The sequence below is a fragment of the Pogona vitticeps genome, chromosome 12, assembly GCF_051106095.1.
Source record: "Pogona vitticeps strain Pit_001003342236 chromosome 12, PviZW2.1, whole genome shotgun sequence".
NCBI classification, from domain to species: Eukaryota; Metazoa; Chordata; class Lepidosauria; order Squamata; family Agamidae; genus Pogona; species Pogona vitticeps.
The window spans coordinates 9,032,801-9,176,979 of NC_135794.1; the positions used below are offsets into that span (position 1 = coordinate 9,032,801).

Here is a 144,179-nt window from a genome sequence, read left to right on the forward strand (position 1 = left end):
CATCAATGTAACTAGGCAAGAGGATTTGGGCCTGTTTATGTAAATAGTCAAAGTGAAGGCATCTTTCGTTATAACTCTGCCCTCACATTTCCATTGGCAACCATTTTTAGGGGTGAGCAGTTGTTCTAGAGTAGATCCATAATCTTGCCAGTAGAAAGGCTCAGTCCTGGGATCTCCAGTTACAAGTATCAGAACAGCCTTAGTCTGAGACTCTGCACAGTGTGGCTGGCCTTAATGGGCCAGGAATAGACATCTGGAGCTCTTGAATTATTTTGGACTGCAATTCTCACAAGCTGCCATAATCAGGAATTATGGGATATTTTGTACACTTTTAGAGAGCATCAACTTGATGCCCAGCCTTAGAACTGCTGGGTAGCTCAGTGGTTTAACTGTTTAACTGTGGAGTCAAAGGTTGGGAGTTTGATTCCCCCACCGAGTCTCCTTGGCAGGGGCTGGATTTAATGATTTACAGAGTTCCCTTCCAGGTCTGCAGTTCTATGATGATGATGATGATGATGCAAGGCGTCAATTCTTGGCAAAACTACTACCTGCCTTTTAAGTACAACTCTCAGAGTGCCTCCCATCAGCATGACTGGGGGATTTTGGAAGCTGTAGTCTAAGAAAGTAACTTTGCCTAGCCCTTTTAGGACAAAATACCAAGCTAGATGAGAAATGGGTACGATTTAGTAACATCAGACTGCCAAACTTACCAGTGCTTTTGTATGTACCTGAGACCAGAGCGGCTTCTTGTTCGGAGTGTTGAAAGCGTTCTGTGATGACTCAGAAGCTTGCAAGATTTTTTAATTTTTGTTTAAAATTTTAATTTTAATTCTTTTTTTGCTTGTTTACTCACATCCGTGTCAAGGGAACGTCGGTCAGCCTTGCAAGGCGCCCTTCTCAAGCCCGCCCCTCGTCCCGCGGGCCCCGCCCGGCCTTTCAGCACCCTGGACTGGGAAGGGATTTCCGCCTCCGCCCGGGCGCTGGCGCTGGCGAAACGGGGAGGGAAGGCGAGGGAAGAGCGGCGGAGCCTCGCGAGAGCGGCGGCGGCGGCAGCGGCGGCAGCGACAGCAGGCGGAGGCGCCGGTGGGCGCTGCGGGTGGAGAGCCGCGGGGCAGCGGAGAGCGATCGGCTCGGGGAGGGCATCCCCCCCCCCAAAGGCAGAGGGTAAGTCGCCAGGCTGGCAGGGCCTCCCCCGTGGCGAGCCCGCCCGGGCATGCATCCCCTTGCAAAGAAGGCCTCCCTGGCTGGATGGGGAGGGATGATGAGGATGATGAGGATGATGATGGTGGCGGCGGCGATCCTCGTCCTTGCCAGGGCCGGCCTTGGAGGCGATGTCCTCGCAGGCGAAGGGAGGAAGGCATCTCTCCCCTCGGCCCCTTTTTCCCTCTCCTTTGCGAGAATGACATTGGAGATGGAGCGGGCGGCGCGCCTGCAGATCGCCCTCCCGTCCTCTTTGGATCGTCGGAACAGATGCGTGTCGCTTTCCCGACTTCCTCCCCCCCCCCCTTCCCATCCCCACGACATGAACAGGCGGGAGCCTGTAGGGGCCAAGCTGCCTCCCTCTCCCCAAACCGTTGAGGATCGGAAGGCGAGGATCAGCAAGAGGTCCTGCCCCCCCCCGTGCGGGAGCCTTCTGGGTCGGGGGGGGGGTGTCGGTGCGCAAATTCGGGGGGTGTCGTGGGCGGAAAGCGGCCCTTTCCTCGGCTCTGCCTGGCCGAAGAGCCTCGGATCCGTCTACGCCTTGAAGTGGTCGGGAGACCGGCTCCCATCACAGCTCAGGGTCCGGCTAGGGGCTGATGGGTGCTGGAGTTCCACAGCACCTGGAGGACCCTCGGTTTCTCCTGCCCTGCCCCACATTTTTCGGCCTTGCAGGGTGTTTGTCTTCCTCTGTTTGTCCAGTGGAAGGGCTTGTTCTGTGACTGTCAGAAGGCCTCATCCAGAATGGCTGAGCATGTCTGGTAGGAAAAATGTAGAATCCATCTTCCACTATAAGAATTCTCAACACAGGCTGAAATCCAAGAGGAAGTCCCAACCTGAGTAGACCCCTTGAATCAGTGGGGATTTGGGGAGTCAACACCTATGTAAGTCCTGCCGATTCAGTGGGCCTACTCGACTTGTGACTTACTATGGGATTCTAACCATTGATGAACAGTAAAGCCAATTGTTAATTGTATGCCTTAATAAGAATGATCCGTCTTGCTGATTTGCCACTGAGATGCCAGTTGCAATCTCATGCAGCAACAGTGGCCCTTCAGATATTGCAGGATTGCCACTCCCATCAGCCCCTCCTCACTGGCTGTGCTGAGCAGGGACAATGGGAGTTGTAGTCCAGCCCATCTGGCATACTCACTTCACTGGAAACAGGTGTCTCAGGGAGCAGGCATATCTAGCATTGTGATGTAAATTAGTTCAAGCAAATATTGCTTGTTTCTTCCATTCATTAAAAGGGGGGCAACACAGTTGCTGTGAATGGGCCCCATGCTCAGCTTCCCCAGGTGTATGAAACAGACTTCTTTGTGTTTTATAGACACGGGGCTAGTTTCCCCAGCACTTAAGTAACGCGTGCCTAAATAATTTCAAGAACAGCAAAGATTCTTGTTGTGTTGTAAATTCTGACATCTCATAGGACATTTCTGACACTTTTGCAGCCAGATCTTGAGCACTCCTTCTGCAGGGTATTTATTGGTCTTTCAACTCTGGCCAGACTTGTTCTGTTTGCTGCGATCGTCCCCATCAGAACAGATTTTAGTGTGCAGTTTGGCCCGATGCCTTCGATCCCTCAGGAAAGAGGAAAGTTTCTGTCCCCAGATTTTGGACAGCCGTTCCCAGCAGCCTCAGCTAGTGTAAGCAGTGTGGAGAGCTGCAGTAGTACCTCAGCATCTGGAAGGCCCAGCTCTGGTGTCTTAGAAAGTAATCAAGGGAACATATGCTGCGTAGACTCCTCTCCATCCTCGTTTCCCCTTCTTTTCTTGCTTCTTGCCTGTGGTGGCCTGTGCGGAGCTGGGAAAAGCAGCTTCTTGAAATTACAGCTCTCCAAAAACCCAGAACATCATGGCCTCTGCTGTGTGGGTTATGGGAATCTGGGAGCTGTTGTGGGAAGAAAAGTGACTCGCTCAACCTCTAGGTGAGGATCTCTCTGGCAAAAGACAGCTACACTGGAGCAGAATGGGTGGACTCTTATATGTCTTGGATATGATAGTGATCATCAATACAGTGGGGTCTCTACTTAAGAACGTCCCTACTTAAGAACAATCCAACTTAAGAACAGCTCCGTTTGCTAAATTTTGCTTCTACTTGAGAACAGAAATCCAAGATAAGAACAGGAAAAAAAACCTTTCCTGCTCTTTTTTTAACCTTAGGTCATCTTAGGTTAAAAAAAGTTCTCCCCCTAGTGGTAGAGTACGTATTAACCAGCTTTGCATTAGTTCCTATGGGAACTAATGCTTCAATGTACGAACGCACCTCTACATAACAAAAAAACAGCCAGAACGGATTAATTGGTTTTCAGTCCATTCCTATGGGAAATTTTGCTTCAACTTAAGAATGTTTCAACTTAAGAACACCATTCCAAAACGGATTAAGTTCTTAAGTCGAGGTTCCACTGTAGTTTCTATGGACGGAAAAGAGCAGATATGGATTAAATGGTTTTCAATGCATTCCTATGGGAAATGCAGATTCAACATAAGAACTTTTCAACTTGAGAACCACCTTCCAATATGGATTAAGTTCTTATGTAGAGACCCCACTGTAGTGAGGGGGTGTGGCTCAGCTTCCTCCCCTATCTTTGAAAAGCGGGGAGAAGGAGGAAGGTTTACGGGGCAGAGATGTACCTCAGTCATAGGGCACCTGCTCTCCATGCAGATGTTCTGAAGCTCAGTCCCTGGCATCTCTGTTTGGGAATGGGAAGCCCTTCAGCAGGAGCCCTGTTGAGTGATCCGTCACCCTGAGAAGTCAGGTTGGTCGCTGGGCTTTCTCTCTTGCAGCATCTTAACTAGGGAAACTCTCTCCCAAAGGCGGCCAGGTGTGCTGGGTCTTTGATGGGTTTCTGGTGGGGATCTGGAACTGCAGTATTTCATTTTGTCTTTGAATTTTTAACAACAACAACAACAACAACAACAACAACAACAACAACAACAACAACAACAACAACAACAACAACAACAACAACAACAAAATCATGTGCCATCAAGTCAATTCTGATTGACGGTGACCCTGTTTCAGTGTTTTCCAGGTACAGAGTATTCAGAAGTGGTTTCTGGCAGCTTGCCCAAGGCCACACAGGCTGGCCCCACTCAGAGGAGGGACAGCAGAGAATCAAGCCCCCCAAGCCTCTGGCTTGGCACTTATCATAGTGGTTTCTAAAATCGACATTTACAGTTTCTCCTAATCTGCTTTAACTTTTCAAAAATAATATCTTTTTTTCTTTTCAAATATGTTGAAAGCTCGGGTGGACAGAATGGCCATTCATAAAGACACTATTATAATGTAACGCTTTCCCTCTTGAAGATGTTCACAAGAGCTTTGGGTGGTAGAGAAAAGTTGAAGAGATAAGTGCAGAACACTCCGCATCATAGACACAGCAAACTGACAAGCATCAAAGCTGTGGTTTATTAATTCACAGTTTAAAACTCTGTGTTTTTTTTCCTTTCCTGTTGCAACTGGCTAGTTCTTTCCATTATGATCCTTCCTAGCGGTCAACCTTTAGGGTTTCAATTGTAGGTGCAAAACGAACAGGCAAGGTCAAGCGAAAATCTCCCAATATTTTTATAGCACGGTTGTGTGAAAATGAGTAATCATTGTTGATTATCTTGACAAAGTTTTGAAAACACTCCTTTAGTTTTTCTAGCCCTCTTTGATGTTCTTTTAACAGCAGCCATTCATTGATTTCATATTATTTGGGACATACAAGGTGACTTTGGAGAACAAGGGAGAGTTTTGCTTAACTGGAATGACTGCATTTGTGTATAAGTCAACAACCTCACCATGAAACTCCCTGGGTCTTTTAAAATGGTTTCTCAGCATAAATAGAGTCATTTGCTTGTAGCAAAGCCGTCTCCTCTGACCTAATATCCTTTGGGTGAACGACAGTGGCCACAATCCCCACTGATGGAATGATGGGAGTCATCGTGCAATATAAATCATTACACTAAGGGCAGTTTGGGTCTCTAAAGGTCTGTCTAGCAAGCCTTTCATCCCAAACCTGTGCATGTTTACTTGTCCCCATGAGATCAATGGGGCCTTTTAACAAAGGCATATGATGCTATCCCAACCTGTTAGCCACCCTATGCTTCCTCCCTGCTTGTGACATTGAATTTGAGGGTTATATACCACAAAGAGTGTATATTTCTGGAATTTCATCCTGTATGGCTGGTGAATGAAAGGCCTTTTCTCTGTGCTCTTGCACAGGATTGTATGGCAATCCTAGTCTTGGGGCCATTTCCACTTCTTAAAACTGGGATTAAATTACCAGCAATTTTAGAATCCACTGACTTTGCTGGAAACGGAGATGCTGTTCTTACTATAATAGGAGATCAGCGGAACCTATGAGGCTTTGCAGAGGCTTCCCCTGTGGTTTAGCTGGCTAGATAGGTCAATGGTTTGGCTATCTGCCTGAGGAAGGAGAGGTTGAGTATTCGATTCCCCACGATGCATTCCAGAAGAGCACATCTGGATGGCCTTGGGCAGGCTGCACATTCCCCGGGGGGCGCCACCAGAAGAAGGGAATGATAAATCACTTCTGTGTGTTCTCCGCCTCAAAAACAGTGGAAAGGGCCTCCATAGGTCAAAATCGATGGGCCAGCACACAATACACATCTTGTAGTTTGAACCCTAAGTGTGAAAGGCTATAAGTCTCACGGAGCTTCAAAGGTGGCCAGGATGATTCCATGAAATAAGAGGCTAAATTCTTATCAGCCTAAACTGATGTAGTAAATGGTCTGGAATGATGGGATGTGTCATCCAAAATATTTGGAGAGATCTACGTTGGTGGGTGGGCTAGGGCCCAAACTAAATCCTTAGTCAGAAGTTAAGCATAATGGGTGACCATAGACCAATAACCAGCAACCAAATCCTGTTGTGCAATGTGAGCAGAGCAGAGTTTTGGCCCACTCTTCATCGGTACATAAAGAGCTCCCGCTCTGATTCTCAGGAGCACATGCTCACTTGGGGTGTGTGCATGCATGCCCCAATATTGTGGCAGGGGCCATTTACTCACAAGGAACAGACTGAAACCTACAATTTTGCTGAAGTTAGGCAGCAGGATTTTGGCCAGTGAGATAGAATGGTTATTTTCTCACATGGGAGGATGGCAGAGTGTCGTCAAACCATGATTTACAATCTTAGTTTGTGGGGGAAAGGGTGGCTTGTGCAAACTAAGGGCAAAAGGTGCCGAGTCCTGACCTTGACATGGTAAAGGAACAAGGTCTGTAGAAGCCAGAGGATTTTTCCTGAGCTGGATGCTCGGGGCAGGAACCCAGACATGACTTAAATCAAGGCAATGAAAACAAGGGCATAGTCTTCCACATAGGCTGGGCTTCTGTTGGGCTTCATACGGCAGTCCCAGCCTAAGAGCTGGGTGAACTCTTATGTCAGAAAATGCAGAGAGAAGCCTGGGGCCGTCCCTTCGCTGCTGGGAGCCGGGTGGAAGACATGCTGGCTCCTCTTGGAGACTTTACCCAGCCTTTCTGATTTCTTTCTCTAGGCCTGCCCCGGCCCTGTGGATTAAGAGGGTTATTACAGGTCAGCTGTAGGTTGCTCAGGAAGTGCTAGAAGCTAAGTATAACCGTCCTACATTGTAAGAGATAGATTTTTTTTAACTTCTCAAGTTAAAGCTGGTTAGTTTAACAACAGGTGCTGGAGGCTGTAGAAGCCAATTAAGTCTGCCTGTAATGGCTTTGCCTGGGGGCTAGGAAAGCCACCATTCAGGGGAAACAGAACATTGCCTCTGCTTCCATCTTTCCCCATAGGAGAAAAAGACCCAGAATTCTTCAGCCTATTCTCCCAGCTCCGTCACAGGAGTACTGAAGGAAGTGTAGCACAATGAGAGCTTAGGAAGTTATATTTGGGGGGGGGGGGGGTACTATAGCTGATTGTGACAGGCAGAGGCAGTGACAGATTTTACTTTCTTGGGCTCCATGATGACTGCAGATGGTGACAGCAGCCACGAAATTAAAAGACGCCTGCTTCTTGGGAGGAAAGCGATGACAAACCTAGACAGCATCTTCAAAAGCAGAGGCATCACCTTGCTGACAAAAATCCACATAGTCAAAGCTATGGTTTTTCCAGTAGTGATGTATGGAAGTGAGAGCTGGACCATAAAGAAGGCTAACCATCGAAGAATTGATGCTTTTGAATTGTGGTGCTGGAGGAGACTCTTGAGAGTCCCCTGGACTGCAAAGAGAACAAACGTATCCATTCTGAAGGAAATCAACCCTGAGTGCTCTCTGGAAGGACAGATCCTGAAGCTGAGGCTCCAAGACTTTGGCCATCTCATGAGAAGAGAGGATTCCCTGGAAAAGACCCTGATGTTGGGAAAGTGTGAAGTCGAGAGGAGAAGGGGACGACAGAGATGGTTGGACAGGGTCATCGAAGCCACCAACGTGAATTTGACCCAACTCCGGGAGACAGTGGAAGACAGGAGGGCCGGGCGTGCTGTGGTCCATGGGGTCATGAAGAGTTGTGCTTTAAAAAAATTCCTCTCTTTGAAAGCATCCTCTGTTGTATGGAAAGGGACCGCCTGTCCCATCAGACATTGATGGGCTTCTGGTCCCACTGTTTCTTGTCATTAGCCATGCTGGCTGGGGCTAATGGGAGATGGGAGTCCAATAATATCCGGAAGGCCACAGGTTCCTCACCACTGCTCTATGTGAAAGGTTATCCAAATTTGTTTTAAAGATGACTAATGGAAAGAAGGGACTTTGATCTTCAGTATAAAGGTCACCTTCTCACTGTCTTTCCTTCCTTGGTGAAATGCATGGCATTTCTACTTCTGTTTACCAGTTATTTACAATTATGCACATAAAAATGTACAGAATCTTGTGCAATTTTTTTGCAATTTTGGACACTCCCTCCCTGAATCCTTAATTGGCCATCCACTCCATTACTCTATGATTCTGTGATCCTCATAAGGAAGGTAGAGAAGGACGTTATCACCTTTTGCCAAAACAGAGCATTCGTAGGAAGTAGCCAACTCCACCCCGATGCAACTGACCTAACGCCACCACTTAATGACTTAACCATGTCATGGCTGTTATCAGCTCCTCTCTCATCTTCTTTCTTTCAGCTTCGGTGGTAGTGCGAAGATTTATTCTGTCTGGCTGTGGATAAAGCTTGAGCGGCACCATGGGAGGTAAGAGAAGAGCAAGGTTTCCTTGTAAACTGATGCTTTGTGTGAGGGGCCAGTGCTTGGAACATGAAGCAGCGAAAATGACCGCGCTATGGAGGATCTTTGCTGGACAGTGAGTTTGAAGCCCATAGGAACACATTAATTGGGTTTTAATGCGTTTCTATGGGTTTTTTAATATCGCATTACGACATTTTCGTTCGACAGCGATTTTGCTGGAATGAATAAACGTCGCCATGCGAGGCACCACTGTTCTTAGGACTCCAATTCCCATCAACCCCAGTCTTCATGGCTAATCATGAGGAGAATTCCTGGATGATTTTTGTCTTCTCGGGGCCTGTTATACAGGATGGAGGGCTGGCTGAGGTGTCCTGACGTTTCTTGTTGACATTAATAGAACCAAGAGACACCACTCAGACCATAAACTCCACGTGCTGATTGCGTAAACATTCGTGTAAGCCAAGCTTCCGAATGACTTCCAAATGCTTGCAGTGCTAGATAGCTCAGTGGCTTTGCTCTCTGAGGTTGGGAGTTCGATTCCCCATTGTGCCTCCTTAACATGGGTTAGGGACTTGTTGATCCATAGGGCCCCTTGCAGATATGCAGTTCTAAGGTGGTGATGATGATTTCCGAGACTCATTTTTTCTTCTGACCGCAATGTCACTCAGGTCTCATTGGGGCAGCATGGTGGCACAATCCCTGATTGTGTGAGCAACTTAGTCTTTTTGGAAGTTTGCACAAGGAGGCATGTGGTACCTCCTTACACAAACTGTTTTCTTTTTTTTTACAACATCTCAGTGGTGCAGTGTCACACACCACTGGCCGCAACCATGGGGGCTAGATGCTCCTAAATGGCTCTGTGGATGCCAACTGCTGCTATGGCCACTGCTAGACCCCTGCATCCTGTTCAGTCTACAAGCATTATATTGGATCTTGACCTCCCCATTTATATTCTTGAGGATCCAACCAGCATCTCTGATCCCCAGTATGATAATGGGGGGGGGGAGAGAAGTTCAGCATGGCACTCATTGTTTAATTGAAATCTACCTTCCCCCCTCCCATCAATGGGATGAGGAGACAATTGCTTGGAAGTAAAATTGGCTCTGCCTTTCGGATATAAAACGTCTGGATGCTGTTGGTGGTTTAATTTATTACTGCCCTTTTATTGTTGGATGAAGTGGTATCATTGAAATATTCATTCTAATGTACTGAATACCTGCCAACATGTCTTGGTCCAGCCTTAAAGGAGTACAATTCTCTGAAGGTTGATTCTTGGGAGGAAATCCTATGGATAGGATTGGGTTTACCTAGGAGAAGAGTTTCTTAGGGTTGCATGGTAGATAACCACCTTAACAACCTAGCCATAGGGTTTTATGTGTCACAGTGACATTGTTATGAACTAGCCCAAGTGCATCAAGCATTACAAATTACTGGAACAAACACCCTCAGTTTGTAGGATTCTGAATAATTTCTTCACTCTTCTCGACCAATAATAATAGGCTACAAAAATGGTTCTCCATGTTTGGTCTCCCAGATGTTGTAGCTGGATTTCAGCTCCTGGAGTTTTTAGTCAGCATGGTCAATGGCCAGGGGTCTTTCAGTGGATGTCCAAAACACCTGGAAGGTGAAAGACTGAGAATCAATGGCTTAAAGTGTCTTCCTTTCCTCCCTGAATTATCATCTGCATTGATGTTCTCCAAAGACAATGCCTGGGAGATGCATGAAGACAAACCAGGCTATAAAAAGCATTGAAAATGTTAATGGAATGCTTGGTGGATGTCAAAGCCTAGCAATCTCTGCAGAGCCTCCTCAAACTGATCAATTTGTGTACCACATTTTGAGGTTCATTTGAGTTAACAGTAGGCAACTGTGAAGATGGACAAGATACATTCCGAGGAATTAGAGGAAAATACATATTTACCACTGTACATAAACGGTGAGGAAGTGGAGAGAGTTGGTAGTTTTAAATTTCTGGGTACTTACATCTCAGAGGACCTCTCATGGACTATAAATGCCAACATGCTAATAAAGAAGGCACAGAAGAGGCTGTATTTCCTGAGAATGCTCGGGAAGTTAAATTTATCACAGCATTTACTTCTGTCCTACTACCGTAGCACCATTGAGAGTGTCCTAACTTATGGCATTCTGGCATGGTTTGGGAGTAGCTCTGTAGCGGACAAAAAAACTCTACAGAGAACCATTAAAATTGCCCAGAATATCATCGGGCTCCAGCTACCAACCCTGGATGACATCTTCACATCCCGCTGTCTGAGGAAGTCACACAGCATCCTGAGAGACTATTCCCATCCTGCTTATAACTTTTTTGAACTGTTACCGTCTGGCAGAAGATATAGAACAATTAAGACTCGGACCACACGTTTTCTAAATAGTTTTTATCCTAGAGCTATAATTGCAATTAATAATGAGCTTAAAGACCACCAGTAGTGAATAATTAGTTGGACTGTGTTACTTGGCCTGAGGTGTAGATGTTTGTATTTTTAGTGGGGGACTTCTAGTGGGTGGGGAGTGTTTGGGGAATGTTATGTGTGTGCATGTGTCTGGTCTCTGGGTGTCTGTGAATTTCGTTGTATGGTATACTGTGTATATACTTACAATGACAATAAATTATTATTATTATGTGTCAGGAAGTCTTCCATCTGAATCTAGGAAGTTGCTGAGTGACTCTAGACAAGCCCTTCTATCTTTATGTCTATAATATCATGATGTAACTATTGGAGAAATTTGGTATAAAAGGGGAATTGTATTAATTTAGTTATTCCTTTTAGTTAGCAGAGCACAGGGCAAAAAAAGCACAGAGAATTGGAGAGATTAGCTCAGTCTCATCAGCCCACTGTTTCCACATTTTGTGTATGATTAAATCACAGAAGAATTAAAAGTAGAAAAAAGTATCTTTACTTACAGTTACCATCTGTAGTTATAATCAGAAGAAAAAGGGGGAAATGGATTCTCCAGTATACAGGAAACCAGCAGTTTAGACATTAATGGCTGTATGTTGCATTATTTTGAGGGGACAGCACATTTACACTGTTGTACAAGCTGTATACTCACTGCTTTACAAGTGTCATTTCTTCAATGTTGTCACATGAAAAGACATACTAAAATATTTATGAAATATTTATGAAATGCGAGGGATATACTGTAACCGGTAGCCATTCTTGCTGGGGGGGTGATTAGCTCAGAAAAGTAAAAATTCTAAGCGCTAGCTGGGACAAGTTGTGGCTTTGTATTTGATTTTAGAGCCATTCAAAGTATGGGAGGTACTAAGTACTAAGTATCATCACCCTGTTTGTAACCACCTTTGCTTTCCTTCCAGAAAAAATGAACAATTTCCCTCCACTTCCCAAATTCATTCCATTGAAGCCGTGCTTCTACCAGGATTTTGACGAGGAGATCCCACCCCTACACCGAACCACAGTCAAACGTCTTTACTACCTCTGGATGTGTGAGTTATGGCTGTTGCTGAGTTTTGAATTACTTTGCAAGAAAAGGAAGAATAGTAATTGTAACAATAACATAATGCAACAATCAAAATTTTGGAAGGTTTATTCTTTGGATTATGATTCACAGAACCAAAACAGTCAGTGGTCATGCTGATTAGGGAATTCTGGGAATTGGGGTCCAGAATGTACTATTTCCCATCTCCAGTGATAAAAATGCTGGCTGGCTGGCTCAATGAGTTACGGGGTGGGAGTGGAGTTTGATCGCCCACTGTACCTCCTGGGAGAAGTGCCAACCTGGGTGGCTTTGGGCAGGCTGCACAATCCCAGGGTGCCCCAGACGACAGGTCACCATAAGTTGGAATTGAATTGAGGGCATGTAGCATTGTCATTCTCCTTCATGGATTGCTGCCTTGTCGTGGCGAAGGGGCTTGAGTAACTCAGAGAAGCTATGGGCTATGCTGTGCAGGGCCGCCCAAGACGGACAGGTCATAGTGGAGAGTTCTGACTAATCTGCAAGGAGAACAAACCTATCCATTCTAAAGGAAATCAAGCCTGAGTGCTCCCTGGAAGGACAGATCCTGAAGCTGAGGCTCCAATCCTTTGGCCATCTCCTGAGAAGAGAAGACTCCCTGGAAAAGACCCTGATGTTGGGAAAGTGTGAAGGCAAGAGGAGATGGGGATGACAGAGGACAAGATGGTTAGACAGTGTCATCGAAGCGACCAACATGAATTTGACCAGACTCCGGGAGGCAGTAGAAGATGGGAGGGCCTGGCGTGCTCTGGTCCATGGGGTCACAAAGAGTTGGATACGACTAAACGACAACGAGCATTGTCATTTAATTTGATTTAGCACATGGCTTTAAAAAAGGGCTTAGCAAGTTGTGGCCATTCAGATAAAACTGCCTTTATCTTGGCTCTTCCAGCTAAGCCTCTTCCAGCTCAATAACACCCAGAAAGCCAGCTAGTTTCCCACCTGTGTTTTAAATCCAGCGCTTAAACTTTATCGAAAACATTCATTCCAAAAATTGACAAATCCCCATTTAAATTAAAACCTCTGGGACTAGCAGGATAAATGCGAGGTGGCCATTTACATTGTTTAATGTATTTCTTCTAGTCTAAGAAGTTGGGATGGGCACAATGTTAACAACGAAACAGGAAATTGGTAAAACAAAATGTGCTAATCCATGGATTCAGATTGGTTTGGGTTCAGCCAAACTGGAGAGCCCAAACTTACCTGAGCCAACAAACATTTTTGGCAATTAAAAAAAAAGAAAATCCCAAATGAACCAGGAACTTGATTTGTGGTTTCTTTGGAAAATTTGCAAATTCATGGCTCGTGAACATGCACGCACCAAGTTCGTGCCCATCTGTACTAAACACCATTCTTGGGCTTGGCCTGCTTGGTACAGGACCAGTTCAGAGTTGTTCCTTGTACCATGTGGACCTCATTTGTTGTTTAACAGACTGCCTTTTGTTGTTGTTGTTGTTGTTCCCTCTGGTTGTTCCTAAACTACAACACGGGGATGTTGACATGTCTTTGGGTCCAAGTCAGAGTCCAGGTCTTTGGAACCAAGTCCCAAGTCTCTGTTAAAAACAAGCTTTTTTCTTCAGAGAAAAGAGAGGGGTGGATGGGTGCCAATTTGCGAGTCAAGGGTGAGTCATTGAAAAAAACAACAACAACCCAAGTCATCGGTGCGACTGAAGTCTGACTTGACAGTCCTATGACTCAAGTCCCCATCCCTGCGACGGCATCTCTCTACCCAGAGAACGTCTGTTGATTGAAAGGCCTATCATGGGATTTCTGCTAATTACAACCTGCTTTCGGAGGATTCTTCTAGCAGCGACGTGTCCTGGAGGAAATGTCAACCGTCAGGAAATGTACATGGAGAGCCCTGCTGACTTTGCAGTGAGAAAAAAAATAACAGATGTTTATGAGCCTAAATCTGTGCCCAGAATATGGCTTGCAAAGGGGGAGAATTTTTCCATGCGGCTCTTGAGTTCTCCACTCACAACCTGGTATTCTCCTACAAGCGAGACTGTGACAGCAAAATTCATGGAGAAGAGCCTGGCTTTTCGACTCGTGCATCCACACAATTTTTGCTCCTTGGGTCACCAAGGAGGAAAAATATGTCCCATAAAGGAGACAGCGAAGAAACAGCAAAGTTATAGATGCCAGATTATTAAAGGGCCCAAGAAGCAAGTACAGGAATCAAAATTTTTCACTGCTTGCCCGTTGGTTTCTGGACCCAATTCAAGGGGGTTGTTTTAACCTTCCAAGCCCTAAATGGCTTGGGATCGCTCTCCCGATGGACCTGCCCAAAGGTTGGCGGATCCTCATTTCCGGTGGAAGCCCGTTGGATGGATACCCAGGACTGAGCTTTCTCCTGATCACTCCCAGACTGTGCAAGGCACAATTGTCACGTCAGTGAAGGAAATAAAGATGACAACGGCCCTTCAAACCGCCTTGAAGTTGATCCTTGGGGCCAAATGTGGTGTGACATTGATAGCATGAAGGGAATAATCACAACATAGGGATAGAAATCCCCTTTCCCATCTGATATCAGTTTCATGGGGGAAACTTGGGTTGGGGTCCATAAAATATGTGCTCTGGGGTCAGAGAAGAACTTGGAAGGAGGGAGGTTAACCTTCCACCTCCGCACACCACGGGCGCACTCTCCTGCGCCTCCCTTCATTATTGCCTTTTTAAAGAAAAGGACACATGAATGGTTTTCATGCAGTTTAGCCTTGCCTTTAGTTTGGCGTTCCAAAAGCAGAAGAACCCATTCGCTCTGCCTATATATTGTGTCGTGAGCAAGAGGGTTTAATGTTCCTGGCAGACTCGTACAGTTCCCAGCATCCTTCCCTTTCACTCTGCTGGATCTGCTGGCCAGGGGCTGGTGGGAAGGGCAGCCCAGCAACATCTGGAAGGCCTCCCTTGGCCCACCTCCCATGGAAGCAGCCGCCTTGGATTCCCAGACTGGGCAGGGCAACCTCCGCAGGTGGTCTCTTTGGGGCGGCACTTTGTTGTTGTTCCACCCCTTTGTTTTGGCCCCTCTCTGTCCTCCAGCTGGCCAGATGTTGATTGGGAAGTGCAACCTGGGAAGCTGTGATGGGAAGGCATCCTGAATGGATGGACACGGTCTTCTCTGATCTCCTATTGCTCTTCCTTTGAAGCGTGATCTACTTTCTCTTTCTCTCTCTCTCTCTCCCACCCTCCTGTCTCCCCTCTCTCTGTCTCTTCCTATCACTGGGCTTGCAGTAAATAGCATCACCTTAGCAGTGAATCTGATCGGCTGCCTTGCATGGATGATCGGAGGCGGTGGAGCCGTTAACTTTGGACTGGCAATTCTCTGGCTTATTCTCTTTACACCTTGCTCGTATGTCTGCTGGTTTAGGCCTATTTACAAAGCTTTCAAGTAAGTGACTACCTTTCAATCCCTCTTTTCTCCCCCTCCTGCTCCTCTTTTCATTCCACAGATCTGTGTTCCACACCTGCCTAGCAATTGCCCTTATTGTCACACAGACGGATAGATGTCCATTTTCTCCTAGCTACGTCCCCTCTGACTTCTCTGGCCCGAGGACAGCTCTGTTTTTTAAACTAGAACTCCCACATCCCATGGCCAGCATCCTGGGGATTCTGGCTGGTGTAATCCAAAAAGTTCACCTTTTCAGGGTCTGGGAACCCTTTCACTTCAACCTTTTCCCAGTTGAGAACTTTCATCTGGCCAGAAATCATGAGTCACCTTAGCTTTGCTCTGTCCGTCTGCCCATCTGTTGCCATCTGTGTTCTGTCTCATTGAATAGACTACCGTACAAATAGTCGTAATTTATATCCCCCTTTCCTCCATTACTCTCAAGACAGCGATGATGTGGTCTCCTTCGCAGCACCATATCCTCACAACAGTCTTTGGTGACCTTGTGCTGGTCAAGAGGGTGTTGGCCCTATGTCACTCCATGGGTCTCCCTGACTGGGTGAAAACTAGAACCTTGTTTTTCCCCAGTCTAGCATTCGAACCACTACGGCGCATTATCGGTCCTCACGGGCTATTACCAAACCCAGTGAAAAGACACTGGGTTAGAACCTTCTTTCCAAAACAGCTGTAAAAATCTTCAGTCTTGGTTTATATCCCAAGACAGGGAAAAATGGGAAAGTGTTGCTTATAATGCTATGGGAATTGGGTGGCTCCAGGTCTCGAGTGAGAACGATGTGTCGTTAGACTGCAAATCCCATCATCCCTCACCATTGTCCATGTGAGATAGAGCTGATGGGAGTTGGAGTCCCACAGTCACCCGCATGTACCCCCCCAAGCTCTCAAAGCATTTGTCTCAAAACACCCCCTTCAGTTTTCCCTTGGAAAGAAGGATCACAGGAAGGTACGTCCCACAAGGCACCCCCTCCTTCTGCAAATTCAAGAGAGAATGACATGGCTTGGATAAAATTCCTGCTTCCATGGGGCTGATCCAGCCTGTCTCTGGACTTTCCCCGTGTCTTTCTTGCTCATTAGCCCCTCGTTTGGAGATGGGTCTGTATGGTTGGAGGGAAGGGAGCCTGGGTTGCGCTGGGCTGCTAAGAGGGAGCCTCTTCTATTGTAGGACAGACAGCTCCTTCAGCTTCATGGCGTTCTTCTTCACCTTCATGGCGCAGCTGGTGATCAGCATCATCCAGGCCGTCGGCATCCCCGGCTGGGGAGTCTGGTAAGCGCGAACCTAAAGCCGTGGACTATTTTTTTGGGGGGGGGGGGAAAGTGTGCTGCCTTGCAAGGCAGTGCCTTCCCTCGACCAAATAATAATTCCCTGTGAGAAAGAGGGATGTTTCCAATCACAGAAGCTTCTAGGAGCGATGGTTGTTGCATGACAACAAACCAGCAGGGGCCAGCTTAAGAAATCGTAAACCAGTTAATGGTATGATCGAAGAGACTTGTCAGCGAAAGCCACAAGATAGAGAATGCTAGACCCTTAGCATGGTCACATGACGAGAAAGGGGAAATTGGGGGAGGGAATGATGACACCGATTTGCTGACCTTAAGGGGACAAATTATAAATTATACCAAATACATCTCCCTAAAATAGAGAAGCTTGTAACCAGATGATTAGCTGCTATGTTTGCTGTTCTGATGGCTTCTGTTGATGGGCAGATTCAGCACTGCTGATTTCCTGGTTTCTTATAGTCCTTTATCCTTAAGGTAGATTAGAACTGGAAAGCCAATGTAATAGAGGACTGTCCTCTGTAAAATAGGACACATGACCCCCCCCTCTAGGGCCTGCCTGTACTAGCAATCGCTTATTTTAGTCCATTTCTCTCTTTTACAAGACACTTTTCCTGCCAGCTTTTAGCACTGTAATGTTTGTAATGAATCTGTTCTTGCTTCCAATTCCATTTTTGGGCTCACCTATTTTTCCTTTAGATGCCTTTCTCCTTAGGGTGCAGTCCCGCTGGCCATTTGAATAAATTCCAGTTCTGACTTTTTTAAATATCGGGTTCAAGTCACCTGTATATAAATCGGTAGCCACCTTCCCTTTGACTGAAATTAAATTGATTTCTTTCTGATAATTAAAGCCAGTTTTGACGGTTACACTGGTGAAATCAACGGATCCTCTTTCTGCTTTGGGAGCACCGTTTGCATAAACTTTTTGGCTTTTTTTTTTTTTTGTAAAAATAAGTGATACAGCGATAAATTGATAGCTGCATTCATTTGACAAAAATGTTTGTGATTACAGTGCACCAAGTGATACATCGCTAAACAGTTCTATCTAAAAAAAATTAAAATAAGAAAGGAAAACCCCCCAGTGCAAAAGCTACTGACATTCAACAGGGGCACAAAGTAAATCACCAGCACCAAACTGAATTGATTTAAATCTATTTAGAAGTGAAGTGTTTCAAAAAGGCTCTCCTGGCCAGTGGAAAAAACTCACTTTGCAGCCCAGATAAAGCAGTTTCACCAGTGTGTCACGTAAATCATATTTTATAAATAAATTTAAACAATGCTTAAGTGTCTTAGGCATCTGGCTGTGGAGCCAGAGGTTGGGCGTTCAAGTCCCCACTGGGCCTCCTTGACAGGGGCTAGATTTGATGATGCATAGTGTCCCTTCCAGATTTGTAGTTCTAAAATGATGATGATGATGAAATCAATTTAATTGTAGTTCTTATTGCCAGTGGAACCACACCCTAAGCCTCTTCCCTAATCTACTGTCCTCCTCCACTCTTCTTATTTATTTATTTATTTATTTATTTATTGGACTTATATACCGCCCCATAGCGCTACAAGCACTCTCCGGGCGGTTTACAATTTTAATTATACAGGCTACACATTGCCCCCCCCCAGCAAGCTGGGTACTCATTTTACCGACCTCGGAAGGATGGAAGGCTGAGTCAACCTTGAGTCGGCTACCTGGGATTTGAACCCCAGCATCATATAACCTAGGACTGATTCCCACTCGTTGACCTGCCCTTAGATGAGATCTCCAATTTCACCAGGTTGACAGTTTTCCCTTCCCTCACACCAGCTTCATCGTTTACGTCTTCGGGTAGTGATTGGCTCTGAAGGGTAGCACTTGAATATATATGCATAACCAAAAGCCGTTTTCCTCTTGCTTTTTCTACAGCGGTTGGATTGCAGCAATATCTTTCCTCGGCACCAACGTCGGTTCGGCCGTTGTGATGCTCATCCCCACCATCCTCTTCACAGCCATGTCTGTCTTCTCCTTCATCGCCCTGAGTATGGTAAGAGCGTTAAGAAAGGTGTTCAGAGGAGCTCTGCATGCTGCTTGGGCCAGGGTCAGCTTTATGGGCATCCTCTTGTTAAAAAACGAGAACCACAAGGCTGTGAGGTCGAATCTTCCCAAAGCGAACCTGAGCAGAAAAGATTCGTAAACCACTGTTTGCTATCTTTTCGTGTTTAACTTCCCACCAATCACTCAGTGAAAGAAACTGGGTCCCGTCATGATACAACAAAAAGCTCATTTTATTCCCAAGATATTTCCAGAGACATAGCTATGTTGTTCTGTTGATAAAGAGTGTTGATGATTAACACTTTTTATTTGTCATAAACTTCTGTGGACTTCAGCCGTAAAATCTACAATCCATCTACAAAGCTTGTACCAAATAAAATTCATTAAATCTGTAAAGTATGATAAAACTCTTGGTTAGTTGTCTAAAAAGGACATCTACAGGTTTGCAGATGTTCTCGTATATTTACAATTTATTTATTTTATGAACCACCGTTCTCCTGATGCAAGGGTTCAAGGTGGCTTGTGATGTTAAAAAAATTAAAAACCCAATCAATTGTAAATATAAAAACAGTTAAACTCTGATAGTAATTAAAATGCACAGAATTATTAAAAGCATGTAAACTTTGCAAACACATTTATGGTAATTTGAAGGACAGAAATTCCAGTGGTATTGTGGGAAATAAAAAAAACATGAACAAAAAGAAAATTATAGTTCTATGCTAAGCTGAAAATCGTATTGATAAATTATAGATTTTACTGATACTCTAACTTTGAACTGCTGGATAGCTCAGTGGTTTAAGTACAGTGGTGCCTTGCATAGCGATCGCTCCATATAGCGACGAAATCGCTTTGCGATGGTCCCTATGGGGGAAATTCGCTTTGCAATGATTGCAGGGAAGCAATCATAGCAAAGCCCCCATTTTCGGCCAGCTGATCGACGGCTTCAAAATGGCCACCGGATAAACAAAATGGCCACCCACTGTTTTCAGGCACCGAAAATGGTGGCGCTATGGAGGATCTTTGTTTAAAGGTGAGTTTTTAGCCCATAGGAACAAATTAATCATGTTTTCATGCATTTCTATGGGCTTTTTATTTTCGCTTAGCGATGTTATCGCTTAGCAGCAATTTTTTTCTGCACGGATTAACATCGCTAAGCGAGGCACCACTGTATCTGGTTGAGAGTTCAATTCCCCACTGTGCCTCTTGTGAGTAGAGCCAGACTGGGTGGCCTTGGGCAAGCTGCGCAGTCCCAGGGCGCCGCCTAGAGGAAGGGAAGGGGAAAACCACCTCTGAATACTCTCTACTTAGGAAACCTTGAAAAGAATCTCCATAAGTCAGAATTGACTTGATGGGACATGATTATTATTATAACCATGAAATGCAAAGATAAGAAATTTTAAAACTGCAGCAGTACTATTGGGCAAACGTTTTATTTCTAACACCAAGAAACACAAAGCAGTATTTCTGTTTATTTTGTGCGACGGAAAGCCTCCGTCCCGTTTCTCTGTCCCACGGGTGGTAGCAACGGATGGATGCCGACATCAACCTCCTTTGCTTTCTCCAACTCAGGTGCATAAATTCTACCGGGGAAGTGGCGGGAGTTTCAGCAAAGCCCAAGAAGAGTGGACAACAGGTGCCTGGAAGAACCCGCACGTGCAACAGGCGGCACAAAATGTGGCCGTCGGGGCTGCTCAAGGATCCATGATGCAGCACGAAACGCAGTATTCGGCCACCCCTAACTATAACTACCCCAATGATATGTGAGAAGTACCCCCCCAACGGCCCCCCGATTGGTAGCTACCCCAGTGAAATGTGATCCGGTTAAGGCCTGAGGTGGACGGAACCAAGTGGAGCAGGAGTGTGTGTGTGTGTGTGTGTGTGAGTGTGAGTGTGTGTGTTTCCTTGTGTATAGGGAGGGTTGGATTCCATTGTACAGGCGGGATGGGATTGTACAGTAGCTTCATTAATGGCGGAGGAGTGTCACATTTTTATTCTTCCCCCTCGATTTTCTTCCAGGATAATTCTCCTTGGAGAGACTTCTCTCTCTAACTCTCTCTCTCCCCCCCCCCCATTCAGAGACATTGTGCACTGACCTGCAGGACAGTTGTGCCGTGCTGTGTTGACTGTGCGTGCGTGCGTGCTCGTATTTTTTCTTCTTCCCCTTTTTGTGCAACAGTGTGTAGCGGTGGGTTTTCTTTGCTTCAATTTACTGTGGTGGTGATAGGGGATGCGTAGAAAGAACAGCCTCAGCGAAGGGCCAGTGGAGATCCAGGGCTGTGAGAAGGCACCCAGTCCATGAGAGCACCTTCGTGCAAAAACGTTCATTGGGTTCGTTCCGTCTGGGGTATTGTATTATTCCGCCCGTATAGGACATGGCTGGCTTGCTAAGCGTTCAAATCCTGCTCTTCCCAAATTGGAAGGCTGCCCTACTCTCTTCATTTCACACCCTCACACTCTCCAGCTACAGCTTTCCTTAATATGGGCTATTATAAAACAGAAATCCATTTCTGATGCATCCACGGCAGGAAACGTCTCTCCCTATGGAGCGGTCCTCCATAGTCCGAAATTAATTGGGCACATTCCAAACGTCCCCTTGTGAAATCACACACACACTCAGGCAGAGGCGGCTGCCCCCCCCCCCATGTCACGTGAGGCTGCCTGCTGCAGCCATTGCCTAAAAGAGGGTCACCATCCTGGCAACACAGGGTGTTGGGTGTCTCTGCGCAGGAGTGCCAGGAAATGTCAAACCTGTGGCTAAGGCTTGTGGTGGGTGAACCGCTTGACATCCTGGGATCCTGGCCATCATATTGGAGGAGTTCTTCTCGACCATCTCATGTAGGTAGAAAACCAGGGCTAGAGGGAGCTTGGAGTCAGGGCGTTCCCAGCAGACAGCTGTCCAGTCTCTGCTCAAAGAACTCCCGAGAGGGAGAGTTCACCATCCCTTGTTATTAGATTTGTGACCCTGTCATCTGAAATAATCCTGTTTGCATTTAGCCATTCTCCTTATGACACACAGCAGATCTTGAATGGATCCACACTTTTCCAGAAGGAACAGGCACTCCAGCTTCCCATCGGTAGAGCAGGGGTCGGGAACCAGAAGCCCTAGGCTGGAAACAGACTTCCCGGATGGTTCCAATCCAGCTTCTTTCGGTTTCTTCCCTCTTTTGTCTTTGGCCATGCCTGCCACTGAAACGTGCTCCCCCTGAGACATTTGGAATAGAAAGAGATCCCTCAAGCTAGCTCTGCAGCCTTTTGGGGATCGGAATAGAGCGACGCCTTCTGTATTCTGCCTTCCTGTGGTTTCCCAGCCTCCCCTTGTAAACCAGTAGAGCATCATGAAGCTTGTAGAGCAGCTTTGCTCATCATGGACTCAAGCCTTCATCTTGCAAAAAGGCAAACTTGGGAAGCCTCAGGGATAATAGAGTCTGGACATACCTTTATGCCAAGTAGGCAAAACTTGTTCATGGTAATTACAATAAGACCATGGTATCTACAGGGGACTGGTTCTAACTCCCCACCCACGGGGCCAAAAAACACAGAAGTATGCATTGCATGGTCTATACCAGGGGTGTCCAACCTTTCACCTTCCCTGGGCCACATTAGAAGATGAAAATTTGGTTTGGGCTGCACATACATTTGGTTTGGGCCGCATGGGGGGGCAGCCCTAGCCGTCCTTTGCAGCCCCGCTCCAAGCGCGCTTACCGGCAGCTGCGATCTCAGACAGCAGAGGCTGCCAGCTTTGACTCTGGTAGCTTTATGGGGCCGGGAGGGGGTCCACCTATTGACGGGGACAGCGCAATGCAGTCACACAGCCCCCCTGTCCCCTCCCCTCCCACTCCTTCCTTCCTTCCCTGTCTCCCCCTCTACTGTTGTGACATACCCTGGCCACATTCTGGCTGCAAGCGCCGGCCGTGTAACTTGAAATTTTGGAATTTCTTTTAAAATAAAAAATTGCACTGGGCCGCATTACGAGCTGACCTGGGCCGCATGCGGCCCTCGGGCCGCAGGTTGGACAAGCCTGGTCTATACTGTACACTGCATAGTCTCTGTCTACCCCTAGTGTCCAGTTCTAATAAATACAACCTGGAAATATGTATAAACATGCAGCAGATAAGTGAATCAGTGGATACTGATCCTGTGGATAGGCCAAAGTTCGGCAGGTAGCTACCAGAGGCAGTGCTTTTTTCATTGACTACTATGGGCTGGAATAGTTGGTGGCACACATCCTGGCCTTAGAAGCAGGGAGGCAGTAAAAGAGCCATTTTTGAGATCCGTCACTCACAGACCACCACCGCCGGAGATCTGTAGGCAGCTTTCCTTCCTTGGGAGCCAATGGCTGGATTACGTCGGAGAAAATAAATCCAGTCTGACAAGGTCGTATGCATTTTTGTTAATAATTCCGAAGTTGAAAATGGGAAGATGAATGGCTTTTCCTGAATCTTTGCACTGAATCTGTGTGTGTGTGTGCTGCTCATTTTGGCATGGCCAAGGTTTACCCTCTGCTGATTTCTCCTGCCTGGTGGAAAAAAGAAAGATACGGGCAATCGTGTTCTGCATTTTTTTTTTGTCACAGACTCACAGAATAGCTGTGGTGCCATAAGTAAGCCTGTTAATGTATCTAGTTCACAGCAGAGTTTTTAAATACATGTGATATATAATAATGGGAATAGAAGGGGTGGGGGAGGGATTTTTAAATATTGGGACCACTTGTGATCATTCCATGTCTGTCCCTGATGAAACAGTGTCAACCTGGAGACTAATGAATAAAACAAATTATATCAAAGGCTGGATTTATTTTTTCTGATAATTTTTTACTGGGTGGTGCCTGCAGTGGTGAAATCTAACCAGAAAAACAGGAATAGAGAGCAGAAACCTGCTGAAAGAAAAACCACAAGAGAGGAGAGGAGGTGAGGAGCATGTGGTGAAATATGAAGGAGGGAGATATATAAATGAAAAGGTGATGTGTGAGATAGAGACAAGTCAGATGCGTGTGCGAGAGACTGACAAGCAGCCACACTTGGGAGCGCGCACCACTGATCATATTGGCTAGGAGATTATTTTTGGCATTTGCAGATTGCTGACGGGTATACAGATACTGAGAAAAATCCCGCTGTACAACTTTGCACCAGTGTAACCTGAGAGCAGCCATGAAATCAAAAGAGGCCTGCTTCTTGGGAGGAAAGCAATGACAAACCTAGACAGCATCTTCAAAAGCAGAGACATCACCTTGTCGACAAAGGTCTGCATCGTCAAAGCTATGGTTTTTCCAGTAGTGATGTATGGAAGCGAGAGCTGGACCATCAAGAAGGCTGACTGTCAAAAAATTGATGCTTTTGAATTGTGGTGCTGGAGGAGACTCTTGAGAGTCCCCTGGATTGCAAAGAGAACAAACCTATCCATTTTGAAGGCAATCAACCCTGAGTGCTCATTGGAAGGACAGATCCTGAAGCTGAGGCTCCAGTACTTTGGCCATCTCATGAGAAGAGAAGACTCCCTGGAAAAGTGTTGGGAAAGTGTGGAGGCAAGAGGAGAAGGGGACGACAGAGGACGAGATGGTTGGACAGGGTCATCAAAGCAACCAACATGACTTTGACCCAACTCTGGGAGGCAGTGGAAGACAGGGCGTGGTGTGATTTGGCCCATGGGATCACGAAGAGTCGGACATAACAACTAAACAACAACAACAACCTGGACTGGGCACTAGAAACATTTAGTTCAAACTCATGGAAAAATTCCTGTCTCCCCATTTCAACTTTTGAGACTCTCTCGTGAGACAGCAGAGACGTGCATGCACCATTTTGACGGGAGCTGGCAGCTATCATCAGTTAATGGGCTATGTGGCAAAGGCAAGTATTTAAGAGAAGCTGATAATAAAACAGAAGATCATCTAACAGATCATGCTACTCTTTATTCAATAGTCAAGGAATTGCTGCAGTCTAATTTTGATGTCAACATTCAGATTGTGGCATTTCAATAATTTTCTTGCATTGTGATCTCTCTGGTCAACATTTTATTTCACTTCGGATTGAGCCACTTGAGACAAGCCAATAAATATTTCTGAAATGAAACTGTGTTTCTCTCTTGTTTTGTGTCACCAAGCTTTCCACTACCAAGCAAAAAACAAAACACAGAAATCCCAAACACAAACATATGCACACACAGAGACGGAGGAACCTCCTGTTTCCCATAGAAAATTATTTCCTGAACTCTTTTTAAAAAGTTCATCTCTTTTTGAGGCTCTGATGGGCATCTCATCTCCTCAGTTCTGTCTCTGATTTTCAGTACAAAATCGGGAATACATTTCAAGACCGTCTCACCTGTTTTTCTCAATGCAGTCTCTTTTCATGATGAAAACCAGGCAAAAAAGGGGGGGAAAGGATTAACAATTAAAATTTTAAAAATGCAAAAACCTTGTGACACCTTAAAGACTATTATAGTTTAATGTGAGTGTTGATGGATCAAGTCCACTTCTTCCTCTTTATGGAATAAGATAAAATACAGAATTCACAAGTAAAACATTAAGAGTCTGGGAGTTATGGTTGCATCTCAAGTGCAGTAATTTATGACCGATTTTTGGTGTTCAGTTCTATTGTAAACATTCCCACAGGAGACAGCAAAGATATAACCAGGCAAAAAAGAGAAGGGAAAGGAAGGGTCAATGTAATAAGTACAGTGAGACTTAAATTAAGCAGCCCTCCCCAACAGTCTTCCCTCCAGATATGTTGGATTACAATCCCCATAATTCCCACAGAATGGATTATGAGAGTTGTAGTCCTCATCTGGAGAAGACTTGCCACAAATTTGCACTTGGCTCCTCTTTTTCTTGCCAAAAGTGGCAAGAAAAAGAGGAGCCAAGTGCAAATTTGTGGCAAGTCTTCTCCAGACGAGGACTACAAAACTCATAATCCATTCTGTGGGGATTATGGGGATTGTAGTATATATATGCCTGTTGAGAGCTTCCCTTAACCCCTCCTTTTCTCCTTCTGTGAGTGACTCTCAGCACTTCCACCAGGGGGAGATTAAAAAAATCAATGCTCCTTCAGCCGTTCTTTCTAGGACTTTCATCTATGGTTCGTGTACTCTCTGGGCGACGAACCGGAATGTGGATCCTCGTTAAACTCTAATCACGTCTATGATCAATTTACTTCTCTTGAAAAAGCGGAAGTTAAGCCTTGCCGTCCGTTAGCGTTCTACTCTATGTTCTCCGGCTACCGGAAGCAGAAGGTCCTAGTCTAAAAGGTTCCCCCCTGCACGAAATGGGAAGGGGTTTGTTTAGTTTGTGGGTCGCAGGAGGGGAGCCTTTAGGCAGGGGTTACCTGCGTGAGGTGAACTTCTGCCTAAATAAATGAAATGGTTTATAGGGGAAATTGTTATATGGTGAAATAATCCGAGTTTGTTATACTTTGGTGGCTTTCAAAAAAGTATTTGCATGAGGTATTAGTGGAGATTGCTTTATTGGGCAACAGGATTTCAGCCAAACAGCATAACTTTTGGAAGAGAATTTTTATAAGTTAAGAACTTTCTATAGACATTATTTGTTGCATACCAAGTTGCATGACTCAGTGTGGAACAGGTAAGGTCTAAAGAGATTTTAAAGGCAGTTTGTCCCTGAAAGTTATGCTGTTTGCGCAACAGGATTTCAGCCGGTATGTTTAAGCTTGTTCCAGATTGCTTTCAGTTCTACACATTTGTTGAGAAGGCATATTTTCTAAACAGCTCTGACTTCATAGACACCACATCTGTTTTAATAAAATTGGTAGACCACTCACCTAGGCGAAACCCTTTTCAGTGGTTGGTTTATCTTTCCTTTGATCCTGAATAGAGATGGGGGTATTTGTATTCGTATAGAAATACGAATACCCCCACATAAGTGGAGATAACGAGAGGGTCCGGCAGGAGGCGGGTTGTAATCTCCAGAGCAATAGGACGGCAGAGTGGACCCTGCTACGGTAGTGCATCGGCGAGTGGACCATCTGGCCCCGTGGGGACAGACCCTTGTTATCTCCACCTCTGTGGGAGTATTCGTATATGAATTCGAATACCCCCATCTCTAATCCTGAACTTGTTACTGAATGGTAACAAACTGACCTTTTCAGTAATAATACAAACTAATGCACTACTGTGTGATAAATGGGACCCACTGAATTCATCAAGCAATGTCTGAAAGCAATCAGCTGCATCTTCTATTTTATTGCAGACTTAGCGTGATTACAGTCTGGGGGCCAACATGAATCCCAGTGAGCAGTTCAAGCCACAAGCCCCCACCAACGCAACAAAAAGAAGCACTCACATCCTTGTGGGTGTGACTGGAAGTGTGGCTGCCTTAAAGTTGCCTCTTCTTGTATCTGAGCTCCTGAAGCTACCTGGCGTGAGTATCTAACACAGGGACAGAACTGAATAACTGGTGACTCTTGAACCTGCAAACTGAGGCATGTTTTGAGGTCTCTTGTGCTTCGTGGCCAAAAACGTGTTGTTTGATGTGATAAAGCACACTGGAGTAGGCCCATTGAATCAGTGGCGATTGGGTGAGTCATCTCCTCCATAAGTTCCATTGATTCAAATGGGCCACCTCTAACTGATACTTTAGTATAGTAACCTTTACCTTTACTTAGGGGGGAAAAAGAAGTGGGTGGGAATACACAGAGGAAAAAAGGATTTCAGAACATTCACTTTAGTAATATCTCTCTTCGAAAACTTCTGACTTTAGAAAAACATTTCCAGATGTGGTTCCCAGTGTTATGCATATATTTCATGTAGCAATAATTCTGACCCACAGGAGGCACAATGACTCAAGACTCAGGAGACTGAGTTTACAGCTCCTTGCCCATCAAGTATTATGAACCATGCCAGCAAACTGCCACAAAGGCCCTTAACTGATTTGCAGAGCCCTGTGAGGAAAGACCGGAGGAATTAGGCATGTTTAGTCTTGAGAAAAGAAGACTGAGGGGAGATATGGTAGCATTTTTCAATTACTTTGTAGATTATCATACAGAGGACGGACAGGATCTGTTCTCCATCATCCCAGAGCACAGGACACGTAACAATGGGCTCAACTTACAGGAAGCCAGATTTAGACTAAAATTCAGGAAAAAAACTTCTTTACAGTTAGAGCGCTATGACAGTGGAACCAATGGCCTTGGGAGGTGGTTAGCATTCCAGTGAGAATTCAGTGGCATTCAAGAGAAAATTGGACAGTCATCTGCTGTGATTTGGGTTCCTGCATTGAGCAAATGGTTGGACTCAATGGCCTTATAGCTACCTTCGAACTCAGTTCTTCTGTGATTCTGTGATTTGTTTGACTAAGAGGATCACCCCCAGTAATGGATCAGCAGGTTGAATTACCTTTATAAAAAGAAACAACCCCAATTTTTTTCAGATTAATTTTTAAGTGACAAGCTAAACAAGTGATTCTTCTCTAGGAGAAAGCGATTGGCTTGGGGTGCCGCTAGCTGCTTTCCTGTTCTTGTCTTTGTTGCAAGAAATTGGTATAGTTCTGACCTCTTCATTTTCTCATTTAAGTTGCAGCAAAGGGAAAAACGTAGTGAAACAGGCAGTCTGATTGATTGTCTGGCCTACAATGCCCACTAGTCCCACCTGTCTGTGTATCGCTTACTCTAGACTCCCAAGTGCAGCTTCCAGCACTGATGGGGCACCTGCACAGCATTTAAAAACAATTATTTGAAATTTGGTTGGGACATGTGACAGGCTGCAACGAGGATCCAGGGTTCAGCACGTCGAGCTGTCACAGTTCTGGGAGTTGCCCAGCCTTGCCTAGAGAATACTAGATAGAAAGACTCCTTGTCTGCAGCAACTATGCATTCAGTCCTCCTCGTTTTGAGTGGCTGAGCTTCTCCACCTCTATGCTGTATTTGTTCATATCTCTGACTCATTTTGGAGACCAAGAAAGCCCAAAAATAATTCCAGAGAGCCATGCAATCGTCTTTCATTTCCATTTATCTGAGTAATCTTTAAGATCAGATATGGCAGTTCTGGTTTCAGGGTCCCCTTCAGGTAGGAGATGCAGTCAACTGGGTGTCTATATTTACACATAACCTGGAGAAAAACCTCTGGGGAGTGCTACACTTCAGCTATCCTTCACTGTCACGTTGAGTCACCCTCAGCTCTCTCTCCTTTCCACCCATCTCTTTTTAGCCTGACTTCAGAGAATTGGTTTTGTTTTTGCCAAAGCCAGTGGATAACTTTCACAAACGGCGAAATCATTTTCTAACAAATATTGTCTTGTATTACGCTTTAGTTTACAGTCAGAATGGCGAAATGCTGGATTCCCTGCATGCGCTCCCCAGCCCTACCATTACCAAACTATCTTTGTTCCCACACCATTCAATCCTGTTTACACTTGGGTGAGACATGAGACTCAGCACCTGGAAGTGAGTCCTTTGAAGGCACTGAGATGCTTCTGAAGTTCTGAGTCAACATACCTCTTCAGCTGCTCAGAGTGCTTTCAGGGGGAACTGAAACCTTCCCGAGAGGGCTTCCCTCTTGTTCCAGTCTGTGCTTCCTCTGATCACTCCCTGATCTTGACGGTTGTGGACAGCCATTCCCGTGGGTCATGGTCATCTCCAGCGTAGTGGAAAAAGAGGTTTCTCTCCACCTCTGTCCTCCCAGCAGCTGCTTTTTGTTAATGGGAATGAGCCAGGATCAGGACAGTGTTCTCTTTTTAGTGTTTTCCCCCACTTCCTACTTCCTTAAATATGTTTCTCCTTAGACCTGGATTCATGCATTTTTTTTTCTTCCACTTCCCCCTCCTTACTTTCATCGTAGAAGTTTCGGGGACCTTGTCTTTGCACTCTTTTAACTTCCCTTTTCACTGGAAGCTGCTGAGAAGAATGGCTTTTTTTATTCCTCTCTATCGTAGCCCCACTAAAAATACTAACAGTCGTTGCTGCACTTCTTGATTTCTTTGGGAGTCGCCCTTTTGCTTCGTTTCTGATCTTTGAGTGCCAAACATGCGATATGTTTGGCACATGTTCTTAGTGCACAGATGCTGTGTGTTGCAAGGGGTACCATTTGAGAAGTGCTTTTCCTGGCTTATCATAAAGAATTAGATGCAGCTAGAGACTATTGGAACATTTGGTTCCTGCAGCCCCCAGGAAGAAAGGGGGGGTACTCCTACTTGCTCTGCGTGTGTCCTTCAACAAAGCCTTAAATTTAGGGGGGTGGGGGGAGCTGTCAGGAATGTACATGATTCACCAGCTCTGTTGCTACCTGGAAGTTACCAGCATTAGATAACCCAGCAGTCTTTTCCTAAGATGCTTACATTTGGGCTCCGGGTTGAAGATTTAGGGAGAAGCAGGTTGAGCCATGGAACTGACTTTGAGAGGAAGAGGCAGTATCCAATAGTTATCTTATCCAATGGTTTTAGTCTTCAGAGTGATCTAGCAGAGATTTTTGCCATGATCCTTCTTTCTGCCTTCTGATGTTCTCCATTGTTTGACCAATTCTGCTCTCGACACTCTGGGGAAGTAAGGAATCTAGTGGGTAGGGAAGACTTGTTGAGATAAGAGGGTATTTTTAGAGACACCTGCCTTCTTAAAGGTGGGCTAGAGTAAATTTCCTTTCGTCCTGCTCCTGTTTGGCAGAAATAGATAATTTCTACATGTGTAATACCTGCCTGAAGCTGCAATGTGAATTCATGGATGGGCTTTTCTCATAATAAATAAACTGCAAATCCCAGAAGGCTCCTTTGAATTCAGCTACAGGCAGAATCTGGTTATCCTGAGAAGTTTGAAGGTGTAAGCTATGTCTCTCTCTCTCTCTCTGTGAGTGTGAACAAACACAATGGCACATGTTGCTTCCAAGTCTCTTAAAAAGGGTTGGAGGAAAGCAAATGTAGTAATAATCCCAGACTCAACGTGTGCATTGGGGTTGAGGAGAGAGTACAGTCTTGGAGATAAGCTGATGTGGAGGGAAGGCGAAGAAGGTATCTTTAAACACACTAACTACCATGCTGGTTGGAGATCTGGAAGCTGAATGTGGGCTGCAGAAACACTGGATGTACTGAGAGTGCCCTTTTAGCCACTATGAACAAGTCAGGGTAGAGGCAGGAAATTAGCCACTGCCACCTAAAATGCATGCTTACTTGACTGTTGTCCCCACAAGTCATAATACCTTGAGATAGAGATGACTAGGGATATTGCTCTAAGATACTAAGCATTCTGTCCCTCTCCTTTATTTGCCTAAGATCATTGACTTCGGAAATATGGAAGGCGTACAGAGCTCCATCAGATGTATAGCCTGCAGGTGATTCTTAATATGAAGTACAAGGGAATATTCAGAGGAGTAAGACATTTGCTGTTTCGCTTACAGGTTTTCTTCATTTACTTGTTTATGCGATCTTAGTGTCTTATTTCTTAAAGTAGGTTCTTTCATTACATCCAGACCTCTCTTATGAGGTTGGCTGTAATCCACAATGTCCCAGGGAAGTATCTCTTGGCCTAAATCTCTTTATTGTTGTCGTTGTTGATGATGATAATGTTATTCTTTGGATATATGTTGATGGCAGAAATGAGATTTTTTAAAAAATACGTCTTTCTCTCCTGGGTGTATTTTTCCACCTGTGATCTTTTTTTTCTTGTAAAAATGTATATGTCAAGACTTGTTCTGCTTAAATTTGAAATAAAGATGTTGAGATGGTTAGCACACGTGTGTAGATCTGCTTCTAAAAATAAAGTTCATGTGTGGTGTGTGCCGTTAAATGAGGGAACTGGTGCTCTGTATGAAGAAAGTCTCATGTTCAGCCTCTGGCATCCTTAGTTTTGAAAGAAGCAAGTAGGAGGGAAGAACTTTATTTGAAATCCTGGGAAGCCATAGCCTGTCTGTTTAGACTGAACAAGACAGTTCAATAATGGGTAAAAAAATTTGCTGCTTACATACTACTGGATAGTGCTTAAAACACTCTCTAGGAGGTTTACAGTTTAATTAGGCAGGCAACACACACACACACACACACACACACACACACACACACACACACACACACACACACACACACACACACACACACACACACACACACACACACACACACACACACACACACACACACACACACACACACACACACACACACACACACACACACACACACACACACACACACACACACACAAAAGCTGTGTACTTAATTTACTGACCTCAGAAGGATGGATGCCTGAGTGTACCTCAAACTGGCCGCCTGGGATTGAACCTGAATTATGACCAGCATGTCATAACCACTGTGCCACAAGAGTGATGTTCATGTTTTTTTAACTTTTAATATCTATTGCATTTTAAAAAGAAATTATAAAAATAAGTAAGTAATTATCACAATACAGTATTAGCACATAACCAGAATAACTTTCTATTATCTCTTTCGCAAAACAGTAAGTCTTTAACATTTTTATTTACTTTCCACCAGATATTTATTTTCTTCACAATCTTAACAATACCTTTCTTGATTCTTATTTTACATCCATATTGGCAATCTGCTTTACTTTGTTTTTACTTCTGTTGAGAGCAATTCTGCTTCTAGTTTAAGCTTAAGTGACTTGGCACAGGTTTGGAATCTTTCTTCCATTTCTCTCTCAGATCATTCTTTACTTTCCCCCATTGAGATTCGTTCCCCATTCTACTCTTTCCTGTTAGTTTGTCCACTAATATTAGTTATTGTAATTTTATTAAGCAATCCTTCACTGAAGGTTCCACCTCGTCTTTCCATTGTTTTGCCACTTGAATTCTGGCTGCGCCTAATATGTACAGTGGTGCCTGGACTTACAAACTTAATCCGTTCTGGAAGATGGTCATAACTTGAAATGGTAGTAAGTCTGTAAGTCGAGGCACCACTGTACAAGCAAATTTTTGTCTCTTGTCTCGAGTTTAACTTTACCATATTGAACAAATAAGTTTTAGCTGACTTAATCTGAAACTGCTGCAAGCACTCCTGGATGAAACAGATGCCCTGGATCCGTTCCAGTCGGGCTTCAGGCCGCGCCATGGTACGGAGACGGCATTGGTCGCCCTGTGTGATGACCTATTGAGGGAGGCCGACAGGGGCAAAGTGTCACTGTTGGTCCTCCTTGATATCTCAGCGGCCTTCGATACCATTGACCACGGTATCCTCCTGGGGAGGCTCTCCGAGTTGGGAATAGGCGGCCTGGCATTGTCCTGGCTCCGTTCCTTCTTGGAGGACCGTCCTCAGAGAGTTCAGCTTGGGGAGAGTGTCTCGGCCCCGTGGATCCTCAATTGTGGGGTTCCGCAGGGGTCGATTATCTCCCCAATGCTGTTTAACATCTACATGAGGCCGCTGGGAGAGGTCATCAGGGGGTGTGGAGTCAAGTGTCATCAGTATGCTGATGACACCCAGCTCTATATCTCCTTTTTGCCAACCACAGGAGATGCCGTTCCGTCCCTTCAGCGCTGCCTGGAGACTGTACTGCAATGGATGCAGGAGAACGGGCTTAGGCTGAACCCGGACAAGACGGAGGTGCTGAGGGTGGGCGCCCCCGCAGCTCGGGATTTGGGAAACCCCCTCTCTTTTGGGGGGGTGACCCTGCCCGTCAGGGATGTGGTTCGCAGCTTGGGGATCCATCTGGACCCGGCGCTCACTATGGAGTCCCAGGTGGCGTCAGTGGTCCGTTCCGCCTTTTTTCACCTTAGGCGGATAGCCCAGCTGCGACCCTACCTTGATGTGGGGGCGCTCACTACCTTGGTACATGCGCTCGTAATCTCCAGATTAGACCACTGTAATGCGCTCTACGTGGGGCTACCTTTGGGGTTGCTGCGGAAACTACAGGTGGTGCAGAATGCGGCGGCCAGATTAATCAGTGGTGTGAAAAAATACCAACATATTTCACCCACTCTGGCCGCCTTGCATTGGCTGCCCATCCGTTTCCGCATCGACTTCAAAGTGTTGATGCTCACGTACAAAGCCCTAAACGGTTTAGGGCCTCGATACTTGGCGGAACGCCTTCTCCCGCCAAGATCTACCCGTGTCACTCGCGCGAGCCAGGAGGTGAGGTTGAGGAGCCTAACGCCGAGGGAGGCCCGGAAGGAGAAGACAAGAAATCGGGCCTTCTCGGCGGTGGCTCCTCGCCTCTGGAACAACTTACCTCCTGTGATCCGCAGGTCTCCCTCGCTGGGTGCCTTTAAGAAGCAATTGAAGACTTGGTTGTTCCGGCAGGCCTTTCCATCATACTCCTCTTGACCCCCCTTTTTTTTGTTTTTGTTTTCTGTTTTGTATATTATATGATGTAATGTAGTGCCTTCTTTTTTTTAGAATTGTCTGTTTTCGTTGTTTATATTATCTTTATGGTTGTTAGCCGCCTAGAGTGGTCCGTTTGGACCAGATAGGTGGGATATAAATCAAATAAATAAATAAATAAATAAATAAAATTTCGATCCTCGCAATCAGAATCTTGCTGCTTTCGCCAGCCGCACCCACTGGAAGTCCCAAGAGTAATGTTCATGTTTTTAAGACAGTCATCATGGTAGTTACCAGTCATGCCTCCTTGGAGACTCAAAAAAATATGTCAGAATTGGTTGTGATTGCATTCCACAATCCACTTCATTCAGCAGGAAGCATGTCTTTTGTAAAGCTCATGGACCTTACTTTGACATCCAAGACCCAGATACTGCAATATACAGTACACAGTCATGCCCCGCTGGATGATTACCCTGTTTAATGATGAATCTGCTTAATGCTGACGTTTTTGCGATTGCTTTTGCGATTGCATGATGATGGTTTAAATGTGTTTTTTTTTTGCTGTGCGATGATTGGTTCCCTGCTTTGGGAACTGATTTTTGCTTTACGACAATCAGCAAGAACGATGAGCTGGGAGAAGACAAATGTGTAGGTTAGGGAGAATTTATATTCCAGCTTCTGAAGAATCATGGGAACAGGCTGTGGAAGTGGACTTGAAGTGCAGAGGTAGGGTTGTAAGTGCGTGCATGCAAAGGCCATAAAAGTCCATAATGATGGGAATTGCAGGCTGAGTCATGTCTGGAGGACCACACCACCATTCCTTGCCCTGCCCTGTTCAACAGGGCTTACTAGTATTGATCTTTTTCTTCAGAATTATCTAGTACAGTTCTTTTTTTTGTCAATTTTCTTAAATTCATCAAAATATTTTACATGTCTAATACTGATTTCTCCTGCCTTCAGATTCATTATTCCACAGTATATCCTTTAGTGTTTAGTTCATGTCCAATTAATGTGTTTTAGTGTTACGTTTAACTGTTGGGTATTTTGAAGATAAGCTGCCGTGATTACAGCTTTATCTCAAAATTTATTTGGTAATTCAGCATCCACTAATACACATCTGTAATTTCTAAAATATATCTTATTTTTCTTTCTGCTGATTCATTTTGCCCAGGAGTATAAGCAGCAGTCTTCATAGGAAATACTTCCTGTTTTTCAAGAATTTGTTTCATTTTCTGTGAAATATATTCAGCACCATTATCTGCCAGTACAGTACTGCCTTTGGATTTCCCTCAAACTTTCAGCTGACTATGGCAATGTATTTTTTTAAACACATCGTAAGTCTGGCTTTTTAAGTAAGTGACACAGTATCTTGAAAAATATCAGTAAAATTAAAATGTTTGTTTCCGCCCAATGATGAAATATCACTGGATCACACAAGTCACTATGTATTGCATGTACATACAGTAGTACTGTATTGTACTGGACATGATCATGGCGAACGTTCCCTGCGCTTCCACGGGACTGCCACTAGGGGGCCCGCGAGGAAAACCCCCGGCTGGGTGTCCCCGCCTCCTGCAGGCCCTTTCAGGCGCAAACCCGGAAGCGCCGGGGAGTCGCCGCCCCCGCCGCCTTCTCCTTCTGGGTCCCAAAGAGGGGCGGGTTTCGGTTTGCAAGCCTTCTTTTCTGTGCATGGGGGGGTGGCAGGGGCGGGCATGGCCGGGGCCGGCTGGGCACCTCCTCAGCTGGAAGATTTCATCCTGACCGAAAGGCTGGGCAGTGGCACCTACGCGACGGTCTTCAAAGCCTACAGGAAGGTAGGCAGGGAGTGGCGGGGGGGGGGGGGGGTCGGGCAAGAAGAGGAGGAGGAGGAGGAAGATTTTTCCAGGCCAGACTGATTGTGGAGGAGTGCAAATCAGGCGTTGGCAACTTCTGCCCCTTCCGGGGGTTCTGGACTACATATCCCCATGAGCCCTAGCCCATAGGGCAAGGAGAGAAACCCAATAGAGAAGTGCTTTCTGACAGCGATCTTGGGGCGGGGGGGGGGGGAGAGAAAGAGAGAGAGAGAGAATTATGCTTTGGGACTACATATCCCATGAGCCTTAGCCCATGGGGCAAGGGAGCGAAACCCAACAGAGAAGTGCTTTCTGACAGCGATCTTTGGGGGGGGGGGAGAAAGAGAGAGAGAGAGAGGGAGAGAATTATGCTTTGGGACTACATATCCCATGAGCCTTAGCCCATGGGGCAAGGGAGCGAGACCCAACAGAGAAGTGCTTTCTGACAGCGATCTTGGGGGGGGGGAGAGAGAATTATGCTTTGGGACTACATATCCCATGAGCCTTAGCCCATGGGGCAAGGGAGCGAGACCCAACAGAGAAGTGCTTTCTGACAGCGGTCTTGGGGGGGGGGGGAGAGAAAGAGAGAGAGAATTATGCTTTGGGACTACATATCCCATGAGCCCTAGTCCGTGGGGCAAGGAGCGAAACCCAACAGAGAAGTGCTTTCTGACAGCGATCTTTGGGGGGGGGAGAGAATTATGTTTTGGGACTACCACTCCCATCATGCCCGGCAGCTCGGGATGGGGTGGACGGGGTGGTGGTAGAAAGGGGGGTTCGGGGGTTCCCCCCTCCTCGCCAGGCGGGCTTCAAGGAGCCATCGGGAAGATGCAGAAAGAGCCTTTCCTAAGTGATTTTTCAAGGCTAAACACCGGTAAAAAAATGGAACCTCCCTGGTCGTGTGCAGTCTACCAGTGGGTGGCAATGGCTGGAATCTTGATCAGGGATGGTTAGGGAATCTCACTCTCTCTCCAGGGAGGAAGTGTGTTGCTCAATAAGAGTTGCCAGAAGGTGGGGCAGCCACAGAGGTGGAGGGCTCTTATTGCCTTCCTTCCATATGTGCCACTTGTGGGCTTCCGCACAGGGATCCCTTGGCGGATTCCAGCGGGAGGGAGGCAGGGTTCTAGTTTGGATCCATCTTCGGTCTCATCCTGCAGGGCTCTTCTCAGTGTTTGGCTGATAATGATATTGCAGTTCCAGCAAGGGAAGCAACATGTGCTTTGGTCTGATCGTGCCAGCAAGGCATTTTAATGTGCTGGAGAAGAAGCAAAAAAACCTTTTTCAAGCCAGGGGTGTTCCATATAACACAGCCTGTAATATGAGATTCCATTTCAATTTTAGGGAGGCAAATCAGACAGCATGCAAATATTGAGAAATGGCCCGGCTGGATCTTTATTCACAAAAGCTTCCTTGAATTCACTGTGGCTGAAATTCAGCAGTAAATTGCAGCAAATGTAGGGCCACTGAGTCAAACTTACAGAGCAGCTGACTCACCAAATTCCCATCGATTCAGTTGGCTTACTCTAACTGGGACTTACTACTGGACTTTAGACTGTGTCTGATAGAGGACTGTGATTTGGGGTAGAGAAAGTTGATGGAGTTCTTTACTGAATAATTTAAAACACAACAATTTATTCTTTAGAGAAATGTCTCATTTAGATTTCTTTTAATCCAAAGTAATATTTTTGGAAAAGTCACAAAGCTTATTTATTTAAAAAAATGTGTTTTATCCATCTTCCTGTAATATCTTTCCGGGAACATATTTGAACAGCATCAGAGGTGTTTTCCTATTGTTTATACATCTGCTTGTTTCTGTTGTTTGCTTCCCCATTTAACCCCACAATGACCCAGTGGAGAAGATCCTCCTGCAAAATATGCGATAGGCCAGTTTCCTGGCTCAGCATGGACGAGCCTGCGCCTCCCACTCTGTGTTCACCACACTAACCGCTACACATACTAGCTGCTTGTTTCTAAATTCATTTCTCAGTATTGCTATTAACTGTGGTTCAGCTACCTGGAGGAGCCCCCTGTGCCCTTCTCAGCTTGCCCAGATCCTAAGATCATGTGCATTGCTTATTTTCTTCCCATCATGGCAAAGCCGAGAATATTATGGTTTGGAACAACAGCACCCATGATCCTCCAACCACCCTGGTTGTTAGATTCTGGGAATCCAGAATCTGTTATTATAGACACGGTAGCTAAGGTGGGTGCAAGGGACGTGGTGGCGCTGCGGGCTAAACCTCAGAAGCCTGTGCTGCAGGGTCAGAAGACCAAGCAGTCGTAAGATCGAATCCACGCGACGGAGGGAGCGCCCGTCACTTGTCCCAGCTCCCGCCAACCTAGCGGTTCGAAAGCATGCAAATGCAAGTAGATAAATAGGGACCACCTCGGTGGGAAGGTAACAGCGTTCCGTGTCTAAATCACACTGGCCATGTGACCACGGAAAGATTGTCTTCGGACAAAACGCTGGCTCTATGGCTTGGAAACGGGGATGAGCACCGCCCCCTAGAGTCGAACACGACTGGACAAAATTGTCAAGGGGAACCTTTACCTTTACCTAAGGTGGGTGCTGACTTGGGGAAAGCCCTTTCCAGGGCTGTAACGTGGTTTTTTATGCAGCTCCTGTGTGTGTTGTGTTCTTCGATGGGACTGGGGAGTGCCAGGGGGTCGGGATGCTCAGGGCCATTTGGAATATGACAGGGAGTGGGGTGGTGGCCTTATGACCAAACAAGCCCAGTGAGCAAAGGTGAAGGGCCTGGAGGGGGGGGAGAAATCCCCTGCAGGCTGGTGATGAGCTTTCTCTAATTCCAGCAGAAGAGCAGAGCTGGAACACTCTGTCCATGTCATACGTGCTAAAGGGAAGAGACTGTGGGGTTCAAGCCGTAGAGGAAATGGGAAGACCTGCAGCTACTAAACTGGCTAAATATTGGGCTTTGTTCCCTGGGTCTGGATTGCCATGTTAACTGTGGACTAGTAGTAACTTGAGCACCTTACTTGCCATGGATTTGTCAAATTTCCTTGTAAGATCAAGAGCAAGGGCTGCCAATATCATGGTGAAGGCAACTGATCCTGCCTGGATGTGATTTCAGCCTGTCGGGATCTTCTAAGAGAAAAAATATATATATATTCCTTTTTTGCTTTGTAGACAAATGTCCGGGAGGTGGTGGCCATCAAGTGTGTGAACAAGAAGAGTCTGAACAAGGCTTCGGTGGAAAACCTGCTGACAGAAATTGAGATCCTCAAGACGGTTCGCCATCCGCACATCGTGGAATTGAAGGACTTCCAGGTGAGCAGCGGAAGAGGAAAGAAGTACAGAAAGTGGGACTCTGAGGGTGGGCCGGAAGGAGGCTGGTTGGTTTGCCACCCTTGAGTCCTCCACCTACACAAGTTGCAAGTTTGGGGGAGTCTCTGAGGGTTTTTGTGTGTGGAAATGAAACCCATCTGATATGCCAAATAAAGCCAAAAAAGGAGGTTCAACTTTTGCTCAGGAATAGAATGGGTGTAACTGGAAGCAGCAAATAGGTGGTGATTAATGGGTCCCTGGATGAAATCCTGGTCACATGCCAAATCACGCAACTGGCACGCTGCTAGGAATCTAGTTGGAGGCTTGCTGTTCACCCCTCTGAGTTACATCCATGTGCTTACATCACTGTAAATATTCGTTTGGATCCTGGCTAACATATTTCAACATGTTTGAACATAAGGGATACATTTGCACATAATGCAAACCCATGGTTTAGTCCAACTATGGTAAATGCGCGGCTCTCCAGATGTTGTTGGACTGCAGCCCCCATAAACCTTCACTATCTGCTGTGCTGGCCATGGCTGGTGAGATTTGTAGTCCTAAACATCTGGAGGGTCACACATGGCCCCATCCTGGACTGAATATTGTACAGTATGCATGAGCCACAGCGAATAACAATCAGTTGTATTCCCTAAGTTTCCTTCTCTGTCACTCTTTCACTGTAGATTAACCACCCCTTAGCATGGACGCCAAATTCTACATAGTGGTTATCTGTGGTTGTATGAAAGAAGCCAGCTTGAGCAACTACAGTTTGAACTAACCATAGTTAAAGTTAACAATTGTTTTACTCGTTTTGGACAACCTAACAATCAGTAGAGAATAATAATGACTTAGATTATACTGATAACCTAAGGTTACTTAGGTTTTTGGTTAAAACTGTGATATAATTCCAGCCAAAGACTGTGTCTTGTATTTTAACAACAAGAAGAACAATAGGAAACCAAAGCTTCAAAATCTGTTAAAGCCCTGATCGAGATAGGGAGAGGCATTTAAAGTGCCCCAGGCATGTTCTAGGAGTGTTCAACTGCTTTGTGTTAATTATGCAAAATTGTGCATACAAATACAGCAGGAGATGGGGCGAGGTTTCCAGGGTGTCCAAAACTTTCCAGGTTGTACTCTGAAACGCTGATTATTGTGGGTTCCTGAGACTGACAGTATATCTTTTGTGTGCTTACCTAGAAATAAGTCTGAGTGCCTTTAGCAGGTTTCTTAGTAAGAACGCATGGGATTGCAACAGGTAATTGACAGGGATTGGGGAGGGATTTTCCTCTAAGCTTGACTGTGCTGTCTTTGTCTCTTAGTGGAACAAGGAATACATCTACCTGATCATGGAATTCTGTGCTGGGGGTGACCTCTCCCACTTCATCCATTCCCGGAGGATCCTCCCGGAGAGGGTGGCTCGTATATTTCTGCAGCAACTGGGTGAGGAACTGAAGAGGGAAGAGAGAGAAAGAAAGGGTTTAGCACTGTGATAACATTGCATGCGGGAAACCCTGGATTTCATTCCCAGCTTCTCCCTACTATAAGGGACCTCAGCTGTGCTCTTGGTGGTAGAGCACAGAACATGATAGGAATTAGTAACAAATAACAAATGGCTAGTAATGAATTGCTTTTTTGCAATAGCTGAGGCATGATTTATTTATACAGCTGATGTAATTTAATAAGGCATCATTTCTCTCCATTTGCAGTGTAAGATTGAAAATGATGTTTATAATTGTGGGTGCAATTAAGGCCACACTAAGTGGTGGAGGCAGAGGAATATCACATGACCCAAGCATTGGCTCATGCTGCTTTCCACGTCTCCCATTGGATGTTGCTGAATTCAAGTCAACATCGTTCCTAATGATTGGTCACACTAGCAGAGGCTGATGGGACCTGAAAGGTTACTACTTCCCCATCGATATTGTCTCCAACATACTAAATCAAGGATGATTTAGTATGTGTCCTTCCGTATCTGGTTGGATTACAGCATCCACCATCCCTAACTGTTCTCTCTGCTCCCTAGGACTAGTGGAAGTTGCCATTCCACAACATCCGGAGGGCTGCAAGTGGCCAACCCCAGGCTACATCATGGTTTAGGGTTACTAATAAAATCATAGCCTCCCCTGGGCTTGCCCAATCCTAGTTTAGATACAGTACACCCTCTCCTGTTCTCCAAGGTGGCAACGATTTCTGATCAGCCTCAGGGGCTGCTAGAAGTCAGCCATGGAAATCAGCTTTTTTTTTCCCCAGTCGAGAAGCTTGCGGAACAGTGTCTTAACCATCCCTTTGCTTCTCTTTGTCCAAACAGCCTGCGCTTTGAAGTTCCTTCATGACAAAAATATCTCCCACTTGGACCTCAAACCTCAGAACATCCTTCTAAGTTCCTTGGATAAGCCTCACCTCAAACTGGCAGGTTGGTACGAGGCGCAGCCTTGATGTCCTGCGTTGGAAGAGTATTTTTCGGCTCCTGGCTAGTTGGCTCCATTGCCTTCCTGTTCTCAGGGTGTAATTACATGTGCCAAAAAGAACCCCAGTTATATTGATTCTGCTCTTATTTAAATCATTTTATAAATTTCTGTTCACATGATGCACGGGTGACATCAATCAGTTTTTTCCCCCACCTCACTGACATGGCCTTTTTAAAATGACGCGGGCCTTGTATCGCTTCAATCCTGATTGTTTCAGCATGTGTGAATGTTGCTGTTGATTAATTTTCTTTGTGAATAGATTGGGTTCTGGGGTGTCGTGGCCATTGCATGACCATCCACCATGCTTGGATCCCCCTCCCCCCCTTTTTTAATTTTGTAAAAAAAATACTTAGCAATGAATTGCCTGTTTTTTCTTTTGTATTTACCTCTGCAAGGGTTTACTGATGTATCACTTAGCTGATGTTTTACCTATTTAACTGTCTTCTCCACTTTTGTGTGGTTTATACCAGTGGTTCTTAACGTGGGCGATAATGCCCCCCAGGGGGCGATTTCATTTTTCAGGGGGGCGGTAGAACGAAAAGGGGCGGTGTGGGGGCGCTGGAGTAGAAGGGGGCGGTAGGGGGCGCTGGAGCAAGCCAAACCTGTGAAGATGGCTGCAGCCTTTTTACAGTGTGCATGAATATATATTTTCCTCCAATTTTAATTCAGTTTCAGACTTTTTGTCTTGAAATTTTTAGTTCCTGCATTTGTTTTTATGCCCTTTTTATATTTCTTTTTGCGTCTTAAAATTCACTTGCAACTAAATAATTAAATTTTACTTTTTGGGGGGCATTTCATTTTCTTGGAATTTAATTTTGTTTTCAGGGGTCATTGGATTTAAGTGTCTTAAATAAACAAACAAACAAACAAACAAACAAACAAACAAACAAACAAATAAATAAATAAATAAATAAATAAATAAATAAATAAATAAGATATCATCACCGCAGGGAGCGGGGCGATGATAACTTCCTCAATGGCTCAAGGGGGCGTTTCTTTCAAAAAGGTTAAGAACCACTGGTTTATACTGTAGTTAAGACCTCAACAGATGGGAAACCCTGACATCTGAGCTTTCAGCCTGGAGGCAGGCAGTGCTTCATGGCCTCTCCCAATTTGAAAGACCCTTGCCCAGCAGGCTGAGGCCAAGAGGCAGTCACGAAAGCAGCAAAACCAGGGAGCTGGACAGGGGACAGATTGGATTTGTCTTCCATGTGGAAGGGATGGTCACTCTCGAATTGGCCTTCTCAGCCATACTAGACGCACTTTACAGAACACTTTACCCTAGTCTCTCGAGACTGAAGGAGGCCTAATCAATCAATAGTTAATTTTCCCCCAGCTTTTCAACAACAAATCAAGTCCTTTATAATGGTGCCCTGCATGGATCTCGTGACATGTCCTAACAGGTAGCATATCAGCTAACAGTGGGAAGTGACAAAAAAATGACATGTAGATGCCACTTTAGTGATATGTACTTACAATGTTTTTTTTTAAAAAGGAAAGACCTGAAAACAGGATGGAAAATGAATCGACTTACAGTGGTGCCCCACATAATGGACGCCCCGTTTAATGACGAATCCACATAGCGATGGCTTTTTTGCGATCGCATTGCGATGATTTAGGTAGTAAAAAATCGCTTTGTGATGATCGGTAAGCTTTTTCGCTTATCGATTTTCGCATAGTGATGTTTTTGGAACAGCTGATCGGCGGTTCCAAAATGGCCGCCGGGTAATTAAAATGGCCACCCACTGTGTTTTCGCGCCCATTCCTCGCTTACCAGGCAGCGAAAATGGCGGCCGTACGAAGGATTTTCGCATAACAGTGAGTTTACAACCCATAGGAACGCATTAAACGTCCGTATAGCGACAAATCCACATAGCGATGATTTTTCCGGAACAGATTATCGTCGCTATGCGGGGCACCACTGTACATGAGATGGCATGTGTAGCCTACAGAACTGGTACAAATAGCAAGAAATGTACTGATTGAACTGACAGCTATCTAAACAGGCCCCGTAGTCAATATGTTTGCACATAATATCAATATGTGCAAACATATTGATATTAAAAAAGGAGGAAAAGGAAACCGTTCAAATGGTCCACACGATTCGGCCCTCACCTGCCCATCCGTTTGCGGCCAGGGCAAGGAAGCTCTTTCAGCCCAAAGTCCAGATTCAGTTTCAGTTACATTCTTGGGGGTGAGGGTTAGGGTGCCCAAAAAGGGTGAGGCCAACAGGCCAACTTATTTCAGTTTCAAGCACTTTCTGCTATAATTAAGCACAGGAAATGCATTTCAATGTTTTCGAATGGGGAAGGTGGAGAGTAGAAAAGCTGGGCCCCCGCCCAGCAATTTGTGACCTGTTCCCTCCATCTTCCAAAACCAGGTTCATTCTTTACAAACAGAGCTGTCCCCCCCAAAAAGCTCTGCATAGAACCCCACCTGGCCGTCTCTTTCGCCTTGCGCCTCAGGGTTTTTCAAGTTGGCTTTTAAAACTGTTGAGCAAAAGGAACCTGGTTCAAGAGAGATGAATCTGTCTTGAGGTCCCCCCCCTCCTTGCTGGCTGCAGGCAGGCTGATAAAAGTGTGTTTATCGATAAAATATATGTGTGCCTGTTGCAAGGAAGTCATAACTTTTCATGGACTGATTTACAAGGCTGATGTCCTAAACTCCCCACAGATTTTGGGTTTGCTCAGCACATGACCCGCAGGGATGAGAAGCATGTCCTGAGGGGGTCACCCCTTTACATGGCTCCAGAGATGGTGTGCAACCGACAGTATGACGCCAGGGTGGACCTGTGGTCTGTGGGGGTGATTCTCTATGGTAAGTCCATGTGCGGGTTTTGAGACTATGGAAAAGCTGTTTGGAGACTCAGGATCTCTGTTGGAGCAAGACATCAAGGCATTAAAAACAGGGGTGACTAAACTATCTGGGTTTCTGGGAGTGGTGTGTTTTTCAGTTCCAGAGAAGTGATAAGAGGGCATGTCGTTGATCATGGTTGGACCGTTGGGATGCATGGGGAAACTGTGGTTAACGGAAGCCAGGAAGTGCAGAAGGAAAATTACTTGGTAGTTGGAATAGAAGAAGGAAGTTTTTGGTATACAGTGGTGCCTCACAAGACGATGTTAATTCGTTCAGCGAAAATTGCTGTTAAGCGAAAACATCGTTTTGCGAAACACGTTTTCCCATTGAAATGCATTGAAAACCTGATAATCCATTCCAATGGGAACGGATTGTCATCGTAATGCAAAAATTGCCATAGGAAACATCGTTACGCGAAACGCGGTTCCCAAGTGAAGACAGCCGTCTAATGAAACAGAGACCATTAAAAGACTTGTATAGCGAAGCAAGACCAAGCTGTCAAAAACATCATAAAGCGAAAAACAGGGACCTAAAATTTAACCGTCTTGCGAGGCAAGTTCCCTAACATCGTAAAGCGAAAATTGCCCACAGGAAACATCATTAAATGAAGCACAAGACCGCTCCGAAAACCTCATTGTAAAGGGAATTAGTCGTTATGCGAAGCAATTGTCTTGCGAGGCACCACTGTATTACACTGGAAGTCCGTGGTGTGAGATTCTCTCTGTTTCGATCAACTTCCTATTGGTAACTGCTAAGTGGGTGAAGCTCATTAGGCAATAACCTCATTTAAAAAAAATTAGACCCTCAGTTTCAGTTCTGGAAGATAGAAATTTGCATGTGTCTGTCACTCCAGATCGGTCAACCTCTTGCCCTCCAGGTGTTGGCGGGCTGCAGGTCCCATCAGCCCCGGTCAACACAGCCCAATAGGGAAGGATGATGGGAGTTGCAATCAGATCTTAGAAAAATTACTTTTTGGACTGTGTGCTCTGTCTGAGCAATGCAGTGTTTAAGAAATGGCCACCTCCTACTCATTGAGTTTCCATGGCTAACGGGGGATTCAAATCCAGATCTCCTGAGCCCTAGTCTATCGCTCTGTCCACTACACCACCCTAGATAGCCACACATGTTGGACTGGCAGCTCCTAGATTTGCAAATGTAAAAGCATTTGCTTCTGTCCTACTACCGTAGCACCATTGAGAGTGTCCTAACTTATGGCATTCTGGCATGGTTTGGGAGTAGCTCTGTAGCGGACAAAAAAGCTCTACAGAGAACCATTAAAATTGCCCAGAATATCATCGGGCTCCAGCTACCAACCCTGGATGACATCTTCACATCCCGCTGTCTGAGGAAGTCACACAGCATCCTGAGAGACTCTTCCCATCCTGCTTATAACTTTTTTGAACTGTTACCGTCTGGCAGAAAATATAGAACAATTAAGACTCGGACCACACGTTTTCTAAATAGTTTTTATCCTAGAGCTATAATTGCAATTAATAATGAGCTTAAAGACCACCAGTAGTGAATAATTAGTTGGACTGTGTTACTTGGCCTGAGGTGTAGATGTTTGTATTTTTAGTGGGGGATTTCTAGTGGGTGGGGAGTGTTTGGGGAATGTTATGTGTGTGCATGTGTCTGGTCTCTGGGTGTCTGTGAATTTCGTTGTATGATATACTGTGTATATACTTACAATGACAATAAATTATAAATTATAAATTAATTATAATTATAATTATAAAAAATTATTATAATTATTATAATTATAATTAATTATAAATGCTAGAAAAAATACATCTTCTCCAGTGAATCTGAAGATCCACATTTGCTGCGCCCCTGATCTAACCTGTAGCCTCATGCTGAAAGCTTTTTACTGAAAGCACTGTACCGTGTGTGTCTCTTTCCTTCCTTAGAGGGCCTTTTCGGGCGGCCGCCTTTTGCCTCCAAGTCATTCACGGAGCTGGAAGAGAAGATCCGCAGCAACCAGCCAATCGAGGTAACGATGCAGTTAGAGTAAGATGGTGGGAATCTGGGTCAGGAAGCCTCAAGTTTCAAGAAAATGTAATCAAACATTTGTTTGAGTTTTTGCTAGCTGGTTAATTTACTGACTTAAATCCGGGGGGATTTATCTATGAGAAGCTGCCTTTCTAAATGGGAGGCTAAGCATCCTTCACTATGATTAGACGATGCACCCGTCTATTTGCAGACACAGACAGGATTCTTCCTCCTGTTTCACCTGGAAAGGAATAGGACCATATTGTTTTGCGCATGCTTGATCTTGCTGTTTAGTACATGAATGGAAGACCCTCCCAAGAACTCCCAGCGGATCCTGGGGATGGTCTTCAGGGCAAGGATGGAGCCCATTCTTTGCATGCAGAAGGTTCTGTCTTTAAGCCCTGCCATCTCCTGGTTGGGCCAGGAAAGGTAATCCCTTGAAACCCTGGAGAGCCTTTCTAGGTCACCAACCCGGAGCTGGCCGGACTAAGAGTCTGACCCAGGATAAAGCAGCTTCTTATGGACTTCCCTTTGTTTAAGCAGAAAAAGAAGAGTTCCAGAAAGTAATTTTGTTTGAGCAGGGACAGCTAGAATTGTCCAGTCCGTGGAGAAATCTAGGATTTTAAGACAACTGTATTCAGAGCTTGGAAATGTTACTTTCCCCCCTGCAACTAGACCCAGTCTCCTGACCTCTAAGTTTGGGAGGGGGGGGGAACAGGCTCTTTCTTCTGCGGCTGCCACAGTTTTTGTCACCTTGCTGTTTCGCCTTTGTAAGGCTTTTCCCAACTGGGAGAGACAGGTGGTGCAGGAGGATGGAAAGGTTGCAAGCAACCAGGGCTAAGATTCTCTTGTGTGTCCACCTGTCTCCAGGCATCCTCCACTGCTCTTGATCCCATTAAGCCATTTCCAGGTGCCTGCAAAGAGAAGGGAGGATTTGGCGAGTGGGAACAGGATCTCCCAGTGAGCTCCGTTCACCCCAAGGGCTGCTTGTTGCCAGTCCTTCATCCTTGTGCAACATTGAACCGAGTCGTAGATTCTGTGCTCTTCCAAACACACACACAGGCTTATAGACAGGATCCAGAAAAATGGCGGTGCAATGGCCTAAATCCAATTATTATTATTATTATTATTATTATTATTATTATTATTATTATTATTATTATTATTATTATTATTATTATTATTATTATTATTATTATTATTATTATTATTATTATTATTATTATTATTATTATTATTATTATTATTATTTATTGTATTTATACCCCGCCTATCTAGTCATTTCGACCAGTCTAGGCGGCTTACAACATATAGTAGTCCTAAATAGAGGAGAACCAATGAGTCAATGACTGAAGAGTGAGTCAACACCTAGACCGATCCCCTTGAGTCATCTCTAGCTAAAATGATCAACGGCATCTCAGCCGTCTTGAGACCTTCCCCTCCCCTTCCGCTTAGAGTTTGGAAGACAGCTGTGCAGGTTTTGTACTTCCCGGCAGATCCACAGACTGGGCCCCGTTGTTATCCACACAACGATTCTAGAACTTTCTAGTTTTCATTCCCTTTCCCTGGACAGAAACAACTTAGCAGGAAGAGTATCTCAAGCCTGGTAACATTATTCCCCTGGTGGGTCCAAGGGGCCTGTTCCCTGGAACAATGTTGGAAAATTTTAGGGGATCCAGGGGTGTTGGAGGGCCACATGTAGGCTATCCTTCACCCAACCCCATGCTGCCTTTCTAAATATGCATCGTACTGTCAAGCACCACGTACAGAATGGTGGCACCGTAGAAATACATCCTGCATTTGTCCGTGTCACTGGCCAGGGTATCTCCCCGCCCCCATTCCCAGATTAGCACCCCTTTTGCATGTATTTGTTGGGTGGGGTGGGGTTATTTTTTGGATTTAGCTTGGGTCTCAGTCGCCTGCCCTTCTCCCTTTGCTTCCGTAGCTTCCCAGTCGTCCCCGACTCTCGCCGGAATGCCGGGATCTCCTGCAGCGCCTCCTGAAGAGGGACCCCCAGCAGCGCATCTCTTTCCAGGAGTTCTTTGATCATCCTTTCGTGGACCTGGAACACATGCCTAGCAAAGAGAGCCTGGGCCAAGCCGTGAGTGGAAACGGTACCAGGAAGGAGCCCACGATAAAAGGAATGGACAGGGGGGGGGGAATGGCTCACTCGGAAGCAGCAGGGTGGGTGGGAGCTGGGGAGGAGGCCGCTCTCTGGAAGGGACCAAGGAGGGGGGGCTTCCCTAAGGCTGACTGGGATGCGGCCGGCCAGGGGGAGCCGACGGACGGATGGAATAAGAGATGCAGGGAGGCAGCCGGCAGGGGTCCCTTGATCAGCGGAAGCTGGCATTTACTGGAGCAAGATGCTCCAGGAATCTAGACCGACAAGGAGTGTCTGTCCTGGCTGGGGATTAGGACAGTCCATGAAATCTAGAGAGCACCAGGGTGAGAAATACGACATTGCGGAGTACGACAGGAGTGGACAGCATCAACGGGTGATGGGGGCCCTCACTGGCCCCGATCCTCAAGAAACTTGTACCCATCCCCTACCCTGCTCATTCCTTATCTTATCCCAATTTAATTTAAACAAACGAGAAAATATTGGCCCCAAATTCCACCTAGACCTGTTTTAGCTACATATGCAGGGATCATATTTTCTAGACACAAACTCGCCCGTTTCATGGGTCATGGGGAGGGGTGGAAGGGTGGTGGGGAGGGCTGCCCCCCTCAGCTTCATGGTCTGAACCAAGTCCCTGGTCTGACCAAAGTCCACTCAGACCAAACCATTCCCCATCTTTCTTCCCAGGGCTTAGCCATGTTGCCCAAGGAATGGCGTGGCTGTAATATTTAAATGTTAACATCTTACTCTTGCTTTTGTGAGTAACGTCTTACTCACACTTTACATTTTCAATAACCAGGCTGGATTTTTTTAAAAAAACATCTGCTTGAAAAATACAGACAAATAGCTCCATATCCCACTGACTCCCAAGGAGACATTTTTTTAGAAATAATAAATAAGCATTTTTACACACACACACGCATGCAAAAGAAAACTCCCTAAAACTGGTAGCAGTATTGCAGATCATTTTATTCTAAAAACAATACAATATCATCATGAACTCAAAGAAGCAATGTCTTCTGTTGTTCTGTGTAAACGGGCTCCTTCTGAGCTCCAGTTCTTTCCTTCCCATCCCATATTCTGTTCTCCCTACCAGACCTCTCTTGTAACGGAAGCGGTGAAGAAGGACCAGGAAGGAGACGCAGCCGCCGCCCTCTCTCTGTATTCCAAGGCCCTGGAGTATTTTGTCCCTGCCTTGCGCTGTGAGTAGGCTACCCTCCGTTTCCACTTACTTCTTTATAAGGTGTGCAGCTCTAGGAGGTTCCAAAGTATTTGATTTTATTGATTATTATTTAAGATCCATTATCTTTCGCTGATCCATGGAGCCGTAGAGTTGGGTGGGACCTTGAAAGGTCATCTAATCAATCCCCTGCTGACTCCACTGACTTTGCCCTTCTGTGTAATGGATTGTCTTTTTTTCCTTAGATGAAGTTGACGCCCGCAGGAAGGAGGCAATCAGGTGCAAGGTCAGTTGGACGTCTGGACCTTTTGAGCGGGGGATTGTGGAACTTTGGGTGGGCATGGCCAGAACCTCTGGCCCTGAGGGCTGAGGGATTCTGTGAATTGCAGTGCAAGAGAAGTAACAGTTCAAGTGGCTGTGTGCCGATTTGTGGTTTTCTGGATGACAACGGCTAGAGTCCCCAGAAGAGCATATGATCCAACAAAATGTCTAATTTCCAGGCTCCGGAAATTGCTTAGGTAGAAGTAGTTGTGCCCCGCTTAACGATTACCCCGTATTACGACGAATCTGCTTCACGATGTTTTTGTGATCGCAATTGCGATCGCAAAACGATGGTCTAAATGGTTTTTTTTCGCTTTGCGAAGATCGGTTCCCTGCTTCGAGAACCGATTCTTCGCATTACGACGATCAAAACAGCTGATGGTTGGGTTTTCAGAATGGCCGCAGGGTGCTCAAAATGGCTCCCCTCTGTGCTTAGGGATGGATTCCTTGCTATACAGGCACCGAAAATGGCCTCCGTATGGAGGGGAAAATTCCAACCCACACAAATAATGCAAAACATCTCAGAATGTGGAAACCAAGAAACAGATTCCAAATAAAACTCCCAGACTGGTCTCCAGGATTCAGCAGAATCTGCAGGACAGCAGAAGAGAAGGCAGCTTTTCTTTCTTTACGACTGCAGCTTTCCGACTCTACGAATTCATTGTCACTAGCTGTTCGGGTGTCTACTCAGAATGACATCGCTGTAACTGTGGCTCACGCCTGTGCGAATGGGCAGAGGGCATCTTAAAACACACATCGTGTTATGACCTGGGGTAGGTGGGGAGGATTGTTGGTGGGGTCTAGCACCTCAGAGACGCATTGGTTTGGAAAAGAATGCTGTAGACAAGGGCATTTGAAGCATTGGTCACTGGCAAGGTGAAATCGTGGAAGCCGTGCCCCCCCCCCCCCCGGGTTACCTCTTGGAAGCTCTGCTTGGATCTGTGTCAGCCCCCTGTGGATGACCCCACCCCTGAAAGAGAATAGTTTCAATATTCCGTCTGCCTACGATGTCCCCTTTAATGCTGAAAGCAGCTTTTGGAAACACAATGAACGCTGGCGTTGCTGGTGCTTCTCTTCTCCGGACCCTCTGGCAACAGAGTTTTAGATGACGGTGTTGTGCGATTTCCCCCCTGCTTAGGTGAGTCAGTACATCTCTCGAGCGGAGCAGCTCAAGGCGCTGGTCTCCTCCAGCAACAAAGCTCTCCTGCAACAAGGCTGCCCGTCCAGAGATATCTTGAAAGGTAATTTCCGGAGAGAGAGAACCGGGCGGCCACATCCATCGGTTGTACCGGGGGGGGGGTTGTGCCTTGCTATTTTATTATTTATTTATTTATTGGATTTTTACCCCGCCCCTCTAGACCATGTCTACTCAGGGCGGCTTACATAGATAAAATAGAACAATATAAAATATATAAAATTATAAAATTACAATTACAATTGAACAATTAATTTGAAGAAGATTGCCAAGATGGCATGCTACCTGAAACAATGTTTTATTCTGAGTCTGAAGTCAGAAGGAGCTGCCACCAAATGTTGCAGCGTGAGGTGCTTCCCGCCCACCCGTGTTGCAGCGGTCCCTGGATTCCTTCAGACTGCTCCCTCCCACTTTGTTCCGCCAATCCATTAAAATCAGTCAACAATCTCCTGACCTACTCACTTGGCTCATCCATCTTTTGAGTTGTTTTCTCATAAGGAAGGGTGTTATTTTTGTTTTTACATGCACTTCTGTACACCCTTGGTTTCCCCCAATCCTGCGTAGACTTTTACGTGTGAATGGTGCTACAGAGGCTAGGGAACCCGCATCCTAAACATCAGAAATGGAGGAAAGGATCCTAATGCCATCATTGCAGAATTGGTCCCCCACCCCCTTTGTCTGTTGTACATAGGATTCTTTTGCATCCGTAATTTCAGGCTTCTTTGATGGATTGTGGAATCAATCCCCCGCTGATACAGAGGTCCCACTGGTTTAGGTCCCTGCCTGTAGAGCCCAAGGTTGGGAGTTCGATTCCCCACCTTTCCTCCTGGGAGTAAAGCCAGCCTGGGTAGTCTTGGGCAAACTGCACTTATCCAGGGTGCCCTCAGAAGAAGGGAAGAGGATTAACCGCTTCTAAGTATCCTCTACTTGGAAAACTCTGGAAAGGGTTGCCACAAGTCAGAATGGACTTGACAGCACATGGTGAATATTATTAAGTAGAAGTATCCTGTGCTCTTTAAAGCTGTGAAACATAAATGCGTTCCCTTGACCTTTGATAATATGAAAAACCACACTTTGTGCTCTAGGCATCGATCTGTTTTGTTATTTTGAGGGAAAATAACCTTAAGATGAATAAAAGAAAGGCTTAAAATTTGACCACAAAAATATCCCAAAAAGTCTGCTAAAATGCCCTTTTAAAGCAGTAAGACACTCTTACTGCACTGCACCAATGAAGTAACTTGGTTCCCACATTAATTTTGGAGTGTAAACCAGGTACTGTGATGTTACAAAATCTTTTTCCCCTTCCCTGTCCTCTGTAACCCCACGTGGGTGTGTGCAGGAACACAGTTGTGGAATTTGTGCCTCTGAATAAAACAAGCCCCTACAGCATCCTCCCTAAAGCATGTGGCTGAGCTCCCATCATCCCCTGCCAGGGTGGCCAGTTGTCATGAGGGTAGCGGTTAGTTCCACATACCTGGGGAGCATCTCCTCGCTTAGAGGTGCACAGGTAACACTTCTAATTGTATGTGAATGATGTCCTGGCCACCAGAGGGCGCCACTGACCACTTCCTGACTTCCCTTGAGCAGAATCAGGCAGAGAGAGACTGCCCTTATTCTCTTTTACCTTATTCTTTGTGTTAGGAGGACCTACCAAAAAAACACCATGTGTACAATGTCACACTCACCTGCAACTTTCCCCCCTCCCACATCCGAGACAAATTCAGTCTTATGTTACAAGTGGGACCTCAACAACATTCTCTTTCCAGAAGTATGAAGACATATCTCTGCCATTGATGCTTATTGTGTGTTTCTTCCCAGCTGTGTCCGTTTCATGAATAAGCAAGTTGAGGCCAGCTGGGACATAAGCAACACCACCCAGTGAGCCTGTTTCTGGCCTGTATTCGTTTTTGATGGAGCACATGTTGTTTTTTTACTGCAGAAAGTTTTATTGTATTTCTGTTACAGTGGTGCCTCGCTTAATGAGCGCAGTTTAATGACGAATCCGCATAGCGACGCGTTTTTTGCTATCGCTAATGCAATCGCATTGCGACGTTTTGAATGGCAAAACATCGCATTAGGATGTTCTAAAAACAGCTGATCAGCGGTTCCAAAATGGCCACCAGAAGAAAAAAATGGCCGCCCGCTCCGTTTTCGCGCCCTGCCCTCACTTACCAGGCGGCGAAAATGGCGGCTGGATGGGGGAATCTTCACATAGAGGTGAGTTTTCGCCCCATAGGAATGCATTAAATGGAGTTTAATGTGTTCCTATGGGTTTTTCCCCACCGCATAGCGACGAATCCGATTAGCGACGTTAATCCTGGAACGGATTAACGTCGCTCTGCGGGGCACCACTGTATTTTATTTTACACACAGGAGAGGGTTTCTGGAAGTTGAGTCGTGGCAACTGGACTTCTTTCTTATTAGGTTGAAATGTTTTGCTACTCATCCAAGTAGCTGCTTCAGTCTGAAGAGAGTTGGTAGGATGTCCCCGATATATCCTCCACATTGGTTTCACTTTCCCCCTGGCCTGAATAAGCTCCTTAGATGGACAAAGCCATGGGTCGTTAACAGTGGCTTCTCTGGTTCCTAGTTTTTGACTTCTAGTTTTCTAAAATTACTTCTAGAAGGTGGAGGAACAAGGTGTGGCATGACATCTTGTTTTAAAGGATATTAGAAAGACCACACCCACCAGAAATAGCACTTTTAATAACCGTTATGATAATGGGTGGAGAAGGACTGCAGAGGTGGGATTATCCCTCACCCCCCAGTCCTTTGTCCATCTAAGGAAACTGCTCAGACCAGGAGGAGGTGGAACCAAGGTGGAGGATCTAACAGGGGTCTCCTGACAACTCTCCTCAGACGGAAGAAGCTACTTGGATGAGTAGCGAAACATTTCAACCTAATACAGTGGGGTCTCTACTTAAGAACTTAATCCGTATTGGAAGGTGGTTCTCAAGTGGAAAAGTTCTTATGTAGAATCTGCATTTCCCATAGGAATGCATTGAAAACCATTTAATCCGTATCTGCTCTTTTCCGTCCATAGAAACTAATGGGAAGCTGCTATTCCACCTTCTACCACTAGAGGGGGATTTTTTCTTTTTTTTCCCCTTAGGTCAGGGAACAGTGTTAAAAGCACTTCTGACGAAGCTAATTTTGAAGCAATGGACTGAAAACCAATTAATCCGTTCTGGCTGTTTTTTTGTTATGTAGAGGTGCGTTCGTACATTGAAGCATTAGTTCCCATAGGAACTAATGCAAAGCTGGTTAATACGTACTCTACCACTAGGGGGAGAACTTTTTTTTAACCTAAGATGACCTAAGGTTAAAAAAAGAGCAGGAAAGTTTTTTTTTTCCTGTTCTTATCTGGATTTTTGTTCTCAAGTAGAAGCAAAATTTAGCAAATGGAGCTGTTCTTAAGTGGAATTGTTCTTAAGTAGGGACGTTCTTAAGTAGAGACCCCACTGTAAGAAAGAAGTCCTGTTGCCATGACTCAGCTTCCAGATAACTTCACCTGGAGGACAAAGAATCTTCACAGATTTGTCCGTTTGTTTGTTTTTTTTAAGTGAAGTGAACACTCCACTCTGTTCCTTCACGACTCAATCATCCTTGCTTTGTTGCTCGTTATTGTAGGCCAGCCCTCTGTCTCTTAGGCAGAGACGGTTCACCTTGACTCCGGTTGCCACCTGGCTCATGCGTCTTTCCAATTTTCTTACAGAGATGTCAAAGGACAAGCCACGCCTTTACACTGCTCTGGAGCTTGCCTCAGCGGCTGTGGCGAAGGTCAGACTCCCGGGAGAAGCGCGGGGGGGGGGGGGAGAGGCATGTTGGAGGGAGAGGACCATTTATTCCTGATCATCATAGGCCATCTGCAGTTCTGCGGAGTTCACTCTCTGTGATTTGGTCTCCCCCACCCCCTTTGAAAAAAATTAAAACAAAAGCAGTGAAGTCCCTTTCTAGTTTTCTAAAACCACTTCTAGAAGGTGAGGGAACAAGATGTGATGTGATGTTATGACATCTTGTTTTAAAAGGAGATTTGAGCTTTCCAGGGCAGCCAGAAGCTTAATTATTCTTTTTTTAGAATTTATGAATGAATGAATGAATGAATGAATGAATGAATGAATGAATGAATGAATGAATGAATGAATGAAAGAATGAATGAACAGGGCAGGCCTGAATGGCTTTCCACTTAACTACTTAATTGTTAGAGCAGTGTGATAATGGAACCTCAGGGCATGGTGAGCACTCCAACTCTGGAGAAGTTCGAGAGAAAATTCTCCAACCCCCTGCAAGCTCTGCTTTGATTTGGATTCCTACCTTGAGCCAGGGGTTGGACTTGATGACCTTCTAGGCTCCTTCCCACTCCGTTATTCTATGATGTTGTAAATGGTAGCCTTCCTAGGCTTTCTGGCAGGAGTTTTTGCTAGCCCTTCCTGGACCTACAGGGTAAACCAGTCTCCCACCTATTGAGCCTTGGCATCTCTTGGCACCCCTTCCCTCTTAAGGAAGCGGAAAGACCTTTCCTGAGTTTGTTCCATCTCCTCGTTGTGCTTTCTTTACATGTCTGGGTTTGACCTGCCCTGCTGAATGCTGTTCTCAAATGGCTCCTTGGTGGGTGGAACTTTTCCTCTGTGTCTTTCCTAGGAGGAGGAGGGGAAAGATGATGCCGACACTCTGGATCTGTACCAGCAGAGCCTGGGGGAACTGCTGCTCATGTTGGCAGGTGAGTGGAGGCTTGGTGTGCCATGGCAGGTACGGGGTGGTTCTTGCAGTGGAGGACGTGTATGTGTGCGCATGCATGTTGTGTGATGCTTTGCAAGATGCCTTGTGCGCTTGTTTATTTATGAGAATAAGAAAGAGAAAGAAAAATTGGCGGCGGGGGAGAGAGAGGTAAACAGATTAGAACTGGTGTGTGTGCTTTGCTCTCGGAAATTCTTAATATCCTGTGATAGATTCGCATTTGAAATGTTTGAACCAAGTATGCAACCTTTCGTCATTTTACATCTTTTGTGCTTTCTTGGTCTTTAACCATTCATGTTTGTATTTCTTTCTTGGTCACCCTCTCAGTCCAAGAACTTCTTAGCATCACTGTAGCAAATCCCCTTTCCAAAATGTTTCTCTTGTTTAGAGTTGCCTGTGTCGATGTCCACAATTCCAGGCTCTGCAGCAGAACCAGGAATGCAAAACACCGCACAACGGGCCTCCCGCAGTTCTGCTTTTATTGCATGGTATATTTTTCATCTTAGAAAAGCTGTTCTAGGCTGTCTCGATCCAGATTTGTATTGTTTGTACAGGAACCCATTGTTCAACTAACTAAATTCCACGGTGCTGCCTCTTGATCTATCCTAGCATCAGGTAACTGAAGCCTGGTAGACCTTCCGCTGCCCACTAGAGCAACAGAAAACAAGTCTTTTCCCTCTTCTTGGTGAAGGACTTTCAGGCTTTGAACCCTGTTGCTCCATAAAGTTCAGAGGAGGGCAACGAGGATGATCAGGGGACTGGAAAACAAGCCCCATGAGGAAAAACTGGAAGAACTGGGCATCTCTAGCCTGGAGAAAAGAAGACTGAGGGGTGATAGGATAGCACTTTTCAAATACAGTACAGTGGTGCCTCACTTAACGATGATAATCCGTTCCAGGAAAATCGCTGTTAAGCGAAAACATCGTAAAGCGAAATAGAAAACCCAATTGAAACACATAAACCCGTTCAATGCATTCTAATGGGGTAAAAACTCACCGTCCAGCGAAGATCCTCCATACGGCGGCCATTTTCGCTGCCTGTATAGCGAGGAATCCGTCCCGAAACACAGAAGGGAGCCATTTTAATTACCCGGTGGCCATTTTGAAACCGGCGATCAGCTGTTCTAAAAACATCGTTTTGCGAAGAATCAGTTCCTGAAGCAGGGAACCGATCATTGCAAAGTGAAATTCCCCCATTTAGACCATCGTTTTGCGATCACAATTGCGATTGCAAAAAGATTGTCATGAAACGGATTCGTCGTAATGCGGAGCAATCGTAAAGCGAGGCACCACTGTAATTGAAAGGCTGCCATACGGAGGAGGGGCAAGATCTGTTCTTGATCATCCTAGAGTACAGGACATGTAATAATGGGCTCGAACTACAGGTAGCCAGATTTAGGCTGAATATCAGGAAAACTTCTCAGCTGTTAGAGCAGTGCGACTATGGAACCCGTGACCTCGGGAGGGGGTGAGTGCTCCAAAGCTGGAGGCATTCAAGAGAAATCTAGACAACCCCCTGGCAGATAGATATCCTTTGCTCTGTATTCCTGCACTGAGCAGGGGTTGGACTATGATGGCCTTAGAGACCATCATAGTCCAACTCCATTACTGTATGATTCAATATCTTCTCCACAAACCTGCAGATGTTCTGCATTCCCTTGTCTACAACCTTTCCTCAAAGGGCTTTTCCAGATCTCTGCCTCTCTTCTTGGGGTTTCTGCACCCTTTCCCAGCCATCCACAGCCGCCCTCCCTAAAGTGATGATGGCATATTTTGAGGCCTGCCTAGAACAGCCATTAAATCTCCCTGATCTAGAAGGACCTGCAAAAGCTTCCAGAGGTGGTCAGACCATTGCATGAACTGCAATTGAAATTGTAGTACAGTGGTGCCTCGCTTAGCAATGTTAATCCGTGCAGCAAAAATCGCTGCACAAAGCGAAATTTCCCCATAGAGGCCATCACAAAGCAATCACTCTTGCAAAGGCAAAAAGTCCACCGCAAAGCGATTTCATCGCTGTACAGAGTGATCGCTATGCGAGGCACCACTGTAATGCTTCTTATAAGAATTGTACCTAAGCTTTGGGGCTCCAGGCTCCTCATTTCCTGGTTCCCAGTTCTTCCTTGCCAGCAGCTTGCAGTATAGCCCTGGCCACAAGGGAACAGCACCTGCTTTTGATCCAGCCTACCATGTTCCTTCTTCTCTTTGTTTGTCTTTCAAACCATCATTTCTTCTTTTATTTTGCTCTTTCCAGCCGAGCCCGTAGGGAGGAGACGGGAATTGCTACATGCTGAGGTACGTGGCCAGACTCCTCCTAGAGTGGTTGCCTTCTTGTAATACAGAGCGGGCAGCGTTGCGGTGCTCTGGGGTGGCCGGTGCATGAACAGCAAGAGGTTGACATGGCACAAGCCGCAGAAGGGTGCACGGCATCACCCCAGATTGTTCAGTTGGGAGACCCATCAATTTTACAGCCGCTCTTTATGGGGAGAAAGCGAACGCCCATTATGTATTTGTGGGCAGGTGCGTGTCTGGCTGGCTACTTCTCTGGCCACGGACCTGCAACAAAATGTTGCAGTGTGAAGTGCTTCAGTTTATATTCCAACAGCCGAGACATACTCCAGTCTGTTCCTCCTCCGACCCTGTTTTCCCTCCTCCCTCCCATAGATATTCACCATGTTCTAGCCACTGAGCAGTGCACTGTCTTACTTGGGCTGTTTGGGGTCTCTCCTCCTTTGATTTTCATGCTTGTGTTTTCCCCAAAAAAGCGTTTTGTAGTTCTGAATTTCCCGAGCCTGTCGAGGCCTCACTTTTGTCCAGACGCCATGCCCCTTAGGCCACAAGTGCAATGCCAGTCAGTGCCTGATTTTTAGACATGTAGGGAAGGATACCCCTCAAAAACACCCCCTTTTCTCCCATGGAACACAAGCACCTCATATCAGGGTGCTTAATGTCAGCAGAGTGATTGCTAGTTTGCCTTCCCATCCTGCTGTGCTATAAGTTGCAGTCCCCCTTTTCTTTTTCCTCTCCCCAAATCATCAGCATGAAAGGATGACCACTTTCATTTTGTGTCAGCAGATCCAGACGCTGATGGGCCGAGCAGAATACCTGAAAGAACAGATCAAGGTATGAAGAAGGATATGGGTTAGACTCCAATTATATAATCAGTAGGACCTCGGCATCCGTAGGGAGTTGGTTCCAAGCCTCCCTTACTCTTCTGTGGATGCTGAAAATTGCACACATTAAGAAACTCTCTCTGTGTAGCATAATATCTGGTTCCCTCTAGTGACCAGTTCTGGTAATACACCTTGGAAATTCAGTGTTTTCAGACAGTGGATAAGTGAAACTGTGGGTATTGATCCTGTGGATATGGCGGCCCACCTGTACTGCAAATTTGGGCAAGGCTGGTCTTTGAGGTTGTGTAGCACACCAGAGTTGGCTGGGACGAGATATGAAAATAATGAGATTTGAGACAAATATTAGCTGAGAGTTTGCAGGGGTTGGGGTATATATTTTAGAACCCTGTAGTGGGAGGGGAGAGAGGTTGTAGATCTTGGGAGATGCTTCTCACTTGGGGGCACAAGAGGTTTCTGGGTGCCATCCATAGGCGATGCTGTGGCTACGGAAGGAAGTCTACCTGGTCTCTGGCCATGGGATATGATTCTCACTTCATGTCCTGGGTTCAAATCCTGGACGGCTACAATCCTTTTCGTATTTCAAAGACAATATTTCCCTGAAAACTTTTGCCTCTGGCAGAAAAAGCACGAGGCTTCCTCTCCTGGATTCCAGATATCCTGGGTTTTGGGGCTAGCTAGTTGTGTCTCTTACATTCATTCATTCATTCATTCATTCATTCATTCATTCATTCATTCATTCATTCATTCATTCATTCATTCATTCATTCATTCATTCATTCATTCATTCATACCCTGCCCATTTAGACTGAAGTCTACTCTGGGCGGCTAACAACACATTCATAAAAACAAAAACAGTATAAAATAGAACAACAATATAATATGATTCAAGATGGCAAAATTAAATTAAGTAATGACAGGAGGGAAGGCCTGCCTAAAGAGCCAGGTCTTAAGTTTGCTCTTAAAAACGCCCAGCGAGGGAGCCAGACAAATTTCTGGGGGGAGACTGTTCCAGAGGTGAGGTCTACATCTGGAAGGATCTGGGCTGTGGAACTCTTGTCCTAGATCACATCATGGCTCTATCCCTGGCTCTTAATCAGTAGAGCAAAAAACGAAGCCTCCATTTTCAAGAGCAGTCTATCTCTGGGTACCAGATGCTAGGAAGTAATAGCAGGAGGCAGAAATGTCAATTTAAGCCTCTTTTGCAGATTTCTCATAGACTTTTGGTTGGCCACAGTGAGAGGCAAGATGAGTGAAAAGGCAAAGGACTGAGAAAAATCCCTAATGAAGGTGGTTTTAAGAAAACACAGAAAGCCACTGCTCTTACCTGTAGAAGTTTTGCATCTTTGAGATGGCAGGAAAACTACCGGTAATGTCAGCATATCACCAGGTGCAAATCTCCATCTGGTTGAACATTTTTTTCCAGAGATGGCAAATACTAATTTATTTTGTTTTTTGTTTTGTTTATTTGTTTGTTTTTGTTTTGTTTTTTGGACGATAACTCTCAGAATCCCCCAGCCGGCACTACTGGAATTCTCAGAACATTTCCTACTCTGGGGGAAAAAAAGAAAACAATTCATTTTTTTTAGGGGGGAGGGTTATTAAAAGAACACAAGAGACCCCACAGGCCATGCGGTACCCTTTCCGCCTTCATCCAGGGAGGCCTGGCCCCTGTAACTGGTTAAGGAGCTACGCTGCAAAAGGAGAGAAGGTTCTTGTTTCAGTTCCAATTCCAGTTGTAACAGGTTGAACTTCTGCTGTTGGGGATCAGGAAATAATGACAGACCACGAGGTATTCCTGACTCTGGAAAGATGAGAGGAATGATCCGCTTCTTTCTTTTGCTCCAGATGAAGGAATCTCAGTGGGAAGCCGAGGCCATTGGCAAAGAGGGCATGTTTGACTCCGTGAAAAGCTGTGAGTTGAGTTTCCTTCCTTTACCAGCTCCTCTGTGCCTTCTTCCATCACTACCTGTTTCTCTTCGGCACCTGATTCTTGTTTAAGATCTCTGGGTACAGTCACACAGGCCATAAGAAACCCCCCCCCCTTATATCGCTTGTAGGGGCGAAACAGGCTGGCCTTCTATCCACCTCGGCATTTTTGGTCACGTTTGCTGTGGACTTTCAGTCGTTGTGATCCAGGGATCAAACATGTCCCACCTCTGAGCAGAGCCTAAGGCCTCAGTGGATCCAAACCACAGCAGCCAGGTGGGATCTCCCACAACCCCTCAGTTACAGCCGCTCCAATGGCTGCCGATCCGTTTTTGGGGACAGTGCTGGTTCTCACCTATAAAGTCCAAGCCATCTCAGGGACTTCATCTCCCTTTATAAACCTCCTTGAGTGTTAAGTTCATCAGGAGAGGCCTTTCTCTCAGTCCTGCAACCCTCATAGGTGTGTTTGGTGATGATGGAGAAGGCCTTCTCGGTGGCAGCTCCCAGACTTTGGAACTCCCTCCCACTAGAGGTCAGGCTGGCCTCATCTTTAGCATCCATTCACAAGCAGACGAAGACCTTTCTCTTCAGACAGGCTTTCTCTGAGGGACTGGCTGCCTGAGAGGGGTTTTATAAATTAATCGTTGTACCTTAGTGCTTCGATTATGTTTTGGTGTTGCTTATGCTTTTTAATATATTTGATCCTTTTAAATATTTGTATACTCACTGCTGTTAGCTTTAAATCAGTGGTTCTTAACCTTTGTTACTCGGATGTTTTTGAACTGCAACTCCCAGAAACCCCAGCCAGCACAGTTGGTGGTGAAGGCTTCTGGGAGTTGCAGTCCAAAACTCCTGAGTAACCCAAGGTTAAGAACCAGTGCTTTAAATGATATTAGTGTATACTCACTGGTAGCATTTAATGATATTAGCCGCCTTAGGTCCTTTTTAAGAAGAAAGGTGGGGTAAATATATTTTAAATATATAAATAAATCAGAATGAGGCACAGTGAGGACAAGTATTTCTCCACCACCATATGGTGTAACCACAGCCCCATAATGATAAAAGTAACTAAAAAGTTACACCGCAAAAGGAGAGAAGTTATCCCTCATTAGATTGTCATTCTTATTGGGAGAAAGGCAGCCTGTCAATAAAACAAATTAACCTCTCATGTTAGTTACTTAATTGCACCTTGGTTGCAAAAAAGGAATTAGTCACAATTAACTAGTTATTTGTAACTAGTTACTTATTTCCATGGTCCAAAGAAAACAGCAGCTTGCTTGCATTGTATCATGAGCAGACACCGTAAATAGAAGACCAGAGACGTTTGTTGTTATTAAGCCAGCATTAAAACACACGCGCATTTATCTTTAAGGTGGAGAAAGGAACACAGACGTGACGTCTGACCTTTAACATTTAAAACAATAATAATAAAAGAAAGCTCTCCCCAGCAATACGGAGAGTGCCTTTTTAGGATGATGGCGCTGATTATTATTTTAATCCTTCATCTTCTCCTGCGATAAGCTCTTGAGCCCCCAAAGAGTCAAACGAGGTAGCCACACGATGTCGGAAGGCAGCTCGCGCCTGGGGACCGACAGCCGGACGGTTTCCTGCCCGCACGTAATAGTTTTTTCCTGGATTTCATGTTGGGGTTTTTCTCTTGCCAGATGCCCCCCCCCGTGCTCGTTTAGCCGTTGTGCCGCATTTGCAGGATCAGTGACTCCTGCCGCCCGTTGGGAAGCGTCCGCTTTTCCAGGCATCACCATGGATTGCCTCTCGGAGTTCTGCCGCCTCCGGTCTTCCTGACCTCAGCTGGCCTTTCGTGCGGCTCCCCATTCGGGCCTCCTCTTCTCTGGGTCTTTGTTGTTTCCTTTCGTTTCGATCGTGGCCACCGTTTTGGTCAGGGGATGACCATGGACCGACCACGGAGGCGCCCTTAGCAAAGGGGACCTGCAACGCAATATTGTAATGTGGAGTCAAGGGCTATTGGAAGACACAAGGGAGCCTGAAGGTTTTAAGGGCCTGGCCTGTGCTCCACAGCAGGAGTCTTTAAACGACTCCATTACAGTGGTGCCTCGCAAGACGAGGTTAATGCGTTCCGCAAAAATCGCTGTCAAGCGAAATCATTGTTAAGCGAAACACGGTTTTCCATAGAAAAGCATTGAAAACCGGATAATCCGTTCCATTGGGAACGGATTGTCATCGTAAAGCGAAAATCGCCATAGGAAACATCGTTAAGCAAAACGCGTTTCCCAAGCGAAGACAGCCGTCTAATGAAACAGCGACCATTTAAAACCTGTTTAGCGAAGCAAACCTGACCTGTCAAAACATCGTAACGTGAAAAACAGGGACCTAAAATTTAACCGTCTTGCGATGCAAGGTCCCTAACATCGTAAAGCGAAAATCGCCATAGGAAACATTGTTAAACGCAGCGCAAGATCACTCCGAAAACCTAATCGTAAAGCGAATTCATCGTTAAACGAAGCAATCGTCTAGCGAGGCACCACTGTACATTTAAAAGTCTCTCGTGTGGTTTTTTTTTTGTATTGACAGGCCCCTCATCATTCAGAGTCCTAAATTGCAGCATCTTTAGTCCTTCCTTCTGTGGATTAGTATTATTCAGGGTTACGGACAGATGGCCTAGGTTGGATATTCTGCCCTTTTGCAGCCTGGGTTGAATATTCTTGCCAATTCTTTGTGGTCCCCCTGAATCATACGTAGCGGTTTCTGCACCTGCTCGGAAGGCAGATGAGGCTGTTTTTATTGCACGCTGGTGCACACTCAGACGTCAGACCAGGTATTCACGTATGGGATGAGTGAGGACACACAACCACTTTTTTTAAATTGTCAATTCCCACCCCTGTCCAAATATATCAGGTTATGGCTTCCTTTACTGAGTCAATCTATCTCATGTTAAAATCTTCCTCTTCTCCTACTGCCTTTCACTTTTCCGAGCATTACTGCCTTCTCCAGTGGGTCTTGCCTTCGCTTGAGACTGTACAGCCAAAATAGCATAGTTTGGTTATTTTACCTTCTAGTGAGTATTCAGGTTTGATTCGATTCACAAACCACTTACGTTTTTCTCTAGCATTCTGTGGCCTCTGTAAAGCTCTCCTCCAAGACCAGATATCAAATGAATCTGTTTTTTTCCCCGTTGTCAGCTCTCTGTCCAGCTTCCACATCCACACGTAGTAATCATGACTACCTTCGCATGGGCGATCTTGGCCTTGATCCCCAATGACACATTTCTGTACTTAACAAAAAAAAATGTGGTGTGCAGTTTAAAAATCTCAAACCTTTCTACTCTAAAGTAAGTGTTCTGTGCCATCAAGTCAAAACCAACTTACAGCAACCCTAACAGCGTTTTCAAGGTAAGTGAGATATTTAAGGAGTGGTTTTACCAGTTCTGCTTTCCCGCAGTCAGTTCCTGTAGCTGAGCAGGGATTCGAACCCTGTTCTCCGGATTCCTAGTCCTGTCACTCTTTATCTGCTGTACCACACTGGGAATCAATGAAGCAACTAAGCATACAAATTATTAAAATACCATCCTGCATTTTACATTTGAATCTGGAAATCGAATGTATGTTTTTTACTGTCCAGAAGGTCAGCTTCTGAATTTGCTCCAATGACTCGGAAGCTTCGCGATGGGCATTTAATGGGGATTCAGTTCAGTGAGCGCTAATTAAAACCACGTTTAAAAAAAATATATCTTTCCCGTTTTCTCCCCGTTGCAGCCTGCAGCGTGCAGTAACCCACATGCCCGGAGAACGCCTGGTGGATTCAGTACCTCAAAGCCGAGCAAGCGAAAGGCAGCCCTCTTTACCTCAAACCTGTCTGTGCAGGAAGGACGTGTGAAAATTGGTGGAGAATTCTTGCACGCAGCTGGGGGAAAGGCTGTCACACCCTGAGGTTGTATATGTTGTCATGGTTTGTATAGTGTGATATATTTAAACTGGTATCTTGTAAAAAATTGAGTTCCATGAGTGATGCTATAGAGCTCTGGTTCCCAACGGTGGGCTCCCAGATGTTCTTGGACAGCAGCTCCCAGTAGTCCGGGGGTTCTGGGAGTTGTAGTCCAAGAACATCTGGCGACCCAAGCAAAGAATTCCTGCAAAGCATTTGATGCACAGAACGAGTGGGCAAGATGTAGCTTGAGGGCCACATGTGGCTTCACCACTTTTTTTTGGTGGCCTCTGGAACCCCACTCTACGCAAGGGGTTGTACATAAAGAAATAAAGAATTTCAGTCCAGAAGCGTGATTTTTGCCCGTGAATCCCATCACCTGCCACCAACACCTCGACATTGGAGGATGATCGAAACAGGGAGTTCCATCATTGTGATGAAGCTACAAAACTCAGGCCCTGCAAAACAGCCATGGCCAAAGTTTTGCCAACAATACCGAAGTGCATGATTCAGTTTTGGAACGTGAGATTCAACCATGGACCTCAAGTGACAGGAAGCCGGATTTTGGTTGAATATCAGGAAAAACTTCCTAACTGTTAGAGCAGTACGACGACGGGACCAATTCCCTTGGGAGGTGGTGAGCGCTCCAGTGTTGAAGACATTCAAGAGAAACAACAACCTGGCAGATAGATATCCTTTGATTTGGATTCCTGCCACAAGCAGGGGGTTGGACTTGATGGCCTCATAGGCCCCTTCCAACTTCGCAATTCTAGGATAGTTCTCACAGCTGCCCATGCAAACATGCCTCTGGAAGAAAGATGTGGACAGGCTTGGGACTGACCTGAATGGATGACAAGCACAGGATTTTTGTGGGTTTTTTCCCCCTGCTTTGGCTCCACCCTCCACCCACAAAGCGTACAGCAGCGCACGGTTTCCTGCCAGCACCATCTGCCCCTCTGTCTTCCCAGGGCCCTTTTGGGATGTTATTAATAGATCGCCGTTTCATCTGTGCTCACGCCTCTTGGCACCGATAAGGGAGCCCCCTTGGCCACAGTTTGGGTGGAATCTAAATTTACTTCCCGTTCTCTCTCTTTCTCTGTGCCATTCTCCCGGCCGTTTTCTCTCATTAAAAACAAGAACAGACACCTTTTTCTTGAACGTCCAGCTTTGCAAGGTTTTCCAAGAACTCAGCCTCTCTCCAGCATAGCTCTTCTTGTTAGTCCTTTATAAATGATTCTGTGCCAGTGGTGGGCACTCTCGGCAAGCCCCACGGCCATTTTTCTGATTTACCAGCAGCCCAAGGAAGAGGGGCTACAGGGGAGGGGGGTGACCAAGGAGGCTAATAGGCATAATGCATTTCTTCTTTTTTAACGAAAGTTTTAAGAGCAATGATTGCTTACGGTTTTGGTTCTTACAAAGGCTTCTCATTGATTCAAAAGCATTTAATAATGGTTTTTGGAATTGGTTTCTTGAAATGAGAACTTTCTCTGGTGCCCCCTTGTGGCTCGAAAGGGCTATCAAAACATAGCAGAATGGCTCCCAGTGTCCCCCAGAGTGCAGGGGGGGCACCTTTTGTGCAACATTTTATGCAGGTGTAGGAATTCGGGGAGAGTCACCCACCCATCAGCTGCAAGCGGCCTACTCTGATCAGAGAGGAAGGGAAGATAGATAAGTCTGTTTATTTAAAAATTGCAGAAATGTTTGCCTCTTCCCCCCCCCCCTTTCTTCTAGGGAGTTCTCCTCCACCCACTTTCACAACCACCCTGCAAGGTAGCTGAGACGGAGAGAGGCTGCCCCATGGTCGCCTGGTGAATTTCCTGGTTCAGTGGGGATTAGCTCCCCATTAAGTTCTCGTCCAGGACTGGCCACAGTATGTTGCCTCGTCTCTATTAGTTATTTCTTACCTTTATATCCCTCTTCTCTCCAGTGAACTCCAGCGTCTTTTATTTTGTCCTCACAACAACCCTCTGAGGTAGGCTAAGGCAAGAGTCAATGCCTCTGATCATCCCCATCTTAGGATGCACCCACCAATGGTCCATCCACCCAAAGACCAGCACCATGTTCGAAGAGGGCTGTGGTCCAGGTTCCCCTGCTTGGGCTTGTCTGGTGCTGATCAGGGAGCTGCTGATCAACACCGGACAAGTCCGGCCGACTTCCCACAATGCCCTCGGTGCAGCATGCCCCCAGGGCAATATGGGAAATGTTTATTCCAGCAAGCTGGGCAGGAATCTGTGTTAGCCCTGCCAGTGGCGTAGTGACGCTTGCTTGTGTTGTTGTGATGCCCCACCCCTTCTCATTTCGAGTGTGGGAAGGAGAGGAAGGAATAAATAGTGAGGCAACAAGAGAGGAGAGGAAAGAATACGCTAGCCGGGTCAAAATGGGTTCGGCTGCAAAAATAGCTTGTCCTCCCATGGAAACATTGGAAAGCAAAACGGCTCCTACAGGCATTGAGCCACCATCTTGTAGTTTGGATCAGGCAAGATAAGTCGTCACATCAGGGTCTTCCAGTTCCTTGCAAGACTCTGGCTCAGGTTTGTGAAACTCTAGACAGAAACGGCCACTTCGACGTTTCCAGACGGCACTTGGGATGCTTTCAAAGGGATGTAAAAACGTACAGGTGAATGTCTAGGTCCCCACCAGAGACTCCCAGATCCCTCCCTGGTCATGCTGACTGGGGTGTATCGGAGCAGTAATCCAAAATTCCTGGATGGCAACAGCTGGGCGACTGAATCTCAAAGTAAATTCCACGTCTCTTGAGTTCTTCACTCCAGCTATTTTTTCAGAAATTATTGGATTTGGAAGGTTGTTCAAGGAAGCTGTCAGCTATCATTCCTTATATTTATATAGGAGCTTCGTGGTGCAGTGGTTAAACTGCAGTACTGCAGTGAAGGCTCTGTTCACAAGCCACCCAGAGAGGGCTTTCAACCCTCTGGGCTGGTCTATAAGCAGCACTCTAAGCTGTCCTTGATACAATCACACACTTTCAAAACATCATTCTTGCTGGCCTGGCAAGCAGGCAGCCCAGCACCCCCAGCCGCTGGGGGAAGGCTGGGCCGGGCCGGGTTGGAGGGCCGCTCTCAAGCGCAGGCCCAGGGCGTCCCGGCTGTGCTCTGATAGGGGCCGGGACAATTTTGAGGCTGGCTGGCCAGGAGGGGGGCCCAGATGGCCGAGAACCTGACAGATTGCACCAGAGGAGGTGGAAACCCCCGCCAACGCCGCAGGCAGTGGAGGGTCTCCTCACCTCCAGCTGATCTGATCCTCAGGCTCCAGTTGGGGGCTGATGGTTCTCTTGAATTCAGCTCCATCGCCACCACCCACTTCCTCCCCCCCCCCGCAGCCTTATTCTCTTCCTGGCCCCTAACAGCTGGGGCCAAGGGGCTACACATGGTCCAAAGAAGGGTGAGAGGCAGGGGGGTTGATATGTAGGGGGGGCACCTGGGTTTACTGCCCTTCTCCTGGGAACTCAGCCATGCCGTATGAGATACTGGGCAGCTTCTTTAAGATGAAGACTAATCATCCTTAGCCAGTTTGTAATTGGCAATACAATCTAGGAATGATAGTCTTTGTAGTCTGGCCACTTTGGGTCAGTTTAAGGAGAAAGGTGGGGTAAAATATTTTAAATAAACCAACCAATCAAATAAATAAAATTGTATTAGAATTAAAATTCAGCCCCTTGCATTCTCAATTTGCCTTTGACCAATGTCCATTCTATGGTGCTGTGCTGCATTCTCGCTTCTACTGTATGGTGGATATGAATGCCTATGTATTTTAAAAGGCAGAAGCATTCAAAAGGTGGATTTGTTGCACAAGGTTAATACATCTTGAACGCAGCGAGTGACCAGGAAAGAAAGGATAAGATGAAGGGAGAATGAAAAGCACTGAACACCAAACAATGGGAAAGTGCGGACATTTTGGGTAGCTTTATGAGAAAGAAAGCATACAGATTGTGACAGCTGATCATTCAGCGTCAATTAAATAGGATAGTAGGGAGGAGAGTTTATCAGCCGAAGAATTTGGGAGGAGAGAGGCTCGAATGTGATGCAACCTCATGGTTTAGAGCTGCCTTCCCCAAATTTGGATTCGCCAGGAAGGGGGTTCAACCTTGTTTGAGAAAGGAACAAGAAGAAGCCATTTTCAAGGAGTGCCATATAATCAATTTATTGCAGCTGTTTCGTTCTAAGGTATCAGTGTGTGTGCGTGTGTGCGCGCATCTATGCACATGCCCGGTGACTCATGCCTAGAGAAAGATGGGGCAGAGAAATCTTTCAAGCAGAGTCCTTCCCCCAGGTGTCCAGAGAAAGATGTCTCTGTCTCCCTTTATACCCATGGGGTGGGGGAAGAACAATACATTAAAGAGCCTCCCCCCCCCACATGTGTTGAGGCAAATAAGATGGATGATCTACGAACATGGTGTGCCAGGTGTGCAGTCTAGTTTGGATCGTTGAGTACAAACACCCGGGTTATCCTACGCAGTGTGTTGGCCTGACGCCAGAAGGTGAAACAGCCACCCACCTCCACAGAGGCTTTCGGGACCGCAAGCCTTTGACCAAAAGATTAGGACAACCCGCAACACGAGACCCTTCAGGGAAGACCGTCACATGGTCTCGCCAGTTCTTGGAGAAGTTCAAACCATGAGAAAAAGAGAGTCAGGAGATGTAAGTGCAGAAAGGGATCAAGCTAAAATCAGCAGGTCTCGGGGCGCCATCCCGAAGACCCTTGCGTCCCCTTGGGAACGTTCTGTGCCCCACGTTCTATATCGGCCATCTGGCTTCCAGCACCCGTGGATCCAGAGCATCAGAAGGCAGCGGACGGCAATGGATTTTGTTGTAGCGTTGGCCTCTTTCAGATTGTTGTGGCTCTCTTGCTTTTGTGAGCCCTGGGGAGACAGCACTGGCAGCAGTGTCCGGGCTAGACGTGCATGGGGGACTGCCCGTGGAATTCCTTGCAACACTGCAGACCATGTGAGGAGATAACCTCCTGTCAAAGCATTGTGGGAAATCACTCCAAGCCACAGCATCCATCATCTGAGTGCTGGGCAAGAGCTGCCACCCCTCCTTCAAAAAAAAAAAAAGAGAGAGAGAGAGAGAGAGAGAGAGTCAGCATCAGGCCATGCTGAGCCTGTGGCAGCTTCCGAGAGATTCTGAGTGATGACACATCCCTCGGTGCTCAGCATCTGACAGACGTGGTTTATAAGCCGTTCACGGCTGCTCGGCTGCTTTCCAGATTAAACTGGGTTACATCTGCCATCGTCCCCAGCCAGTTTGTAATGGGCCATCCAGTATGGGGATGATAGGCTTCGTAGTCTGGCATGTCGGAAGGAAGGATCGGGGAAGACGGATCTAGAAACTTGGGAGAGTATGTGAGAAAGTTGCATCCTTGAACAAATCGCTGTCATCAAAGGAGCTCCCGGGCACCTTCCGGTTCCAAAAGGTGTCTTTTTAGCAGCTTTATGATGAGCAGACACTAAACTGATCAGAGTCCCCCACATTCACAGTTGCATTGCGTGGCTAAAGCTGCTGAATTTGTCTCAGCTGTCAAATGGATCGGCTCGATATTAGGTCTCTGGCTGTGGAGCCAGAGATTGGGAGTTCGATTTCCCACTGTGTGCCTCCAGGGAGAAGAACCAGCCTGGGTGGCCTTGGGCAAGCTGCCCCAGTCCTAGGGCGCACCCTAGAGGAAGGGAATGGGAAACCACCTCTGAGTATTTCCTGCCAGGAAATCGCTGAAAAGGGGGCACTATAAGTCAGAGTCAACTTGATGGCATGCAGTTATTAGGGCTTTAACTGTCAAATGCACAAGGAAGAGGCTGATAGAGGGAAATCACAACCCTACAATCCAAAGAGTATAAGAAGCTACTTTATGATTAGGTCAGACTGTTTGGCTGCTATTCTTCTCATAGTCATACAGGGGAATTTCTCAGAAATTTTCCCCCATCACCAGCTTCCTTATCCCACTAACATGGAAGAATCTCTCTTTCTCTCTCTCTCTCGCTCTCTCTCTCTCCTTAAAAAAATATTCTTATCAGGAAAATGTGTACAGTGGTGCCTCGCTTAGCAAATGCTTTGTTTAACGATGAATTCGCATAGCGAGGGGGTTTCTGGGGGAAACTACTGCCTCGCATAGCGAGGCTGTCTATGGAGGAAACTCGCATAGCGATGTTTCCCCCATAGGCCCCCGGCGGGCGCTTTGGAGCGGCGGCGGGGAGACCTCTCCCGCGGCTGCTCCGAAGCGCCTGCCCTGAGAATGCCGGCCGGCTGGCCGGCGCTTCGGAGCAGCCGCGGGAGAGGTCTCCCCGCAGCCGCTCTGAATCGCCGGCCAGCCTGCAGGCATTCTCCGGGCGGGCGCTTTGGAGCGGCGGCGGGGAGACCTCTCCCGCGGCTGCTCCGAAGCGCCTGCCCCGAGAATGCCGGCCGGCTGGCCAGCGCTTCGGAGGGGCCGCGGGGAGGCCTCTCCCCGCGGTTCCTCCGAAGTGTCAGCCAGCCCCAGCTGGTAGCCTGCCCGGGCCGCCTACCCGAGCCGTTCTCGGACGCCTGGAAGTCCGAGAACGCCTCGGGTAGGCGGCCCGGGCAGGCTACCAGCAGCGGGGACAGAGGGGGGGTATCCGGAAGGTTTCCAGGTGAAAGCCTGGAAACCTTCCGGACACCCCCCCACCCTGCAGCCGCCGCTTGAAGCCTGCCCGGGCCGCCTACCCGAGCCATTCTCGGACGCCTGGACGTCCGAGAATGGCTGGGGAAAACAGCGCGGGGAGGCTTCAAGCGGCGGCTGCAGGGTGGGGGGGTGTCCGCTCCCAGCGACCCCCCACGGCTTGGATCCAAGCTGTGGGGGCAGGCTGAGAGGGTGGTGGGATTGGGATGCCTTTCAGGCATCCCGGGTTTGGATCTCACCCGCCGCCGGTTACCCTAACCGGCGGCGGGTGGGATCCAAGCCCGGGATGCCTGAAAGGCATTCCAATCCCACCACCCTCCCCCCGCGGCTTGGATCCGAGCCACGGCGGCTACCCCAGCCATGGCCGGACTCTAGGGAGTCAAGCCATGGCTGAGTTAGCCGCCGTGGGTCAGATCCAAGCCACGGGGGGAGGGAGAAAACCGGATAATCCATTCCTATTGGAACGGATTATCCGGTTTCCAATGCATTCCTATGGGAAATGGTGCTTCACATAACGATGTTTTCACATAACGATGTTTTGTTTGGAACCAATTAACATCGTTATGTGAGGCACCACTGTACTCCAGTTTACCATCCTATGGTCTGGCTGGGCTTCATGCAGGATGGATTTTTTTAAAAATCAAATTGATTTAAATCACAATTTAAATAAAAATTATTTGATTTAAATTAAAATCAATTATTTGAGTTAAATTGTAAAAAAAATTTAATTTGATTTAAATCAAGTCCACCCTGGCTTCATGTAACAGCTGCGTTACTAGCTAGAGATGTACACTGGCTTCCTACAACATGCCGTTCTCCAGAGGTCTTGAGCAACAACTCCCATCATCTCCAGGCAACAGGGTCCAGTTGCTGTCATAATAGTTTGGCCTTCGTTTTGGAAGATGACTGTAACGTGGCTCAGCACTCTGATGTCACTGCCAACTCAGGCCTCTCAGAATGCCCGCCACGCCACTTCACACTCGCTGCCACCAATTGTAATAACCAATTAAGGAGGACAAAGGTTTCCTTCAAAACAAAACAGGTTTATTGGAATAACAAAATAAAATAGGTAAATCACTCGTAGCTAATCAAGATGTCAATCGCTGTTTCTTATTTAATCAAACACAGACTTTCCCTCACTGACTACTCAGGCACACAGGCCTCTAAACAAGCTCTTTCTCTCTCACTCTCCAGATCTGATCTCCTCACACACTCTTTACACCCCTTTTTATTCTAGCTCCTCCCCCTTCAGTTCCACCCTCCGTCACCCCATTGGCTGATGATTCACTGCCTAGCCGTGATGGACAGGCGAGGTCAGGGCTGCCCGTTACAATGACCATCTGTGTTTAGGAAGACGAGAAGCGAGTGGTTAAGGTTGAGTTGTAGCATGCCAATGGACGTGCAAGTCTTTAATGAGCCCAGTAAAAGCCTGGAAGATACGATGGGGGCACATTAGCTGATCCTAGGCTGGTTGGGCTGTCAAGAAGTTAGGTCCCTGCTTTCTCATGTCTTACTTCCCTTTTTAAAAAAATATTTTAACTACAACATGAAATACATAAATCAAAATACAAATCTACTGTGTTCCCCTCCACTCTGGTCAGGACCTCTTGCTAATAATCTTCTTCTTCCATTATCTTTATTCTTCTCCTTCCTCTCTTGTCCTCTTCTCCATAACTCATTTCTTCCTTCCTTTATGCATCCTTGATTCTTTTTATTCCCAGTTCTTTAGTCCCCCTTTGGATAGCGTGTCTCCTGTTGCTCTGATCCATGAGCTCAAGGGATTTCTGCGAATTGCAGACCGACAAAATAACTTTCCCCCAGTACTGTCTCACTGCAGGCACCGGGGACCGTTAATTCCCAAAGTGGAGAGACCACTTTTGGGCCGGGCTAGATCGGGGATTCTGTTGTGGTTGCAAACAGCCACAACGGGGCCTGGACCATCTAGTCCAGATGTTGAGATCAGGAGGATGGGAGATAAGGAATGGCTTTGAAATCACACTGGCTCTGTTGGAGGCTCAGAAACATTCCGCTATCCCTACCGGTCATGTAGTAAGCTGGTGCTTTTATACTGCCCAGTCAGTTTTTCACATCCTACCTCCTGCCATGCCTTTCACCAATGGGTTCTGTTTAGCTGCCACCACCTGGACAAAGAACTCCCCAGAACCTGCAATTCACTCAGTTTCTCCTAATTTCCACATCCTTGGGAAGGGGGAGATGCAGAAGGGGGGCGGGAAAGCAAGAAACAGAGAAGGGGGTTTATAAAAGCCATATGGCTCTCGGGGGAGCCCTGGCACATTTGAAGGGGGTCACAACCTGGAAACACACACCACCTTATATGGTTCATTATACGACTTATACAATCCTGATTCACCTTATGTTTCTTTTATACTGTGTGTGGGAAGGAGAGGCTGTTCTGCCACTGGGAGGGCAGAAAATTCAACTCCAAAGCCATGCAAGTTCCTCTCCGGATGGATTGAAGGTGTGCGAAAAAGGCTTAAGTTGCATCCTCCTTTGCTCAAAACACATTCCGGCTTTTGAGTAACAAAGAGGCAAGAGAAGCCTCTTGTGACTGTAAAATTATCTGTTTTGGGGCATAAAGTATATTGTGGGTGACAATAATCCCCTTCCCCAGAAGCATGCAGTACAATATTGAAGGTGTAGGTTTGTAGCTAGAACAATGTTGGGGATAAGGGTGGGATCACAGCGAAATGAGATACGCAGAACAACAATTGTATTGTTAACCCTGGTAAACAGCTTTTACAGGGCAGAATTATCCTTGTTAAATGAATTCTAATAAGGTTGTTCACTAGTTTCTGTGTTAGGCAGAGACTGTGTGGAAATGTAACAATGGCCTTCCAATGTGAGAAACTAAAGACAACCCAGCTCTTACCTGGGTTGGTCACCACCATCGTTAGGCAAAACTAGGCATGGTCATTGATTGGGCGGTGGAAAGACGTAGAGAGAAGTTTGGCAGTTTCTGTACTGGCAAAGCTGGAGATCATTTCAGTTGGTGTTCTAGGTTGCCAAGTCAGTAGCTGTACACAGTAGCTGAAGGGCGGGGGCCCTCTTTAGAAGAAGCACTCTGTCTTCCCTTAGGATGGAGTCCATCTTTCCAACCGTCTAAAAGCAAAGTTGTTCTTCCTCCCCCTTCAAATTGTAAAGATGCTGAGTTAATTGATTGCCAAATTAGAAGTCAATCTATCAACTCAAGAACCCTGGTTATTTAATTACTTATGTGCCATCAAGTTGATTTTGGCTGATGGCGACCCTTTCCAGGGCATTCTAGGTACAGTGGACCCTCTACTTAAGGAATTAATCCGTATTGGAATGGTGGCTGCAAGTCGAAAAGTCTGTAAGTCGAATCTCCATTGACCTACAATGCACTGAAAACCGATTAATCCCATAACCAGTGGTTTTTATTCTATTTTTATTCCATTTTGGTTTTTTTCTGGTCTGTAAGTCGATTCTCTGGCTGCAAGTCGAATCTAAATTTTGCAGCCAGAGAAGTCTGTAACTCGAAAAGTCTGTAAGTCGAGCTATCTGTAAGTCGAGGGTCCACTGTATTGAGTATTTAGAAGTGGTTCACCGTTCCCTTCCCCTAGGGGGCGCCCTGGGACTGTGCAGCTTGCCCAAGGCCACCCAGGCTGGCTCTTCTCCCAGGAGGCGCTGAGGAGGAATTGAACCCGCAACCGCAGCCAGGGACCCAGTTCATGGAGCTGTCTGGTTCCCTGTTCATCTGTTTGGATTTTGACTGAACGGCTGAAGCAAGATTCTGGGGAGTTACGGAATCAAAACAAAACAAAACTTTCCCAACTATTCCAAATAAACCTGGTGTAAACGTATGTTTGTTTCGATGGAAACAGCTAATTATATTTTACTAGCCTTAGAAGAATGGGCCCACTCTTGTTTAAAGGTTGGGGGCAATGGAAGCTGTTGTAAACTGATGTATGTATGTTGGGAAATGACCATTGTTTGGTTGGGTGGATTAAATGGGCCATGATGGACAGTTCTCTTCTGTGTTGTGACGAGTTCAGAGACTTTTCTAATGTAGTGAGATGAGCTGTTATTATTTCCTTCCCAAAGTTAACTAGAAAGCTGCCTCATGTTGGTATATGAGTGTATACAAAAAGACAATGTTCCTTTTTTTAGCAGAGATTAAGTGAACGGGTGAGCTGATTTCCATTGCCTGTGTTTTATCCCAAAACAACGGTGAGGTGGCCAGCTGCTGGAAAACACCATCTGATTGATTCCTTTGGCTCAGTCCTGTATTTCTTCTTGTGTGGAGAGATGAGGTGGTGGAATAATAATACTGTAATCATAAAAACAAGAAGAAGAGAGAGAGAGATAATGGGATTATTCTTCTAAAACTGCACAAGATGCATCTTTCCGTACCATGCATAATCCCTGAGGGTTATTTTACTTCTTTGTTTGTTTTTCTTGTTATGTAACTCTTTGATCTAAGGATAATAAAATAGAAAACGGGAGATTAAGTCTTTGCAAAAGCTTTCCCTGTCTTTGGTTGTTTTTTGGGGAGGAAAAGGGTGGTAGACACTTCTTGTCTCCTTCTCCCCCAGTGACACTGAGGCATTAGAGCTGATGCTCATTGCCAGTTTTTTTGGGGGTGGGGGGACAGTGGGGGTCAGGAGGATGTCTAGGGTGCGGAAAGAATAACTAGTGCGAATGACAGAACAGTCTTTTATGTGATAATAGCTACACTTCTTTTATTGATTTAAATATTTCTGTTTGTTGTTGTCAAGTTGGAACTGCCTTATAGCAATCCTGATAGGACTTTCAAGATAAATGAGATATTTAAGAAGTGGTTTTACTAGTTTCAAACGCCCATTGACCTTTCCTGTTCCCAAGATTCCTAGTCTGCCATTCTAGCCAATATTTCTAAGCCACCCTATATTTCTAGATCCCAGGGCATTTAAATCATTTTAAAGGGGACAAATGTAGTTAAAAATGCTTTGGAACCATTGTAACCGTTTAACAATTGAAGCAAGATCAAGACGAATCTGAAAGCTCGAAGACCAAGGCACTGACTTTCTAATTTTGAAACGTTTGGATGAACAGATATGTTTTGATTTGGTACTGAATGAAACACGGGATTGGTGAGGGTCATAAGAGGAAGCCGTTCCATGACTGGAGCCCTGCGGCTGGGAAATTTCCCTTCCACATAATGGCAACTGAGGGTCTTGGAGGGCTATTCCCTCAGAAGACTCAATGATCAAGCAAATTCTCTCACCGAATTTGGCTCCAAAGTGTTTAGAGCTTTAAAGGTCATCGTCAACACCTTGGAAATGAGAACAAGGAGCCCCATTTCCAGGAACATAAGAAACTGCTTTTTAGGATGTGGGCGATCATCTAGTTTAATGGCTGGAATCCTGCTGGTGTTTGTGCAGGGTCTGTGTAACTTTTCACAGCTAATTGTGACCGATTGTGCTGTGGTACCTCTTGAGTAAGACAATTAGCCACATGACCAGGCACCTCATCAATTAGCTGCAATGAGCTGTAGCAACTTATGCCAATCTTGGGCAAACACTGATAGAATTCTGGGTGATCTTTTGAACTGGGAGACTCTTTCAGCTTAAGTGCAAAAAGCTGGTCTCAGGGAATTTTTGTGGGTAGAGCCAAAGTTACGAAAGTGGGCCCCTGATACCAGCCTGTTTTAAGTTCCAACTCTTCCTGTTAGTAACTGACTCTTAAGAGAGAGATTTACAGCTTTTAGGATGAAGAAGAAAAATCTCGGAAAAGACGTGGGGAGAGTGGTACAGCCCTCTGGAAAATCCCCAGACGGGGAGCATAGGATGGCTGGATTCAGATGAGGACCTGAGGTTTCCCATGATATCCCTGGCCAGGCAATGGCATCCACGGACGCTGACTGATGACTTTCCCATCACCTAGTCCCAAATCTGTCAACTGGACATATTAGGGATGGGTTTTGGAACATTTTGTGTACAAAATGGGGAAAAAAGGCTTTGTTGGTTGCTTTACAATCTTTACATTACCACCGGCTAGTAGTCCAGAAGCGGTCCTTCTGTGTTATGACCCCTATTCCTTTTTAAATGCCCTCCTTCTGGCATCCAGGAGGTGCCAAATAGCAACTTTAGAAGTTTGCTGAAGGGTAAAATCTTGCTAAAGTCACTCCTCTTCCCTTCTACCGAGCTTAAGAATTGGGTTTTGAACTTCTCCTTTGAAAAATGTCATTGATTATTTGATACTATGGATACCTCCCTGTCTGGAATCTTACTGCTGTTTGCATATTCTATATGCATAACCAGCTCTAGCTAATTGGAGCTAATCGAGGAGGGGTGTGTGTCTTGGCTGTACAACAAGGTGCATGACCAAGTATGAGGGGGAAAAAATCACCTCCTGGCCACTCGTCCATGAGCTGCAATGACTTACACAAACTTTAAGCAAACACCAACTATTTTACAACCAATATGTTTTAAAGTATCTTTATTTTCATGTGTCATTGTACACAACCTTGTTAGATATGATCAGAAACACAGACATTATTTTAATAATGATAAGGCATATTACACTGATAGTTAACTGATACCTAAGTTTTTTTGGTTAAAACTTGTACTGTATCTGTTATATAAGATCAGTCGAAGTTTTTATGATATTGTCTCTTTTTGATTATGTCTCATATTTTTGAACATAATCATTATCATCATAATAGAAGAAGATCTTAACAACAACAACAACAACAACAACAACAACAGTAGTAGTAGTAGTAGTAGTAGTAGTAGTAGTAGTAGTAGTAGTAATAATAATAATAATAATAATAATAATAATAATAATAATAATAATAATAATAATAATAATAATAATAAAAAATACATAATAAATAATAAATAATAGATTTTAGAATCATAGAATAGTGACGTTGGAAGGAGCCTATAAGGCCATCAAGTCTAACCCCTTGCTTGATGCAGGAATACAAGTCAAAGGATTTCTACCGGGGGGGGGGTTGTCTAAGTTTCTCATGAAGGCCCCCAGTGTGTCAGTGAAGATTAAGCATGTTCCTGTGGCCAGAGAATACTGACTGACTGGTTCAAAAGTATGGCTGAAAGGTTACTTTGATGGTCTACACCAGTGGTTCTTAACCTTTGTTACTCGGATGCTTTTGAACTGCAACTCCCAGAAACCCCAGTCAGGACAGCTGGTGGTGAAGGCTTCTGGGAGTTGCAGTCCAAAACTCCTGAGTAACCCAAGGTTAAGAACCAGTGGTCTACACCTCCCAGAATCCCCCAACCAGCAGCCTAGTCCGTAAAAAAACAAGAGGGCCCTGCCCAGCAATGTTTTCATGGCATAGGTCCTGCTTGCCTCTGTCATCTAGAATCTCAGCTCTCTCTAGCCATTTTCTCTTTTCATTTCTGAAAGACTGTCAAAAGGGCATTCAGCACACAGCCTTCCACCTTCTTTGCCTCTGTGTGTGTGTGTGAACCCATTATCCATCCTTCTGTAGTTGATCCCTCTCTTCAGAGAATGCCTTTGTCCTGGGAGAGAAACAGCCCGAGGAGTCTCTTCGTCTAGAGGGCATGTTGTTGATCAACTGGAAAAGCAGACAAGCCGGCACTTGGCGAAGGCGCTCGACTCCCTCTTCGCTTCGGCCGCAGCCCTTTGGAGAAGAAGGTCTGCGTTCCCCTGACACCCCAGCAAGTGGAGAAGCCGCCCGCCCCGTGCTGTGCGAGGTGATTCGGCTTGCTTCTGTCCAAACCGATCCTGGTCTGTGTGCCCTGGGGCCTGATTTTTTTTTCTTTAAAAGAAACAGGGTGGGGGCAGAACGTGCTTGCAAAATGTCACTGCGCATTCTGAGGGTGAACGGTGTGTGGGTTGCAGCCACCCAGTGAGCGTGCTGCGTTCTCCAGCCGTGCGGCGTCCATCCAGGCGGCAAGCACTCACCCAGGGATGCCTGATGGTCATTGACTGTGATTCCTGCCATTGTAAACTAGAAAGGTGGGTTCTCCACACCAGTATTGTCACGGTTATGTGCCCTCGAGTCCTCTCTGACTCATGGTGACCCTAGGAACGAGTAATCTCTGAAAATGCCCTATTCTCAACTCAGCTCCTATAAACTGAAGCCTGTGGCTTCCTTTAGGCAGCCACTCCATCTTGCATTTCGTCTTCCTCTTTTCCTGCTGCCTTTCAAGTGGGAAGGGACTTAACTGGTATGAAGGCTCTTCAGTAAGGAGGCAGTTGTTGTTGATTTTGTTTGTATCCTTCAAGAAATTCAAAGCAGCACAAGGGGTTGTGTCTTCATTTGCCTTTCCTACTCCCAACGACCCTGTAATGCTTTTGGGTTAACATTTACAGGTATGCAAAAGTCAGAAAAGTTAACTTTGGGACTACAAACCATCCAATCCCACAGCTGGTGGTCTAAAAGAGTAACTTTTCCATGCTCTGGAATTCATTTAGACAGAAATCAGTGACTGGCCTAAGATCACTAGGCAGTGATATCCATCTGGAAACACAGAAGCTTTTTTCTGACAACCCCGTAAGTCGTCGTTGTCATTTAGTCGTGTCCGACTCTTCGTGACCCCATGGACCAGAGCACGCCAGGCCCTCCTATCTTCCACTGCCTTCTGGAGTTGGGTCAAATTCATGTCGGTTGCTTCGCAGACACTGTCCAACCATCTCGTCGTCTGTCGTCCCCTTCTCCTCTTTCCTCCACACTTTCCCAACATCAAGGTCTTTCCTAAAGAACCCCAAAATTCAAGCCCTGAATTTCACCATCCATTTGGCACCAAATTCCCAAAAATCGGGAATCGATCCCCAAAATTGACAGGGGACAGAAAAAAATTTGTAAAGAGGCCCTTTTCAAAAGCTTGGAGGAGGAAAAATGAACATCTTGGAATTTTTCTCAGAAAATGGTTTTCTGTGGCATGTTTACTCAGATCTAGTTAACTGGTTTATTTCATCAAAGCTGACTCACGATGCTCTACCACCTGAAGCATAGGAAAAGACAAATCATAATCATCACCATCAACTTGGAAGGGATCCTATAAATCATCGGGTCCATTCCTTGTTAGGGAGGCCAGTGGGGAATCGAACTCCCAACCTCTGACTCCACAGGCAGATGCCTTAACCACTGAGCTATCCCACAGTTCATCCAAAATTCTACTTGCCAGTTATTCCCCACATCAAAACAAATCAGATGTGCATTTGAGGTTTACTCCCATGCTAATGAAGGGACAGGGCCCTTGATGGCACAGAACAACAACAGCCAGACCAGCTAGGGATTCTGGGAGTTGTAGTCCAAAAAAGGGGGAACCTTTCCAGGCTCTGAAGACTGCAGAATAATCATGTCAGTCCTCCAACAGAAAAGGCTCTCCATAGCTTTGCAAAACGTTTCAAAAGGAACTTGTTCCTGTTCCTTGTTGCAGTGTTTGAAAGCTAAGCCATTGTCATCATCACCTATCACAACGCTGAACCAATACTTGTTGTAGCACTTGTTGCTCTGGGGGGGGGGGACTTTGGACCGATGTAAGAACAACACAACACTTGGGGAAAGTGTTTTTAAATGCTGCTTAAAATATCTTAAAATATTATTTAAAAGTATGCTTTGAAAGTAACTAACAGAAGCTACTGTTGCACCAATAAAGCCGTGTTTTTCTTTGTTGTTACATTACATCCGAAAAGTAACTTAGTTACACTTTCATTATTTAAAAAAACAAACACCAAACAAACTTGTTCCATGTCTTAATCAGGTTCCACATTAACGTTACAAGGGTACACTGGACAAAAGGCCCGTGGACATATGGACTGAATTGGACTACAGATATATGGCCGGTGGACTGGACTGGGGGAGGGAAATCTTTCGTTTGCTTCCTACACAGCACGACCGACTGTTTCCTGTTGGCAAAAAGGGCTGAGGATTCCTTGCAAATGGGAGTTTTGCATGATGGAATGAGCAAAGAAAGGACAGAGACACAACGGCCATGGAACAATAAGGACAGGCTATAAGGTTGAATCCTTTCAGTGGCTCCAGACCCACAGCATACCCTGATCAGATGCTATGGTCACAGGATAAAGGGGTGGTTTACCTTCTGGGAAATAAAGAAAAATGGTGCAACGGACTTTCTCTCCCAGTTTTGCCAATGTCCGACACAGAACTGAATTTTAGGGGTGAAGGTAAAGAAGCCAGCCAGAAGGCAAGGGAATTTGGGGCACCAGCGGAGCAAGAAACATCACCGTCTTTCATACTCACATGCAGATGCTTCTCCATTCACTTTTCCTCGTGACATTTTTACTTTTGCTTCTGACTGATCTAGGCCTTAACTTGCCTTTGAGAGAAGCTTCAGTTTTTGCAATGGGGTAAACTAATCCTTGCAGAAGAGTCTACACCTCCCTTGTTTTGTTTAAAACAGAGAGAGAGAGAGAGAGAGATTTCAGTGCTCTGTTTTACATTTTTTCCTTTTGGTTTTCTCATCTGGATTCTTTTGGATCACTTCTCCTGCCGATCCCCCTGTTCCTCGAAATATATGTCTTTCTTTTTCAGTCTATAGCCTAAACAGCTGGGACATGGTGGAGCTTCAGTAATAAAACTAGTATGTTATAAAGGACTAGCTTTGGCTGATTTTGCATAACTTTAATTTCATTTTATACTTAATCCAGGTTTACACATTTCATTTCATTATTGCATTGATTTGTGTTAGAAATGCATTGGTTTTTGTTTATTTCTTTGATATTGTGTCTTCATTTCATGAATCTTATTCCCCGTTCATCTGCAGTGATTTTAAATAAACGTTTCCGTCCATTCTACCTGCCAGTGTCATTTCTGGTTATGGCTGTGACGAACACGGGTTCGAAAACACACGTGTACGCTTGGACAGAGAGCAATCAGGAGCTTGCACATGCTAAAATGGGCTGAAGAGTCCAATTCAACCAGCTATGCTACAATACTCCTTCTCACAAGTCTGCCCACATAAGAACACCCTGGTACTCTCAGATATTATTGTGAAGAGGTCAAGTGGGCTTTGTAGTCCTTAGACTTAACTTGCACCACTGACAGGACTCTAAGTAAGCTAGGCCGAGGCAGCACTCTCAGATGACCCTATGACAAGTGTACTGTTCAGGAAACCAAATGAGTTTTATAATCTTTATTTTATTAAAGAAAAAGCATGTTACTAGATGTTCAAAGCCAAATTAAACCAAAACAAATAAACTAGCATTGTGCTGTTTAGTTACACAGATGTAGTGAATCAAAGAAAACATGAAAAATATAAAAGTATTCAAAAACCCAAAAAAGCCATTAAAATGAATAAAAACCATTCCAGTCCAGGAAATCATTAGTAAACAAAATAATCCAAGTAGGTTATGAAAAGGCTATAGTCCTCAGTGATCCTATAGAATAAAAATCCCTAAACAAAAGTAAAAATCCATTATATGTCCCATAGTCCTTAGAAAAGTAAAATCCAGTAAATATACCATAGTCCTTACAAAATTACAAGAGCATAGTCCATATAGAGTATTCCAAGAAAAGAAGTCCATAAAGAATATTCCATAGATAACAGTCCATAGAAAATAGTACATGCATAGTCCTTAGGTAAAATCCCATAAGTCTATAAGTAATCCAGCAAAGCATAGAAACCAGTCCATGTAGGTAGGCCACCACACTCTCTCTCAAGACATCAGGGTAAGTCCCATATGGCTGAAATGTAGGTCACGAATCACTGAGAGGTCGGTCTTGGAAAGACAAAGTCCATAGGTAAAAAGCTCCTTTTTCAAGAGTAACTGGCAAGGGCTTATCGCACCTTCCCACGATGTCATCCAATCAGAGTTCGTTACTAGGCAAACAGTCCTGTTGCACCACATGACTTCTTTCTCATACGCACCAGATGTTATTTGGGTTTTCTGTGGTTTATCAAAGAGTCACAACAATTCCCATCTAATCGCACCGAGTCCTTTTTCTCAGGCCTTCAGAATAACATGCTCTCTGCTCGCCTAGAAAACAACTTGTCAGCATAGCACAGATATTATATACAAAGAAACAAAATGGAACCTCTCTGGCTCATTTCATAATTACAAAACCCATATGCCTTTAAAAGATTTTAACTTAAAAACCCATCTCATCACAAGCCCCCTGAAGATTAACAAAATTCCTAAACAATTTAAGTTTTAATTTTGATAACTGAATAAGATGAGATGTCATAATTAAGCAGTAACAAAATAGAGAAAGATATTAACATGAGCATAAAGTAATACATTTCAAATATGATTCTAAAATAGCAAAACAATTGATACATGAGAACTATCATTATTACAGTATTTACCATACATGAGAGAAATTTGCCTTAGACACTCTACTAGTCTGAAAAACAGAAGAATAAACATGTTAGTATACTTAATCAAATACATCACTCTGCATATGCTCAGATAATACTCTAGTCATAAAACAGTAAAATAGTGAAACCAGGGTTAACATCATAATAACTTGACAATCTAATATACTGATATGTAGTAATAATGGATAAAACACTCTATGTATGCTCAGGAACATAGCCATACAGAATACCAAGAAAATTAAACATCAGAGCTTTAGCAATTCGAGCCATTTTCTCCCCTTGCATCTGCACGAAACACTCGAGATAAGCAATGGGGAATTAAAGCCTCTTTTACTGGTAGATGTTTAACATCAAAATCATATGTTTGCAATCTGAAATACCACTGCATTAATCTTGGGCTTCGATGTCTCTGCTTCTCTAAGAATGACAAAGCATTTTGGTTTGCTTGAATTGGATCAGGGCTGCAAATTACAAGGTTGTCCACATATAAATCACCACACAATTCATCAACCAATTTCTGAAAAGTAACATAGGTATTTTCCATTCCAGGTGCTAGTTTTCTGAGTTGGTAAATTCCCTGAGGGCAATCAAATGATGTATAAGGGCGATGTTCCCCTTTAATTAAAATCTGATAAAGCCTTTCAACATTTCCAGACACTAAATTGCCCTTAGACCCTTCTAGATCTATAGGAACAGAAACAGCAGTAAATCCTTCATTGACTGTAATAAAAAGTTTCACCACATCAGTTTCTCCCGGTGAATTCGAGAAGACGTTTTGGGGTTTAGCTAACACAGGCTCCAATATCTGTCCTGGGCCAAAGTAATCAATGCCTTCCACGCCTTGGTCCAGAAATGCCACACCCCTGGACACATGTATTGCTGAATTAGCTGTGCTATCAGGTTTGGTCACAAGAGGCCGCTGTTGCAACAAAGTTCCCTCGGGAGTACTCTGCATAGCCTCAGAAACAGTATCAGCATTCTCACCACTTCCTTGGAAAATAGGCTGTTGAAAATAAGTATTGTCCCAAACCTCTGCTTTTCTTTCTGAAGATCTTTCTGAGAAGATTAACTGTGGTACTGGGCCAAATTTTTCAGATATGATTTCCGTCTCTGTAGAAACATCAATACTTTGTAATCCCAAATAGTTAGCGCTTCCCCCTTCATTGGTTGTGTTAGAAACAGTCTCACAATGTGAAAGTCCATACTGCAAAGTCTCTGTACAAATAACTCCTCCTATGGCACTGGGCAAAGACTCTGAGAAAACCTTCACTCCTCCAGCTTCCTCAGCTGACTTCTCCGGTACCTTGAGTAGGCCACCCCCTTGGTATTTTTCTTTACTTCCGAACTGCCATGAATTACATGGGGTCTCTGCCAACCTAACAGGGTCTGCTTTCACTGTTCCCTCTGGGCTAAGAGAAGGGGGGTTGGTTGAGATCTGACATGCATCACGATCTGCTGACACAAGTCCTGTTGCTTCTAAGCTCTCAGTCCCAGCAATTGCTTTATTACTTTGGAAAATCCCTTGCTCTCCTTCTTCTAGCAAACCCATAGTCTCCTCCCAAATTATTTCAGAACTTCTCACCTGTCCTGTGCTCTGAAAAGGAGCTGAAGATGGTTCTGAGCTGAATTCCAATGCACTGCATTTTTCCCTTGCGTCGCCCGATGTTAATTTCCTCAAGGACACAGCTTCTCGGGAAACTTTTTCCTGCATTCCTTCCTCTGCGCGTCTCCAGGGCCTGTAAATCCTCTGTTTGGACGGACGATGAATCGCTGTCTTCTCTGGAATGCTCCTTAGCATTCCACTGGGCCTCGTTAACTCTTTCCACACAAACATCTTGCATCTCAGGGTTGCTTCCAATTGTATGAAGCGTCTCATTGCAGTAATCCCCAAAGGAACCCTGCTGAACTTGGAAAAACTTTTGCATCAAGCCAGGTTCTGTGCTAAGAAAACGTTTTAAAAGGATGTTTTCCTGATAAAGCTCACGTATCAGGAAATCTCTTTCCCTAATTTTCTGCTTGGCTTCCTCGAAAAATCCTGAAGCCATTTCTAAGAGTAAATCCACGGTTTTAGACTGATTTTGCTCCTCCATTCCTGCTGGCACTCTAGCCTTGGCTAGGTCAGCGAAAACAAACAAAAAGGAGAGAAAAAAAATTTAAAAATCTCCTCTGCACTTCTGACCAACTGCTGTCCCTTTTGCTATCCTAAGATAGGCGAGAGAACAAACAGCTGCCAAACCAAAATAAAATTAAAAATCTCTTCTGCACTTTCGACCAACTGCTGTCCCTGTGACCCTAAGGTCTGTGAGAGGCCAGACAGCTGCCAAACCAAAATACTGAAAAATCCAAAAGGAAGAGAAAAGAAAAACTGTGATCACTCTGTGAACCCTAGAATTACAGAGATGATCAATGACTGAACTGGGTGCAGATAGATACCTCTAAGATCATAGGGCATGACTCTAGGCCAAGCCAGATGCAACTAGGTACTCCTGCCAGATCCTAAGATCGTAGTGGGGAGACCCAGAGCTAGACTGGAACACGGCCAGGTGCTCCGGCAAATCCTAAGATTATAGGAGTACACTTAGGCCAAAAACAAAAACAAAATACTTGGATGCAAGTTCCAAAACAACATAGCCAGAACAAAGTGGCCAGAGTCATTTATGCAATCCTAAGATTGTGAAATGACCTGCTCCACTAGGGTGTAAGCACTCCAAAAATAAAGGACATGCATCTTGGAATTTCTTCACTACAACGTTGTAACAACCTGCACATGCCTACTGCTTAAATTCAATTGTTTCCTAACAGTTTGCTTGTCCCACTGGGAATCTCTTTCTTAAAAGAGCACCCCAGATTCTAACACACATTACCACAGCCTGAAGATTTAACACCTCTCACCACAGCCTTTAGATCTAACTGCTGGCAAACAGTGTTTCCTAGGAAATTACTGTTTACACCCAGGGAAGCACCTAGCTCCTTGAAGCCTCAGTGTCCCACTGCAATCAAAACTTAGCTTGTGGATCAGAGTCACTCAAGCTGCCAGATAGAACAAAAATTGGTCATCCTGAGGTACTACAAAACCCAGCACGTGGTCCATCGCGCAGCTGCCACCATGTGACGAACACGGGTTCGAAAACACACGTGTACGCTTGGACAGAGAGCAATCAGGAGCTTGCACATGCTAAAATGGGCTGAAGAGTCCAATTCAACCAGCTATGCTACAATACTCCTTCTCACAAGTCTGCCCACATAAGAACACCCTGGTACTCTCAGATATTATTGTGAAGAGGTCAAGTGGGCTTTGTAGTCCTTAGACTTAACTTGCACCACTGACAGGACTCTAAGTAAGCTAGGCCGAGGCAGCACTCTCAGATGACCCTATGACAAGTGTACTGTTCAGGAAACCAAATGAGTTTTATAATCTTTATTTTATTAAAGAAAAAGCATGTTACTAGATGTTCAAAGCCAAATTAAACCAAAACAAATAAACTAGCATTGTGCTGTTTAGTTACACAGATGTAGTGAATCAAAGAAAACATGAAAAATATAAAAGTATTCAAAAACCCAAAAAAGCCATTAAAATGAATAAAAACCATTCCAGTCCAGGAAATCATTAGTAAACAAAATAATCCAAGTAGGTTATGAAAAGGCTATAGTCCTCAGTGATCCTATAGAATAAAAATCCCTAAACAAAAGTAAAAACCCATTATATGTCCCATAGTCCTTAGAAAAGTAAAATCCAGTAAATATACCATAGTCCTTACAAAATTACAAGAGCATAGTCCATATAGAGTATTCCAAGAAAAGAAGTCCATAAAGAATATTCCATAGATAACAGTCCATAGAAAATAGTACATGCATAGTCCTTAGGTAAAATCCCATAAGTCTATAAGTAATCCAGCAAAGCATAGAAACCAGTCCATGTAGGTAGGCCACCACACTCTCTCTCAAGACATCAGGGTAAGTCCCATATGGCTGAAATGTAGGTCACGAATCACTGAGAGGTCGGTCTTGGAAAGACAAAGTCCATAGGTAAAAAGTTCCTTTTTCAAGAGTAACTGGCAAGGGCCTAATGCACCTTCCCACGATGTCATCCAATCAGAGTTCGTTACTAGGCAAACAGTCCTGTTACATCACATGAATTCTTTCTCATACACACCAGATGTTATTTGGGTTACGGTGGTTTATCAAAGAGTCACAACGATTCCCATCTAATCGCACCGAGTCCTTTTTCTCAGGCCTTCAGAATAACATGCTCTCTGCTCGCCTAGAAAACAACTTGTCAGCATAGCACAGATATTATATACAAAGAAACAAAATGGAACCTCTCTGGCTCATTTCATAATTACAAAACCCATATGCCTTTAAAAGATTTTAACTTAAAAACCCATCTCATCACAATGGCCTCCTACCCACTGGGGTAAGAGGAACCTCGTTTTCACCACGTACCGTGTCATTTCCAGGCCCTGGGAATGATGTGGAGGGACTCAGAGGAATAGCTACAGGCTGTTGCGATCAGAGCTCAGTGGTTTAGACGGAGTTTGATTCATCTCTGTGCCTCCTTGGCATGGGCTAGACGTGGTAATCCAGAGCGTTCAATCCAGTTGTGCAGTTCAAAGATTATGATTATTATTATATTATTATCTTCTGCCTGAGGTGGTTGACTCACTTTGCCTAATGACCAAGCTGGCCTGATATTTTATAGTTTACTTCTGTCCGGCTTTCTTCCACATGAACGGGTATCTCAGCCGCCCTCTGCTCTCCCCCCCCCCCCGTCTTTCCCCCTTTCCAGTCCATTATTCTCAGGTTTGCTACTAACTCAGAACAAGGCACTTGGTGACATTAACGGAAGCTAAATTTAGAGCGAAATGCGGCCAAAGCCCCTCTTCAAATCGGCCTCTTTGAATTTGCTGCTGGGAGAGGTCAGGGAGTCAATGTGCTGTTGCCTGGTTTTAAAGGAAGGCCGGTTCATCCGGCTGCAGCTCAAGCAATATTTGGAATCTCAGTAACATACTTAATCCCAAATAATCCGAAAGATTTTTTTGGACGGTATGAATCAAGCAGCTGTGGAGAGAGTGCGAACTCTGGGCCAGCCTCCAGTGAGCCGTGTTTCTCTACCTGATCTACAGTACCAACATCGGAAAGGGGTGCGAAGCTCTCTGATCTGCCATCCAAACCAGAGCCTGAAAATGTGACCTGTTTTTGGACTGTAACTTCCATAATCCCCTAGCCAGAGGCAAGGTTTCCAGCTTCCGATCCAAGCAAACAGAACTGGCAAAGTCTCTGGGAGGGAATCCTCTCCAGAAATGAAGGGCCCAAATCTTTCCTTCCATCTCTCCACCTCTTGAGTTGATTAGTTACATGGCTAGCATGAAAAGTTGATTTTTTTACAACTCCCAGAATCCCTCAGTCAGCATGGAGTCCTCCAACCAGAAGCGAATTCAGAGGTTTGTAGTAAAAAAAAAAATATATTAATTTTTCCAAGCTCTGGTTTCATAGGATAAGGTTGGCACTTGAGCAGCTTCTCATTGCCAGAGATTTCTGGACTAAAACCTGACATGAAGGGAAGGGAGGGGACCTGGGAGTGCAAGGACTGTTTCTGGGCTAAAAGGAAACAATCCAGATTTTTAAGAACCATTTTACAGGTCCCCAGATGTGTCTCAAATGCTAGCATAAGACTTGGCATCTTGTCTACGTTTAGACAGGATGCCTAAAAGTAGAAGCCCGGATTAGCATCCTCTCTAGAAACACGTGGTTAAAGGCCTATCTTATCCCTCAAGGGCTGCTCCCCATGATATTCATTGATAACTTCCCATCGAACTGGGATATATCTGTTCAGAGCTAGAGGATAAAAATTGGTGTCGACCCCCATGCCCTTTTATTATGTGGATCACACCAGGCAGAACAAAACAAAACTGTTAAGCAGAGGATATCGAACACCAACCAGACCTTTCCAGCCTACAAAACACAGTGGCAAGGGCCTATATTTAAAATGTTATAGAACCAGTTAATGATCTAATATGGCTGGAAGTAAAAGGGTTTAGGAGAGCTTTTACACTGGCAAGGTGTGCTCCCCCCCACTATGCTTGAAGGGAAGGACAAGCATCTCCTGCTTGTGGAGAGGCTGTGTTCCTGCCCCCTTGGCGAGGTTGAGTCCATGGAGCACAAGTTTTTCTGCTGCCCACATTATGCAGTATTGCAAGATCAGATTATTACCCCATTGATTGAAAACACCCCTGGCCGATCAGAGAAAACTAGACTTGAGTATCTCCTCTCGGACAGGGATAGTCAGATTTCATACAAGGTATCTGGGTTCTGTCTGGCGATTCTCAAGTTTCAGAAATTTTCTCATACTTGGTATGAGAATGAAGGTATTGCTATGGAGGGTTTTTGAATCGCTTGGATACTTGTTTGTTTTATGTCTATGTTTGATGTTTTTACGTGTTGCAGAGATTGAGTGGATCTGGATTGTCCACTTCTCTGCATGATGGGTCTAAGGTGTGTAAATAAAGAACTGATTGATATGTCTGTGACATGGTATTCAAACTACACAACATGAAGACCTTAATGAAAGACCTCTGAGACTATGTATTCAAGTTCTCTCTAGAGATGTAATATTTAAAAATTCCATTTTTTACAGGAAAAAAAAACACGGGAAAACATTTTTCCCCCTGGGAAAAAAAATGGACGTTTTCAGTAATTTTACATCGCTACCCCTTCCAGCACACCTGGTGGTGAAGGTTCCCGGGAGTTGCAGTCCAGGGTCATCCAAGGTTGGGAACCACTGGCCTAGAATCTGGGCAAAATGTCAACCACTTAATGTCGCAAACTGGAGTTCCCAGCTTAGACAGGTAGCAAGAGGCTCTCAAATGTCCTGGTATTCTTCACCTTCCACTAGGCTTTCAGCTCACACCGCTTGCCTGACCTCACATACCCACTGCCCCTGGAGAGGAAAAGGGAAGGGGAGAGGAGAGGGGAGGGGATGAGAGGAAGAGGAAGAGGAAGAAAAAGAGAGCAGGGAACGCTATCCTGCCTTGTGCCCTGTACTGCGTGCCACTGACTCTCAGGTAATGCTGGGGGATCCTCTCCTCCCATCACTATTGAGACACTATTGAGACAGACCGTCTGGACAGCTTTTCTACATGGAACGGAAGCGGGCAACGTTGTGTCCCACGTCCCAGGGAGCAATATACATTTTTATTTAGTGCAATCTTGGCAATTTACTGTCAACGTGTATAGACACAGGAGTGGGCAACGTGCGGCCTCCCAACCCTCTTTTTGGCTGCTCCCGAAACTGTTAAGTCAGAGACCAAAGGCCGGTGGTCTCATCATAACTTCGGTGCATATGTGTCCTATGTCTGGCCTCCGTCCAGAAGGCCAGAGGAGTGAAGATCCTGGATCCATGTTTGTCTTATTTATTTATTTATTTATTTATTTATTTATTTATTTATTTATTTATTTATTTAGTTATTTAGTTATTTAGTTATTTAGTTATTTAGTTATTTAGTTATTTAGTTATTTAGTTAGTTAGTTAGTTAGTTAGTTAGTTAGTTATTTAGTTAGTTATTTAGTTATTTAGTTATTTAGTTATTTTTACTTACTTACTTACAAGATTCTTTAGCTGCACCATTACCAGTGGCCTCTGAGCAGCGTACAACAATATTGTATTAGTTACATTTATGCCCTTTTTGCTTCCATCGAGTTCAAACTGGCCTTTAGAAACGTCTCCACCCTCCCTACTTTACCCTAACAAGAACCCTGTTAGGTAGGACAGGCAGAGCTTCATGAACTACTGGATCCCTGAACTGAGAGAAAGTCAGCATATAACGGTGATCTGAGAGATCCCTCTGAGATGCCAGGACGGAGGTGGGGTTAGGCTCGGTGAGGAAGGAACGCCTCGGCATGTTATAGGCGGCACTTTATCATTATCTCTCCCAGCCGGAGAGGACTCACATTAGATTAGATCCATGCTTGTGTGTGTGGCAGATTATAGTTCCAGACAGAGTAACATGTGCTGCTTTCTTCTCTCATGACTGGAGGTCATATTGGCTCCTAAAATAAACCAGGGGAATATCACATGGTCGAGGGAGAGATGAGTTTTCGGAGCTAGTTGTGAGGAAAAAAAGAAGAAGCGAGGTGGGGGCAGAGAGAAGGAAGGAGAACCTTCAAAGAGAGGCCTATAGGAAAAAAAAATAAGAGAGGGAGGAAAAAAAGAAGCGAAGCTCTGGAAAAAGGATGTGGAGGGTGGCAGGGAGATCAAACTTCTTTTCAATTTCAGGAAAATAATACTGAGAAGGGGCTACGAGGATGTGCGTGCGTTTCAACAACTGGCCTGCCTGCATAAATAGACTCACAAGCCACACTTCCTCGTGAGAGGCCCTCGGTCCGCAGTCGAGCAGCCTCACATTTTCCGTTGCCAACATGGCACTGCCACAAGCTCCTTTAGAATTGCTGCTAATGAACCTCGGATTAGCTTTGTCCCCGCTATTAGCGGTACTGTGTTCCTTATGAATAAAAGCATCTGGCGTTCCAATTACCGCTTGGGATTAAAACACGGGAAATGAACAAGAGGAAGGCAAAGAAAGATGTATTTTTAAGGGCTTTGTTAAGGAGGGATCGGTTTAATTCTTTGGAGCGCTTTCCTGGGAAGGGGGGGGGTTTGAATCGCATTCTCTGTTTCCGTCGTTGTCTTTGGACAGGAGGGTGGGCGATTGGCGGCCCACCAGATATTTTCAGCCTCTGGTGGGCCACAGGCAGCTCCTGTCAGCCCTAGACAGTGCAGTTGATGGTGGGGGATGATGGGAGCAGTGATCCAATTATATTTGGAGGGTCACACATGGCCAGCCCCTTCTATACCATATTGATTAGGTCTGTTTAAGTGATTTGCAGGCAAGTGGAAATGTGCAGGACCTGGGAGGCAAAGCAGTCATTCTTAGACTCCACCGTGGTCTTCAGCAGACCTGGAAATGACCTAAAATTCCTCCAAATTGCAATAAAATAAAATAATATATATATATATTTAAGAAGTCAAAATTATCAAAACAAGAACTGGCCAGATCTCTACTTCTAGTTTGCATTTTCAGGGACCTGGAGAAGCTTATTGGGCTGCTAGGTTATCCCAATGCAAATCTTGCTGCTCCTAGAAGACCTAGGCATTGGAGAAGGTTTTTGTTTTGTTTTGCTTTGTTTTAAGAAAGCTGCTGAGTAGCTCAGTGGTTTAGATCTCTGCCTGAGGAAGCCAGAGATTGGGAGTTTGATTCCCTCACTGGGCCTCTTTGGCAAAGGTTGGACCCGATGATCCACCGGGTCCCATCCAGCTCTGTGGTTCTAAAATTATTTGTATAAAGATACCCAGCGTGGTGTAGTAGACAGAGTGATGGACTAGGACTCAGTGGGGGCTGAGTTCAAATCCCTGCTCAGCCATGGAAACTCACTGGGGGTGTGAAAACTGATAAAACCGCTCCTTAAATATCCCCCTGACCTCGAAAGCCCTGTTAGGGTCGCTTCCAACTTGAAGGTGTGTCACAAAGGGAGGGCTTTTGGGACAGGACTTCAAAATGGCCTCCGGGGCATCACGGTTGAGCAGTGAGCGAGGCTTTGCCCACCTCTGCCTTGAGGTCCAGTGATGCCCAACCTCACCAGGGCCAGCCCAAGACATTTCCTTGCCTGAGGCACCCTCTCTTCCGCATATACCGGCAGCCGTAGATGGACCTCCAGTGGATCAGAAGGCAGCAGGGGTGCCAGGTGGATGATGGGTCACATCCAGCTCTCGGAGAGGGGGAAAACCCAAGAAGAACTGGGATGTGTGGTTGGGAAAGGCTGCTGCAACTCCCCTCAGCCCAGTGACATGCGTGACCTGGCTCTGACATTCAGGGTCGGCTCGCCCAGGTTGCCACCCAGCTAGGGCGACGTCCAGAACAGGCCGGGCCAGAGAAGTACGAACACAGTTCCTCTTGCCCTTTCAGCACCGGAGTGGCACCATCCAACTTGTAAAGATCTGTTTTGTTCTTTTCTTCATGAATCCCAAGACCCACCCACCCACCCCCTGGGAGCCAGGGGCAAAACGGTGAAGACTGGGGGAGGGATGGGCTGTTCCTCCATTTAGAATTAAGAAGCAAGGCAGAGGGTTTTCTCACTCTGAGTACCAGAATTATATCAATTTTGTTTCCACAGAGAAATTTGTTCTGGGTGTTCTTCACATTTAGTACCCTAGTATAGGATGGGAGAGCTGTTGTTAAGCAATTAGAAAGACTACATTTGTTTGAAGAAGCTTTGTTGATCTCCTGTGAATGCCCATAGGTAGATGAGAAATGATCTTCTGCTCATGCTTTCCTGGAAGTCAAAATACATTAAAAGCAAAGCAAACTAACAATGTTGTGTCTCTGAAGGGCTGAAACTCAGCAATAATGCATGAGGAGGGAAGAGTGCTCCTTTCTTTGAATTAAGACTTAAGATTCCTACCCTGCTTGACTCCTGACTTCAAAATACTGTATTGCCATTTTGCAACCTTTCCTACACAATTGCCTTCAAGATGGTTTGGACTACAACTCCCATTATCCAGTGCCAGCATCTCACTGTCTGAGCCCCACCCATTAAAATTATCATATTCTCCCCCCCCCTTGATTTGAACACAGACCAAACACCTTTCCTTCTCTCCTTTTCCTTGTAGGGAAGGTGAGTTTGAACGTTCAGATTGATGTTTTGGGCATTTTTTTAAAAAAGTCCCACAAGATCCTTTTTTGAGATGAGTTGGATCTGATCAAGCCACTGCAAGCGGCAGTGATGTGAACTTGTAGATTCAAAATTGGAACTTTGGCCAGGACACACTTCTTTCTTTGGGGGAAAAAAAATCACAGCCACAATTTTTAATTGCAGAAAAACAAATTAAGAGAGTGTTTAACAAAGAAATACATTGAGATAGTAAAGATGGTGGGAATCCTGTTTCCAGCTAACTATGGTGAAGATGCTGGTTGGTCCCTCACCATTTGGAGAACAAAGCTGTAATGTCTCAATTGTCCTCTCCCAGAGAGGGTCAAAGAAGAAGTTCAAGAAGGACAAGATCGACACCAGCCATCTGAAGAATATCACTTCAGGTTGAAGGAGGTTGGCCAAAGACAGTCTGGAAGACCCACGTAGGGCCTCTTGGTCTCTTCTTCCAAGGCAAAGACATGCATTTTCTTCAGTGCAAGCCAAGTTACAGTCAGTCCTCTCCAAGAGTATTACACATGTTGTTTAGGGCAGTGGTCCCCAACCTTGGGCCTCCAGATGTTCTTGGACTACAACTCCCAGAAACCTTCACCACCACCTCTGCTGGCCAGGATTTCTGGGAGTTGAAGTCTAAGAACATCTGGAGGCCCAAGGTTGGGGACCACTGGTTTAGTGGATAGAGGAACAGTGCCTGTATTGAGTTTATATTTGAGGCTGCATACCTCAAACCCTCCTTTACAAATTCTTTCAAAGCAGCCGACAGTATATCATGAAATCTAGAGCCATCCTTGAGTCGCTAGTGCGGGGTGTTCTCAGACGTTTCTGGGGTTGCCGATCTTCTCAACCTGCCTTGCATAGCCTGCCCCTCTCCAGAGATGCTTGACTAGAACCCCCATCATCCTTATTAGACATAGGCTCTGCGATTCATGGGAGTTGTAGTCCAACACATTGGGAAGGCACCAAGTTGGAGAAGGGTGCTCAAGAGGCTTTGAATCTCACGAGATCTTGTGGCGCCTTTTGCAAAGGTTTGAACCAAGATGTCTTGTTGCCATGCAATGTTTTATTTTACAAGCATCCTTTGAGAGCAATTCCCCAAAAGAGAAACCGTTACAAGCCATAGATCAGAACCGGAACACCGTGCTTGTGGGTTCGTTTTCTTTTGTTTGTTCGTCCATTCATTTCCTTCTCTGTGCTGCAAAGAAAATAGAATGTGCCACGAGTTGTTATTTTATGAGATTGTATTTTAATATTTTATTCGCTTATGCTTCCAACTGCCTAGAGAGCTGTGCTATTGGGTGGATTTATGCACGTCACTGAATGACCTGGCGAGGAAGTAAATCCATCAATGAAACCTGAGCCTTTGCCCAGGGGGATCCTTTGAGACCCACAGCCAATAGCACATCTTTTCTAGGAAGCCCATGGGGGATTTTCAGGGGCCCGGTGACAACTTCCGACCATCTGCCTTTGCAAGATTTATATCCCAGAAACATCCCCGTGTTGGAGAAGGCAGTGTCGGAAGACGCCCTGGATTTGGAAAGCGCCTGGTCGGCTTGAAAGATGGATTTTATTCGGATGCTTGTTTTGCCGAATGATTCATATCGGGAAGTGGTGCCATGGCTATTTTTAGAGCAGACAATTCTCTCTCTTTTTCCCCCCAAGGGCCATGTTGCAATGTTTGCACTAAAGCAGAAAGAGAGTCTCTGTGGAAGAGAGCAAGCTGGCCTTTGCGCGTGCAGCGCCAGGAAAGGGTCCTTAGCAGCACCTCCGAAACAAGGGAAGGCGCATGTGTAGAACCCCAGACCTGGCTGGACTGCAAATGCTATCATCCTCCATCCTTGGTGATGCTAGTTAGGGCTGATGGAAGGTGCGGTCCAGCCACATCTGGATGGTTAGCCCTCTCCTCCCTGATTTAAACAACTGTTACCCGACCTCAAGGGTGCAAAACATCCTCCAAATGTAGGATTGGTTATTTCAATCAACCCTAGTCAGCAAAGACAGTGGGGAAGGACGATGGCAGCCATAGTACAACATTTGAAGGACCACCCGGCCATTCGTGCTGTTTTTGATTGAGAATTTAAGCTCCAGAGTCCGAATTCAAACCCTACATAGCCAGCCACTCATCTTACTGGGTGACTTTGGGACATCCACCACCTCTCTGTCTAATTAAATATTAGGAAGGTCAAAGGTTGTGGGTAAGGTGCAAGGACCAAGCATGATCACAGCCACAACTAAGGGAAGGCAACCAGGGCTTTTACTTGGAGCTCCGAATTTTTGAGGGTGCAAACATTTGCTGGTAGAAGAAAATGAACCCACCTACCTTGAGGGGACCTGTTACCTCCATCCCCTCTTCCCCAGGTAGGAAGAAGCACAAAACAGGCAGGCTCTGTGCAGAACTCATAAGGCTATCTCACACTTAGACCCAGGTGTCATCCTCCTTCCTCCATCCCCTCCCCCTTTATGCCAATCTCATGTGCCTCGTGCTTAACCAAAGGGGTTGGGAACCTCCAGGTGCTGCACTGGCCGGCTCCGTTCCTGAGCTCATGAAACAAGGAGGGAGTAAAATGTGATCATATACTAAAAGGTAGGTGGGTGAATGCTGAAAAAGTGAGGCCAGGCCAGGACATTCTGCTGACGAGGGCAAAGAGGAGAGTGGAATCCTAGGATCATGGGGTTGGAAGGGGCCTAGAAGGCCATCAAGTCCAACCCCCAGCTCCGTGTAGGAATCCAAATCATAGCAGAGCTGGCTGAGGAATGTCCAGTTTTCTCTTGAATGCCTCCAGTGTTGGAGCACTCACCATCTCTTGAGATAATTGGTTCCACTGTCACACTGCTCTAACAGTTTTTAGAGGTTTTTCCTTATATTCAGCCCAAATCCAGCTTTCTGTAACTTGAACCCATTGTTGTGTGTCCTGCGTTCTGGGATGATTGAGAACAGATCCTGCCCCTCCTCTGAATGACATCCTTTCAAGTATTTGAAAATGTTATCATATCTCCCCTTAGTCTTCTTTTCTCCAGGCTAAACATGTCCAGCTCTTTCAAATGTCCTCCTAGGGCTTGGTTTCCAGCCCCTTGATCATCCTGGTTGCCTTCCTCTGAACTTGCTCTAGTTTGTTGGCATCCTTCTTAAAGTGCAGAAACCAGAACTGGACATAGTACTCTAGATGAGGCATAACCAGTGCCGAACAGAGGGGGACTAGTTCTGATAGAGGCTGGCTGACTCTTTTTGTCAGCAATTTCCAAAAGAAAAACAAGCTTTTCCCTGTTAGGAACTGCCAGTCAGGACCCTGAATCTGTGGGTGTCCACTGCAGATGAGCCTAGAGGTCAGGGTATCTGTCCAGGCCAGACTTCCTCAACACAGTTCCTCCTGGATGTATGTACTACACCTCCCATTATTCCTAGCCAGCAAGGCCCTGAGAGAAACGCACCGTCTCAAAGTCGGCACATCTATGTGAGCAGTTTTCATCTCCACCAGAAGCAGGTCTTTTGTGAATTGAATGCATCTTAACTGCTCATCCAACCCCCGACTTGTTTTGCATTAGAACAGAGATAGGTCACAGCAATACTTTGCAGCTAGGAGAACCCACACCTCCCCAGTCCACCACGACTGTAAGGGTTGCACTAAATCTTACAGTAGGAGGAAAGGAAGTTAATAGGCGGGGTGTCAACAAAATATTTTTTTCCTGTTAATCGAAAATCCCCAATTTATTATTTGAGATTTATCTCCACTGAAGTCCGGAAGAGGTTTTCTGCAACTAGTTTTGTGATCAAACTCATGGCTTGGAAACCCAGAGTCCTCCAAAATTTACCTTGACTCCCATTATACCAGGGAGGCTGGCGATTCCAATGCTAAATATACTGCTAATTTTACTCCAGACTTCAAAGGAGCTGTTATGTTGAATTGAGATGGGCACGAACTTTGATTTGGAGGTTCGTGCTGGTTTCTATGCACGGCACCACAGGTGCTGTGCATTCCCTTCCACCACTTCCCCAGCCAATGACCCATTCACCAGTCGGAGGGCGCTTTTCTCCTCCTCCTTCTCTTTGGTTGTTCGACCAATCCCTGCCAAGAGCATGGGTTTGCCTGTCCCGCCTCCTTGTCTGAGTGGGCAATCAGCCAAGGAGGTGGGGCAGGGAAGCCTGTGCTCCTGCCGGAGACTGGTTGAACACCCGAAGAGGAGGAGGAGAGGAGTGCCCTCCAACCGGTGAGTGGGGGATCCACACAGGGAGCTGGAGGAAGGGAACATGCGGCGCCTGTGGGGATGTACATACAACCAGCTCAAACCTCCAAAACCAAGATATGTACCCATCTCTAATGCTGAATCTTAACCATCCCCCAATCAGGTTCAAGAAAGCTCCTGGACCAGATTTGCTGCCCTTTGACATGGGAGTTATCACCATCCTTTGCCACGGAGGACCCCAGCCAACATGGCCCATAATATGACATCATGGAAGTGGTCATCTCTCAGATGTCTAAAAGATCCGTGAGAAATTGCTTCTGTCCTTTACAACAGTAGATCTGAATCCAAAGCTGCTGTTGTCCCTTCCCTCCCCTTTTCTTTTTTAGGTCAACCCCCACAGACCAATTGGTGCATAAGAAGCTGGCTCATCTTTCTTTCTCTCTCTTTTTGGAACAGAACTCAGCAAGACAAAGAAATGCATAGAGAAATCTTGTATTTATTCCACCATTTTTAACAGTACATTGGAAACAAGGGGGTGTCAATAGCAGGCAGAAGAGGCTCGTACACAAACACTGCATAGTCACGGCACAACATATAGACAGGCTGACTGCCACATTCATTACACACAGGGAACTATACCCTTTCTCCTGATGTTGGAAGCACGGACAACGAGAGGTCCCATGGCATTGTGTTACATGTGGAATCAGAACGACAACAGCAACACCACGAGCACAACGACACCCACAGGGCAGCCGATGCCTTTGATTGATGGAGCACCAACCAGTTGGATTATAGTTCTTGCCTGGCTTTATGGTCTGAGGCAAAAAGCCTGACTATTTTGTGCCTCAGTTTTCCCACTCTGTAAAATTGGGGGAGCGTGAAAACGTCTGAGGTGCCATTAAGTGCAAAGCATTGTCACTGTTTGTCTGTATTGCTCTGGATGTGGGGAAAAAGGAGGGCCTTTCCCTCCATTTTTTTTTCAATCTGGAAGACACAGAGAAGGTAAGGTCATCATATGACTCCTCGGTTAGGATTTCTGAAGGCCAATTGGCCTGTGTGTGTATATATGTATGTGTGTGTGTTTTTTTACAAGAATATATGCTTTTGACATCCCCTGTGCTTCTAATGCCCTTCATCCTGATAAGAGTGAAGGTCAACATTCACATTCAGATATAAAGTCCTAGAATAGTAATGGCTTTCTTCCTTCACCATTGAGAGGCTGACATGAGAAATGGAAGGGGGGGGGGGGTTGGCCACTTACAACGAAACTTGCCAAATGGGGCCATCAAGGAAGGACGACACAAGAATCTTGTTCTACCCTGAGGCTGTCAAACACACACACGCTGCATGTTCACTTTACAGGGATGGGACAAATAAGGTGTCTGTTGACAAGGAGGGAATCACGGTTTGTGGGGAGGAGGGGGGGAATGGTATCCTGTTCACACAGAGGCAAGGAAGACAAAACTCAGTGGGAGTCTGCAAGATCATTTTCATAAACCACCCACCACACTTGCTCTCCTAGGGATCACTCTCTCCCACAAACCCGCGCACCCACCCAGCAATGGAACATGTTTACAACTGGGGTCTTTTCTTTTTTTCCAATCCTGCCGATGAGCAGGATCCAGGTCACATGACGGTGCACTTCTCGGCCGACTGCTTCAGGTCATCCAGGGTGGCCTGGGCTTTATCCTTCAGAGAATCTATATCCAGGTTCTGGATGTTGGTCAGCTGCCCAATAACAGAGTCCTTTTCCTCTTCTTCCACGTTGTCTTGCTCAATCATCTTGGCCAGCTCTTTCGGGAGCTCCACGTCCCCTCCGACCACTTGGATTTGGTTGTCGTCTGTTTCGTTCTAAAGAGAAAAGAGTTAGTGAGAGCAGAGGAGAAGGGCAGGGAGGAGAGGGTGGAAGAAACCAGGAACTGTTGCTGAATCTGGTGCTCCTGGGTTCCAAAAGATGGCTCTTTGGGCATCCACAGAGTGCGGTACCTTCCTTCCCATAGCACTTTTGCTTGGTGACAGCTCAACTTGTTTACAGGTCTTTGACCATTCCAATGGCCAAAACGTACCTTCTAAAGCATAGGTACTGGCAGTAAGAGCGTTAGATCTAAATTAGAAAGGGGCTTTTGACCCCACCTACCCCTGGAATGCACCCCCTCCAAGAACCTTGGTGAGACTGAATTCACACCTGAGGCTGGAAGAGTTTGCTCACCCTTCCCTTGGAGGCTAGTCTTTGGATATCATCTCTGGCTTCAGCCCAGCCACACAAGGTGGAAGGGAGGTCCTCACCATGAATGACCCATGCATTCATTCAGTGGTGGAGTGGTCGCCTTTCCCATTGCCATGGGGATGGTGGGTAAACTGAGCAAGGCCAGCAGAAGCAAGCTATTTGATTAGATCTTTACGGCCATAATGTGGACCTACCTCTTGACCCTTGCCTAGGAACAATCAGGGTGAAGTTGGGAAAGGAAGTCAGAGGACACAAGGCTTGCCAGCAGATATTTAAAGCAAGCGGTGAAGGCCAAAGAGGACTTCTACATTGCTCCTGCAAACGGAAGATATTGGAGCACAGAAAGTAGGGAGGGAAAACAAGATGAGTGGACTCTGTTTTGGTCTTGAGACTTGGAGAAGACTGAAAGGCTGTCAGACAGAGGAGGGGCAGGATGTGTTCTCCATCATGCCAGAGTGCAGGACACGCAACAATGGGCTCAAGTTAAAGGAAGCCAGATTTCGGTTAAATATCAGGAAAAACTTCCTAACCGTTAGAGCAGCACAGCAATGGAAACAATGACCTCGGGAGGCATTCAAGAGAAATTTAGACAACCACCTGGCAGATATCCTTTGACTTGTATTCCTGCACTGAACAGGGGGGTTGGACTCAATGGGCTTATAGGCCCCTTCCAACTTCATGATTCTATAGGCAACCACTGAGCCTCTGGTCAGGTTTAATACTTTTTTGTTACAATTATACCTCACCAATCAATGTAGTGTATGTGTCTTCTGGACTTCTACTTTACCCTCGAAAAAAACCACACGAAGTAGATCATCCAGAGACAGAATGACCGGTCCAGCGTACCCATTGAATTTCACAGTTCAGTGGGAGCAAGGACACAGATCTCCTCCACGCCAGCCTAACACCCTGAACGCTCTACCACACTGTCTCTAAATCTTCTTGAGAGATGGCATCAAGAAAGATCCTGTGCTGGAGGAGGATGGGAAAGCAAAAGGAAGAGGGGAAAGAGAGAGAAACTCCTTCATTTCATTCCCATGCTGGTTATAAAGTGCTGTGCTTGCTGAACTCAGCAGAACATAGGTGGGTGTGATTATCACACCTTTGTTGTTAAAGAACACGGAACTTCAGAAATGGGACAAGAACGGAATAGTTATGGGGACACTATGACGCAATAAGACAGCCTACTAGTGGGGAGTTGTGTCAGAAGATGTATCGGTTGGTGGTGGACCGTTACTGTGGTCAATAACACAACTGTGTTGAAGTTGTGGAGGGGCAAGAGAGAATGAGAGGGAATAAAAACCTGTGTGGTGTCTGGAGGGTTGGATTTAGATTCAGGAGACCCAAGGTCTTCTGAACTGGTCTTCAACAATATTCCCTGGAGGAACTTTGCCCGCACAATGTCTCAGAGCCTAACTCAATGCCATAGGACTGTTGTGAGGATGCAATGGGATATGAAGATGACCTGTATGTCCTGCCCTAGGATCCTTCTATAAAAGATTGTTGAACACGCAAACGTTCAGCCACACACTTATTGGAGAACCACTTTCCTGTGAACCTACCATCTGTAAAAAAATGAGAATCACAGGAGTTTTATCATCATGCCACCATTTTGTAGATGCTACATAGAACTGCATGAATGATCATTAATAGTACGACAACACTTCCACATTACTCTGACTCTTACATGGCACAGCTTCTTTTGCATTTTGAGAGACCAGTGCAACTTACTGGAATGCTATAGAAGAGCCGTTTTATTTTGCCGTGTCACTTCAGTGAATAAACCATCATGACATGTTAAAAAAGATCAAATGGAAAGAGAGAGAAAAATGGGGCAGTGTAGTTAAGCTTCATGGCAGATGTAAACCTATGGTGCTGGAAAGGAAGGAGGAAGGCCTCTAAATGAAATGTGTTTGAGGTTCTCTAGTAGAACAAACTGGGAAATCTATGATTTGTGACAGCTTGTGGTTCATGGCTAACCATGAGTTCGTGGTTCATTTTTTGAGTTTGTGCTGGGTGTAGTACTAAGCCCCCTTCCCACTGTCAGAGAGAGTGGGTCGGATTCTCTTCCCAGAGCCCACCCACTGTCTCTGCATTTGCACCCACCTATCAGCTGGGTGGCAGGAGGGGGACGTGCACAGAGACTTCAGGCCTGGCTTTTGCCCACTGTCTCTGATGATGGCAGCAGTGGAAGGACCCGGTAGGGAGGTGACAGGGGGCAGGAGGAAGGGGGTAGATGGCTGAGCATCTGTTTTCCTGAAACAAAATGAAGCGCCAAGGGGGGAAAAGTTTGGTGTTTTGTTTTGCTTTGGCCAAACAGGATCCCCCAAATGGGTCACAAACCAAACCATAAACCAGCCCGATCCACCAGTTTTTCTGGTTCGTAGTTTGGTTCGTGCCCATCTCAATTCTCTAGTGAGGGATAGGATCCGGAAATTATATTTTGTTGTTGATTGACTTTAGTGCACAATTTGGTAACCTAAACTGACTGATTTATCAGCACTGGATTGATTTCTGCAGAAATTCAGTTCCTTGCAGTGCAGTTTCATGGACGTCTTCTTAGAAGAAGGTCAGTGAGTTCAATGGTGACTACTCACAAGTAACTGGTAGCTACTGTATACAGTTGCAGCCTTAAAAAGTGGAATGATGTGATAATCAAGAAGCAATTAAGCTGGAGCACTGGACCTTTGCTTCTAGCGTTCCTAGTGAGATACAGGTATAATATTATCTCCCCCCTCCAAAAAAATAACCCTTAGTACCTAGACCTTAAGCAGGTACTGTTTTCTCCATGTGCTGGAAAAGGGTATGATTCACTCTTATTATGCCTCAGTTTTTGTCTTTGCACTCAAAGAAGTGAGAATATCAGATTATTATTTAAATTCCAGAAGCCATGAATCATATCTAAGGGAGAAATTCATGCTGAACAGTTTATTATTTGATCCATATGATCTGAACAATTCTTGCAACTATTATTAACAATACTAGGGTGTGTCAGCTGCCTTCATTATCTGAAGGGGCCAAGTGTTATGAAAAACACAAAATTCTGCCATCAAAAAAGCCAACAATAACCCCGAATATTACCAAATACAACTCACTCACTGAGCTTAGCTTCATAGTTCGAGTGCAATCTGACTAATTGGGATTAGTATAAGAGCTCCCCACTCCCAGTGATTGAGTGCTACAGCTTTTTCACAAGGGAACTTTTTATAATGTGGAACAGCTTCATTTGTAGTTAAAAGAGACCCAAGGACATTGTGTAGAGAATGGACTTTTTAGATGTGCACTTCCTGGGAGGTCCCAGTCAGTACGATAATCAATTCATGTGGACTGGGGGAATCTGGGTGCTGTAGTTCTAAAAAGTATATTTTCCAAATTCAGCCCCAGGATGTGATTGGGAAGTTACACAATATAGGTGCCTAAGAGAAGCTAAGGGATTCTTGGTTTGGAAGGTGTGCTTGAATGGGAGACAATGTAGGAATTCTACGTGTGATACCTAATCATAAATCAGAGTGAGATGTCTTTTCTCAAGCTGCAGTTTTCCATGTAAAGCTATCCTATGGAATCAAAAGCGTATTTTATCTGTAAGCATAGCTCATGCATGCATGATTGCATGCATGATTGCCTATTTTAAAAAGTGGTATCACTTTTTAAAATAGGATTCAAATGACAAAGTGAAAGACCAGCCACTATGGCTTTGCGGTCAGAATGCCAAGCAAGAATAAGGGAGATTAAGGTTCAAATTCCCACTTGTCCGGGAAGTTATTTGGAGTTTATCTGTTACTCAACACTAGTACATTGTGCTCAGATGTATGAAATGTATTTTAAAAGACAGCATGAGAAAGATGTTCGAAGGATGCTCTGGGACTTGGGAGATCCTAATTCGGATCCCCACTGAGCCATAAAACTCAGTGAGGTGACCTTATCCTGACCACTTTCTCTCACACAGACCTACTTCAAAAGGCCATTGTGAGGCTGAAAATACACTAAATAATAAGAATATTAATATTCTTCTATTAGGGTAGTTGTTTGAGTGCTTACAGTAAATGTTAACACTATAAAGAAAAATACCACTACCTTGAAAAAATATGTACAAATGGAACAGACAAAATCTAAAACAGAATGTAATTTACACCACGACAAAAACAGAGCAAAATCAATCAGATGATTAATAACAATGGAACAAAAAATCTGGAAAGCATCACATCTTCCTCCCCCCACCCCCAAGCTACAAGCCTGGGAGAACAGAAAGATCCCTCAAGGAGACAGCAGCTGCATCTGTTTGTAGAGAGATCATTGGACAGCTAAAGGGCCACTACCTAAGAGACTCTCTCTGTGGCAGCCACCAGCCACAGAAGGTTCATGAGATCCAGGCATCTCCCTCAAGTTTCAGGTTAAAGCACCCCTACTTCTCAGGTGAGGAGCCACTTCTGCCAGCAAGCATATAACTTCACTAGAGAAGGAGACCTGGAGAAAGATTTCTACAGATAGCTACAGACAATGCCTTCATGGCAATTAGTGGTTTAAAATACGGGCAGGGAAACCTTTTATGGGAAACCTTCTGGTGGTTTGATGCCAGGAGTGGTTGGGGCCAAAGCCAAATGTGGGACAGCCCGGATATACATTCATGCACATTCTTTCCCATAGGCTAGTGATGGCGAACCTATGGCACGCGTGCCACAGCTGGCACTCAGAGCCCTCTCTGTGGGCACACGAGCCATAAGTCGCCATAAAGAAATACTTACCCATCCTCCGATCTCAGATTTCAGCACCCCCCTCTGCTCATGTAGTGGTCCAGCAGAGGGGTGCAGTGGCGACCATTACCGGTCTAGCCCAATGGGGGATTGGAGAACCAGTAAGTATTTATTTGTTAATACCGTCCACAGGGAAACAACAACAACAACCATTTAATCCTTGCAGTGCAAAAGCAATTGTTTTTTCTAAACGAAAACCTCAGCATTCGGGTTTTAATTGCAGATTTGTCACTTTGAAACAAATAAGTTGATTTTGTGTTGCAGTTTGGGCACTCAGGCTCAAAAAGGTTCACCATCACTGCCGTAGGCCAACATTCTCCACAAGCCCACTATTGACCGGCAATCTGATCTTCACAATGAATGGATGCCAAGGACAGAAATCAGAGCCTTCTGTATATAAACTAAAGGTTCTGCCTCGGAGCTCCACTAAGTGCGGGGGGGGGGCTACTAAGCAACTTCACCTTCATATTCTACAGATGTGGGATGTAGAAGAAGAGAACGACATCCTTCCATTCCCGCATGTAGGCTGTTATCGACACTTTGTCAACACCAGCCTCTCTGCGTTGGGTGACTCGTAGGACTGAGGAATCCATCTGGCTCACTCTTCACACCCTGTCTCCTTCTACTGTGTAAAATATCATGATTTCCTACTCCATATTCTCTGGTGTGTAGCTGTTACTCACAGGCAGGGGTACGGAATCTGTTTAAGGGTACTGTGGTGTGGCGGTTGGAGGGTTCCCCCGGGAACTGGGAGATCAAGGTTCCGGTCTCCACCGAGCCGTGAAACTTGATATGGTAGCCTTGGGCGAGTCACCCTCTTCCAGCCTATCTCATAGAAGTGTTGTGAAAAAAATCAAGAGGAGGACCTTGTATCTTGCCATGAGCCCATTCAATGAAAGGTGGTGTTTCAAGATCATCATCATCATCATCATCATCATCATCATCATCATCATCATCATCATCATCATCATCATGTTAGAGCTCCAGGCACAGTGGGGAATCGAACTTCCAGTCTCTGGCTCTACAGATGCTAAACCCCTGAGCCGGATAAACCACAGTGCCTCAGAAAGAGGAGGGCGGTGGTTTGACCCACGTCCGTTTGTCCTTCTGCTGAAAGTGAAAGGGCAGGCCACATACCTTGGGCAGCCTGTATTTGTCTCGGAAGTGTGTCCGCAGCGTTGCACGCTCCGCCTTACGCTGGGCAAACTGGGCATCCCGCTCCATTCTGCAGATGACATTGAGAGAAAAGGTTGTCCATCAGCCAACCAGCGTTCTAGCTGGAAAGCTATGTGAAAATGGGGCTTCAACATTTTGGGCAAATAAAAGATGAGGGCATCTGGTTACTAAAGCAGAGAAAGGCAGAAGGTTATTCAAGGGAGGGCGCTCATTTCCAATTCAAGGCTCATTTACACATCCTGATATGTAACACTAATCAGAGAACATCCACAAGATTCCACTCTTTATAATCATGCTTTATTCATTTGGAATAATTGCTGGACTCTTTCCTCTATAGCCATACTCAATAATTGCTAATTAGTACTTCCATGCTGATAGGCGTGTGTGTGTGTGTGTGTGTGTGTGTGTGTGTGTGTGTGTGTGTGTGTGTGTGTGTGAGAGAGAGAGAGAGAGAGAGAGAGAGAGAGAGAGAGAGAGAGAGGAAGGAAGGAAGGAAGGAAGGAAGGAAGGAAGGAAGGAAGGAAGGAAGGAAGGAAGGAAGGAAGGAAGGAAGGAAGGAAGGAAGGAAGGAAGGAAGGAAGGAAGGAAGGAAGGAAGGAAGGAAGGAAGGAAGGAAGGAAGGAAGGAAGGAAGGAAGGGGAAGAGCAAGTGAATGAGAGCTAACGTTTGTGTGTAAAACAGCTTTGTCTATCTTCTTCTTTTTGTATATTTATTTATTTAGTAACAACCAAAAGTTGTTTTCTCAGACACAGTTTCACACAAAAGTTCTGTACTGTCTATCTTCTTATATACCTGTCGGTCAGTATATAAGTTTAATGAATGTATGAGTGAACCAGTGAATAAATAAATAATACATTCATCATTCAAGATGTTTTAGCTTTTTAGTGCAACAGTCATACAAGATCAGCACATTTATATTGTTGTTCTGTCCCGTCAGGTCAGAACTGATATAGTAACCCTGACAGAGCTTTCAAGGGAAGTACGTATGGTATTTGAGGAGTGGTTTTACCCCAATGACTTACCCCATGGCCGAGCAGGGAATTGAACATTGTTCTCCAGAATCCTAGTCCACCACTCTGTCCATTACACCACACTGAGTATATCTTTACATTACATAATCCGAAATACCTAGCACTCCATAGGAGTGTCCACATTGCACAATAGTGTGCACTGGAAGTGTGGAAAGAAATCCACATTTATATTATAAGAATAAGAATTTCAAACAAGGTAATCAACTGATTGGATCCCAGCTTAGCCTTATTTAGAGCAAGAAACACACCAGAATCAATAGTGTTTGACCTGTGAGTAAGCCCAACCCACTCATTGCATTGAGTCTATCCTAAATGCAGCTAAAAAGTTTGAACTAGCTTCAGTCCCATTGCTTTTTGAGCATTTAAGCAGTGTGCAATCCTTTCAGTTTTATATGGTTTGTTCTTAACTGTGAATTGCTTTGGGACTTTTTTAAAAAATGAAATGATATAAAAATGTTCTAAACTAACCAGCAGACTAGCTGATTGTTGACCAAATAAATAATATGTGAATAATTCCTATTAAGTCTTCCTGAATGTGGTCCCCAGACTTCATCCTTTAACTTTATAATGGAGAGAGGATGGTTTTCAAGAATTCTTTCGTCGTATTCCTTCCCTTTCTGGAAGAAACCACAGTCAGTGTCAACAAACTGCTTTCCATGTTTTCTCAAGAAGGGAGATAGAAGAACTGTGTGGCTTTGGACAAGAAGGCAGGTGTGTAACCTACGGGGCATAACAAATCTCATGCTCGCTAGTGAACAACACAAGAGTTAGAAAACCAATCATATTCTCCATGTCAGTCTGTTTCCTCGATGGTTCCTTTGGTAGACTTTCAATCAGGGCAATAGACTGATTCCCAGTAGCAAAGTACTTGGACAAAGACATTTCAAAAGAAGTCAACGGGGGACTAAATAACTTTCATTTCCCGTCTTATGGCTAAATTCAGCTGCAGCTCTGAAAGCACTTGAATGCCTGTTTGACAATGGAGCAGACTGTCTTGAGAGCCAAATTGTCTTTCCTTCACTGGAATTAAGCAAAGGCTGTTTAGCTAGCTGTCAAGGACATGGATGTGGCATTCTGCATTAGATCTGCCACTGAGCCCACCTGGAATAGATGACCTCCAAGATACCTTTCGACTCTGTAATCCAACCATTCTGTGACAGGGGTGTAGCGGCTTCCAACAGCAGGGTCTTGTGAGCAAGGGAATCGAATAACGCTGAGCAAGGTAGGGACTGATCTGCTTGGCTAAGGTAAATACATTGAATGGGTCAAAGAAGGAAGCAAAAGACAAGAAATAGCCCTTGACCTTTGGGAAATCGCTTTGTTTCTCAGCCGGAATGGTAGAATTGAGGATCAGTTCAACCACTATCATAAGCTCTGTGAGGGTGACTGTAATGGGCAGTTCAGCCCACTATGTGGAACACAGCAGGGACGGCTGCTGTGCTCTTCAAGACGATGATCGGACTGCGCATTTGCTAGAGTGCACCAGCCCGCTCCAAGAGCATTCCGACCTGCACGTTTCTGCCCTGCTCTTAAGAAATCAAATGGCTTTGGTTTCAATTGGTTTCAGTGCATGGGATCCCTATAACAAATCTGAAGCAAGCCTCTCTCTCTCAATCTCTCTTAATTTGCCAGTATTGTGAAATGGATTAGAACAAACTAATCAAGCCAGACCATTCACACGGAAATGGGTCCTACTAATACGGTGAGCTGACTTAACAAGCAAGTTGCTTCAGGATATTGGCAAATTGATCGCTCCCCCCGCTCAGCGGGGGGTGGGGGAAGCTTTTTTGACTATATGTAGACTATTGCTGATGTGCTACATTATTTTTTAAAAGTTAAAATCAAAGGGAAGCTGGGTGGCCATTATACGATACAAATGTAGAAGCATATGACACTTTCATTAGACCACTGAAGATCAAACAATTAATGCAAGCTTCTGTGGATTAAAGTTCCTTCATAAAAAATTCTGAAAATATTTTCTTTGACTCACCTTAAAGGGCTAGTCAAGAAACTGCCTGCAATCAAAAACACCAAGGGGGAGTTTCAGCTGTAGGCAGTTTAGCGACCAGGCCTCTAAGAGAAGAAAAGAAAAAGTTTTAAATTTTTTATCATAACTGATGCTATGCATAACCAATAGTCTACATATAGTTAAATATATGGTGAGCTCAATAATATATATTTCACTTGTGCTTCACTCTGTTGAGTAGGGTCAGTGATTTACCTGCCAATATCCTGAAGTGGCTTGCTTGTTAAGCCACCTCATGATATTGGCAGAAGCCATTTCCATGTGAATGGTCTGGTTTGATTAAATCCTTCTGATCAAACCTGATCCTTTCGAAGTGGCCCACACTAGTTCACCCCCTGCTGCTAGTGTGGCTGTATCTGGTGTTTGTGATCTCACTTTGCAGAATCTTTTATTTCTTGGAAATATAATTGGTGCACAAAACCATCCAAATCATTCGTGCCATCTGTTGATCAGTCAGGACACCAATCAATGCATTATGAAAGATTCTTGAAAAACATGCTGAGATCATTTATATGATCGCAGAATCAGGAAACCCTAAGATTAACAAAGTATCTTGTGGCACTCAAAGGCCAAGAAAATCAGGGTGGAATAAGCTTTCATGAGCTACAGTAGGTGAAAACTGTTGTAAAATAAAATTTAATGATCTTTAAGATGGAACACAGGCTTGCTTGCTTGCTTGCTTGCTTGCTTGCTTGCTTATTTATTTATTTATTTATTTATTTATTTATTTATTTATTTATTTATTTATTTATTTATTTATTTATTTATTTATTTATTTATTTATTTATTTATTTATTTATTTATTTATTTTCTGCCTTTCTCCTTAAAAGGATCCATAATTAAAAAAATATTTGCATTGACTGTCTGTTTCTAAAGTAGACCTCTGTAAGAAGAACATGTAGAAAACCTGGGAGCGGACCAGTGGAAAAAAGAAACAGCTGAAACACAAAACAGCTCTGTGTGTAGGAGTGAGATGGAAAGGAAGCAGTTGCTTCAAAGAGACTATGAGGCACTTAAAAGTTACTGTGTGAAGGTGTCCTTTCAGTTCCTGGCTGCCTTCAGCATGAGAAAAGGAGAAGACTCTAGCTTTAAACCTTCCTGGAAGGGGGAGGAGTCTCTATTGAGCTGTAGTTTTTCCCGGAGAAAACAATTCCATCTTTTGAAGGCAAAAGCGGATTAAAAGATTAGGGGTTCATTAAAATGCATTACCAACATTCCCCGCCTTCTGCAATAAATATAAAGTCCTGGGCTCACTTCCTCTGTTCCTCTCGCCACTTATTTGGAGACACCAATGGTGCAGGATCCGGCTAACCCAGTTTGCACTTAAATGGAAAGATCATCTTTTAGAGGGTGGATTCAGTAGCTCAGATTTTTATGCCTGCATCTAAAAAGGGGGAGGATTTAGGTTCCGAACTTTGCATAAAACTGCTTAGAGGGAAGGATTTATTTTTACACAGATACTGCTTAGAGCTATTTTTAATTTATCTCAAAAACTGCCCTACATTTATTGAAGGCAAGGACTAGTTAAATATTCTGGTGCCATCAATCTGGAGATACCAGCTGGAGGTTTCCAAGCATGCCTACTCTTTTGCTATATTTATTTTCCAAGACATAATCTCAACTATCTGTTTTTTGTTTAGTGAGAAATATATTTTAATAGGCATATAACATTACGAGGAAAAGACTGTGTGTGTGTGTGTGTGTGTGTGTGTGTGTGTGTGTGTGTGTGTGTGTGTGTGTGTGTGTGTGTGTGTGTGAGAGAGAGAGAGAGAGAGAGAGAGAGAGAGAGAGAGAGAAAGAGAAAGAGAAAGAGAGAGAGAGAATTGCTAAACCTTTCCTAATTTCACATAGTACAGACCCACTGGAATGAACAGCACAAACATTAGAGATGAACAATGTAAGTCCCATTCAATTCATTGGTGTATTTTTAGTATGATCAAGTCTGGTACGTCCAATACCTGAGGCAGGAGACCTTTTAGACCTGAATGCACGTGTAATGAGATATGAAAAAGTGAAACTGGTCCTGGGAAACTCATTCTCTTTTTGAGATTTTCCTTCATTCAAATGAAAAGACTAGTTATTTTTCCCAACAGGATTGATGAGAGCTTGAGTCTGAGAAGAGGGAACAACATATCCTGTTCCATTTTGGACTTGCTTGCCTTAAATTTACTGCCCTGACTATCCAATAAGACAAATTCTGTTCACTCAGTTGAAGCCACTCGCATTTTTGGTGCTGAAAGGACTCGTCATTTCTTAAAAAAAGTGAAAGGGACTCAGACATTTTCTTTCTCCATCTCACCTTCCATTTGCAACCAAAGACCAGAAAAGGTACATAGGGCTCAGTTTACGAAGCATAAATGAAGGCAATGCCATATCCTTCAGAGGATGCAAAGCACACCTGTTAGCATAAAGGATGCCACAAGGCTCTGGGTTCAAATATGTCCCGAAGAATACGGAGGGGCGACCTCCCATCACCACCGTCACCATCACCATTTCTAGGTACTTACTTTTCCTCCACCAGCTGCTTCTGATATTCTTCATATTCTTCCCTTGTCATGCCTTGAGCTTCAGCTGGAGACTTCTCTCCTTCTCCTTTCTCTTCTCCTCCCAATCCACCGGTTAGATTCTTGAGCTGTCCACCCACCATAGACTTCACCATAAAAGCCATTGCTAAACTCTATCGGGGAGCCGGGGAGTAGAATGAACAGGGCTAGCTTCGGCCCAAAGCAGAGAAGGAAAGGCAGCCCCTTCGGACTTGGCTGGCTTCTGGAAGCCCAGCTGCCTGCTTTCACTTCAGATCAGCATTATTGCTCTCTTGCTGCTCCTGTGGCTGGACTCCTCGTTTCCCATTGAGGATAGGGCTGGGCTCTGCAGAGACTCGGGTGGGACCGTCAGCACCGGCAGAGGATGGACAGCTCCGCCAGTCCGCTGATTTCCCCCCCGCGCGTCGGTTTCAGCACCACGAAGAGCGGACAGCGACTGTTGCTTCCGAGCACCGCCGCTGCGCGTGTTTGGTCGTCGGAACGAAAGGCGAGCCAAAGGACTCTCGGCTCCCCGCCTCCCGACGACCTGCCGGGCTCCTCCTGCAAGGGAGGCAGGCGCTCTGTTCCCGAGAACCCGGAGCTCGTCTGACCTCGCCTCCAAACGCGTGACAGCCTGACTCTACCCACCTGATCCCGCCCCTCCGCCCTTGACAGCCCCTCCTTCCTTTTCCCCTTTTAAGTTGCTTGCTGGTGTGACGTGTCTTCACGCATCTCTCTTGGCCATCTTCCAGGAAGGGCGGAGCTAAGTGTTGCACACGTGCATGTGTATGTGTGTTCTACAGCACAAACACAGAAAGTCTTGTAAAAAGGTGTGCTGAGGTCTGTTTCAGCCCAAGCCACCGAGGGTCCGGTGGCAACCTGAAGACCTTTATTTGGCCTCGACTTCCACCAGCTGTAGTTCATTGCATCTTCTGTTGACAACAACCCATCTGGTGAAATGGGCTGACGCAGTCCCTGAAAAGTTAGGCTGACACAACTTTGCAGGCTTCACAATGCCACCAAACTCTTTGAAGAGTCTTGTGTTGCTGTCTGAGACAGACCTGCCATTGCAGAATCTGTCAAGGACCTCCGTGTTGTTGAGTGGTCCTGATCTGACAGTACGTATCCATGCGTGCATGCATGGATGTGGGGAAGATGGTAAAATGTAGACGTGTGCACCCATAAAAGGGAAGAAGTGATGTGACATATCTTCAAATCTGTGCAAAATAAGCAGAGTATATTTGCTGAGTTCTTTAGTTCTTTGCCTTTTATCTCTTTCTGCTACAGAAGTTGATAATTCAATTCAAAGTAGACCAAAACACATTGAAATTTTATTTATGTCTTTTTAATGTGTCCCATATGGCACCTTAAAGCCCAACAGAGTAAATGCAACATGAACCTTCATTGATTAGAATCCATTTCTTCAGTTGCTCTGGGTGTTTTTTGTCTGAGCTTCAGATATTTTGATTAGATTTACTTAATAGTTGCATTTCTATGACTTCTTCCCTCTAGTAATTTCCAGACTATTTGCATTACTTTCTTCCTCTTGACACTTTTATTCTCTTCATAATCCTGTGAGTATATCTAGCTGCAAGACGGAGTGGGACTGGCCCAGTGGCACAGCAAGAGTTCATGAGGACTCGAACCCAGGCCAGAAAAAGTACATGGGGCTCAGTTTATGAGTGATGCTGAGAGAATAATGTCCTCAGGAGGCCAGACATGTTTGAGATGTGGTGCTGGAAGAGAGCTTTGTGGATACCTCGGATGGCCAAAAAGACAAACAAGTGGATTTTGGACCAGACCAAACCTGAATTTTCTCTGGAGGCAAAAATGTAGAAACTGAGGCTGTCCTACTTCATGAGAAGGCAAGACTCACTGGAGAAGACAATAACGATGGGAAAGGTGGAAGGCAGCAGGAAAAGAGGAAGACCAAATACTAGATGGATCAACCCCCTAAAGGCATGTACAGGCTTGAGTTTGCAAGAGCTGAGCCGGGCTGTTGAGGATGGGATATTTTGGAGATTAACAGGGTCAACATAAGTCGGAGATGACTTGACAACACAACAACAACAAACCCAGACCTATGTCCCACACTAAGACTCTGTTTCATCACACTGCCTCTCTGTATTGCACATCTTTAGGGGTGATGATATATGCCAGCTGAAACAGATATGGAACATGGCAATTATATTTTTAATTTTAAACTGCCTTCAAGTAAACTGTCGGTAATAAAATATGCAATATTGGCACTAGCAAAACAGGGAACACCTCCCGTCTGCATAGTTCCTGACCCTCTAAGATTGTAGCCAAGCATCTGAAGATATGAATCACAGCCGTTATCATGCAATAATAAATCTGCCAGCATTAAACAGGTCATGTGACTCCTTCTCATTCTCCACTTCCTGGACATCATTTTGCTTACACTGACTTTGGGTGCAGCAGCTCTAAGCAGTGAGTCGTGTTACATCCAAACCACTCTCCAGAGTTTTCCCGCAACTGCCCCCCCCATTTATTTTACCTTGAATGATCAGCTGTCACAATCTGTATTTTTCACTTCTCATGATGTTAGCCAAGTGTTTCAGTTTTCTGCATTATTTCATTGTTTCTTCATCTTTTCTTCATCTCCATTCATTTACTTTTGTACTTCCTCATAAGTTATCTCCTCAGCTCCAGAAATTATCCACATCCTATCATAAACCTTTCAAAATCTTCCTATTTTATTGTCGCTAGAAAGCAGACCACCAAAGAATTGATGCCTTTGAATTGTGGTGCTGGAGGAGGCTCTTGAGAGTCCCCTGGACTGCGAATAGAACAAACCTATCCATTCTAAAGGAAATCAACCTTGAGTGCTCACTGGAAGGACAGATCCTGAAGCTGAGGCTCCAATACTTTGGCCATCTCATGAGAAGAGAAGACTCCTTGGAAAAGACCTTGATGTTGGGAAAGTGTGACGGCAAGAGGAGAAGGGGACGACGGAGGACGAGATGGTTGGACAGGGTCACTGAAGCGACCAAGATGAATTTGACCCAACTCCGGGAGGCAGTGGAAGACAGAAGGGCCTGGCATGCTCTGGTCCATGGGGTCACGAAGAGTCGGACATGACTAAATGACTAAACGAAATGAAGTGTTCAAATCCATTATTTTATTGAAATGGGAATACACAGCACTTCAGAATGCACATTCTCACAGCCCATTTGTTTTTGTTTGTTGTTTCGTTATATTTAATATATTACCTTCCTTATCTCATGGGAGGTGGCTCAAAGCCGCATCTCTTTGCTTATTGCATGGCTATGAACTCACTGCTCAGGCAGCCGAATCCAAACTACCGATGTTTTCCAACATGAGTTGCATCATGTTGTGCTATGTACCATCAAATCACTGCTGTTTTATAACAACCCTAACAGAGTTTTCAAGGTCTGTAGGATGTACCCAGTGTGGTTTAGGGGGCAGAGTTAATAGACTAAGGTTCAGAAAACCTGGGTTTGATTCCCTGCCATGGAAACTCCCTGGGGCATGGAACAGGTAGATCTACTCCCTAAATACCTCACTTAGCTTGAAAATCCTATCTGGGTTGCTATCAGTCAGTTCTGATTTGACAGCACATGCCAAGGTGTTCACAGGTGGCTGCTATTGCGACCCTCTAGTGCATTTCCATGGATCTGAACCCATCTCCTGCATCCTAGTCCAGTGTGCTATCTGATGCATCGCGCTGGCTGTCCAACAGTCTCCATAAACTGGCAAAAGTCACAGGGAACTCAATAACAATTCTGTATTTTTGATGGGATCAGCCTGTGGTGCCCTGACATTCGCAAGAATTACTGCTGCTTGAGCGAGCCAGCCCTCGTCCCGACGCGCATCTCTGCCATCCACTAGGAAACTTGCTCGGAAGTGAGAAGGAGACAGCTGCACACAGCAATCTCATGCGATGGGCACAATGCCGGCTGAGGCTCCCAGCTTGATTTTTCTATTTTCGTCCGTGGGTAGAAGCAAAATCTACATGGATGGTGGAGTGGGGGAGAAGCTGAGCACAGTCCAGGCTGCTCTTTAAAAAAGAGCTGCGTCTCAAGGAGACAGCCAGATCTTCTTCCCCCTGTGGAGGCAGGGCAGCCTTCAGATTGAATCAGCGGCTCCCTTCGAGAATGTGTTCTCTCGAATGAAACTTCAACCGTGTCGTGGATTTAATCACACAGAAGACGTGGCGTGGGCCACTTTACATCTTTTGCACACCTTCTCGGAAGGAGTTTTTAGGTTATTGTTCGGGACCACCGCTCCCCAAAACAACCCAACCCCAACATGGTTGCACTCTAACTCCAATAAATGCATGAGAAGAACTCATTTTCATTGCCTGATCCCCTTTCAACAGCATGAGCCATAGCCTTCTCTTGTAGCAGGGAGTTCTGTAGGCTATGCATAGCTCGCACTAAGGAGCCATAAACAATGAAGAATCATGCAGCACATGAGCAGACTAACAGGCTGATCACAGGATCCATTGCTGAGAGATTGAACAGTTGATCCCAAGATATATTCTGCTCATCTCAGCTCTAGAGAAACCCTGTGTTTCAGTGTGTTATAGTGGAACAATGAAACATTTTGAAGTGGTGTTAAGTCAACATGATTCTGTGTGTGCACATCTGTACATTCACATATACACATATGCACACATGCAGCACCAAAACAGCATGAACTCCATTTTATTGGAAACCCAGGATTGCCATCACATGCGCTCCAATAAATGCATGAGGAAAAACTCATTTTTATTGTCTGATCCTCTTTCAAAAGCATGGGTCATGGCCTTTTCTTGGAGCAGGGAGTTCTATAGGCCATGGACAGCTTGCATTAAGGAGCCATGAACAATGAAGAATCTTGCAGCACATGAATTACCTGGACTCTCCATAGAACTCAATGCTCCTAATTCCTGACTACATAGACTGAACCTGTGGGGAAGATTTTCAGTCATCTGCAATGCAACTTTTTCTTTCTTGTTGTTAGAAATACAAAGCATCTGTTAAAGAAGTGTTCCCTATAAGGGAGGTAGGAAGACAAACACCCAACTGCTACTTCATAATTTTCCACATTTTTCCTTTACTTACTATTGGCTAGTCTGTTGCAAACAACAGTAAAACCCGCTATCACCTCCTCCACTTGCCTGAGAAAGAATGATTGATCATTTACCACAGTGCTGTCACATGATGTCACTACTTCTGCTTTGACAGGGGTAGGGGTTGGGAGCCCAGAATCTCTGCTCCCTCATGGTCCCCCTTCAAACATTGCTGTAAATTACCAAAGATAGCAAATGATGTAGGGGGAAAAATGGTCTCCCATATGTTTTGTCCATGCTTAGACAAAGCTATAAATGATTGCTTTGCAACTGTTCCTGTCATATAACTTGGTGTGGAGGAGGGGGGCCGACTCATTATAATATACCCCACAATAATGGAAACAATGGTTCTGTCTTTCTCCTTGTTACTTCTCTTCTGCTGGAGGTAGAATCCCAACAAATTGGCTTCAGTCTCAAATCTTTGCATCTGGAAAGACAACAGGTATTTTCCCTGAAGGAAAGCATATGCAAGTCTTTAATGAAATATGACCTATTTTTTTGTAGGAAAAGTCTTCCATAGAAGTGTCTGATATATTTCAAGGCAAAGCATGCTGCATTTGATCAGGAGATAATGGCATGCATTGGGGAAGAGAGGTTCTCTCACAAGGCTAGCTACCAGGTCATGCATCCATTGCAGTTAATGGGCAAAATGTTTGACTCACTGGGACCCATTTGTCTGATCAGGGCTTCAGGGAACAAGCTAGTGTCGTGTCTCAGGGTTCTGTTCTGGGCCCTGTGCTATTCAACATCTTTATCAATGGCTTGGATGAAGGAACAGAGAGTATGCTGATTACATTTGCAGATGATACCAAATTGGGAGGGTCTGCTAATTCCCCAGAGGACACGATTAAAATTCAAAATGACCTTGCCAGATTAGAGTCCTGAGCCAGAACTAACAAAATGAATTTCAACAGGGAGATATGTAAGGTCCTACACCTAGGCAGAAAAAATGAACTGCACAGATATAGGATGGAAGGCACCTGGATAGACAACAGTTCCTGTGAAAGGGATCTAGGAGTCTTGGTAGACCACAAACTGGACATGAGTCAGCAGTGTGATGCGGCTGCCAAGAAAGCCCATGCAATTCTTGGTTGCATCAATAGGAGTATAGTGTGTAGATCAAGGGAAGTGATAGTACCACTCTATTCTGCTGTGGTCAGACCTCACCTGGAGTATTGTGTCCAGTTCTGGGCACCTCAATTCAAGATGGATGTTGATGCGTCCAGAGGAGGGTGACAAAAATGTTTAAAGGTCTGGTAGCCATGTCCTATGAGGAGCGGCTTAGGGAGCTGGGAATGTTTAGCCTTACAAAAAGAAGGTTGAGAGGGGACATGATAGACATATTTAGATATTTGAAAAGATGTCATATTGAAGAGGGGACAGGTTTGTTTTCCATGGCTCCAGACACTAGGACAAGGAGCAATGGTTTCAAACTACAGGAAAAGAGACTCCACCTGAACATTAGGAAGAACTTCCTGACGGTCAGAGCTATCTAGCAGTGGAATTTCCTGCTGGTGGAATTCGAAGGCTGGTGGAGTCTCCTTCTTTGGAGGTTTTTAAGCAGAGGCTGGACGGCCATCTGTCGAGAGTGCTTTGATGGAGTTCCTGCATGGCGGGGGGTTGGACTTGATGGTCCCTGTCGTGTCTTCCAACTCTGTGCTTCTATGCTTCTCACTTGCTGTGTGTCAGGAGCTGTAAGGCAAGGCAGAATGCAGCAAAACAGAAGGTAAACTAGGAATCAAGAGCAAGCCAGAAGCAACCCAGAAGTTGCACCTAAACTGTGGCTCAGGGACAAATTAGGAAGCTGGGAGGGCGGTGACTCCAGCTTTGCATGCGCTGTGAACCCACTCCAGGTTTTAATTGGCATTTTACAGGAGCTATTCCTGGTGCTGAACCCTGTCCCTCAAATAGGGTCAGTGACTTGGACTGCATTGGGAAATGCAGAGTAAAACTGGACGGCATTTATAGGACCTTGAAGTTGCCATATCAGGAATCAGAACTTAGAAGCCAGCCAGAGCGGAGTAGAGGGATGTAGGGATGACAGAACTGTGCTGGGTTTGGGTTTTGGGAGATCAAAGTTCCTGTCCTCACTCTGTTATGAAATTCACTGGGGTGACCTTCTCTCTCTAGTTTGATCTACCTCACAGGGTCATTGAGGGGAGAGAAGGGGTAGAAGAACATCCGTACACGCTATTTTATGTTCATTGCAGGAAAGGCAGCATATTTATGTAATGCTCAAAGCTTTCCCCCCTGTTTTTGAAGTAAAACTACACACACACACACACACACACACACACACATGTGAGCATTGCCATTGGCTGTTTGAGCAGCCATGGGCAAACACACTTTCTCTCCGCTTTCCATTTTTAAAGTAGGATAACAGTGACCTAGCTCATGTGACAGTTGAGAATAAGAAAATAATATTGTAAATTCCAAAGCACCACTGTAAATTTAAGAACAAGACACATGTTCTAGCAGGTTAACAAACGACGACAACAACAACTGATATCCAAGTGATCCATCTTCCAGTCAGCATCTATAGCAGTCATTCATGCCCTTCCTATCCAATGATTCTGATGAGTGTAACAGGGAAGAAACCATTTATATTGCTTCGGTTTTCCGAGATGACGTTGCCCTGTGTCTGGGGATTAACATGTCTAAAGAGATGCAAAGCTCCACAGCTGAGCCATGCTCCAGAGAACAGCAGGCTCCTGTAGTTTGCACCCATTTGCCAGAAGCAAAGAAGAGAAGAAGAGAGGGGAACACTCAACTCAAGGACTCAAGGATCTTCTCCTTTCGCTTGAGCAACAGTTTGGGGCTCAAAGGTCACTCCTTAGGACTCAGGCCATGGTGTGGTTGAATACAGAACCTCTCTCTTGAAGATCAACACCATCCTTTATAATGAACCTCTTGCCCTAAAAGCCATGTTTTAAAAGAAAGAGGGCTCCCTTTCTTAAAACGGCTTGTCGTTCTAAGGGTCACAAAGCCACCTCCAAAGGTCTAAAAGCCTTGGTGCCCCTTAAAGACCAAAATGTGATATTCGGCATAAGCTTTCATTCACGGCAGCCCCAAGTCATCGGATGCCTGGTTTATCACTTGCAGAATCCCTTTCCATTCTACAATTTTGTACAAGAAAGGCGATTTTAGGTAAACAGTAAGTATTGTTTTTATAACAGCAAAAACTATTTGATAGCAGAACTGATTCTCCTTCATTGAAGGTTTCTAGACAGACGTTGGACGGCCATCTGTTCAGGATGCGTCCATGGTTAATTCCTGCAGTGGCAGGGATGGGCTAAATGATCTTTGGAGTACACCACCCATGTGCCGTTCTATGATGATATGATTCAGCCCATATTTATATACATGTCCAGGTGGGTGCGAGATGAACAGGAAGTGAAATGCAAATGCTTTGCACATTGATGAGTGTTTTGACAGTGGTCATTAAAAGGGGGTTGCTGTAGTTGCTGTCTGCTCTGATTCACATGGAGATCCTGTGAATGAGCAAACCCTGAATGTCCTGTCCTGAAAAGCTGGGGGCTTCTTTTAGGGAGTCAACCCATCACTTATTTGGTCTTCCTCTTTTCCTGCTGCCTTCCATCTTTCCCCAGCATCCTTGTCCTTTCCAGGGAATCCTGCCTTCTCATGATGTGTCCAAAGTAGGACAACCTCACTGTCAACCTTTTTCCTCCAGAGATAGTTCAGGCTTAATTTGCTCTAGGATCCCACTTGTTCATCTTCCTGGCAGTCCACAGTATCTGCAAAGTTTTCTTCCAGCACCACATTTCAAATAAATCATTTCTCCCCTGTTAGACTTTTTCATTGTCCAATGCTCACATCCATCCATAGTGATTGGGAATACAAGACTGTGGATGATCATGCCAGAGGGCAGCTGGGTGGTCACACGGGTATCACAGCAAAGATAATCATAGATAGGAAGTGGTCGCACAATAGTGATAAACAGCCACTGTCATCCTCAAAGCAAACACCATCGTGTTACGCATATCCCAAATCTGTTTGCTGCAGAGAAATTCCAAGGGTGCAGAATTTCACCCGTGTTTAGTTCCCTTTATAAGGAAGTAAGTGGAGCTGAAGAATTAGGTGTTCTGAAATATTTATAGGTAGCTAAAGATTTGTAATTTGAGCCTGAATAGAAGTATAGCTTTTGCTCTGTTGCTAATTGCTGATTGGTTCCCCGTTTTTAAAATGCAATTCATCACAAACAAGGAATGCTTTCATATCTGCTCCTCTTCCTCCTCCCTTCCCCACCAGCTTTCCTTAAAAGTGAGGACAACTAAGAAGCACAGCTTAAAGTAGTCAGTTTTAGCAACTACAACTCACAGAATCGCCCCAGCTATTGAGACCACTGGGAGTTGTAGTTGGGGAAAAAAAGGACTTTTCCAAATGTCGGTAAGACTACAGTCCTAGACACTCTTGCCTGGACCGAGACTCTATTGAAATTTGGTGGGACTCACTTTTCAACAGACATGCCTAAGTGTGGGATCTTTCCAGTTCTGTGTATTCCATTAGTGTCTGTGAGTAAATGAAACTGAGAATAGTGTTACAGGATGCATAAGCCGTTGACTGGTAAACAATATTTGGGATTCAAATTCTATACTGGGCAGGGAGAGAACTTCTATGGGGTGAGGAGTATTTCATGGAACGGAGAGTCTCCTTCCCAAGAAAGGCAAATGCCCTTTGCAGATCATGTCAGGGCAACCAGGACAGAATTTAAAGCACAGCCTGCCAGATCTTCTTGGACTGTAGCTCCCCAAAATCCTCACCTTGGGCTCTGTTGAGCAGGACCGCTGGGAGCTATAGGCCGGCCGACAATTGGAAGGCTATAGTTGCCGATCCCTGTTTCATAAAATATGAAGAATAAGAAGTGAGCCTTGGAACAAAAGGCTGCAGATTCCATTGGCTTTTGTTCAGGCTTCCAGCCAACCAGTTGGCCAGGCTCTCGTCCAAACCACTCCATTCCACTTTCCCTTCTTCCTAGTTTTCTCTTTTAACTCCCTTGACAGGCAGTATCCTGTGGCTGCTGAGCATCCATAATCCTCATCTGCCTCTTTGGGGAAGTAAATTATCTGCCTCATTCTTTCACTTAAGAATTGTGTTGATTCTGTGATCCTTGAACGTTCCTTGAGATTTTCTGGATTTCTTTCCCTGGTTGTGTGGCTGATGCCGCTTCGGTTACACAAAGATCACCCCATCACCTCCAAGTCTCTCCCAGTCTTTTCCTAGCTCAAAAAACGACTGCCACTCTCAAGGCCTTGTTTTTATAACCTTCCCGCTTTCCAATGTAGTACAAAAAGGGCACAGAAGGAATGTTGTGAGCTCCTTCTGGCAGGCCACCCATTAACATAACTTCCTTTCAAGTTAAAGCCCTAAGCTTAAGCATGACTCATCCTTCCACAAGAATATGTCATGGGTAGAGGAAGGCTTAGTTGATGAGAAGGAGAAGGGGGGAAAGCCCAGCACACTTTCCCACCCTGAATTTACCTGCGCACAGAGTGGGGAGAAATAGATAGACATTGAAAACCTTTGAATTCTGCAGGACGCTGAACGTCCAAGAGGAAGGGGCATCACATTTCATGCATACTTTATCCTGAATGGGTTAATATGAATTGAGCTACTACTCAATGGGAATGTGCACAAGCATAGATGGGGCTGTTTGCAAACAGATGAGAGGTTTTCCTCCTGGAGATCACCAATTTATGCAACAGCAACTCTTGAGCAAGTGGCTTGATCCTGCGTGATACTGCTCTTTGTGTTTTACACGGCCACACAGTTGAAGAGTGGTTCTTTCCCCGAGTTTTGGAGATTCACACACTCAGCCTGTTTTCTTTACTAGTTAAAACAGTCTTGAAAGATGGGATTAAAATAACCTTTTAAGAGATAACTAATGCCATGGTGGCGCTGCGGGTTAAACCGCAGAAGCCTCTGGGCTGCAAGGTCAGACAACCAGCAGTCGTAAGATCAAATCCACGCCACGGAGTGAGCTCCCGTCGCTTGTCCCAGCTCCTGCCAACCTAGGAGTTCGAAAGCATGCAAAAATGCGAGTAGATAAATAGGTACCACCTCAGTGGGAAGGTAATGGCATTCCGTGTCACATCGCGCTGGCCACATGACCACAGAAACTGTCTTCAGACAAACACTGGCTCTACGGCTTGGAAACAGGGATGAGCACCACCCCCTAGAGTCGGACATGACTGGACTAAATGTCAAGGGGAACCTTTACTTTTACCTAATGCTACTCATTGCACCTAAGTAATTTAGGTGTTGCTCATTACACCCAAAACATAACTTCTATTTATATTTTTGTTATTCCCGCAAAGAGTGGCTAAAATCCTGTTGCTTAATGTGATGGGTTGCACTAGATTAGGCCCATTGAATCAAAAAGGACTTTGCAGTCACGTATTCCATAAATTCCATTGATTCAAATGGGCCTATTCTAACTGCAACATACTCTAAGATGCAATAAGAGTACGCCAATTTGAATCAATGAAGTTTATGGAGGAGCTGACTTGCCAACTTGCCACTGATTCAATGGACACGGTCTAGTGAAATTTACTCTGCTAAGCAGCAGCATTTTGTCCAGCTAGTTACAGTTTGATTCTACATTACCTGTAATGATTTACTTCGAAGCTCTACATTTTAGAGCCCAAACCTGAGGTCACTGGTGAGAACACTAATGTAACAATCACAGAAGAATATGTGTATTTCTGTGTTTGGGTGTGAGAGTTAGGCAGACCAGGTGGATGCCCTGTGCTTTGTTTTTAACAAATATCATTAAACACTGTCTGAATTTCCTGCACTACCTCCTAAAGTTTAGGACCTAAAAAAATATTTAAAGAGTCCAATGTATATACAAGCTGGCTTGATAGTTCAGTGGTGGAGGTATGCAAAGCCAGAAGTTGGGAGTTTGATTCCCTACTGTGCCTTCTGGGAGAAGAGCCAGCCTGGGTGGCCTTGGGCAAGCTGCACCATCCCAGGGCACCCCCTAGAGAAAGGGAGTGGTAAACCATTTCTGTGTACAGTGGTGCCCTGCATAGCGACGTTAATCCTTTCTGGATTAATCGTCACTATGCAGAAACATCGCTAAATGGAACGGAAAAAGCTATAGGAACGCATTAAACTTTGTTTAATGAGTTCCTATGGCTCCCAAACTCACCGTTGAGTGAAGTTCCTCCATAGTGCCGCCATTTTCGCGCCCTCGGTAGGCGAGGGCAGGGCGCGAAAACACTTGCGGTGGCCATTTTAGGCACCTGGCGGCCATTTTGGAACCGCCGATCAGCTGTTTAAAAAAACATCGCAATGTGAAGATCGGTAAGCGAAATGCTTACTGATCATCGCAATGTGATGTTTTACCCATTAAAACATCGCAATGCGATCGCATTAGCGATCTAAAAAATTGGATCGCTATGCGGATTTGTCGTTAAACGGTGCACTCGTTATGCGAGGCACCACTGTATTCTCTATGTGGAAAACCCTGAAAAGGGTTTGTGTAAGTCAGAACTGTCTTGACAGCACATGGTTATCATGACTGATGTACATACAACGAACACCTTCCCATGGATCCAGGTGCCAGCTGGGAGTGGGGAAGAAAGGGGCACCGGGGCACACCATAAAGTCAGACTTTCTGATCCTCCAGCGCGTTTTGCCGTGGGATTTGGCTCTCTTCCTGGAGAACTGGAGAAGGAGACCTTAGCTGGTCTCTGAGACGAGCAACCACTGGTGGGCATGGACCTGTGAGGCAATCGAAGATGGGGAATCTTCTTCCTGCTGGCAAATAGTGTGGCCAAGTGCCACCTTTTAAAGAAGGCGCCTTTGAAAGAATATGTATATCTCACCCATGTGCAGGGTTGCTGGGGTACCCTCTTCCTTTTGATCAGGCTCGGAAGGGCTGGCTGGCCTGAGCTGGATTCCAAATGACAGCCCTGACGGAGAGAGATTGGGGACCTTGAAGCTGCCCATCCACGGGAGCACCTGTCTAGCCGTCTCCTCAGGCATAACCCTCTCCTGGCTGTCTTCTTCTCCACTCAACCGAGAGGCACTGCAATTCTGTTTAAGCAGTAGAAATGTAGGGGGGAGCTTTTCTTTAAAAGATGACACCCGGCCACCCTATTTCTCAGCCCGAAGAAGATTGCCTGTCTTCTATTTTGCTTCCTGGGTCCAAACCCATCGGCAGTCTTAAGGATTTCAATTTCCCCCTGCAAATTAGCTTATACTACAATTTATGTAAGGCAGTGTTCCCTTTTATCTTCCTTTTTGGTGATGGACAGTTAGCAAGCTTACTGGGAAGCTATCCCATAACAGTATAGGGAGAGGCCCCATTGCTTATCCATGCCCTGGCCTGAGATGCCCTTAGCCTAATGGTCCATCCTGCTCTCAAACTCACCACTTTGGTTTAGTAAAGGCTTCCCCCTGCTTCTCTGGGGAGGGGGGGGGACATCATAGCTCTCCTCTTGGCTGAGCATCTTTTAGCCCCACTGGTTCTTTCAGCCGGGGTCTCCTTCACCGTCGCAGCTGGCTTCCCCACGTCCAACCTGGCACGGCTCCCTTGGCTGCCTGCATTGTCTCTTGCCATGCGCCCAGCCTGCTCCCTTGGAACACGGCGCCCGGAGGACTCTTTAGGAGCGCACTGGGCAGGCTGTCAAAAGGAAGGTGCCCCGAGCGGACAGCGAACGGAGTCACAGCAGCCACCAAATCGTGGGTTTGGGAACACACATGCCTCACCGAGCACATCAAGGGGGAGCGGAGAGTGCGCACCCCGAATGACACAAACATGCATGGACAGACACCTACTGCAGCAGATCGGAGGCATGTACAGAAGCACATGGGGGCGACATGTGCGCCTCCCAGGCCCTGTGGCGGGGAGCGACCCTTGAGCAGGCACATGTGCATGAACACACAGAGGCGCGCGCACACACAGTCACATATTCCCAAAGCTCTCCCCTCCCTGCCAACTTGCGCCTTTCCAGACTCATCTTGTTTTCCTTGAGACTTACGAGGGGAGAGGGTGTCACGATGTACAGATGTCTTTGTACATTGCTTTACAAGAAACACAACAGACACACACACACACACCCCTAGGAGGGAATGTGCCTAAGTTCCAGGAAAGAACAGCTCCATGCTTGCTCCAGTATCGCTCCGGAGTGTGGCCACTGGGGATGTGACAGAAGGTTTTCTGACTCTCAGACTGACTGGCCCTAATTAACAGCTGCAAATAATTAGGCAGCCAGATTGCAAGACGAAGCTGAGCAAAATTAGCAGGGTGGGTCGGAGGGAATAAGGAAAACAAAAACATGTTCCTCTCGCCCTCTCGCCTCTAACTAGGACAAAGCATCCCCGCAGCACAACACTGGAGGGGGGACACGTGTGTCTCCGCGAAGATGCCTTTTGGATTGGGGAGGAAAGGAACGTCCGAGGCCTGCTTTGCTTCTGTGGAAACACCGGCCTTCTCCAGCCGCCACCCCCAGCTCCGTCCCCACCACAGATGCTTCTTTCAGGCATGTCTTCTGAGAGGAGGAGAAGAAGAAGGGAGGAAAAGCCTCACTTCGTTGTTTCTACAGGGGGCTGGCTTGAGATCTGCCATCTGGATCAGAGATGGGAAATCTGGCTTCTTTGGTCCCTAGTTCCCATAGTTCTCCAGCTGGCCGTGCTCGCTGTCTTGCTGGCCGAGCGATTCTGGGGAGACAGTCCAAAAAAAAAGTTCTAGTGCAGAAACCAAAACGGGAAATCGAGGCTCAGGTGAGCCATAGGTCTGTTGTGGCTCCAATCAGTGGCTGGCAAAAAAAGAGATTTATTTGAAATGTGGTGCTGGAGGAGAATTTTGTGGATCCCCTGAACTGCCAGAAAGACAGACAAGTGGGTCCTAGATCAAATCAAGCCTGAACTATGTATCTCTGGAGGCAAAATGTTGAAGCTGAAGCTGTCCTCCTTTGGGCCCATCATGAGAAGCCAGGATTCTCTGGAAAAGACAATAATGCTAGGAAAAGTTGAAGGCAGCAGGGAAAGAGGAAGACAAAATACAAGATGAATTGACTCCCTAAAGGAAGCCACAGGCTTGAGTTTACAAGAACTGAGGACAGGACAGTTAAGGAGAGAACATTTAGGAGGTTGCTTATTTGTGGGATCGCCCTAAGTTGTGGGCGACTTGATGGCAAATAACACCAACAACAGCAAATATGTGGTAGCTTCTCCCAGCCAAATTAGCTAAGCTTGCATTTGAGTTGTATCTGCTGTCAGTTGAAGGCACATTTACTCAGCCAACACCCCCCCCCCCCCGCCCTGGCTATTCAACACAATTGTTCATGTTGTTGTAAATCTCTGATTTTTGATGATTTTTTTAAAAATGCACTCTTTGTTAATGTTTTATGGCTCTTTTTTTAAAGACAGGTTTTATTTTTTTCCATTTTGTATTTAAAATTGGTGGAGATATTCTAAAACGAGAAGTGATATTGAAAAGTTTAAGAATAAACTTCAAGTGCGTAATGGAAATGTTAAATTCACAAGAAATATAAAAGGTGCCGCCTTTAAGATTAATCTGATCACCTTCCCAAGATTTTTTTTTTTTTTAGAGAGCCAATTGGGAGCAGTGCATAGACTCTCCAACTAGGACTCGGAAGACCTGGGTTCAAATCCCCACTTGGCCAAGCAATCCTGCTGGGAATAAGCCGTTGATTGAAAATATTACGTGCTCGAAAACCTGGTTAAGGTTGTGATAAATCTGAAGCGACTTGACAACAGCAAGGTCATTCCCAGTTCAGTTTGCAGTCCAAGCCAGAGAATATTTTGCCCTTTCCCCCCTCTGCCTCAACCAAGCAGAACCAACCAGTTCCCCTTCCTCAAGTGAGTGCAGAAATAGACGCTGAGATATCCAGTCATTATTGCTCGGAGCATATTAGTGTCAGAGAAACATGGTTCAAGCAGACTTTCAAGCCTGAAAAATCAGACTGCAAACAAAGGCCATATTGAAGTCTGTAAGACCAGTAACAAAACAAAGTGAGCTAACTGGCAAGTTCTGGGAGGTGACAGAAGCGCCTGCTGTGATAGTCACACGCTATCAGCCCTTAAGGAGTTTCCTCTTCTAAAAACAGACTAGTTATAACATCAGTTTCTTCCTATGTGTTTTTCAGCAAAATTAACAAATCAGATCCACTTCCTCAGTCCCTGAGCTGCTGTTACACCATCATCCCAAGCGCTAGAACAGTTCTATCTGCTGCCTTTGCCACTGCAATATCCTGCAGGCGCCCTTTTTATTATTTCTCTATTACTGCTATATCTCATCTTCCTTCCAATGAGCTCAAGGTTCTTTGTACCCATTTAATTTTCAAAGCGACCTTGCGGGGTAGGGCAGACAGGAAAAAAAGGATGGTCCTAGTGACCATATAGTGATTTTTATGGCTGGAGTGAGGGGATTTGAATCTGGACATTCCAAATCTCAGTCTGAAACTGTAACCACTATCCTATACTGCTTCCATGCTAGGTCTGGTAATTTCAAGTTAATACTGTACTTACAGTACAGATATAGTGTGGTCGTGCAAACAGAACCAGCCGTAACTGGAGACCAGTAAGTGAAACTAGTTAGAGAATTATTCCTATTCTATACCTCAACTTTTGCAACCCTCATTTGGAACATTGGATAAAACACTTTGTCATGTTCCTGAAAGCCAGTCTAGTAAAATGGTCAGAAATGGAGAAGGAAATACTCCCCCCCCTCGTTAAAGCCATATTTAGGTTTCTTTATTGTCATCAGCCAACTGCGACACCAAAAATCTGAAAACAAAATACATCAGGACGCATCAAATATGAGGTGAAGTTAAGTAAATCCAAGTCATCAATCTTAGAATCAGAAAATAACTGGGTTGGAAGGGGCCTACAAGGCCATCTAGTCCAACCCCCAGCTCAAGGCAGGAATCCGAATCAAAGCAGATCTGACAGAGGGCCAATCTTCTCTGGAATGCCCCCAGTGTTAGAACGCTCACCACCTCCCAAAAGTCACTGGATCCGTTGACGTACTGCTCTAACAGTTAAGAAGTTTTCCCTGACATTCACCCTGTACATCTCGTTTCCTGTAGCATGAACCCATTATTATGTGTCCTGCACTCTGGGATGATCAAGGACAGATGCTGCCCCTCCTCTATAGGATTACCTTTCAGCTATTGAAAAGTGCTATTGGATCTCCCCTCAGTCTTCTTTTCTCAAGGCTAAATACATGCCCAGTTTTTTTTCCAGCCTTTCCTCATCAATTTCATTTGATTCATTGCTGATCCTTATATACCATCCCATTAGTGCGCACCACTCTCCTGGGCAGTTCACATAAAAACGGCAAGACAAATACAACCTCAAGCAGAGCACGAAACGGCTCCATCGCTCCATCCACTCAGCGTGAGCACAGATGGCACGAAGCGTCAGAGCAGCGGAACAGGGTTGGAAGAGGTCAAAGGAGGCTGCCTTTAGAAACGTCACGAAAGAGAAGTGTCTTCGGCAGCCTCTTAAAACTAGGGAGGGAGAGCGCCAAGGCATAGCCCCGCTGGGAGCCGATTCCACAGGGGTGGGGCCACCACGGAAAAGGCTCTGTTTCTTGTAGAAGATTTCCTGGCATCCTTCGGGATAGCTACTGGGAGTTGCATAGCCTGAGAGGATCTGGCAGTGTGGGATGATGACTTTGGGGAAAGACAGATAAACGTGATCCCAAATCGGGAAGGGCTTGATAGGTTAACATCAATAACTGGAACCTGACCCAAGACACAACCAGAAGCCAGCAGAAGTGAGTCAGGGCTGGGGTGATGTGACTGAATCTGCTCACAACGGCCCATGGTCTGGCCCTCGCCTTTGCATGTTTAAAGTTTTGTTTACAAAGCCACATTCCCATGTGGGCCGTCTGTGGCAGAGCTTACAAAAGATCTTTTAAAACAAAACAAACTCTACCCCCACCCCACAATCCCTGTTGTGATGCTGCCAAGGGCCTTCTCGTAGCTGTAGTTTCCCCCAAAAGGTGGGTCTAGTTTAAATGGTAATAAACGAAATGACTACCCCCCAGGATTGCTGCTGCCTCAAGGGCTAACCTAAAATAAGATAAGGACACATGGCAATCCAGTTTTGGGATAAGGTGTCAAGGAACATATAAAAATAGCCAATGTGCATCGGTGGTGGAGGCTGGATGGCTAAATGTACACTCCTCCTGCACCCTCAATCAAGTGTCTCGCTCGGCTCTTTTTCAGCCATTGGATTTGGGTGGCGGGGATGAAACGGGACTCTAAGCCGAAGTGAAGGGCAAAGGAGACACAACACAGACCAAAGAGAGGTCATCCGGCAGCTACTGCAGCTGGAATTTCCCAGGACCAGATGGGGAAGAAGAGAAATGCTTGGTGCTTCTCCAGATCTCCGGGTAGAGAGGCAGACCCCATGGCAAGTGGCGCTGGAGGATAAGAAAGCCTGACTCTATGGTGTGCCCCAGTGCCCCTTTCTTCCCCACTCCCCTCTGGCACCTGGATCCATGGCAAGGTGTTGGTTGTATGTACATCTTTCTGCAGACAAATATGGGTCTATGGAAGAAGGGCTGGCTGGACAGCTGAGTGGTTTAGGTCTCTGGTAGAAATGGGCACGGGGGACGTGGTGGTGCTCTGGGCTAAACTGCAGAAGCCTGTGCTGCAGGGTCAGAAGGCCAAGCAGTCGTAAGATCGAATACACGCGACGGAGTGAGCTCCCGTCGCTTGTCCCAGCTCCCGCCAACCTAGTGGTTCGAAAGCATGCAAAATGCGAGTAGATAAATAGGGACCACCTCAGTGGGAAGGTAGCAGCGTTCTGCGTCTAAGTCGCACTGGCCATGTGACCACGGAAGATTGTCTTCGGACAATACGCTGGCTCTATGGCTTGGAAACGGGGATGAGCACCGCCCCCTAGAGTCGAACACGACTGGACAAAAATTGTCAAGGGGAACCTTTACCTTTACCTTTACCTAGAGATGGGCACAAAGCGACGGTTCAGCAGACAACCAAACAGGTGTTCCATCGTTCGCTGACCGTCCCCCCTGGGTGGGTATCCATTCAGAGGCACCACCTAGAGGACGGAGGGGAGGGGAGCCAGGGCACTACTTCCAAGTGGGCACCCACTGAAAAGGCTTCATGGCCATCTGGCTGTGGAGCCAGAGGATAGGGGTTCGATTCCCCTCTGTGTGCCTCCTGTGAGTAGCTCTAGACTGTGTGGCCTTGGGCCAGCTGCACAGCCCCAAGGCATGCCCCAAAGAAGGGAATGGTAAACCACTTATGTGTGTGCTCTGCCTGGGAAACCCTGAAAAGGTTAAGTCAGAATTGACATGATGGCACATGACTGTTGTTATTATGGGAGAATGAGAGAACGATCAGGAGAGAAAGCAGTAGATGACGGAGAGTAACTACATCAGCAAATACTTAATAAATCCATTCCAAAGAAAGAGAGGGAAGTTGAGTGAGATGTATAGCGATGTGGCCAACACAACAGTCTCTAGGGAGCTGGACTCAGGGGAGGTATCGGTCAGAGGATAGAGTGGTGCCTCGCATTACGACGTTAATTCGTTCCAGCGAAATCGCTGTAGAACGAAAACATCGTGATGCGAAATAAAAAAGCCCATAGAAGTGCATTAAACCTGATTAATGCATTCCTATGGGCTTGAAACTCACCATCCAGTGAAGATCCTCCATAATGCAGGCATTTTCGCTGCCCGTGCAGCAAGGAATCCGTCCCGGAAAAGAGCGGGGAGCCATTTTTTTATCTGGCGGCCATTTTGAAACCGCCGATCAGCTGGCTGAAAATCGTCGTTTTGCGAGAATCGGTTCCCAAAAAAGGGAACTGATTATCGCAAAGTGAAATTCCCCCATAGGAAACATCGTTTTTGCGATCGCTTTTGCAATCGCAAAAACTTTGTCGTTATGCGATTTCGTCGTTAAACGGGGCACTTGTCTTGCGAGGCACCACTGTATTTACTCACTTTTTAACATAGCAGTTGAAATGAAGGTTGCAACCATCTTTGCTTGCAGTCCTTCAGCACCCACTTGGGTGTTGATGCACCTTTTCCTTTTTTTTCTCTTCCTTGTTTTTAAATCCCGAAAATGTGCATGACTGCCCGTTTGACAAACGGTGTGTGCAAGGGTGCTTTGGATTCAATTATGGTATGCCAGGTTGTCTTATCCAAGGGGGAGAGACCTGCACATAAATTATGTGTCTAAGTTGTGAAATGAACTGGAAATTTAAAACCAACTTTTGCTTTTGCTTCTCTGTGAAGAAAAGTCACGAAGTGGCATGTGATTGTCATGTGTTATTTGAGAATTCTAATGCAAATTTGGAAAGAGCTACAAGAATTTAGGTAGAAATATGGTACATCTCCTTGTACCCGGATCACCTACCTTGTGTCCAGATGCAAAGTGCTGGTGGACAGCTGTGAAACCCCATCTCTCCCATCGTATGATTCTTTGAAAGCTGGACTTGAACTGGGCTATATCCTTCCAGGTTGGACAACGATTCCCATAAGTCCTAGGTAGCACTGACCAGGGAGGATGGATGTTGTAGTCATCTGTGGAGAGCCCCAGAGGAAGTCTTCAGAATGGTCACGTGAGGCACCGATGATATTTGGGGTCAGCCAAGATCGCCCGGAGCATAAGTGGCTGCTGAAATGACATGCCCGGCCACATGTATGGCCTTGGCAAAACGTCCCTTTCCATTGTACCATCAGAACCATGGGCTACTAAATCACTTCTGAGTATCTGGGAGTTGACTCATGGCAACTGGACTTCCTTCTTGTTATCTCTCTCTCTCTCTCTCTCTCTCTCTCTCTCTCTCTCTCTCTCTCTCTCTCTCTCTCTCTCTCTCTCTATCTATCTATCTATCTATCTATCTATCTATCTATCTATCTATTGATTTGATTTGATTTGATTTGATTTGATTTGATTTGATTTGATTTGATTTGATTTGATTTGATTTATATCCCGCCCATCTGGTCTATGCGACCACTCTGAGCGGCTTCCAATATAATACAAACAATTAATAAAAGCACATAGCTACATAAATCTACAGATGAAAATGTTGAAACCAAGAAAATAGAGTAAAAATAAATTAAAGAGAAATGAGAAGAGAGAATCAAGTGCTGACTGGAGGGAAGGCCTGAACAAACATGTTTTTACTAGGCTTTTAAAGATAGGTTAGGTTGAAACATTTCGCTCCTCATCCAAGCACCTTCGTCAGTTTCAACCTAATAAGAAAGATTCCCAGTTGCCATGATGCAGCTTCCAGGTAACCACACCTGAATGATTGAGGATCTTCACAGATACAATTCTGAGTACAAACCAGGAGGTTTGCTGTTGAGTCAGGCATGACCTGGAAGGACCTCACGGTGATTAAAGGAATTCAGTTTGGAGTTGAGTCAGGGATCTAGATTTCTCCCTCATATAGTTTAGCTGATTCAGATATGTATCTAGACTTGGGAATCTGAATCTTCCTATCTCCAACTGGCATGCACGGGGAAGCAAACATGGCCATATCCCCCGCCCTGCTTTTTACATACGTACATCTATAAAATTTGATGAATTGGTAGACCCCTCATGGTCGCTTAAGTCTACTGGACTGCACAATTGTTGGCTGGCTGGTGCTGAAATAAGATACTCTTCACATTTCTTTAAAACTACAGCCAACCCCCTGCCCACCCCAACCCACAACTTATTGGGTTGTTTACATTCCATGCATGGAAGTTGGAGTATCTGTCTCCCTCCATGAGAAGGTTTTTGCAGGATGAAAAAGGCTCAGGAAGTTTGGGGGAAATGGCATGAAACAAGATAGGGGGCAACATTGGGAAAAAATATATTGGACAGCAGGAAAAAATGTGATGGGCTCTGTGAAAAACATGGAAACGGTGGTCCCCAGATGCAGCCAAACAGCTGGTGACATTTATAAATTCCCAAAATGTATCAAAAAAAGGACCATCCCCAGTTGGATCTGCTTGTTAATCCTGCTCTTTCCCAGGTCAATTACACATAAAAATAATAATTATATGTCAAGTCCATTCTGACTGATGGTGACCCTTTCCAGGGTTTTCTAGGTAAAGAATACTCTGACGTGGTTTGGCATCCCCTTCTTCTGGGGGTGTCTTGGGTCTGTGCAGCTTGCCCAAGGCCACCCGGGCTGGCTCTTCTGGAATGCACAGTGGGGAATTGAACTCCCAACCCAACCCACTGAACTATCCAGCCCATTCAGTTCCACGTACCTATCCAAAATTACAATTACGTATGTGGGGAAGGTGTGGTTCCACCTAATTCACCCCAATTTTAAAAACAATTTCCCAGCTTTCCAATTAGCCAAGAAGGTTGCATATTATCCTTCTCCACCCCTCTTTTTCATCAGCTGGGTTAATCTATTTGAGAACTGAAATAGCATCTCCGCAGGTCATTTTCATTTCCGGAATGGAGGAGGAAAAAATCAGCCTCTCAAATGCACTGAAAGAACCAGCATGTCTTTTCCTTGGGTTAGCTGCAGTGGTGGGATTCAGCAGGTTTGCACCAGTTCTACAGAACCGGTAGCTAATGTATTATTGGTTCTGCAGAACCGTTTGTTGGTCTGCTGAATCCCACCACTGGTTAGCTGTGACCCTTTTGAGTTGAGAGGGACAGAGTATCCAGGCGAGTGGAGGAGGTGGAAGAGAGCAGATCGGTTAGACGAAGCAGAAATATCGTGGAGACTTGGCATGGGGAGATGATGGCACAGACAGCAAGACGTGAATTTCCAGGAGCTAAAAAAAATGTCCAGGCTGTGACAATTTCCGAGACGCCTTTGATGGCTGTTTCTTAAGGAAGAGGCAGAACTAAAGATGCTAAATTGTTCCCTTTCTCCTCCCCCCACCAAATGATTGGTTTATTTATAAATGATACAGGTGGAGCAGGTGGTATGGGGGCGCAGCACCAAGCATGCAAACAGGTGGTGTTACTTCTCAAGATGCCTGGTGACATTATATTTCAGAGACTGCTGATGTGGAGGGCCAAGAGGATGCACTACAGGAACTATGCAGTTTTTTGTTGTGTGGGCTTGGTTTTTCTTCTGTATAGCAGTTTGGAGGACAAAGGATCAGGAGCCCCATGGCGCGTGGCAAAGTTTATCCCTCCCCCCCCCCGCATGCTGGTCCTGATCAAGATTTCCCCCCCTTTGTCTTCTAGAAAGCGGCAATCGGCCTCGAAAGAGCAGCTCCTAAAACTGAGTGTCGTTCTTCTCCTGAATTAAGCATATGACTCATCTTTCACATTTTTTGAAGCAGAGGGCTTCAAGAACATGAGCCAGTAGTGATTGAGTGACAGCTAAAAAAGTGAAGGCAGTTGTAAGTTGTCCGGATCATGAAAAGGGAATCGTTCTAAGTCTGTTCCGCAAGGGTCAACAACCGCATCTACTCTATTCCAGGCTCATTTTAAGAAGATCGTGCATCAACTGACATGTGTCCAGAGAGGGTCTGGATGACAAAAGGCCAATTTTTGCACTTCCAAAAGTCCCTCCATCTTGGGGGGGGGGGGGGCTGGGCATGATTTTTTTTTTCTTTAAGCAAAGTGTGCTGCTTATATACCACCCTATCATGCTAAAGCACTTTCTGGGTAGTTTACCATTTAATTATGCAGGGTACACATTGCATTGTGAGTTGGGTACTCAGTTTGCCAACCTCAGAAGGATGGAAGGCTGAGTGAACCTGGAGCAGACTTACCTGGGATTGCACCCGGGTTGTGAGCAGAGTCTTCACAGAGTCCTACAGTTTAGCCACCATGAGCAGATTTCTCCTCATGGAGAAATCTGCTCCCAAACTTCTCTGAGACCAGCTGCTCCTCACAAAATCAGGGTGTGACACTAAGGTGTTAGGTTTGCTCGAGGGTTGGGTGAGGGCTTGGGAGACGTCAGCTCAGATGCCCCGAACCTCGTGGCATGACCTTGAGCGAATTGCCATCTTTCAGCCTGACTTGCCTCATAAAGTTATTGTGAGGATAAACTGGGCAGCAGGAAAAAAACTGCACCTTAGAAAAATGGCAGGAGAGAAAGTCAACAAAGAAATAAATGAGTTTAAAAATACTCTTAGGGTTATTTCTGTTTTTTAAAAAATGATTTTTAAAAATTCAAGAGGGCAGCCTGTGAACCAAATGCTGCCTCCTGAACTGCTAGAAACCCGAGCAGCTCCACATGCCCATCATTTAATATATATATATTATAATATAGTACCATCGAGCACAGTGCAGGGCAGGTATAAGGGCTTACCAATAGAACTGAGAGTCTGCCCATGTGGTCAGGGAGAGGTTGAATCCCTGCAGCATATGCTATTTTATTGTTCTCTGTACAAGGATATTCGCCTGTCCCATCTGAGCGCTTTTCTCTCCTCCCATTCCGGATGGGATGATCTGAGGAAAATGCAGCATCTTCTAAGTGGCAATATTAAGGAACTTACCCTGTCAACTGCCAGATACGTATATGCCATCATGCAGAGATGTCGTAGCACAGTCTCGCAGAATGAAGAGCCCTAAATATGCTCTTGGCTGGCCCTTCCCACCCGTTACCCATTGAACATTTTAGTTGTATTTTATTGTATTTGTCTGTTTTATTGTACGCAGTATGCCAATAAAGGTTTCTGAATCTGAATCTGATATATATATTATATATAATGATATATATTATATAAAAGAGCCTTGTGGCGCAGTGGTTAAAACGCTGTACTGCAGCTAAAACTGTGCTCACGACCTGGGGTTCAAATCCCAGGTAGCCGGCTCAAGGTTGACTCAGCCTTCCATCCTTCCGAGGTCGGTAAAATGAGTACCCAGCTTGCTGGGGGGGGGCAATGTGTAGCCTGTATAATTAAATTGTAAACCGCCCGGAGAGTGCTTGTAGCGCTATGGGGTGGTATATAAGTCCATAAATAAATAAATAAATAAATAAATAAATAAATAAATAAATAAATAAATAAATAAATAAATAAATAAATAAATAAATATATTATATAAAATGTGTGTGTCTGTGTGTGTATATATAATGATATATATTATATAAAATGTGTGTGTGTGTATATATATATAAAATATCATTTATATCATATATATCATAAAATAATACATAATAATACAACTATTATTTGTATTATTTTATGATATATATGATATATAATTGTATTATTATGTATTATTTTGTCTCAATAACTTATTTTTTTAAGTTCTAAGCAACCCACCAGGGGCATTTTTGGCATGTTTTGATCACTCCTACTTGAAAAAAAAGATTTTTTTTTCCTTTTTTAAAAAAATGGCTCATAGAGGCCACAAAAGGCTTTTCTAACTTTTTTTAAAGAAACATTTTTGTAAATGGATTAAAGGAGCAGTGAGGCTTTCTAAGGTCTAGAAATGGAAATATATGTGTTCCTGCACCTCTGGTGGTTGCCCACCTCAGTTCTAGAGAATAGCAGTTGGGGTGTTAAAAGGTCTGGAAACCATCCTATTAAGAACTGTAGAAAGAACTGGGTGATCCTAGCTTGGTGTTTGTAACCAGAAGGAGGGACAAGACTGCTGACTCCACCTCTGAAGGGTTGTCACATTGAACTCCATCCTCAAAGCTTTATTTTGCACTTTGAGCTCCTCAGCCAGCTGTGTTGTGCAGGAGCTAAAAAGCCAAAGGCAGTCATAGTCTGGTAGCAGAGCATCCAGATCATGGGAATTAATGGTGCCACTATGATCTGCGAGGGTTGAGCCGCAACAATCCATTCCTGGGCACCCCATTGTAAGAAGGCCATTGACCAACTGGACTGTACGTCATGTAGAAGATGGAGAAGATGTGTCCTCTTCCCCTCCAGAAAGCAGACTAGAACGAGGGGTTGGGAGCAGCCATTTATTTCCTAAGGGCAAGAGCATTTTCACTGAGGAAGAGACTGGCTTGTTGAAGCCGTCATGCCCTGTGTGAAGGACGTTGTGAAGGATGACACAAGATGACCTCCAAGACATCCTTCAGTCTTATTGGTTCTACTAGACCCTTCTCAACACTTGGACTAGGCAATGTCTTCTGTTAGAGAGGCAGAATCCTTTTTGCCATCTGTCTCAGTCTTGTTTGCTTTGATTACTGATGTTTCTACTCTGCCTTTCTGTCTCGGATCTCAAAGGCAAAGCACGACACAGGTCCACTCCAGAAGCTCACAACACCTTGGAGGAGGCAAGAGGTGGTTAAGGGCCAACCCTGGAGTTTAGGTCCCTGTTCCAGTTTGGGAGTGAGAACATTGACTTACAATTGCAGGCTCATTATGATTGTGGGATTGTTGTTATGGGTCTGGTAGACGTCCGGCCTCTTCATTCTCTGTGAATAAATAACTGGAGTGGAGTTCTGCTGGGAAATGTAGTGTAGTCCTCCCCCTCAAAAAAAGAGCGATATTTCCAAGCCCTGCTCTATTAATAGTCAGAGAACCCCCTTTGGAGACCAGCTGAGGTCAGCAGCACCTGGTGACTCTGATTTCATGGGGCCAGTGAATCCACTCCTGGTTTTAGTCGGACTTTTAAGAGGCCAGCCAAGGTCCTCGATACATTTTCAGGGCAGGCGTCAGTACATTGGATCACTCCTGTTAAGTTTGGACTGAAACCCGGAGAGGATTTACTGCCTCCTTCATCATTGGAGTAATCAGCTTTCACTGGTGGTCGTTCCCAAACTTTAGAACCATCTCACATAGGATGCACGACTATTTCACGCAAGAACAAATTGGGCCGTCTTGCAGAGGGTGCATTACTATGTAATTCACTGATCGTTCCTGGCCTGCCCTATGAACTACGGTAACTGGGTTCAGCAGGCAGAGGGGCACCCAGCCTTTGCATGGTTTGTGTGGATGTCAAGCACATGGGATCGGTTTGCCTGACACTCAACCCCACACCCTGTTCTGTCCATAAGCTCCCTCTGGGGACACTCCAGAAGCAAGCGCACGCACACAGAGAGAGAGAGAGATAGAGAGAGAGAGATCAAGGAAAGTTTGGTCAAACAGCAAAAGGTCACTGTGGTATGTTTTTATGCATTAGGCTCACTTCTGGCCTTTGCTTTCAATTTCTATAAATCCTCAGGCACAAACACGGTCAGCCAAATATTCACAAGTGCCACACATGGTGATCTCACAGAACAATTCCTCCCCCCCCCCATCTTTGCTCTCTAGGGTTCTCCCTGATGCTTCCGTTCTCCGGCAAACCAGAGTTGTTCTTACACTCGGGTTGGTCTCTTTTGCACTTAGGCCTTGCGCTCTTTCACTGGATCGTCTTCAGTTTGGGTTTCGGTCCTACTCTGAACATGGTCTTACGAGGTGGCCTTAGATAAATTACCACTTCTCTGCCTCAGTAATTTATCCAGGGAGGGGGAATGTTAATTGTTTTTCTTTTTTAAAAAACACATTTAACAGTGTGAGATGGGTAGAGTCTAGTGAGCTGCTGGTTGCCATGGACAGAGTGCCAGACCAGAAGTCAGTCAGGAGAACTGAGTTCAAGTCCCTGCATGGTCACAAAAACTCGCTGGTAGGGGCGATGAGAAACCCACTCCTTGAATACTTCATTCACCTCACACATCCTCCCTCCTTTATCGGGGAGGGGAACACTTTCCATTTTTCGGCCATTTCCCTCCCATTTCAGCTAGTATTTTTGTGAAAACGAAAGCAGGAAAGACGCTCACACGACACTCTTCACCTGGGCGGGGGGCAACATGTGGAGGTAGGTTTGTAAAGTAACGTGTTCAGCTTAATAATAATTTTAGAAGAGGTAGCTGTGTTAGTCCGTGCTAGCATAGCGAATAAAAACCAAAAGAAAAAGATTTTTTTTAAAAAACCCAAAAATGTCACATCTTAAAGGTGAACCACGATATTCTAATGTGAGCATTTGTGGACAAGTCCACGTCTTCCCACTTCTCTCTGAAAGCTCACATTAAAATGTTAGTCCTTAAAATGCCACCACGTGTTTATCGTCTTCTTTTTGTTTGTTTTTTTGTCTGATATGTTCAGCTTCACAAGCCGCCATTCAATGAGGGGGAGAAACTGAGCAACTTGCCATTTCGAAAAGCGTAGGTATTAATAACGAATTGGCTGACTAACTCAGGGGTTTAGGTCTCTGGCTGTGGAGGTTGAGAGTTCGATTCCCCCAAGGGGGCCTCCTGGAAGGAAGAGCCAGCCTGGGTGGCCTTGGGCCAGCTGCACAGTCCCAGGGCTCCCCCTAGAGGACGGGAAGGGTAAACCACTTCTCGAATATTTTCTACCTGGAAAGCCCCAGAAAGTCATAATTGATTTGATAGCACATGATGATTACTATGATGATTATTTTTTTTCCAATGAGATTGAATAATTAGAATGTTTCCTGGGGGAAACTAGTTCCCCAAGCTCTGATAACAAATGGATGATGAATGTTTATTGTCTGTTGCTTATTGTTTATTGCTCATAGTATATTATTGATTTCTACTTTTTATTCATTATATGCATATGTTACTGCATTTTACATGTCTGAAAGCCACCTAGAGTGGTCATATTGACCAGATAGGTGGGGTATTGAATAAATAAATAAATAAATAAATAAATAAATAAATAAATAAATAAATAAATAAATAAATAAATAAATAAATAAATAAATAGTTTGCTTCTTACTGCTTTGTTTTGATTTAACATCCAAACTCTGCTGCTAAAGAGGGGCCACAGGTTCTGTCAAAAGGTAGGCCTGGCCCTGTGCAATAGTTGCTTGGAGGAACAGAAAACGCGCCGTCAGTTCTTCTTGCAAATGAGCCTCCATCATTCAAATGTTGTCATGCGGTCCATGGGAGATGCCTCCCCCGTCTCGGATGGGTTGGAACCGAACCTTGCTCTACTTTGCTTTCCTCTTGCGGTGGCTGGCAGATGATCTGAGCGTCACCAGCATCCTCTCCCTGAGCGGGGAGGAGGTCACATGGCCATCTGGAGAGCCCTGGGAATGGCCTAATCAGGGCGCAGCAACAATTGCATCTAATTGGGGGTCTGATGACAATAGCTGCTAAAGATGCCTGCCTACGGCTGCTGTGCCCTGAATGATTAGGGAGCCCATCCAGAGGCCCCCAAAAGGCCGCTCGATCAACCGCAACTGCTGGGGAAGATAAAAGATGAAAACGATGAAGGGATTGCGGGTGGTTTTCGAATTTGAGAACGCAGGGAAGTCAATTTTTGTTTTTGTCTTTTTTGATTGGCACTCTTAGAACCCCTCCCAGCCAGCCAGCCTGATTCTGCCATGCCGCACTCCAAGAACCCACTGCCTGAGCTGATGGCCTCACTCCACCTTCTCTTGAGACAAATCCTGCCCTGATCAGATTTAAAGGCCAGGTGTTCTTTCTGAAACCCTTTAATTTTAACTTACAGTGTTTCATCAAAGTCACACTCACCAAAATTCTATTAGGTTTGCACATTGTAAACCCCAAATTGCATAGCAGGTGTGTATGTAATCATCCTGGTTGGCTGTTGTGCACTCAGACGTGCCCAGGTGAGACACTCAGTTCTACACTCAGTTGCCTGCCTGTGTGAGCAACAGCCAGCCAGTAAGTTGTGAAAACTGACTGCACTGTTTCCCTTACGTGCACAGGATTTTGCAGTCAGATTCTGGCTTATGATTTTTGCAGCAGACATACAGAGTTGTGGGGGATGTTGTAAGTCAACAAAACCCTTCATATACAGTGGTGCCCTGCATGACGATGACCCCGCTAAACGATGAATCTGCTGGACAATGACTTTTAGCGATCGCTATAGCGATTGCAAAATGATGTTTCCTATGGGGGATTTTCCCTGGATGTTGATTAGGTCCGTGATTCGCAAACCGTTTGTTCGCAAGACGATGATTTTTCTGGCTCCACAAAATGGCTGCCCTGTGTTTTCTGGACCCATGCTTCGCAGGGCAGCTATTTTAACAGCTGATTGGCGTTCAGAAAATGGCTTCCCTATGGGCGATCTTTGCTGGACGAGGTAATTTCTCCATTGGAACACATTAAACGGGTTTCAATGCATTCCACTGGGGAAACTGTTTTTGCTGGACGATGTTTTCGCTTAACAGCAATTTCAGGGGAACGAATTACCATCGTGGTGCAGGGCACCACTGTATGCAGGTCGGACACTACAGGATACACTGGCACCACTGCTTTCTAAACTGTTGACTTTGGGTCTTGGGCAATAAGGCTTGATGACCTCCAAGATGTCTTCTATCTTTGCAGTTCCAAAATGATGCTTCGAGTGAATCTAAAGGCTACACGTGCATCAATTTGATACCACTTTAAACGTCTTGGCTTACTTGTATGCCATCCTGGGATTTGTTGTTTGGGAAGGTTCTCATAATTATCTGCTATAGGGCTCCAGTGCCTCAGCACTTGATAGCTCTGATATGTAACTTGCATTGTGGACAAGAAGCTATCATCAGGACAGAATAGGGAGAAATAGAAAGGTTTCCTGTAGGCCAGTGGTTCCTAACCTTGGGTAACTCAGGTGTTCTTGGACTGCAATTCCCAGAAGCCTTCACCACAAGCTGTACTGGCCGGAGTTTCTGGGAGTTGCAGTCCAAGAACACCTGGGTTACCCAAGATTCGGAACCATTGTTGTAGGCAAAGGTGTCAGACAAGGGTGAATTTTATTCCCCATCTGTTCAATCTATATGCAGAACTTATCAGTTGAAAATCTACACTCGATTCAGATGAAGGAGGAGTGAAAAGGGGGAAAGAAACATCAGTTATCTAAGACATGCAGATAACACCATCTTTCTGGCAGAAAGCAGCAATGACTCGAAATGACTCAAAAAGAAGTGACAAAGCAGGACTGCCACTAAACCTTGAGAAAAGGACTACAGAAGAACTACACAACTTTAATGTTGCCAATGAAGAAATGGAGATAGTGAAATATTTTGTATATCTTGGTTCACTCATTAATCAAAAGGGAGACTGCAGACAAGAAATCAGAAGATTTGGCTTTGGGAGGACAGCAATGAAGGAACTAGAAAAGATCGTCAAATGTAAGGATGTATCGCTGGGAATCAAGATCATCCACACTCCGGTATTCCCAATCACTCTGTATGGGCGTGAAAGCTGGACAGTAAGGAAAGCTGAGAGGAAGAAAATGGATTCATTTGAAATGTGGTGCTGGAGGAGAGCTTTGCAGATGCCCCAGACTGCGAGAAATACAAACAAGTGGGTCCTAGAACAAATCAAGCCTGAGCTATCTCTGGAGGCAAAAAAAAAAAAATATTGAAACTGAGGCTGTCCTACTTTGGGCACATCCTGAGAAGACAGGATTCTCTGGAAAAGGCAATAATTCTGGGAAAGATGGAAGGTGGCAGGAAAAGAGGAAGACCCAATACGAGATGGTTTGATTCCCTAAAGGAACCACAGGCTTGAATTTGCAGGAGCCGAGCAAAACTCTCGAGGAGAGGACATTTTGGAGGTCACGCATTCACAGGTTTGCCATAAGTCAGGGGTGACAGCATAGAATAATAATATAGAGTCCCAGTGCTGTAACTCAGGGAAGTAGAGTAGTGCTCTCTAGGAAAGGATTCCACGTACCACCCCAAACCACGATTTACAAGGATTTTGCAGAATGGAACTAGGAGAGCAGGAACCAATTGCTACAGTTGTGTAGTGGCTGACTCTCTCACTCCTTCCGCAATGCTCCACAGGAGGAATGGCGCAGAAGACTGGGAAGTCCACAGTGCTTGGGCATGCCTCATCATCGGTGGCAAGGGAGGGGGGCCCATCATGACACAGGAGCCGAGCATTGCAAGCTGCATCTCTGGACGCTACTGGGAAGGATGATCTTGTCGCCTCCTGTCGCGAACGATGCTCCGTGCCACATGTTAAGCCGAATGGGAAGTGACATAATTAGGCTC

General features: G+C 45.3%; 3 protein-coding genes across 4 annotated transcripts; 2 read left to right on the forward strand and 1 right to left on the reverse strand.

Annotated features, from left to right (window-relative positions):
* Positions 1-1,017: 1,017 nt before the first annotated feature.
* Positions 1,018-22,072, forward strand: SCAMP5 (secretory carrier membrane protein 5). Its single transcript, XM_072982302.2, has 7 exons — positions 1,018-1,164; positions 8,282-8,347; positions 11,676-11,804; positions 15,062-15,218; positions 16,396-16,497; positions 18,406-18,523; positions 20,101-22,072. Exons 2-7 carry the CDS (start codon positions 8,341-8,343, stop codon positions 20,293-20,295), a joined length of 708 nt encoding a protein of 235 aa, XP_072838403.2. The 5' UTR covers positions 1,018-1,164; positions 8,282-8,340; the 3' UTR covers positions 20,296-22,072.
* A 13,272-nt stretch (positions 22,073-35,344) lies between these two features.
* On the forward strand, positions 35,345-65,019 carry ULK3 (unc-51 like kinase 3). Of its 2 annotated transcripts, XM_072981563.2 has the most exons (16): positions 35,350-35,544; positions 38,708-38,848; positions 40,168-40,288; positions 41,157-41,261; positions 43,990-44,133; positions 46,080-46,162; positions 48,107-48,262; positions 49,377-49,482; positions 49,706-49,746; positions 50,920-51,022; positions 54,692-54,756; positions 55,618-55,696; positions 57,964-58,004; positions 58,785-58,832; positions 60,689-60,755; positions 64,501-65,019. In XM_072981563.2, exons 1-16 carry the CDS (start codon positions 35,443-35,445, stop codon positions 64,515-64,517), a joined length of 1,419 nt encoding a protein of 472 aa, XP_072837664.2. In that variant the 5' UTR covers positions 35,350-35,442; the 3' UTR covers positions 64,518-65,019. The 2 variants fall into 2 exon arrangements, 1 of the variants encoding a protein (XP_072837664.2); XR_013538993.1 differs by lacking the exon at positions 50,920-51,022 and having other exon boundaries at positions 35,345-35,544.
* A 33,944-nt stretch (positions 65,020-98,963) lies between these two features.
* On the reverse strand, positions 98,964-112,828 carry CPLX3 (complexin 3). The gene is made up of 3 exons (XM_020803779.3): positions 112,206-112,828; positions 106,603-106,690; positions 98,964-100,338 (listed from the first exon to the last, which is right to left on the reverse strand). Exons 1-3 carry the CDS (start codon positions 112,364-112,366, stop codon positions 100,114-100,116), a joined length of 474 nt encoding a protein of 157 aa, XP_020659438.1. The 5' UTR covers positions 112,367-112,828; the 3' UTR covers positions 98,964-100,113.
* Positions 112,829-144,179: the final 31,351 nt, after the last annotated feature.

Bases quoted from the DNA above. Each gene is read 5' to 3' on its own strand.
- CPLX3 (XM_020803779.3), bottom strand. From the start codon at position 112,366: ATGGCTTTTATGGTGAAGTCTATGGTGGGTGGACAGCTCAAGAATCTA. The intron at 106,691-112,205 runs GTAAGTACCTAG...TGTCATCTGCAG, and splicing joins AAGCAGCTGGTGGAGGAAAA to AATGGAGCGGGATGCCCAGT. The intron at 100,339-106,602 runs GTATGTGGCCTG...TTTTCTCTTTAG, and splicing joins ACAAATACAGGCTGCCCAAG to AACGAAACAGACGACAACCA.
- ULK3 (XM_072981563.2), top strand. From the start codon at position 35,443: ATGGCCGGGGCCGGCTGGGCACCTCCTCAGCTGGAAGATTTCATCCTG. The intron at 48,263-49,376 runs GTGAGTGGAAAC...TCTCCCTACCAG, and splicing joins AAGAGAGCCTGGGCCAAGCC to ACCTCTCTTGTAACGGAAGC. The intron at 58,005-58,784 runs GTACGTGGCCAG...TTGTGTCAGCAG, and splicing joins GGGAATTGCTACATGCTGAG to ATCCAGACGCTGATGGGCCG.
- SCAMP5 (XM_072982302.2), top strand. The intron at 15,219-16,395 runs GTAAGTGACTAC...CTTCTATTGTAG, and splicing joins CCTATTTACAAAGCTTTCAA to GACAGACAGCTCCTTCAGCT. The intron at 18,524-20,100 runs GTAAGAGCGTTA...TCTCCAACTCAG, and splicing joins CCTTCATCGCCCTGAGTATG to GTGCATAAATTCTACCGGGG.